At 39.0% G+C, this 144,179-nt stretch overlaps 2 protein-coding genes across 2 annotated transcripts; one reads left to right on the forward strand and one right to left on the reverse strand.

Moving 5' to 3' along the window:
- Positions 1-27,880: 27,880 nt before the first annotated feature.
- Positions 27,881-111,645, forward strand: LOC124255759 (the record flags this gene model as incomplete). The annotated part of the gene is made up of 4 exons (XM_046689670.1): positions 27,881-27,930; positions 109,204-109,437; positions 109,746-109,780; positions 111,494-111,645. Coding segments are annotated over 4 exons (471 nt in total), but the record flags the coding sequence as incomplete, so codon positions are not given.
- LOC124255762 (galectin-4-like) lies at positions 78,692-99,472 on the reverse strand. Its single transcript, XM_046689673.1, has 5 exons — positions 99,354-99,472; positions 82,937-83,112; positions 82,005-82,090; positions 81,099-81,294; positions 78,692-78,817 (listed from the first exon to the last, which is right to left on the reverse strand). The coding sequence occupies exons 1-5, from the start codon at positions 99,448-99,450 to the stop codon at positions 78,701-78,703; spliced, it is 672 nt and encodes a 223-aa protein (XP_046545629.1). The 5' UTR covers positions 99,451-99,472; the 3' UTR covers positions 78,692-78,700.
- Positions 111,646-144,179: the final 32,534 nt, after the last annotated feature.

A 144,179-nucleotide genomic window follows, 5' to 3' on the forward strand; every position in this document is an offset into this window, starting at 1 on the left:
ACACTGCCTGTCTCTACACTCACGTCATCCCTGACACTTCCTGTCTCTACACTCACGTCATCCCTGTTACTTCCTGTCTCTACACTCACTTAATCCCTGACACTTCCTGTCTCTACAATCACGTAATCCCTGTTACTTCCCGTCTCTACACTCACTTCATCCCTGACACTGCCTGTCTGTACACTCACTTAATCCCTGACACTTCCTGTCTCTACACTCACGTCATCCCTGTTACTTCCTGTCTCTACACTCACGTCATCCCTGTAACTTCCCGTCTCTACACTCACGTCATCCCTGTTACTTCCTGTCTCTACACTCACGTCATCCCTGTTACTTCGTGTCTCTACACTCACTTCATCCCTGACACTGACTGTCTCTACACTCACGTCATCCCTGTTACGTCCTGTCTCTACACTCACTTCATCCCTGACACTGCCTGTCTCTACACTCACTTCATCCCTGTTACTTCCTGTCTCTACACTCAGTTCATCCCTGACACTGCCTGTCTCTACACTCACGTCATCCCTGACACTTCCTGTCTCTACACTCACGTCATCCCTGTTACTTCCTGTCTCTACACTAACTTTATCCCTGACACATCCTGTCTCTACACTCACGTCATCCCTGACACTTCCTGTCTCTACACTCACTTCATCCCTGTTACTTCCTGTTTCTACACTCACTTCAGACCCTGACACTTCCTGTTCCCTTCACACTCACGTCATCCCTGTTACTTCCTGTCTCTACACTCACTTGATCCCTGTCACTTCCTGTCTCTACACTCACGTCATCCCTGTTACTTCCTGTCTCTACACTCACTTCATCCCTGACACTGCCTGTCTCAACACTCACGTCATCCCTGTTACTTCCTGTCTCTACACTCACTTCATCCCTGACACTTCCTGTCTCTACACTCGCGTCATCCCTGTTACTTCCTGTCCCTACACTCACTTCATCCCTGCCACTGCCTGTCTCTACACTCACGTCATCCCTGTTACTTCCTGTCTCTACACTCAGTTCATCCCTGACACTGCCTGTCTCTACACTCTCGTCATCCCTGACACTTCCTGTCTCTACACTCACGTCATCCCTGTTACTTCCTGTCTCTACACTAACTTTATCCCTGACACATCCTGTCTCTACACTCACGTCATCCCTGACACTTCCTGTCTCTACACTCACTTCATCCCTGTTACTTCCTGTTTCTACACTCACTTAAACCCTGACACTTCCTGTCTCTACACTCACGTCATCCCTGTTACTTCCTGTCTCTACACTCACTTGATCCCTGTCACTTCCTGTCTCTACACTCACGTCATCCCTGTTACTTCCTGTCTCTACACTCACTTCATCCCTGACACTGCCTGTCTCAACACTCACGTCATCCCTGTTACTTCCTGTCTCTACACTCACTTCATCCCTGACACGTCCTGTCTCTACACTCGCGTCATCCCTGTTACTTCCTGTCCCTACACTCACTTCATCCCTGGCACTGCCTGTCTCTACACTCACGTCATCCCTGTTACTTCCTGTCCCTACACTCACGTCATCCCTGGCACTGCCTGTCTCTACACTCACGTCATCCCTGTTACTTCCTGTCTCTACACTCACGTCATCCCTGTTACTTCCTGTCTCTACACTCACTTCATCCCTGACACTTCCTGTCTCTACACTCACTTCATCCCTGACACTTCCTGTCGCTACACTCACTTCATCCCTGACACTGCCTGTCTCTACACTCACGTCATCCCTGTTACTTCCTGTCTCTACACTCACTTCATCCCTGACACTGCCTGTCTATACACTCACGTCATCCCTGTTACTTCCCGTCTCTACACTCACGTCATCCCTGACACTACACTCACGTCATCCCTGTTACTTCCTGTCTCTACACTCACTTCATCCCTGTCACTTCCTGTCTCTACATTCACGTCATCCCTGTTACTTCCTGTCTCTACACTCACGTCATCCCTGGCACTGCCTGTCTCTACACTCACTTAATCCCTGTCACTGCCTGTCTCTACGCTTCATCCCTGACACCACATTCACGTCAAGGTCTGACACTCAAGAGTCCCGCCCCAATCTGTTTTAAACCGACATTCGTCAGTAAGCCGACTGTGGCTGGTATGTCATCTTCAAGAAAAGATAACAAGTATTTTGTATCCCAATATGTGTCAATAATAACCCATTTTACTCACCGAATATCTCACTATCATATGTTTGTTCAAACTGCTCATTAAATTACATGCTAGTTTTCATTCTCTCGTTGTGATGTTCTAGTTACAGTCCTCTGTGAACAGATTTGTTAACAAATTAACAGATGTTAACAGATTTGCTAACAAATTAACAGATGTTAACAGATTTGCTAACAAATTAACAGATTTGCTAACAAATTAACAGATGTTAACAGATTTGCTAACAAATTAACAGATGTTAACAGATTTGCTAACAAATTAACAGATGTTAACAGATTTGCTAACAAATTAACAGATGTTGACAGATTTGCTAACAAATTAACAGATGTTAACAGATTTGTTAAAATCGAACGAAATTTATTATCAATATATGACCCGTTTTAGTCAAGATATGGCTGAAATATTTTCGATGTGGCTATACATCTAACCCCACCCACCCACTCACTCCTCTACGTACCGGGGGCGGTGGGGTAGCCTAGTGGTTAAAGCATTCGCTCGTCACACCGAAGATCCGAGTTCGATTTCCCACATGGGTACAATGTGTGAAGCACATTTCTGGTGTCCCCCGTCCTGATATTGCTTGAATATTGCTAAAAGCGGCGTAAAACTCACTCACTCACTCCTCTACGTACCTGATCACTCCAAAGTGTCTGAGCACACTTTCCCATGTCAAGGACTCCAGTGCCAAGAGGGCAGGGTAAAGGAGGAGACAGCAGGTAGGTGAACCCACTTCGACAAGCAACGTCCACAGTCTGGTTTACAACTGACAGCGACACGGCATTCTCCAAGCGTACATGGCTGCATTCAGCTGAATATAAATGGACAGAATTTGTGAGAAATTAAACGCTAAATACAAAACGTCAACATCGCTCAATACCCAGCCTGTATTGGACCAAACAGATAACAATGAGCGTTTGGGACTGGTAAGAACAGATCTTCAGCAACCCGAGTCGAGGGACGCGATAAGGTCTTACACAGTCAAGACATGACCTCAGACATCCTGGTTCGTTCAGCCTCAGTGATCGTAGCGCTACTACAGTCGTAAGTCTATGCTAAAGTATGAGAGTTACGACTGTCGTAGCGCTACGATCGCTTTGAGGAACGGGGCCCTGAATCGCGGCTCTCGGCTACAGCAACACATGCTTGCCGTAAGAGGCGACAAACATGATCCAGTGATCAGGATCGCTGACTTGGTTGACATATCATCTTTAGGGGGCGCGGTGGACGAACTGGCTAAAGAGCCAGGCTAGTGATCCAGCGAGATTGAGGTGACGGGATCGAGTGACAGACCGTGAGTATGACTTTTCGATACAGATTCTTGTACCGTTGTCATCGGTATCGAAACTTCGCACTCACGAATAAAAAGAAGTTGTCATCCATACAGTTTGTTTTATATTGTACTTCCCAACTTCTAAAATCCACTCAAAGAAGTTTAATGAACAACCAGAATTCTGCTCTCTGCCAGCTTCCCCGCAAGGCTGTCACTGTAATGTCACTGCTGGTTATCTATGTTTGTACACTTCGAAAAATGCTTGGCCACAATCCTGCCCCAAATAATGAAAACAATGTTAGTCGCATGTACACAAAGCATTGCGCTAGGCCAGCACTGTCACTCTTTCGTCGCATGCCAGAGTGAAGGCACCTACGTGAAATCACGATCGAAACTCGCCGGTCAAAAAATCAACCGTCTTTGGTGATTTACAACACTGATTCGCAGGTCGATCAGAAAGGATCTATTCTTCGATTCTGCAGGGTTCAAATATTTTCTCTATGGTCACTTCAATTTTTAAAATATAAACACTGGCTCGTCCGCCATTTCAAAACAATAGTTTGTCTTCTTTGGACAGAATATTATTTTATGTTGCAATGTTAAAGAAAATACGAATGGCACCAACCACTCCCTTTACAGACGAGTTCATTTCGCCTCTCGTTCCATGCCGGTTTATGCAGTGTCTTCCGTGGAACGAAGAATTTAGATTTTAAATCGGTAATGGTAGAATTGAAATAAACATGCTGTGTCTGAAATTTATATGAATGTTAGACCGAATTGATACTCTCTAAATTAAACATTTGAAACCTCACGCGTTTATCTCTTTATTAAAGTTTTAGAAACCTATTGCAATACATGGGCTTTGTAAGAGTGAGTGAGTGAGCGAGTTAAAATTTAAAGTCACTTTGGCAATATTTCAGCCATACCGTGACTAAAACAAGTTATAGATTAACAATTAGTAAAGATATAAAATCCTGTCAACAAAGGACAGTAAAACAACTAGAACATCACAGATATAAATGTAAAAGCAATAGCAATTAAATCTAAAACATTTTTACTATAGAGGACAACACAATATATAAAAATAGGCTATAGATCGCCAACAACTGAGGGTAGATCACCATACCAGGACCATGGGGACTTACACTACCTTTGCTACCTGCATGGACCCTAGTTGGATTTACCACATCCCTTCAGCCGTTGGCGATTATAAGAAATGTTAGCCAAAATAAAAATAACAAGAATACTACGTTTAAAAATCCTGGTAAGTTTAAATTGACTTTCAAAGTTTTGGGACTTACGTACCCTCTCAGGGGGACAATAACTTTACGATACTTTAACCCCTCTTGAGGGTACAGCCACTAACAATCTAAGTTACTAATCAAAACTACCAATCATTAAAACACATCTATCTACAGAATATATTTGTCAAAATTCATTAATTAAATCAATTTCTTTTAAAAAAACAAGAATTAAATGAAGATGAACAGTATTAAAAAGATCATAGCAGTTTTAACATTGAATATTTATCCCTTTATGATTGAGACAACACAGTCAAGCAGGAGATGCTTGACTGTGACTCTCTCATCACAAGGGATACTAAACGGAGGATCTTCACCTTTTAATAAATATTTGTGGGTGTACCTTGTATGGCCAATGCGACATCGTCGCATGATGACCTCTTCAAATCTGGATTGTAGGTGTAACCGATAGTTGGTTGTATTGCATGTAATTTATTGATACCTACTTGAGCGTCCCACTTCTTTTGCATCAGATCACGGATGTAAGTTCTAATGCTAGCTTTGTAATCAGAGTATGGGATAAGAAGTGGTCTCACAGATTTGTTGAGTGCTGCCTTGGCAGCAAAATCGGCCATTGTATTCCGAGAAATGCCAACGTGGCTGGGTAACCAACAGAAGTGAGTGAGTTAATATTTATCGTCAAATCGGCAATATTTCAGCCATGTCGTGACGAGAACAGTTTATAATTATATTATAGATCAATAAAGTAAGACATTAAAAAACCTGTTGACGAAGAACAGTAAAACTACTAGAGTATCACAGATATCCATATAAAACTAGCAACTAAATCTAAAATATTGGAACTACAAATGACAATACAATATAAAAAACTGGCTATAGATTGCCAACGACTGAAGGTAGATCACCATACTAGGGACCATGGGGACTTACAGTACATCTGCTTCCTGCATGGACCCTATAGTCCGTTTGGCTCAAAAGCGGACCGATGAATTGCAATCTAACTCGAAAACTAATAAACATAAAATACTCAATGAAACACTGATCATAATCAAAACGTCAGACCAACTCTGTGAAGCTTTTGCAGAGTTTATTTCCTAAAAATAAAAAAGTTGTTTAACAAACTGTCATTAAAATATTGACACAGTTCACTATTTGTTACGAGGGAGGAGTGCAGAGAAAGGGACAGCCAGGTGTGCGAGAAAGGATGGAGACGTCACATCACAGATTAATGAATCAATAGCTTTGTCGGCACTTGTGCATGTGCTTCTCTAACACCTGGCTGTCTCTTTCTCTGCACTCCTCCCTCGTAACAAATAGTGAACTGTGTCAAAATTTTAATGATAGTTTGTTAAACAACTTTTTTAATTTTAGTACATATATTCTGCAAATAAATCACAGAGTTGGTGTGATGTTTTGATTATGATCAGCGTTTCATTGAGTATTATATGTTTATTAGTTTTCGAGTTAGATTGCAATTCATCGGTCCGCTTTTGAGCCAAACGGACTATAGCTGGATTAACACCATCCCTTCAGCCGTTAGCAGCGTAGACAAATCTAGCCATACATTTAAAAACACACATATTCTACGATTAAAGACAGCGGAGAGTTTTAATTTACTTTTAATGTTTGTGGACTTACGTATCCTCTCAGGAGGACAATAATTTTACAGTACTTTAACCCCCCTTGAGGATACACCCACTAACAATCTGAGTTATTACTTCAAACTTCGAATCATAAAATATTTATCTATTTACAAATCAGCTAACAAATATAATTCTGTTAAAAATGCAATAATTCAATGAGAACTTACACTACTAAAAAGATCCTTCATAGTTCGTGATTTGAAATAGATATCCCTTGTGATGGAATATTCAACACAGTCAAGCAAGACATGCTTGACCGTGATTCTTTCATCACAAAGGATACAAAACGGAGGATCCTCACCTTTTAATAGGTACTCATGAGCATATCTTGTATGGCCAAGTCGACATCGACGCATGATGACCTCTTCAAATTTGGATTGACAACCCAAGTATGTGTAACCAATATGGGGTTGTATTTCAAGTAATTATTAATCCCCACCTGGGTGTCCCACTTCTTCTGCATCAGATCCCGGATGTGAGTTCTAATGCTAGCTTTGTAACCAGAGTATGGAATAAGAAGTGGTGTCACAGATTTGTTAAGTGCTGCCTTAGCAGCAAGATCAGCCAGTGTATTCCCAGAAATGCCAACGTGGCTGGGAAACCAACAAAAGACGATGTCGCATTGGCCAGTAGCAAGCTCCTTATACAATTCAATAATTTTTAATAAAAGTAGATGTTTACAAGAAGATTTGTAATAGCCTGAAGACACGAACGAGAATCGGAAAAGATTATGTGTTGTTTATATTTACGGTGTTTATTAATATATTTATGAGCTGTTAGTATTGCGTTTGCTTCTGCTGTGAAAATTGAACTGTCATTGGGTAATCTGCAAGATATTGTTTTGGACCCAATGACAGTGGCACAAGCTACTGCGCCACCACCCTTGGACCCATCTGTAAATAAGGATTTATATGTATTACATTTACTTTTTAATTTATTATATTCTTGTTTATATTGTAATTCGTTAGTTTCTTATTTTTTAAATGTAGTGAGTGTTAGGTCGACTTGTGGGCTCACCATTTGCCAAGGAGGAGAAGAAAGAAGACGGGAACGAGATATATTTTCCAGCTCAATACCGGCAGCAGTAATGAATGGCTTAATGCTGAGCCCAAGAGGCGGAACAAGGAAAGATTTCTTGTTGTACAAATCCTCATAAAGACTGACTGACTGAGTTAAGTTTTACGCCGCTTTTAGCAATATTCCAGCAATATCACGGCGGGGGACACCAGAAATGGGCTCCTCATAAAGAGGTTTAAAGATACAGTGAAATGCACGATTAGACTCGTTAGAATATAGTTTGGTAATATATTGTAATGATAATTTTATACGGCGTTGTGCAAGAGAAGGCTCATCTGCCTCGACGTAGAGAGTGTCAACAGGAGATGTTCTGAATGATCCAAGACAAAGTCTCAGACCTTGGTGGTGGACAGAATCTAATAGTTTTAAGTTGCTTTTGCAGGCTCCACCATATACGATGGAGCCATAATCAAGCTTCGAGCGGACCAATGATCTATACAGGTGAAGGAGGGTAGTTTGGTCCCCTCCCGACTTTGAATTAGAAACGACTTTCAATAAATCGAGTGCCTTCAGGCATTTAGTTTTTAGGGATTTAATATGCGGAAGAAAGGTTAAATGGGAGTCAAAAATCAGACCCAAGAACTTGGCCTCTTTTACAGCCTTAATGGGAGTGCTATTTAGAGATAGTTCTGGGTCTTTATGTGCTTTATATTTACGGAAGAAATGTATGCAATTTGTTTTTGATTTAGAGAATTTAAAGCCATTTTCAAGACACCATTTATTTATTTTGTTTAAACACAACTGCATTTGCCGTTCAATAGTATGCATATTCTTACCATGACAAGAAATATTAAAATCATCCACAAAAAGTGATCCATCAATTGAATCATTTAAAACCTTGGATAAACTGTTGATCTTAATACTAAACAATGTGACAGACACAATACTGCCTTGTCGGACACCCTGATCCTGATTATAATGGTCAGACAGGGTTGAGCCCATTCGAACTTGAAATTGCCTGTCTGTTAAAAACTGTGATATAAAAAGAGGTAAACGACCCCTCAAACCAAAATCATGTAAATCCTTCAAAACGCCATGCTTCCAGGTCAGAAAATTGATACAGCATGTTGTTTATTTACTAAAGCATTTTTAACAAAGGCTTCTAGTCGTACCAAATGATCAATGGTACTACGATTTTTCCTGAAACCACATTGAATATTTGTTTTAAGGTTATAGGTTTCAAGATACCAAGTTAATCTATTATTCACCATACGTTCCATGGTTTTACAGACACAGCTAGTTAGAGATATCGGTCTGTAATTCGACGGATCTGTATGATCCCTGCCAGGTTTTGGTATTGGGACTACAAGGCCATTAAGGAAATTCTCCAGACGTCCATATTTGGTCAAATATATCTAACAGTGTCATCAGACATGGTTCAGGTAAGTGTTCCAGTAGCTGGTAATGTATATTATCATCACCCGCTGCAGTGTCATGAGCTTGCTCAAGAGCAGTATGTAGCTCATGTAATGAAAACACTTCATTATAATCCTCACCGTTATTTAATCCGAAATTAAGTTTTGTCTTTTCCTGTTGTTTCTGATATCTCTGAAACTCAGGGACATAATTTGCCGATGAAGAATTTTTGGCAAGAGTTTCGCCAATTTTATTTGCAATTTGAGGCTTGTCGGTAATTAAATTATCACCATCTTTAAGATGGTGAACAGCAGACTTTGAACCTTCGCCTTTAATTCTCTGAACCATGTTCCATACTCTGGACATTGGTGTACGTGAATTAATTTTGGAGACATAGTTCCTCCAAGATTGCCGTTTGTTTTGTTTGAAGGTACGACGTGCCTTTGCATTGAGTATTTTAAATGTATTTAAAGGTCACATGCAACGTAAAACCAACTTTGCAGATTCCGATACCTTTCGGTATGGACTTACCGAAACAAATCGTCAAAAATGCAAATTCAACTTATAAAGTTGAAAAAATAACGCGATGAAAAAAAACGCGCGAAATCGGAGTTCAAACGTTTCACTAATTTTCCCCCGACTTTTCTGGGGAAAACGGGTTTCAACAGCTGGGCTGTGCTCATAGCACGTGCGCAAGTAAATAGGTTCGCGCAGCTTGGAAGCGGGTTGTCGGGTGAATACTCGGTGAAGGCTATGGTGTAAGCTATTTTTCTAATGTTTTGTTGATATCTCACAGGCGCGAGCTTTTTATATGTTATGACAGTAAATTAACTGTTTATATAATTTCATTTGTCTATTTCACCACACGTTCTTCTTACCGAGACACTTTCTCAGTTCGATACTTAAAAGCAATGTCATTATTTAGCGTTGACAGAATTTCTAACTGTGATCAGGGAGACTCTATAAGTTGTAGAGTATCCCTGCTGTGATATATATATGTCGTTGTCACAGACAAAACTCAATGTCTTGTTTTATTGACACCTGTGTGTCTGCCTGCCTGTCTGCTAATGACAATATTCAATACACAACTGCGATCACTGACCACATGCAATTTGAACTTAACACCAATCAGGCTATACACCATAAACAAAATGCATTGATTTATGGCCCGAGTTCGGTCTCTGTCACATTATGTAATTACACAGACAGGCAGGTGTGATACTTGAACACATGACATGTTATGATGTCTGTTGATTGCAAAATGTTATACACAAAAAATGAGCATGTATTTACAAAACCCAACGTCTCTATATATACACACACAATCAGCCGTGCATGAGGGCGGCATCTGCAAATGAACCAGCCGTTACACTTGAGTGCACACCCACCCGCTCTGACTGGGTTCGGTATCCCGGCTGCTTCGTTTCGAGGGAGGTAAACCCAAGTACAAAATATTGCACTTTTGATTTGCGATTATACGCTTATAATTTTGTTTATTTGTTTTTTCATAATCAGCAATGCATATTATATGTCATGAAGAAGTGATAATTGTTTTTTAATTATGTTTGATTTTTTGGTTGCATGTGACCTTTAAGTTATGGACAGTTGGGTGATGGCGGAAATAGTTCTCTGCCTTTCTCCTTGCTTTTCTGGCTTGTCTACAATCTGTATTAAACCATGGTTTTCGTATATGTGGAGTCGTAGAGGAGTTAGGTATACACTCATCAGCTATTTCATTTAAAATTTCAGCAAAAGTTTGAATGTGATCAGTTATATCACTGAAACATTCAGGTTTAGATTTACAAATAGTTTGATATAAAGACCAGTTAGCCTTCGAAAAGTACCATCTTGTATACGGTGGGGAATCAGAGGGAGTTTTTTTCTGAAAGGATAGTTGAGAAGTGGTCACTTCCACAAAGGTCATTATGAACAGACCAATCAAATTCTTTCAGGAGGTTAGAATCTGCAAGAGACAAATCAAGAGGAGAATAAGTGCCAGTTGCAGGATGCAGATAGGTGCTTGAATCATCATTAAATTTGCACAGATCATTATTGGAAATGAAATCTTCAAGTATTTTGCCTTTAGTAGTAGTGTTAGTAATGCCCCAGAGTGGGTTGTGACCGTTAAGGTCACCCATAATAACACATGGCTGTGGGAGTTGATCATAGAGTGATTGAAAATCATTCTGCTGAAATTGCCGATGAAGGCGGAATATACAGAGAGCATAACGTAAATGCTACACCCAGAGTAGGTCGCACTGCAACAGCTTGGAGATTAGTGTTAAGAGTAACAGGGCTCTGAATAACATCCTGCCGTATAAGGATAGTAGATCCTCCAGTGGCCCTATCACCTGGAGGGGAAAAATAATGATAGGCTTTAAACTGACGTAGGTTAAAATGAACTGTCTGTTTCAGATACGTCTATTGGAGACAGAATGTTGATGGTGTTAAATCTTGGACAATTAGCTGTATTTCATTAAAATTGGTCCGTAGTCCTCTACAGTTCCACTGGACGATATGTTTTGAAACTATCTTTAGGTGGATTGATAGGGGATCTACCCCGCACCTTTTTGGAGGGCGACAAACTGTGTGCCCTTGATAAGACGTTTTCGGACACATCCATGTCCTCCAGGGACCCATATTTGTTATATAATTTCATTCTATCGTCTGACCCTTTGGGGGTTCTGCCACTTTGTTTCTTCGAAGAATCTGACGTCAGTTTGCCCTTGTTTTTAACGATTTGTTGAACGTTTGTCGTAGATTGAGACCTTTGCGTGGGACTAATAAGATGGTTCTTGAGAAAGAGTGAGTGAGTGAGTTATTATGTAACGTCACATCAGCAAAATTTCAGCCATATCGTGACGAGAACACTTGACATTGAAATAGAATATATAGAGACAGTACAAAAACCTGCCGACAAAGGACAGTAAAGCAACTAGAGTATCACAGATATACATGTAAAACTAGTAATTGAATCTAAAACATTTGAACTATAGGGGACAACACAATATAAAAATAGGCTATGAATCGCCAATAAATGAAGGTAGATCACCATACCAGGACCATGGGGACTTACATTACTTTTGCTACCTGCATGGACCCTAGTTGGATTTACACCATCCCTTCAGCCATTGGCGACAGAAGAGAAATCTAGCCATAAATTAAAAGCACACATATTCTACGATTAAAAACGTGGTAAGCCTAAATTTACTCTAAATGTGTTGGGACTTACGTACCCCTCAGGAGGACAATAATCTTACAATACTTCAACCCCCTTTGAGGGTACAGCCACTAACTATCTAAGTTGATAATCTAAACTACCAATTATCAAACCTTATCTATTTACAAAACATATATCAAAATTCATTCAACAGATCTATTTCCTTTAAAAAAACAATGATTAAATGATAATTAACATTACTAAAAAGGTCCTTTACTGTTTTGACATTAAAATATCTATCCCTTATGATGGAGAATTCAACACAGTCAATCAGGACATGCTTGACCGTGGTTCTCTCATCACAAGGGATGCAAAACGGAGGATCCTCACCTTTTAATAGGTATTCATGAGTTTATCTTGTGTGCCAATGCGACATCTTCGCATGATGACCTCTTCAAATCTGGATTGACAACCCAAGTAGGTGTAACCGATATGGGGTTGTATTTCATGTAATTTATTAATACCCACCTGGGAGTCCCACTTCTTCTGCATCAGATCACGGATGTAAGTTCTAATGCTAGCTTTGTAATCAGTGTATGGAATAAGATGTGGTGTCACAGATTTGTTGAGTGCTGCCTTAGCAGCAAGATCAGCCAGTGTATTCCCAGAAATGCCAACGTGGCTGGGTAACCAACAAAAGACGATGTCGCATTGGCCAGTAGCAAGATCATTACACAATTCAATAATTTCTAATAAAAGTGGATGTTTGCAAGAGAGATTTTTAATAGCCTGAAGGCAAGAAAGAGAGCCAGAAAATATTATATATTGTTTATGTTTGGGATGTCTTTGAATATAGTTAAGAACTATTAAGATGGCGTTTGCTTCTGCTGTAAATATAGAGCTGTTATTAGGTATTCTAGAAGATATTGTTCTGGACCCAATGACAGTGGCACATGCCACTCTGCCACCGTCCTTGGACCCATCTGTAAATAAGGATTGGTATGTATTATATTTGATTTTAATTGATTATATTCTCGTTTATACTGTAATTCATTAGTTTCAGATTTCTTGAACTTTGTCAGAGTTAGGTCAACTTCAGGCCTCACCAGTTGCCAAGGAGGAGAAGAAAGAAGACGGGAAGGAGATATATTTTCCCGCTTAATGCCGGCAGCAGAAAGAAATGGTTTAATTCTGAAACCAAGAGGCGGAACAAGAGAAGGCCTTTTGTTGTACAACTCCTCATAAAGAGGATTGAAAACACAGTTAAATGCAGGATAAGACTCGTTAGAAGAGCGTTTTGTTATATACTGTAAAGATAGTTTGATACGACGTTGGGTAAGGGATGGCTCATAAGCCTCAACATAGAGACTATCAATAGGAGAGGCTCTAAAAGACCCAAAACAAAGTCTTAGGCCTTGGTGGTGGACAGATTCAAGTAGTTTTAGGTTGCTTTTGTAGGCCCCACCATATACGATGGAGCCATAATCAAGTTTCGAGCGGACCGATGATAGATATAGGTGGAGGAGGGTAGTTTGATCCCCTTCCCATTTTGAGTTGGAAACAACTTTCAACAAATCAAGGGCCTTCAGGCATTTAGCTTTAAGTTATTTTATATGCGGAAGAAAAGTTAAATGAGAGTCGAAAATTAGACCCAAGAACTTGGCCTCCTTGACAGCTTTGATTGGAGTGCCATTTAAAGATAGTTCCGGGTCTTTATGCGGCTTATATTTTCTACAAAAATGTATACAATTAGTTTTGGATTTAGAAAATTGAAAACCGTTTTCAAGACACCATTTATCTATTTTATTTAAACACAACTGCAGTTGCCGTTCAATAGTATGCATATTTTTCCCACATCAAGAAATATTAAAATCATCCACAAAAAGAGATCCATCAATTGAATCATTTAAAACCTTTGATAAACTGTTGATCTTAACACTAAACAATGTGACAGACACAATACTGCCCTGAGGGACACCCTGATTAGACGGTAATGATCAGACAGGGTAGTCCCCACTCGGGCTTGAAATTGTCTGTCTTCTAAAAACTGTGATATAAAAAGGGGTAAACGATCCCTCAAACCAAAATCATGGAGATGTTTCAAAATGCAATACTTCCATGTCGTATCATATGCCTTTTCAAGATCGAAAAAAATCGACACAGCATGTTGTTTATTTAGCATGGAATTTTTTTATGAAAGAATCCAATCGTACCAAATGATCGATGGTACCATGTTTTTTCCGGAAACCACATTGAATGTCAGTGATGAGGTTGTTGGTTTCCAGGTACCAAACTAGACGATTATTAACCATACGTTCCATTGTCTTGCAGACACAGCTAGTTAAAGAAATTGGTCTGTAATTAGACGGATCCGTATGATCCCGGCCAGGTTTAGGAATAGGAATGATTATGGCATTGCGCCATGATGGTGGGAAATTACCAGAAGTCCATATACTGTCAAAGATATTTAATAATGTTTCTAAACATGATTCAGGTAGATGTTTAAGAAGCTGATAATGAATATTATCGGGACCTGAAGCAGTGTCATGAGCTTGCCCAAGGGCAGCATGGAGCTCATGAATGGAAAAGATTTCATTATAATCCTCCCCATTATCTGAGTTAAAATCAATTTTCTTTTTTTCTTGCTGGTTTTTAAATTTCTGAAAAGTTGGTGAATAATTGGATGAGGAGGAATGTTTGGCTAAAGTTTCACCTAATTTGTTAGCAATATCAGATTTTTCTGTTAAAAAAGAGTCACCCTCCTTAAGACGGTGCACACTACATTTGGAACCTTTGCCTTTTAACTTCTTCACCATATTCCATACCTTAGAAATAGGTGTTCGTGAGTTAATTTTAGAAACATAATTTTTCGCCATGACTGTCGTTTATTTTGTTTAAATGTACGACGAGCCTTGGCGTTTGAAATTTTAAATTGGTTTAAGTTATGGACTGTTGGGTGCCGACGGAAATATGTTTCTGCCTTTTTCCTAGCCTTTCTAGCTTGTTTGCAGTCAATAGTAAACCATGGCTTGCGGATGTGTGGGACCATAGAGGATTTGGGAATACAATCATCAGCAATCATATTTATTTCATCGGAAAGCATCTGAATAGGATCAGACACAGTTATAAAGAATTTGGGTTTTAATCTGGTATGGCATAAGGTCTCGAACATAGAGCAATCTGCCTTGTTAAAGTTCCACCTAGACGATGGTGCAGCATCACTGGGGTTTATGGCTGAAAGTATAGTGGGAATATGGTCACTTCCACAAGGGTCATCATGGACCGATCATTCAAATTCGTTATATAACGTGGAGTCCACAACGGACAGATCTAGAGAAGAGTACGAACCAGTTGCAGGATGAAGATATGTGTCAGAGCCATCATTGAAAATGCATAAATCATTATTTGAGAAGAAAACCTCGAGTATCTTTCCCTTTGCATTGGTGGTGTTACTACCCTAAAGTGGGTTATGACCATTTAAATCTCCCATTATAATGCAAGGTTTTGGGAGCTGATCATAGAGCATCTGAAGATCACATTGCTGTAGAGAGGATGATGGTGGCATATATAGTGAACATGTAAGTACAACATGTAGTGTCACGCGGACAGCAACGGCTTGAAGAGGGGTATTAAGTGGAATAGCGCTATGAATCGTGTCCCGACTCACCAGAATAGAAGATCCCCCAGTGGCCTTATCACCAGCTGGAGAAAATCATATGGTAGGAATCATAATTCCTTAAATCAAATTTATCTGTAGATTTCAGGTATGTTTCTTGTAAACATAGTGCTGATGGTCTGAAACCCTGGATTAAAAGCTGTAAATCATTATAATTATTCCGGAGACCTCTACAGTTCCACTGTAGAATATGTGAAGACATTACATTTTAGGAGGATTAATTGGCGATCTGCCCCGCCCTTTCCTGGAGGGTGACGGGTTATGTGTTCTCTGACTACTGATGTCAGACACATCCATATCTTCAAGTGAACCGTATTTGTTGAAAAACTGGATCTTGTTTATCAGATCCTTTAGATTTCCTGCCACTTTGGGGCTGTTTGGACGATTCCGGGATTGGTTTGTTTTTGTTTTTATCATTTGGTTTACATTTGTTTCTAACTGCGTGATCCTAGACGACTGAGATGATGGTAGATCGTGGGGAGGTGTTTGTGAACTGGCCGATTCAACAACAGTAACTGTTGCTGCGTTGATAGAGACTGAAATTAACTTAGGAGCTTCGGTTTCAGTCCATGTATAATCGGTCTGACAACCAATTGATGTACATGGAACATGGTGCGGAACAGACTGTGAAATTGGTCGAGTAACGGCTGCAGAATAGGAACTGTGCGTTTCCATATGGGGCAATCTTCGGAAGAGGAAACGTGATTACCGCCACAGTTGACACATGAAGGATCTTTATTACATTCAGTACTGTCGGCACAGTTACCGCCACAACGATTGCAAGCAGCGTCTTTATTGCACGTTCTAGATCCATGTCCATAATGTTGGCATTTGTAGCATCTCAGAGGATTAGGGATGTACAGATCCACTTTGATTTTACAATATCCGGCTTTAATTGAGTCAGGTATTTTGGAAAGACCAAAGGTAAACAGATACGTGTTGGTCTTAATGATCGCACCATGTCGTTTGAAAGAAAAACGTTTTACAGATATAACATGCTGGCTCTTTAGTTCTTCAAAAATGTCATCCTCAGTCATGTCAGCAAGTAAACGACCACTATCTCGCACTATCCTGTTCAAGGACCAGCTGTTCAAGGATCGGTGTGGGGAAACCATAACATGAACATTTGCGAGGGTCTTGGTGGAAAGAAGATTGACAGCCTGCTTCTGTCGTCTACATTTAATAAGTAAACAGCCACTGCGTAATATTTTGGCATCTTCAACATCACCAGCGATGCCCTGAATAGCCTTCTCAATGGCAAAAGGATTCAACTTCAGTGGAGTGCCATCCTGAGTTGAGATAACCAAGAATCTGGGCCAGTTTTCAAAAGTCACAGAAGGCGTTCGCGACCTATCTGCATCACACAAATCATTTGACTAATATGAGCGTTTTTTCATCGGGGGTTCCATGGTTGTAGTGATTTTGTTTCATCCTCCTGGCTCCCAACCCACCATGGAGTGTCAACAAGGACGATGCCTAATGCCTGTGGGTCTCCAACAGGCGACACCAGGGATACCAGGGGGATATACTCAAGTAGAAACATTAAAAGATTTCGTCCTCCACCGACACAGGGGCGCAACCCACGGCAAACGGGTTGGTGGACCTAATATACCCCCGGGTCCACAACGGGGGGTCGAGGAGCGCTTAGCGTTACCCAGCACCCACCACGAGGTGGCTGTTCACGGGTGCCTCTTGAGAAAGAGTTGACGACTGTGATTGAACTTAAGGGTCCTAGGTGTCATTAATAACGTATCAAGTCTCCATACAAGATCCCAGCCTGGTCGAGCAGAGACAATATAAGCGACACAGATAAGTTATTCCCCCCAAAATGGTGAATTATATAACACTAGGCAGGACAATGTTTATTTCCTTTGATGCTCGGTCATAACCTTAGAATGACATCTTGTCCGCCAATAACAATACAGAACAACTTTCTCGTATCGGCAAACACTATAGACAAATAGGGAATCTGATGCCATAGCGCGTAATTCGAAAAAAATGTAAAACAATGAAGTAACAAGTACTTCATCATTTGCCGTTACAGTCGGCAATTATGCGGATAGACAGCAGTATTGGGGTTCTAGACTAGAACGAACGTTATAGAGAAACATATGTGAAATCTCTTACTGATTTTGATAGTATATATATTTCATCACAATCAGACTTTATTTAATCTATGTTAAAAATACCACTAACAGTAAGTTGTAACATGGAGTGATGTGGTATAAATGAATTTCGTGGATACTGCTTCCATCTTCAGCCTAGTATTTGGATTCACATACCCCATGTGTGCATGTCTCTTTTATATGCATCCGACTCGAAATGATCGGAACATTTCTCATGCCTAAATCTGTCTTTTCATTTGAAAAGCGGAAGAATTGGTGGCTGTTTCCATTGTTCGATGATTCCGTGCATCCCCAAACAACACAATACACCATCGTACCAAAAACAACAGAAACAACACGATTTGTATTACCGTAGCGCTCGTATTACACTGGCAATATGTCGGACTCTAGTCACATATGACGTCACGAGCTAAAAGGTCAAGAAAGCTTCAGTATCTATTACTTTAAAGATTTGCCATACGATGTTTACTTTAAACTATTCCACTGCAAGATTTTACCTATATTATTATACGGGACATAATATAGGGCTTTCAGCAAGCAGATATACTTGAAAAGCTCAATCTTGATGCTCTAAGAATCGTGTGTGGTGCTGTTCTGGGTACCAGCCATCATAAAATGTACAAAGAAACTACCGGTAATTGTCACCCGTTGTGTCGTAGACGGTACCTTCATAAAATGACCATGTTTTACAAAATGGCTAATAACACTACGCCAAGTTATCTACGTAACCTTGTTCCGCCTAGAGTAATAGATGTAGTAAGGTATAATCTGCGCGATGATTCAAATCTTTAAACTATAAACTGTAAATCTGTAAATTATGCGAGGTCCTTTCTTCCAGATACTGTTAAATTATGGAATTCATTACCATCCGAACATAGGGAATCACCGTGCCTATCGAGATTCCAAAATGTAAGTTTAAACGATTCTAATATCTACAGTCATTGTCATTGAAATTTCGGTAGCAGATTTTGTCAAGTCATACATTCTCGTCTACGACTTGAATGTAGTGACCTTAATGCACACAAATATGAAAGATATATATCTCCAACATCATCTTGCTCTTGTGGCCATAACTATGAATACTCTGCTCATTTTTTTTCGCATGCACTCTTTAAAACAATATAGGTCAAATTATGTATTTTTATACTAAAGGATTTGACATAAAATCAATTTTGTTTGGAAACCAAAGCTGTTACTCAATAGTAAACAAAGAACTTTTAATTTCAGTACACTCGTTTATAAATTGAACAGGCAGATTTGATCCAAAATAATTTGCTTATATGACATATACTGCTTAACAATGATCGGCGTTATTTCTCGTTTTTGCAATATTTACATATCATTCACATTGTACATTCATCATGACATGTTTACTCTTCCTCCAATTGTATCCTGGACACACACAAAAAATTGGGGATTTCCCAAAAATTCCAATTTGAAAATATCATATTTCCCAAAAAATCCAAAATTGAAAACATGATATTTCCAAGGCTTGGAAATTTTTGGAAATTTAGGAAGGATTTTACCACCACTTCTTTCAGTTTCTCATTGTCCGAAGGATCCCCATGAGTTTATAGACTGTGTATTCGTCCTCCTAGGAGTGTATTCGTCCTCCCATGCGATCAACTAGGAACCAATTCTATATATTAGTATAGCCAGGGAGACTATAAGACGTTGTAGACTATCCCTGGTATAACTTCACTCATCTGCATCCTTGTTGTTCTAAGTGTCAAAAATTGATATAGACTGTTATATTTGCACTTGGTATGGCTAGCATTTTCCAAAGTACCGTTTTAAGTGTATGTTTTACTTATTATCCAAATAGTTTTTGACCTGTCTCGGTTTGCATAAACACAAATTATATAGACCGACGTTACATCATGGATAAAATAAAAGTTTACCGGACCCACCCACTGACTGACTGGACAGGGTTTATTACATGTCATAAAAGTGAACCCTTGTCAGCGAATAATAGGTTTATTGTAGTAGAATACATTCTCTAATTGGTACCCTCTTATTAACACCTGTCACAAGGGATGGACCATTTGGATGGTTTATCATTGCGTAGTCAACAGTCAACAGACCATGAAATGTTGTTTTAAGACTGTAGGCGAATTGGGATGTAGGCGAATAGAGAACAACCCGTTTTGGTTTGTGGTCAGAGACGGTGTTGTGCAGTTGGTGTATCATGAACTTGTTAATAGATAATTGGTTAAATGCTGTCCACACACGGGCGGACTGAGGCAAAAAACAACCCAAATGCATTCCTTCTTAAAAAACTTCATAGTGTAACTAATTAATTTGGTCATTTACAATAAAAGGTGACTAAATGTTTAATGCATTATTCATTTTAGATCACGTTAAATAATTTCTAGAGAAATCACTACACAAGTTCATATCACAGATGATTCCAGAGAGAAATAGTTCGTGAGATTCTAGTTTATGAAAAGCATTAAATTCCAAAACAGGCAAGCCAATCTGTTCTCTAATGCTCAGGAAGTATTACCACTTACATGACAATAGTTTGAGAAGGTGTCGACTCAGGAAGCCGACCATTCGATTTTATAGGGCTCAGGACGTTGACAAGGGGTACGCTTTGAAGTTTGGGTGTTATGGCTGATCTCATATGACGTGTTTTTACAAGCTGGTGGTTGATGGAAGTGAACACATCGCACACGGAAGCCGACCGTGTAAAACATGATTAAAACAAACATATGATGAACACATTTAATAGGGCACTGGGTCCCGTTCCTCAAAGCGATCGTAGCGCTACGACTATCGTAAGTCTATGTTAAAGTATGGGAGTTACGATCACCTTAGCGCTACGATCGCTTTCAGGAACGGGGCCCGGATCCAGAGCAATTTCCGCGCACTGGTTGTTGCTTTTGAGGGCTCCAGATAAGGGCCGTATCGGCATATGTACGGATATAAAATATGCGCGATACGGTAGGAAATAATTTAGGAAACGTAGCAGATACCCACCACAGCAATGGTGCACGGTCTTAGAATCACCGACAGACGTATTGATCTGAAAAAAGTATTGTTTTATTGTGTACTGACCTGTTTACACAAGAGTAGCAATGTTGTGGTGCATATATGAAACGAAACACAAGATTACTGATACTCCATTAAATTCCATTCAGTACTCTTATTGTTTTCCAGTACTCCTATATTGAAAAATGAAGAGTTCGTACTCCTGATCATGAAAAATTATCCGGAGCCCTGCTTTTGTTATTGTTTTTCTCCCTGAGTACCCGAATGATATCCCAGTATTTTCGACTGGTTCACGACCTTTGCTGCACCACCCGCATGCGCAATTTATAGTATAGGTATAGATTGATCAACAAAAATGAAATCTTTTTTTACTCGATAATATTTCCATCTTCATTTTTATTATAACAAATGAACTTTAATCATCTGCCAGTGGTAAAAAACGTCAGGACTGAAAAAATAACGAAGTCAATGTGTATGTCTTTATATTTTGTCGTATATCCTAATTATTTTATTGTCATATTTGTATGCATTTTGAAACTTAATGAAAAGCATACGATCTGCTTATACTTATAGTGTATTTATAACATGACTGTTATATCGAGACATTTTATAGAATGCCAACATGAATCATATTTCACACACGCCCTAGGTATGACCTAGTGTATGTTGTCTGTGCTACCTCCACATAAAGGAACAATATGCCATTCATCTGCAGCTGACAAAGAATCCTGTTCCATGCCAAGTGTCTTTTAACAGTCTAATATGCGAAAAAGGGATACATCGTTTCAGTGTTTTTCACATTGGTGTATAATCTCATTGGTCATCCAAGATCGCACACATGGCAACTAATTGCATGATGTCCGTCATTCTTTAAAAAAGTAATTTAATTAGCCAATAATGAGCAATCAATCCACTTGTGACTTTCTTGGCTTGGTCATTCATCTCCTCCCCCACCCACCCCTACCATTCTCATGCTAATTAACATGGTCTGGTGATCCTCTTACGCCTTAAATAAACAACTTACTCGACTGGCAAAAGAGGAACACCCCCATCAACGTACTGGCGGTTGGTGTCCTCCCAGTTGTGAGACACATTAATTAATGGTTCAGTGCACACAGGTGGTGAAAGCTACGATGAAAGTGGGAACAACCCTGTTGCTGAAGAGTACCCACAGGAGGCATAGTTCATTAGTGAGTTGATTAACACAGAAGACATATTGTTCGTTGAAGAGCATTTATTGTTTTCATTAGATACTGAAATACTGAAATTTTTTTCGTGAACTGGTGATATTCTACTTGTTGAAGGCCTGCCATAATGGTGATCGGAAAGAACAGTCAAAGGTTAATAAATACATTTGGATTAATTATAGTTACAACAGTTATTGCTAGATTTTTCAAACACGTAAATCTGAGTAGGTAAATTAATTTCTCTTTCAAATGATCACGAAGTTACCTACACAAAGTGTTGTTTAATTTTTAAAGCCATTTATCTGAGTAGGTTAATTACTTAATTAATCTTTTAGAGTTTCATTAAGTTACCTCCACACAAGATTCAGTTAAATAGCTAATCCATAATTAGCTGGGGTTAATCCATTCTATCAGATAGGGGAGTAAGGTGTGTTTTCTTTGATAATTACCTACCCCACTGTCTCACAACTGGGAGTCTCACAACTGGGAGTTCTCACAAATGGGAGTAGACCGTGCGGTTAATCCATTGAAGGAAAGATGTTGTTTTCACACAGGTACTTAACGACAGGGTGTAATCAGTATAGATTAGTAAATCTACATACATATACACTACCTTTTGACAAATCCGCTGTGCAAGATAAAAGCAATTAATCAATCAGCGTGTTATCGGTTAATCCTTTGATCCATGTTTGTTTTTGTATCTCAGCTGACAATTCGTCTTGCTGCACTTCCATGCGCATATTACATAACATGTAATACATTTGTCACATCAGACCTTAATTCATAATGCTGAGTATTTACTCCAGACACAAGAAATGCGAAATGGGAACCTTTGTCGGGTATTCTGAGTGGTATTACCATCATGCCTGTTATAAATTCATTAACTGACCATTAAGTGAATGATGACAAATAACATGTGTAGGTTTATACACCAAACACTGGTTACACCAAAGGGAGTAGTAATCGCTGAATTGCATGCAATGTTAATTGCCTGGAAAAACTTATGGGCCGACACTGTTTGGAGTATACGAACGGAACTTCATTGTTGCATAAGAAAAACATGTAAGCATTTGATGTGTACTGAAGTTAAAATTGTTTATACCTAAGTAAAGTTTCATTTGTCATAAATATAACATGTAATAGACATCATATGTTTATATGGCATGATTAAATATCAAGGTAAATAAAACACAGAAATAAGATCAAATTGGATCAGTCACTATGCCATCCATGCATTAGAAAATCCGAAAAGCATACACTGCTGGGATACTTTATTGCAATCAGAATGGAACTACCGGTGGGTATTCTCAAATAACAGCATCTAATGAGCATCCACCCTTACCAATGTCCCAATGTTTGGGTTGAAGAAATTTTGCAAAAGTGGCCAGAAGCCCAGTCCCTGTGACCATCACGGTCGAGGGAGCAGATATCGACCAGCTTGTAGTTTGGTTTGGTAATTAGACTGTTGTCGAGAAACATTAATCACTCTGGATCAGTTCCCCTCTAATTACATGGGGATATATCATGAGAAGAAGCATGAAAGTGTACATTTGATTTCGAAATTGCTAATGGTCAAGTTGAACATAAGTTTATTCCTACACCTCGTTGGTGCAATATGTTTACAGTGCGATGAAGGTTATATTGAGGATGAATACCATCTTCTCCTCGTGTGTTCCAAATTCCAACAGCTCCGCTTGAACCATTTACCTAAAACCTATTGTACCAACCCAAGTAAAGCCAAATTCAAACTCCTCATGTCATCATCAGATTGTAAACTTATAAATAACTTAGCTCGCTTTATCTATCATGCAATGTATCTAAGATGTTAAAAATTATCAATCTATACTGTACACGCAAGTGTTTTGACATGTAAATGAAACCTATGTAGTTATGGGCCGATGGCCTACACTTCTGTAATAAAGAATTGAATTGAATATCCCGAATGCCAAAGACAACCAACGAAGAAGAAATACCGATAACTGGAACGTCGTCTTCAAGAACTGAGACACCAGTTTCAAAATGGAATGTTAACTGTTAGACAGTTTGCTGATTCAGCGTCTCTCCTTTCACATCTTTAATATATTTATAACGTACTTATAAATTTGTATGTATATTTAAAATTTTGAAATATTTCGTAACATTTCGTAATATGATGTAATACAACTATTTATAATTCATGTAAAATGTAGCATGTTGTACCATTATTAAATAAGATCTGTCCATATAGTCTTCCGTTACCACTCGTGGCTTACGCCTTTTATGTATTGTATGTGTTTTATATTTCAATGTATATATGCTAAGTGAACCGAGACTGAAATAAAACACTATCTTTATACATATATTTGGCTCGTTTTCTCATTAGGTGTGCTCTCATTCGCATAATCCGGAATATCCTCTTCTATGAACACGTAGGCCCTTCATTGTCTCTATAATCCAATGTTAATTGCTAACGGACGGGACGTCGACCTTTTTTCTTAACTCATCCGTTTGGACCAAAGGTCGATAGAGAGGAGTTTCCATGTATATTCTCACTGCATTATCAAGATAAAAGTTACTACAACCAGGTGAATAGAAGTATGTATGCATAGTGACAAGCAGCAAATTAACAACAGGTAATTCAGCAAGTAGCACATCGTTGGGGCCAACAGGAGAGTAAGATCAACAGGTCAAAATCCACTCCATTTTCAAGGTGATGGAATCAATCAACATTCAATCAGCTTGTTTATCCTAAACGATGTACATCGAAATGCCGTTCTATGCAATAAACAGACAGACAGACATTTTATTTCAGTAATGTAGGCCCTTGGCCCATAATACAACATAGTGCAATTATAAAGAATACATACATGCTGGATATAGGATGACGATTGGAGTACAGGGTCAATTGATAGTAGTAGTGGATTTATATCTTAGTTTTAAAACGGTGGAGAGGAATGTAGTTAATGATTTTAGTTAATTTATGTCGTTGCGAGTAATTAAAGGCACAAAAGTTTCAATTGTTGGAGGGTGGGTCTGGTGGGTTGTGAAACACTTATTTCTTATTTCAGAATATTTACCACGGATGAGTAGAACATGGAGCTCATCTTCAACATAGTTTTAACCAACAGAGTGGCAGTAAAGGCAGAGACGTTGATCATAGGGTGTATTTGTTTGGCGGCCGGTTTCCACTGCTAATCTAAAGTTGTTACAGCGGAACAAAGCCATAACCTTCCTTTGATATGGGAGGAGATCACATGAAAAGTAGTGTTCGACATTAAGTAAAGATTTAAATTGTGAATAATATTTACATTTAGATGAAGAGTCAAGTGAGGAACGCCAATTTTGAAGGAAGCAGTCATAAAATCGCTGCTTGAAGATGGATATAAATGTTTTAATGCAGCCCATTTCTTGTAAGATCCATACAAACCCAAAACCATACTGGAAAAGGATTTGTCTTATATGTGAAGCCGAAGTAGATTTATTATTTATTTATCATGGTAGGCCTGATAAGGAAGTCTATGGTGTTGTAGCTGCAACAGTCTGCACCAGTACATTATTGATCTAGAGGTATAGTGGTATTGCAGTGAGAGTCTGCCACACTCTCCAAGCACCATGCTATTGTTGGTATACTTGCTGACTTTGAGAAAAGTCTTACAGAACTTAAAATGTACAGTTTCAATATGTCTGCAATAAGTGGTTCCCCAAATCGCTGATCCATAACACAGAATAGGTGTAATCATGGAGTCAAATATCTTAAAAATGTCCTTTTGATTAATACATCGAAAATGTTTTTGGTAATTATAGATGGAGAATATAGCTTTGCTTGCTTGAGCTGCTAAACAGGATTTGGCTTTAGTCCATGACAATTTAGGGGTGAACACAATCCCAAGATATTTGTACATATTCACAACTTCTACTTGTTCACCATTTAAAAAACATTTCTCATAAGAACGAAGAGGACCATCATTTCTAAAAACAATAATTTTTGTTTTGTTCAGATTAACTTTCATTCCTGCATCTGCACAGAATTTTTCAACAATATTAGTTTTCTTTTGGAGCTGTAAAGCAGTGTCGGATACAGTTGATACATCATCGGCAAATAACAGCGAAAATACATCAGGAATATGAGTTGATATGAATACTCCTCTTCCACCATCTTCCTCCAGCATTTGAGCAAGTTTGTTTATGAATATAATAAAAATCTGCGGGCTCAGAATGCATCCTTGGCGGGTACCAATATTACATTTGAAATAGGGTGATAACCCCGAATCAGTTCTTACACAAGCGCACAATGTAGAATACATGTTGATAATAAATTTAAGGAATTTTCCCTTCACACCCGTTTCTATCAAACTCATAACAAGTAATTTGTGGTTAATAGAGTCAAATGCCTTGGAAAAGTCAATAAAAAAGGCAATAGAACCTTCCATTTCGCTTTGACAGATATTTAGTGACCATAGCTTGAAGGGTGAAGATTTGGTCTTTTGTTGAATAATCATGTCTGAATCCAGCTTGTGCCTCTGAAATTGTATCATTATTGTCACACCATTGTTTCAGTCTATTATCAGCAATTGAGGCTAGAACCTTGCACAAGCAGTTGATCAATGAAATGCCTCTATAATTGTTTGGATCTGTTTTATCACCAGATTTATGCAAAGGGCACATGATGCTTTCCCCCCAACATTTTGGAAAAAATGAACTATCATACAGTTTGTTAAAGAGTTTAGTTAATAGAGGTGATATGTAATTCTTAGTAGCTTTAAAGAACTCTGTGACTAATCCATCCGGTCCTGGTGATTTATTATTTTTAATATTTTTCAAGCTTAGAAATACCTCCTCTTCCGAAAAAGGTTCATTTAATACAGCTAAATGTTCATCCTCTATATCAGTGTCGGTATCCACTTTGCTCCACACATCTTCAATATTATCATCAATGGAAACACAGTTTAAAAGTTCATTAAAATACTTAAACCATGTATCTACAGATATGCCCGGAGTAGCTGAAAGATTCATTTTACAAGATTTTAACACTTTCCAAAATTGTTTTGGATCATTCCTTGATTCACTGAGTCTTTTTCTTTGAATTTGAAAATAATTTTCTTTCTTTAAGTGGAATGTGAGTTTAAAATGCCTCTTATAATATATGTAGGTATCAATACTACCTCCAACAGCCCTATGAGACCTTAGGGCTGAGTATTTCTTGTGCTTCAACGCCTCCAACTCATTATCCCACCAAGGTGGTTGATGTATATTCATTGAACCAGTACCTGGGTTTCTATAAGTTTTCTTGAACTGATCTGCTGCTCTTTGATAAAGATATGTTATAGATTCCACACTCTGTTCAACATTTTCCTCTATCTGCTTAAAAATATCATCACAATATTCTAAAAATAACTCCTGGAAATGAAGCATAAATATATTACTAGTATCCTCTGACCAGTAACATTTGGTCCAACTCTCCTGGTCCATTTGCTCTGTGTCATTTGACTGATTATCTGATGGAGCTGGTTGATCTGGCACCAGAGTAAAGACAATAGCACAATGTAAGGGGAAATGATTGGACTCATCCCTCTCAAGCACACCGAAAGAGCTAAAGTGTGGAAATAAGTCAGTGCTTGAAATGAAATAGTCAACCACACTGGCACCGTTATGGGTTATACAAGTGAAGTTACCTAGTTTATCATCAAATAGTCTCCCATTTAGTGCATGGAGACCATGGGTACAACATAAATCTGCAAGTGAAACACCATATTTGTTGTATCTTGTGTTATCCTTTGTATTTCTTGGAATGTTAAAAGTATCAGACGGGTAATCCTCACTGTTATCGTGAATATATTGCAACTTGTCACTGGAAATAAAATCTAAAAAGTTACCCATTCTAGCATTAAAATCCCCTCCCACTAATATATGGTGTTGGTTATATGTTTTGCTAATTGTCACAATATACTCTTCCAGACGTTGGATTCCTTCCATGTCCTTATCAGCATATATGGGGGAAGTTTCAGGTGAGATATAAACAAACATCATCCCAGTGTCTTTATCAAGTCCAAGCTTAGATGTTTCAAACAGTATGACCACACAATCCTCAAAATGAGCAAACGTTCTTCTAATATAGTCTACAAGTTCTTGTTTAATGAACACAGAGACACCACCACTGTATCGACCCATCAACTTTTGCTTTGGTCTACTATAATGGTATGAACGAAAACCGGACAGTAATGTCTCAAAATCCTTCGGATCTCTAGCAAAGGTCTCACAAAGTCCAATTATGTCATATCTAGAGCAGAATTGTTTAAAGTCACTAAGCGTAGAACTCACGTGTTTGTATAATCCTTCGATATTCCAACTAAGGATACTACACGAGCCATGGCCTAATCCTCATTTGTCTCGGTAAGTTGTTGATCGCGTGATTCTACTTGGAGTGCTCTCCCCTTCACTTCCGTTGTCAGATGTAAACAAAGAGGCGTGGCTTTCTGTTTTAGTGTGTGCTCCGTTTGAATTATGAGATCGTTGGTTTCCACCCGAGATACACACATTCTTATTATTTTCTCTGTCATGAATGAACACTTTCCCATCGACGAGTAACTTATCATGTCGGATCTTTGGTTTCTATCCCGCTTTGAGAGCATCTGAATACAATGGTGCAAGCGATCGGCGAGCTTCTCGTGCACGCTGTGTGAGATCCTCTGTAACACGTCTCGGGGTTTCCCAGTCTCGTAGTTTCCTTCTGGATGTAGACAGAATATTATTCTTGTCACTTGTGAGGACAAAGTTGACGATGATCGGTTGATATTGTTGTCCATTCCGTAGACGATGGGCTATTGTGATAAGAATATCGTCCGCTTCAGCTATATCCAGATTGTCTCTGATAAAAGCCCTGACTTTATTTTCAGATTTGTCCCAAGTCTTGCCCTTCTCTTCTTCAATAGCAAGTTATTTCTCCTTGAACGGGACTCATAATCATCAAGTCTATCATTTAGCTGCTTTATCTGGTCACACATGAGTTTATTATCAGAACGGAGCTGGGTAATTTCTTCCCTCTGCTCGCTTGCCTGTGCCGCCATTTTGTCAACTTTCGTATCCAATGTTGCTACATGATCATTAATGGTCTTTAGGTCAGATTTCAAGTCCATTATAGCAATCGTTAAATCATCGTTAGTGTATTTGGCCTTACTAATACCTACAGCACCGGTATCTTCTAGCGAGAGCGTCGACTGCCTGTTAGACTTGGGGCCGGGGTTAGTCCCCACGTCACCACACTCGGTAAGCAACAAAGACATGATCAAAACTAGTCTCAAAGTCATCGAAACTTTTTTCCGATTGATATGCCATGCACAGTCGATCTTGACTTGTGGGGGTGACAGAAGGTCCCTATTTTCATTCGGGATTGTTCTAGACTAATACCCATCTCGGGAGCTTCGTCGACATGTGTACACTCTCACAATACCCAGCATGCAATAAACAGGGAGTTGTTATCACATAAGTGGTATGTTTCGTTATGTATCCCCATGCTGTTTACTATGGTGTCCTATAATTGCCATCGCGTGGCGCGTAAAAAAAGAAGTACGTCGTGGGCGACGTCGCCCACGACGTCGCATAAAAAAGACGACGTCGCGCTTTGTAAAATATATTTTGGCTACAAAAATAACGGGCGACGTCGTGGGCGACGTCGTGAGCGACGTCGTGGTCGACGTCGCAGGCGACGTCGGACTATATCGAGTGGTTATCGGCCTCTGAACGTGGCTGACCAAGGTTACGTCTAAAAGAAGAATCGTTAAACGAAACAGGATTTAAAACGCAAAAATGCTTCAGTCACTCCCGATAAACATTTCTGTCGACCCGAAAATGTTTTTACACCTATATCCAATCAAATACCACCCTAGAAGGCCACTGTTCATTGTATGTAAGGCATACCCATCTGCAAATGAAACGATCTCTTCCCCACACTCTAAACATAATCACCGCCACTATTGTTCGGTCCGGCATACCTCGGGCCGTCAAAAGCAGCTTAAACCTCACACATGTATCTTGAATTGCGTTTTAATTCACAGATTAGTATTACATCTACCTATATATCACTTTTCCAGCCCCTTTCTCTCCATTTTCACCCGTAAAGGTCCGGATTAGAAAGTGCCTTCAGTAACCCATGCTTGTCGTAACGGGAGCGGGTGGTCAGACTCGCTGACTTGGTTGACATATGTCATCGGTTCCGAAATGCGCAGATCGATGTTCATGCTGTTGATCACTGGATTGTCTGGTTCATACTCGATTATTTACAGACCGCCGCCATATAGCTGGAATATTGCTGAGTGCGGCGTAAAACTAAACTCACTCACTCACTCACTCTCTATTTTCAACATAGCCTCAATCAAAAGTGTTAAGTTTGGTTATTTACTTGGCCGGAGCTGTCAAAAGCAACTTAAACCTCGCACATGTATCTTGAAGTCTCACAGATGAATCCTAGATTCTGTTTACATCCAATGAATATAGTTATATCTATCTAAATACCACTTTATAGACCCAGTTTTCTTTGTAACATCACAATGTGGCATTTAGGTAGATATAATACTGATCTATGGATTTAAACACATTTCAAGATACATGTGTGAGGTTTGTTGTTGCTTTGACAGCCCGGGCCAAGTCGGGCCGAACAGACTGAACACTTTTGATTGAGGCTATTTTGAGGGTTGGCAGACAAGGGCTTCAATTTTAACGGAGCAGTTACCTTTACATGTGGCATTTTGTAACATTTCAATGTGATATGTAGGTAGGTATAATACTAATCTATGGATTTAAGCACAATTAAAGATACACCTTTGAGGTGTTAGGTGCTTTAGACGACTCGAGCCAAGCCGGACCGAACGCTTGTGACACAGTGTGTTTGTTCAGAATATATAGAAATGAAGGCTGCACTTCGAGCAACGTGTTTGCTTAAAATACTACGCTTTGAGACTCTATAAAGAAGTATTTAGGTACTAGTAGATATAATACCATTTTGCCTTTCATGTGTACTAGCAAATTTAAGCATATGCATACGCTGGCTATCGGATTTGGGCTGGTGTTGTTTACGGTTTAGAATACAATGAAAACACATAAGAATGTGTGTTTGTGTAAATGTATACTTTCTTTGATCCTTTATAACATATTACAAAAGGTTGTGATTTAGTATATTTCTTTTAACATATATAATCATGTCATAATTTCCCATATAACATGGGGAGCAAATTATTTCGAAGCCATTGAAAATGTCCATGCATCTTATTTTAAAGATTTCTTACAGAAGGTATATTTGCTTCCAATAAAGCCATACTTGGCGAAACAGGATGCTATAACATGCATATTGAGAGTCAAATGAGAGTTATTAGATACTGGATTAAACTTATAAGAATGCCTGATTATCGCTACCCCTATCAAAGCTGTCAAATATTGTTATCACTGGATAAATGTGGAAAGTATTCATGGGATTCAGATGTGAGAAATATGTTATTTTCAAGCGAGTTTTCTCATGTTTGATTTAAGCAAAATGTTGGTGATATAAAAATGTTTTGTCAACATTTAAACAACGAATAAAAGATATATATTCAGAGTTGGTACGCATCAGTCAATTCATCGAGTTTTCTTAGTCATTATTCACAATGTAAATCGATGTTCGGACCTGCAAAATATGTCAGTGTTCTTAATGATAAGTCCCTTTTAAGAATTTTTTTGTAAATTTAAAATCTCTCTTCATGCCTTAAAAATACAACGTTTTAGAAAAGATAATAATACAGTATATTGGAAGATTTATCATGTTCTTATTGTTCTTCTGGTAAAACTGGAGACGAACGACACTTATTATTAGTCTGTAAGACTTTCTCTGCCTGCCGAAAGAAGTATTTAAAATGCACTAATGATGCACCACAAACGATATTCAATGTACTTAATTCTAATAATGCTGATATTATTAAATCTGTTGCCATTTTCATGAAACATTTGATGTCCATCCGTAAATCACATGTAAAATCAAAATTTAATGTCACGTGACCAATAGTTGTAATTGAGTAACTTCAATTGTACACTGGGCCACTGGGCCTTAACTACTGAATAAAGCCTGTGTGACTGTCTGTCTGTCTATCTGTCATTGTCCAGGTACTCCATCAATGTCGGGTGGTTATTTGCAAGCCTGAACTTCAAGGTATCTAGTCGTTCCTCCAAATCTCTGTACTTCTATTTGGGGACAGTCTTTGGCCGGCATTGTACTGAAGCATCTTTGCCTCGTTCAGTCCTTGTTCATCTTCCAGGAACTTGGCCATCTCGAATAGGGGTGGGATGTTGTTTTACCACAACCTTCATGAGACGGCCATGCCAATTGCAACCCCGGAGGTTGTTGTTTGTGCGGGGGGCCGTCAGTATTTTTGGTACAATCGAAAGATTCACTTTGACTTCGCTGTGTACAGGTCCGTGGTTGTGGTCTCCAGGTACTTGGGAAATTATGTCGTTCACTGTTAAGACTGATATGCAGTCGTTCTGAATGCATCTCCACGAGATCCATTTTCCCCTTTTCTTCTTGTTCACAATAAACATATAACCATTTACATATATGTATGTTCCACCACGAGAAGTATAAAGAAACCTATTGTGCATTTTCCATAACTGAATTTGTGGAAATGATGATGAAAACTGTCAATTCCAACATTCTTATAGCTTGCACGTTTATGTAAGAAATTGAATAACTCATTACTAATGAACTGAGTGAACTAAACTCACTCACTAAACCCGCTGGTTCACATGTCAACCCTCTGGTACAAAAGTCATATTTCGTGTCCTGAGTGGAGACATTTTACATTTTGTAGAAAACCAGTGTTTTGATCCTTTAAAACAACACCGTTTTCACAACATCAAGCATCAACTAAATTTGACAGAATTTTTTACTTAAGGTGTTCTGGCGCTTACCTATGGTGTCCTATAATTGCCATCGCGTGGCGCGTAAAAAAAGAACTACGTCGTGGGCGACGTCGCCCACGACGTCGCATAAAAAAGACGACGTCGACCACGACGTCGTGCAGAAATACACAAGAATGATCTACGACAAAAATACAAAATCGACGTCGTCCACGACGTCGAGGCCGACGTCGCGGGCGACGTCGTGTTTAGAAATTGTTTTATTGGAAAATCGGGGAATAACCTTTTGTGGTGCAGTTGTACTTCTATTGATCTCTAATCACTGATTTCATGTTCAACATTACTACTTATTTAAGTAAACCAATCGAGGGGTAAGCGCCAGAATACCTTAAGTAAAACATTCTGTCAAATTTAGTTGATGCTTGATGTTGTGAAAACGGTGTTGTTTTAAAGGATCAAAACACTGGTTTTCTACAAAATGTAAAATGTCTCCACTCAGGAAACGAAATATGACTTTTGTACCAGAGGGTTGACATGTGAACCAGCGGGTTTAGTGAGTGAGTTTAGTTCACTCAGTTCATTAGTAATGAGTTATTCAATTTCTTACATAAACGTGCAAGCTATAAGAATGTTGGAATTGATAGTTTTCATCATCATTTCCACAAATTCAGTTATGGAAAATGCACAATAGGTTTCTTTATACTTCTCGTGGTGGAACATACATATATGTAAATGGTTATATGTTTATTGTGAACAAGAAGAAAAGGGGAAAATGGATCTCGTGGAGATGCATTCAGAACGACTGCATATCAGTCTTAACAGTGAACGACATAATTTCCCAAGTACCTGGAGACCACAACCACGGACCTGTACACAGCGAAGTCAAAGTGAATCTTTCGATTGTACCAAAATACTGACGGCCCCTGCACAAACAACAACCTCCGGGTTGCAATTGGCATGGCTGTCTCATGAAGGTTGTGGTAAAACAACATCCCACCCTATTCGAGATGGCCAAGTTCCTGGAAGATGAACAAGGACTGAACGAGGCAAAGATGCTTCAGTACAATGCCGGCCAAAGACTGTCCCCAAATAGAAGTACAGAGATTTGGAGGAACGACTAGATACCTTGAAGTTCAGGCTTGCAAATAACCACCCGACATTGATGGAGTACCTGGACAATGACAGATAGACAGACAGACAGTCACACAGGCTTTATTCAGTAGTTAAGGCCCAGTGGCCCAGTGTACAATTGAAGTTACTCAATTACAACTATTGGTCACGTGACATTAAATTTTGATTTTACATGTGATTTACGGATGGACATCAAATGTTTCATGAAAATGGCAACAGATTTAATAATATCAGCATTATTAGAATTAAGTACATTGAATATCGTTTGTGGTGCATCATTAGTGCATTTTAAATACTTCTTTCGGCAGGCAGAGAAAGTCTTACAGACTAATAATAAGTGTCGTTCGTCTCCAGTTTTACCAGAAGAACAATAAGAACATGATAAATCTTCCAATATACTGTATTATTATCTTTTCTAAAACGTTGTATTTTTAAGGCATGAAGAGAGATTTTAAATTTGCAAATTTGCAAAATTCTTAAAAGGGACTTATCATTAAGAACACTGACATATTTTGCAGGTCCGAACATCGATTTACATTGTGAATAATGACTAAGAAAACTCGATGAATTGACTGATGCGTACCAACTCTGAATATATATCTTTTATTCGTTGTTTAAATGTTGACAAAACATTTTTATATCACCAACATTTTGCTTAAATCAAACATGAGAAAACTCGCTTGAAAATAACATATTTCTCACATCTGAAGCCCATGAATACTTTCCACATTTATCCAGTGATAACAATATTTGACAGCTTTGATAGGGGTAGCGATAATCAGGCATTCTTATAAGTTTAATCCAGTATCTAATAACTCTCATTTGACTCTCAATATGCATGTTATAGCATCCTGTTTCGCCAAGTATGGCTTTATTGGAAGCAAATATACCTTCTGTAAGAAATCTTTTTAAAATAAGATGCATGGACATTTTCAATGGCTTCGAAATAATTTGCTCCCCATGTTATATGGGAAATTATGACATGATTATATATGTTAAAAAGAAATATACTAAATCACAACCTTTTGTAATATGTTATAAAGGATCAAAGAAAGTATACATTTACACAAACACGCATTCTTATGTGTTTTCATTGTATTCTAAACCGTAAACAACACCAGCCCAAATCCGATAGCCAGCGCGTATGCATATGCTTAAATTTGCTAGTACACATGAAAGGCAAAATGGTATTATATCTACTAGTACCTAAATACTTCTTTATAGAGTCTCAAAGCGTAGTATTTTAAGCAAACACGTTGCTCGAAGTGCAGCCTTCATTTCTATATATTCTGAACAAACACACTGTGTCACAAGCGTTCGGTCCGGCTTGGCTCGAGTCGTCTAAAGCACCTAACACCTCAAAGGTGTATCTTTAATTGTGCTTAAATCCATAGATTAGTATTATACCTACCTACATATCACATTGAAATGTTACAAAATGCCACATGTAAAGGTAACTGCTCCGTTAAAGTGAAGCCCTTGTTCTGCCAACCCTCAAAATAGCCTCAATCAAAGTGTTCAGTCTGTTCGGCTCGACTTTGTTTGGTTAAAAGCAACTAAACCTCACATGTATCTTGAAATGTGTTTAAATCCATAGATCAGAATTATATCTACCTAAATGCCACATTGTGATGTTACAAAGAAAACTGGGTCTATAAAGTGGTATTTAGATAGATATAACTATATTCATTGGATGTAAACAGAATCTAGGATTCATCTGTGAGACTTCAAGATACATGTGCGAGGTTTAAGTTGCTTTTGACAGCTCCGGCCAAGTGGGGCCAACAGAAACTTAACACTTTTGATTGAGGCTATGTTGAAAATAGAGAGTGAGTGAGTGAGTGAGTTTAGTTTTACGCCGCACTCAGCAATATTCCAGCTATATGGCGGCGGTCTGTAAATAATCGAGTATGAACCAGACAATCCAGTGATCAACAGCATGAACATCGATCTGCGCATTTCGGAACCGATGACATATGTCAACCAAGTCAGCGAGTCTGACCACCCGCCCCGTTACGACAAGCATGGGTTACTGAAGGCACTTTCTAATCCGGACCTTTACGGGTGAAAATGGAGAGAGAAAGGGGCTGGAAAAGTGATATATAGGTAGATGTAATACTAATCTGTGAATTAAAACGCAATTCAAGATACATGTGTGAGGTTTAAGCTGCTTTTGACGGCCCGAGGTATGCCGGACCGAACAATAGTGGCGGTGATTATGTTTAGAGTGTGGGGAAGAGATCGTTTCATTTGCAGATGGGTATGCCTTACATACAATGAACAGTGGCCTTCTAGGGTGGTATTTGATTGGATATAGGTGTAAAAACATTTTCGGGTCGACAGAAATGTTTATCGGGAGTGACTGAAGCATTTTTGCGTTTTAAATCCTGTTTCGTTTAACGATTCTTCTTTTAGACGTAACCTTGGTCAGCCACGTTCAGAGGCCGATAACCACTCGATATAGTCCGACGTCGCCTGCGACGTCGACCACGACGTCGCCCACGACGTCGCCCGTTATTTTTGTAGCCAAAATATATTTTACAAAGCGCGACGTCGTCTTTTTTATGCGACGTCGTGGGCGACGTCGCCCACGACGTACTTCTTTTTTTACGCGCCACGCGATGGCAATTATAGGACACCATACTTACCCCTTGATTGGTTTACTTAAATAAGTAGTAATGTTGAACATGAAATCAGTGATTAGTATGGTGTCCTATAATTGCCATCGCGTGGCGCGTAAAAAAAGAACTACGTCGTGGGCGACGTCGACCACGACGTCGCATAAAAAAGACGACGTCGACCACGACGTCGTGCAGAAATACATGAATGATCTACGACAAAAATACAAAATCGACGTCGTCCACGAAATGGTTATATTGGAAAATCGGGGAATAACCTTTTGTGATGCAGTTGTACTGCTATTGATCTCTAATCACTGATTTCATGTTCAACATTACTACTTATTTAAGTAAACTAATCGAGGGGTTAGTGCCAGAACACCTTAAGTAAACAATTCTGTCAAATTTAGTTGATGTTTGATGTTGGTAAAACGGTGTTGTTTTAAGGTATCAATACACTGGTTTTCTACAAAATGTAAAATGTCTCCACTCAGGAAACGAAATATGACTTTTGTACCAGAGGGTTGACATGTGAACCAGCAGGTTTAGTGAGTGAGTTTAGTTCACTCAGTTCATTAGTAGTGAGCTATTAAATTTCTTACATAAACGTGCAAGCTATAAGAATGTTGGAATTGACAGTTTTCATCATCATTTCCACAAATTCAGTTATGGAAAATGCACAATTGGTTTCTTCATACTTCTCGTGTGTAGCGACCAGAACTGGGATACGACCAGAACTGGGATAAACAGTCCACAATTTCGTAAAACCCTATTTACTGCAGTACTGCTCCCGGTTAACTCTAAAACTTAAGGCGATCTATGCGCGGAATATGATTTAGTTAATGTTTTTGTGAGGAGACACTGAAAATTATCAGTTACATATTTCCATATTCCTCTGCAAATATGTAGCTAACATTTAATTTTCCAATATAGGTTGGAAGCACCTTAAGAGTTTCTAATTATTTTTGTACTCGTCAGTTATTCAATCGTTTATATCGTGTGGCAATTCCCACTCAAGCAAACCTCTCATGGTGTACGACGTTTCATTTTCATTAACTGTGTTGTTTTGTAATGCAAGCATCAATTTACATCACGTAATAAATATCATATAATCGGCCACGTCAATGGAAATAGTTCAAACACCCCATTGTGTTCTGAAATAATTCTGATTTTTGTCGTAATTTGCTATGTAACTGTGAAAAAATGTCCGTATTCAGGTGTTTGTGACCGAATTTGCTGCATTTATACATAATCCTTTACTTTAAATTGGTTCAGCTGTATTGGGTACGGCTCAAAGCTGAAGCCAAACAAATCACATTTGGGACCGTTCATAATTTATGGCTGGGGGTGATGATGATTTTAGGGGGGTCACCCACTTTGTTCTGGGGAGGTAGAAGGGACATCAATTTTGTACACAAATACTGGGAGTGGTGTGTGTGTGTGTGTGTGTGTGTGTGAGTGAGAGAGAGAGAGAGAGACAGAGAGACAGAGAGAGAGAGAGAGAGACAGAGAGAGAGAGACAGAGACACAGAGACACAGAGACAGAGAGAGAGACAGAAAGAAAGAGAAATTCTGTACGTGTCAAATTTTAAATACGATGCTCAAAACATTATGGGAATAGTGGGGGCCGGGGTTAGCGGTCATTGATTTTGTACTTTACATGCTGCATGGGGGATGTCACTTACTTTGTAATTAAATTGTAAGGGGAGTGGGTCATTCACGTTGCACATGCTTCTCCATAAAGATCAGCTTCACAACCCATCAAGTATGAACTATCCCTTAGATAAAAGTGTTGAAAACAAAATATTGTAATTATCATTCAACCTGAAAGGCAAGGGGGCTTATGTGTCGGATATATAACTTCCATCACAGAGAATGAAAGGAGGGAAGGGCGTATATCGGATATATTAATAGAAGAGGCCAAACTTTTTCCACGTCGATAAGTAATTTCTACTAAAAGCAGAGTCGAATGTACAATTCTGACTATATCATGAGCATGTATTTGTTTAAGCAGTATTACAGGTGTGCGATGTTGTTGGTAAACAGTCATTGATTGTCATCATACGACATCTCAAAGAATGAAAGTCGGGAAGGGTATATATCGGATATATAACTTACACCACACAGAATGAAAGTCGGGAAGGGTATATCGGATATATAACTTACACCTCACAGAATAAAAGGCGGGAAGGTTATATCGGATATATAACATACACCTCACAGAATGAAAGTCGGGAAGGGTATATATCGGATATATAACTTACACCTCACAGAATAAAAGGCGGAAGGGTATATCGGATATATAACTTACACCTCACAGAATAAAGGCGGGAAGGGTATATATCGGATATATAATTTACACAACATGGAATGAAAGGCGGGAAGGGTAAATCGGATATAAAACTAGCCCACACAGAATGAGAGACGGGAAGGGTATATCGGATATATAACTTACACCTCACAGAATAAAAGGTGGGAAGGGTATATCGGATATATAACTAACACCTCACAGAATAAAAGGCGGGAAGGGTATATCGGATATATAACTTACACCTCACAGGATGAAACGCGGGAAGGGTCAGTCGGATATATACCTTACACCACTAAGAATGAAAAGCGGGAAGGGTCAGTCGGATATATAACTTACACCTCACAGAATGAAAGACGGGAAGGGTATATCGGATATATAACTTACACCTCACAGAATGAAAGACGGGAAGGGTCTATCGGATATATAACTTACACCATACAGAATTGAAGGCGGGAAGGGTATATCGGATATATAACTTACACCATACAGAATTGAAGGCGGGAAGGGTATATCGGATATATAACTTACACCACACAGAATGAAAGACGGGAAGGGTCTATCGGATATAAAACTAACCCCCACAGAATGAAAGACGGGAACGGTATATCGGATAAAAAAACTAAGCCACACAGAATGAAAGACGGGAAGGGTATATCGGATATATAACTTACACCACACAGAATGAAAGACGGGAAGGGTATATCGGAGATAAACTAACCCCCACAGAATGAAAGACGGGAGAGGTTGTACACCGGCTATGTTCTATTCATTCAGACTGAAGGTGAGGGAGGGTGTGCATAGCATGTTTAATATATACTCATGCCAATAATGGTTGTCAGCATGGCATGGGTTTATTATAACTTAACAAGTCAGAGAGAGTGAAATATTTACAAAATGACCCCGTGAATTGGGTGTGGGATGGGTGGGGGCGGGGACGAGAATGGTTTCTTTGTTGTATTGGATATGCTGCATTATGTATGCAGATGCAGGTCACATATATCTTCATAGCTGCTTAAAACATTTATCGGTGTTTGACACAACCTACCTACTGTGTGTGTGTGCGTGCGTGCGTGCGTGCGTGTGTGGTTTTAACTATCTTATTCACTTTTATATTTTATTTGTACCATCAAGTAATTAGTGTCTCGTAGGCCAACTGGCTGGGTGCTCTTTTTAATGTATCATACTATGTCTATACAATTTGTACCACAGCATGTGACACTTTGAGAAAATAATTTCTTCTTCTTCTGGCGAGGTGGGGTATCCTAGTGGTTAAGGCTCCGAAGACCCAAGACCCTGGTTCGCTGTGATATTGCTGGAATATTGCTAAAAGTAACATAAAACCATACTCACTCACTCACTCGCTCTTCTTCTTAAGTGCCTTAATCATAAGGGCATGCTCACACACCATTTCACTTTAGACATATATACGTGCTGGTATTTCTATGACCGAACCCATTTATAGGCGTTTTTCTACCATCTATTACTGACCATTCCTATGGTTGATGATTTGCACTGGATATAAGTTGGATATCTCATATATTTCCACATACCTGCTCCTGATCTGCATAACAAATATTTTATTGAAGAATACCAAGCAGTCCAAACTACTCATTATCACTATTCTTTCACAATTTATAGATTTCTATGTTGCAAGAGAAACAATTAAAATCACATCCAGGACCTACACTTTTACCGAATATCTTAAGATATTCAATATCAGTAACATATGTGCCACTATGCTGCTTCATGTCATACCCAAATATATTTAGCCTTGTAGGGTATCTGACAAAAAAGAATCTTAAATATAGTAAGCAATAAATACACAAATGCTGGTCTGCTAATGTTTCATTAATTATTATGTGCATTATATACCAAAACATGCCATATCTTAAAAGCTATACATTTTCACTGCATTAAGATGGAATAACATTTGTCCCACCTGTCCTTGTGCACATGGGTGATCCAATGCTTTGTACTCTTGGCCATGTGACCTCTGATACTGAATAAATGTCTTGTTCTTGTTCTATTTTTATTGTTCTTTAATACGTAAGTTTTGAAGAAATCAGCTTTAGAATGGTATGCATTTAAAATATTGTATTGTATAGAATGAAATGAATGTTATTTCCACAGAAAACATCCAGAATTTTGCTTAATTGTTGTGATTGAGTACACAGTACATGACATTGTTGTTCATTTTATCAATGAAATACTACTCAAAAGTGTTTTTGTTTTGGAAGCTGCATCATAGGTATGTCATACCATTAGCCATGAGGAAGTTAATGGTCATGATAGTCATGGAATATAAGAAACTTCGGACCTGTGCTGCAATCTAAGAGCTCAATACTTCAAGCATATTCCTATAACCTATTAAGATTGTTAGATAGGTTAGGAAATGGCAAGCATTACTTTTCATAATTACCTTTCCCATCTTCAGTTATAACTGCACACTTATAACTACATGTATATTATTCATGTTTTTTCTTCAATGCTTTGTTCTTGACAAACAAGTGATAAAACCCACATATATAATATATTTTAATTCATTTTATCAAATTTAACAACCAAAATCACTAGATTGCTTAACATGTCAGTCTATCAAACAAAACTTTTCAAGGTAAGAGCTTACTCCACAGTCCTTCTTAAATTTACTTGTCCAATAGTATACATATTAATCCAAATTCATATTTAATACCTTAATGGGTCACACTTTAACTTTTCAACATATTGTATACATGGGTTAAAATCAAGACAACATTATCTGTTTACATGCATTGCAAAAATTAAGAAATTACCTAACCATATACATTCCCATCCAAATTCATTCACAGATTTACAAATTATTTCACAAATATTATTATTTCTCCCACAAAATGTCCTATATGAGATAACCACCTTGCTCAAATAAACAGTAGGTTCTCACACCTTTCATAGAGTCAGTTCCTCCTTGGAATTCTTGTTTCAACAATCTGGTGAGCAGCAGCAGATCTGAACAGACAGCTACTCAGTAGCAATTAGGGAAGCATCTGGTGACATGTTTATGGCAAGTCTGCACAGTCAGTGCTAACTCAAGCTGGTCTCTATTCAGTTGATTCAGCCATTAACAGACAGTTTTAACCAATTCCACTTTCACCAATTCAGTTCAAGCAAGTCTAGAAACAGACAAACACTCATATCCAAAGATGATGGCAATTCATTGATTATAATCAACCTTTGATATACTAGTATAGTACATAATATCATCTGTCAAATACTGGAGTTTGTTTTCTGCAATACATATTACAATGTTTGCAGCAAAAGAGAAATACAACCCAGATATGACACTGTATAATTGTATACCTGGACTCATTTGAAAACAATGAAATGTGACTGTTTTTTATAGTACATCTACATAACATAGCATTCAAGTGTAAGGAAAGCATCTTCTTTATTGGGGGAGGTAACATGTAAAAGGTGTGCATGTGTTTGGTGTAACAGATATGCTTTGTTATACACCAAAAATGTACTGTGCATGGTTGGCGGTATTAACATACTAGTAGGTAACATGTAATATATTCATCTCACCTTGATGTTATCAGAGACCATATAATATATTATATGGTCTCTGATGTTATGTAGCAAAACACTCTTAAATATTTCTATTTCAAGATTATATTAACAAAGTATTAAAGTGATGTAAAAGAATTCCACACACACACACGACTTTAGTAGCTAATTAAACTCCTATATATACATGAGACACCTAAACCAAACTGATCACCCAATGGGAACAACATTTGTGTTTGCTCTTAATTCTTGCAGTTACTGTCATGTCAAAATGAATGTGTATTCCCAATTACCCAATCACAGCTGCTGTAAAATGCCACCAAATTAGGCTGTGAACTGTTTTTGCACCACTTCCTCCCTCAGATGCCAAGACCCCCCTCCCTCCTCTACCCATCCCCAGTGTCAGTGTCTAACTGGTAACTAGTTGAGGGTTGATGGAATTAATTAAGAGTGTAAGAACATTTGACCTCTGGGTTTATAACCAAAGGTTTCAGAATACCTTTATCAGATAGTACAATGTTTCCTTCATGAACAGTTGTCAGAGTACAGGCACTGATATAGAAATAACTTCAAAGAAGAAGAAAAAGAAGAATGGCCATCTTCACCTGAATGCTAACACAAATAGGTAAGTTAATATTTCATTTAAATTCTACCAGATTTATGACCACTGACTGAACTGTTCTGTAATATCAGCCTGCAATGATAAAAATACTGTAATTTACCATTTCTTGCAATTTTTCCAATTAATTTTTGTGTTGGATTGTTCCCCACTGTTATACATTCCTTGTGAAGGAAGTATTATTGGTATACTTATTATTTTAATTCTATGTATCATTGTTGTTATTTGTAATTATATATATGGATGGAATTTCAATGATATTTGTATGAGAAATTCTGTCAAGTCTATTTATCCTTGGCATTATCCAGTTAAAAAGGACAAAGGTGGGAAATGAAGATCTATTGAAGGTTTGAGATTATCTCTTACAAATGTATACATATTTTCAAAAGGATGACCCCATGTGTTTTCAAGAATTTGATAATAGTAGTAACATGGGGCTTGAAATTTAGTTTTTGACCCCTCAACTGATTTAGGAAATTACCACACTGTATAAATATTCCAGAAGCTAAATGAATTGGAATCTTATGACCTAAACTATGCTTGAAGTGAATTGAAACATGAAATGTTACACTTGAAATATAAAGAAAAACACATATAAATTTATCAAGGAATTATGTGTTCCCAAACCTGATATGAGTGATATGGAAAATGACCTTTCAGATACATTGATGATTTATTGAGCGATTTAAAGAAAACTCTCATTGAGCAAGAAATAATCATTACAGAATTTCAAAACAGTATTAGAGAGAAAACTTTAGAAGTGTCAATGAAGGCATGTTATCAAGTCTTTAAAAATATATACTATATCTTGGAGAAACAACACAGAAGATGAGATACACAGAAAACTGATATGACATAGAATGCAATAGTAGAATGAGAAAAAATATCCAAGAACATCTCACATCAAAAGAAACTCAATTAGGAATGATACACTACACAATATTTAGAAGCAATCCTAATGAAAACTAATAAGGTTCCTGGGGTGAGAACAATATCCAACGATTCATAAATTCTATGAACATATCCTAAGAAACTGAAGTACAGTCCTCGACTTTACCCACCAGTCTAATAGCCAAGTCTGGTAAAATTTGTTCTTGTCAAGTAAGAGCACACACACTTCCAGTCCATAAAGTGAGACAAAAAATGCTGAAAATAATGCCAATTTACATTTTCAGTCCAGCAAACTTGAGAGATTTTAGCACAGACTGCAAGTACAGTAACCAAAGTTAAAGGGTGCCAGAAACAGATATATCACTCATCTAGCATAACATTTAAGGAGCTATTTTCTGTGTACTGTAGACTGAATAATGTTATCCTCCTTGACATGAAAAATATTCTATGTATATGGTGAAATTGAATCTACTAAAAAGAAAATTTTGATTCAAGTACAGAAAATAGCAGCGTTCAACTTCAGAAACTATGCAAGTTCCAAGAGCATTCTTTGAGAACAAGGTAAGTATGCATAAGATGAATAACAATATAGATATTGTTTACTGTTTTAGCATTATAAAGTGTCATAATGTCACAAGTTTATAGGAGTTGTTTCTACACAGTGTTCACTGTTCTTTCTCTATGAGGTGAATCTTGTCATGTATCGACAGAACCTAATACAGGGAAACTTCTGGTAAGAAAATGTAACATGTCTAGCCTGTTCCCATATCCTTGTTCCATGTGATTTCTGCATTGATGTGTAGTTATGTAACAGACTAAACCCAAGAAGTTCTCAACAGCCTAAAAGTTAAATGCACATTCATATAATCGACCTTTGGTATAGCTTACGTTAACATAACTAAATGAAACTGCCATTCCTATTTATTCTTAAAAATTTTCATGGTTTATAAGAAATGAGGTAATTAGTAAGTCAATGTTTCTTCAACCTCGCCTATGTATGTCTAGCAAAAAGTGTTCTCTCCTTACAGTGGCGACGGAATGGGTGCGGAGAGAGTCACACAATGTTTCTCCAGAGATATCTGTATCAGGAAGTAAAGGCAGGATTTGCATCCTGTTACATACCTGTAAAGGTAACTGAATAGTTAATGATAAGATACAGTGCATGAGTGAAGATGTTAAGTTTAATGTTACACTTTTAAGTGTCCCAAATACCAGTTTGGTAAAATAAATGTTTCATATAACTAAAATTCTCACTCCTCTCCAATCACTCTGCTCCGCTCCCATCAACTCACCTGCTCCACTCCACTCTCCCTCCTCCCCCCCACATGGGCACAATGTGAAGCCCATTTCTGATGTCCCCGCCGTGATGTTGCTGGAATATTGCTAAAAGCGGCGTCAAACCAAACTCAGTCAGTAAGTCAGTCCACTTAAATCCAGTCATTCCCCTCCACCTATTACACTACTCACTACACCCCTTCTGTCGCCGACTCACTCCGGGCCCACCCACTCCACCTACTACACTACTCTCACTACACCTTCTTCTCTCGCTCGACTCACTCCGCTCAACCAACTCCACTACTCTCACTACACCCTCTTCCGTCGCTCGACTCACTCCGCTCCACCCACTCCACCCACTACACTACTCTCACTACACCCTCTTCCCTCGCTCGACTCACTCCGCTCCACCCACTCCACCCACTACACTACTCTCACTACACCCTCTTCCCTCGCTCGACTCACTCCACTCCACCAACTCCACTACTCTCACTACACCCTCTTCCATCGCTCGACTCACTCTGCTCCACCCACTCCACCCACTACACTACTCTCACTACACCCTCTTCCGTCCCTCGACTCACTCCGCTCCAGTAACTCCACCCACTACACTACTCTCACTACACCCTCTTCCGTCGCTCGACTCACTCCTCACCGGATACACCCACTACACTACTCTCACTACACCCTCTTCCCTCGCTCGACTCACTCTGCTCCAGTCACTCCACCCACTACGCTACTCTCAGTACACGCTCTTCCCTCACTCGACTCACTCCGCTCCAGTCACTCCACTCACTACGCTACTCTCAGTACACGCTCTTCCCTCGCTCGACTCACTCCGCACCAGTCACTCCACTACTTCCCTCGCCCCACTCACTCCGCACCAGTCACTCCGCTACTTCCCTCGCTAGACACACTCCGCTCCAGTCACTCCACCCACTACGCTACTCTCAGTACACGCTCTTCCCTCACTCGACTCACTCCACCCACTACGCTACTCTCACTACACCCTCTTCCCTCACTCGACTCACTCCGCTCCAGTCACTCCCCAACTATGCTACTCTCACTAGACCCTCTTCCCTCACACCACCCACTCCTCTCAAGTCAACTCCAACCTTCAAAATATTTCTGCCATCTAGAAAATAGGAATTTCTCAAAACAAACAATTAATAAGATAATAACTAATGATAAGAACGAAATCACTGACAGCAAATCAATACTGAATGAAGTAAAACTATTTTATGAAATTCTCTATGCCTCTCAGGAACAATATAAGGAAGAAGACTGCTTAAAGGATATTAAAACTCCAACTTTAAACAAAACACTAAGAGATTATCTTGAAAGAGAAATCAGTTTGGATGAAATTAGCAATGCTGTTTGCAGGATGAAGAATAATAAAAGCCCAGGGATTGATGGATTTCCTATTGATTTCTTTAAATTTTTTGGGAAAGAATTAAAAAGTTGGATCTATAGATTTATTAAAGAAGTATCAACAAAAAAGGAAATGTCTTTGAATATGAAAAGGGGTGTTATCACCTGTATTCCAAAACCCCAAAAAGATAGAACATTACTTAAAAATTGGAGGCCAATCACTTTACTTAATGCTATTTATAAAATTATCAGCTCCTGCATTGCACATAGATTAAAAACTACTTTAGATGAACTTATTCACTCTAACCAAACTGGTTTTATACCGGGTAGGACTATTAGTGAAAACACAAGATTGTTATATGACATAATGTTTGAAACAAAGAAACAAAACATTCCTGGTTTGCTGATTCTGATTGATTTTGAAAAAGCGTTTGACACTGTTTCAAAAGATTTTATCAACCTGGTTTTACATAAACTTGAATTTGGCCCTGAAATGATAAGATGGATAAATATATTAACCTATGAGACCACATCTTGTGTTATCCAACATGGTAATCTATCCGATTTCTTTGCAAATGAAAGGATGTAGACAGGGAGACCCTCTATCCCCCATATCTTTTCCTTTTTGTGGCTGAGATTCTCGGGTTGCATGATAAGAAATAATGAAAACATCAAAGGTATTGTCATCAATGATAATGAATATAAACTGGACTAATATGCCGATGATACTGAACTATTTCTTGATGGAACTGAAGAGAGTTTTTACTCTGCTATTGACACAATTAATAAGTTTTACAAAATGTCAGGCTTGAAAATTAATTTAGACAAATCGAAAGCAATCTGGATTGGATCCAAAGCTAAATCTATGAATAAAATATGTAATGATCTGAAAATTGAATGGGTAACTGGTGAATTTGATGTGCTAGGTATTAAATTTACACCAGATCTTAAAGACTTATGGGTAATCAACACAAAAAAGAGACTGGAGGGAATTAATAGACTCTTAGCATCTTGGAGAAAAAGAAATTTAACACTTATCGGTAAAATAACAGTAATAAAAACTCTAGCAATATCAACATTGGTCCATATTTTCAATTCCTTGCCAAACCCACCAGCAGAATTTATTATGTCCCTTGGCAAAATGTTTTTTAAATTTATTTGGAATGACAAGAATGATAAAATAAAAAGGAATGTAATTAAAAACAACTATGAAGAAGGAGGTTTGAGAATGATTGATGCAAAAACATTTATAGACGCTTTGAAATTATCTTCTTTAAGACAGTATTTCAAAAGAGGTGATAAGAATAATCCATGCAATATACCTTTTAAAGACATATTTAATTTTGGAGCAAATTCTGAAACTTACTTTAAGATTGAAAATCCTTTTTGGCGTGATGTGCTAAAAGCATTGCAACTATTCCACAAAAAACATTATATTGACCCTAATAACATTAATGAAATTCTATCCCAACCATTATGGTTTAATCATAATTTTAAAAATTCATTAAACTTCATAAAGAACTGGGCAGATAAAGGGATTATAAATATTAGGATATCTGTGATGAAACTGATTACTGTCAATGGAATCTTTAAAAGAATTATATGGTATCAAAGGCACTTTTTTAGATTATGAATATTTACTACATGTATTACCTGACTCTTGGAAAAATACTCTTAACCACTGTCATTTAATACCAGTCAGGAATTTAAATATTAACCAATGTCAGATATATCTAGTAAAACATCTAAAGGCTGCAGGACTTTTTATGATAAACTTATTTCCAATGATATACACCCAAATATGTGTAATAAATGGCAACTGCTATTTCCTTCAATAGACTTTGACTGGAAAAATATATTTACAACATACAGAAAAGGATTTGCAAGACACAAAACTTTTAGATTTTCAATATAGATTTCTACAAGGAGTTATTTATACAAAAAGAGAATTGCTTAAGATGAAAAAAGGCTGATAGCAGTCTATGTTGTTTCTGCAATGATTTAAATGAGAGTGTTTGTCATGTGTACTGGGAATGTCAGGAGACACAAACTTTTTGAAAACCTACTAATTTGGCTTAACAATTTATACCCTCATCCACTGCTATTATCAAAACATATGGTTTGGTTCGGTACTCTACATCATAATATATTACTAAATCACATCATCATTCCAGCAAAAGACACAGTTACGTATGCAGTATTAAAAAATACGCTTCCAAACATAGCTCTATTTATAAAAACTTTGAAAGAAATATTCTTTGTGGAAACCATATTTGCAAAAGAAATAATAAAATAGAAGATTTCAATCACAAATGGGGTCATCTCTTCCCAGTACTTTGATGAATTTAAAATGTACCCAATTTACCTGAGGTCATATTTCTCTTTTATTGACTTAGATATGTGTATAAACATGATATTGACATAGTACCTGTACATCATCCATCTGTCTGTACATCACTGTTCTACATATGACATTGTAATCCTGGGAACCAATAAAAAAAAAAATTAAAAAAAAAAAAAAAAAAAGTCAACTCCACTCAACTTCTCTCACTCACTCATTCCCCAACCCATCCACGCACTCTCTCATTTCACTTGCACCACCTACTCCTCTCCACTCCACTCTTGTTCAATCCACTCACTTGGCAACTGCCATTCCAAGTTATTCAAAGTACTTTCCATGGTTTTTAAGTATGTTGGTGGCCATTTTCTTGAATGTTTTTGATGTAGTTAGTTAATGCAAACATGGTACATTGATTATGTCTTTCTGTTTTCTTCACAGTACAACACCACACCACACTTTGTACGAAGCAGTGAAAGAAGCATGTCATTTTCTGATTGAGAAATTCAAGAACTTGAATTACAAGCATCTCAACAATGAAAGTTCAGAAAAGGAGTCCACCCCAAGTGTTTGTGACTCTATTGAGTTTTGATACAGAGGGGCAGAAGGGCAAGAAGGCTTATGTTAATATCTAACTCTGTAACTGGAAACTGTAAATGGAGGAATGACTGAAATATGACTTTTAAAGCTTTGCAGATGCCATATCTTCATTATATTTCAAAGTTACCATGTGCAGATTTACATGAAAGAAATGGAAATACACTAAGCTGAAATTCTAAATTTTTAACTGTTATTATTAATCACGTGCCTTTGACCAGAAGTGGGATAATGCCTTTAAAACCTACAGTTTATGGCATTTCAAGAAGTTTTCTTGGCTGATGACAGGAAATAGCATTTCAAACTTACAAGTAAATTATTAATGTACTGGGTCAATAATTCAAATTTTCAGAGATTTTTAACTATTATTATTAATCACATGCATTTGACCAGAAATGGGATAATGCCTTTAAAACCTACAGTTTATGGAATTTCAAGAAGGTGTCTGGGCTGATGATATAGATTAGCATTTCAAACCTCTGAGAAAATTATTAATGTACTGGGTCAATAATTCTATTTTACAGAGATTTTTAACTATTATTATTAATCACGTGCATTTGACCAGAAGTGGGATAATGCCTTTAAAACCTACAGTTTATGGAATTTCAAGAAGCTGTCTGGGCTGATGATATAGATTAGCATTTCAAACCTACAAGTAAATTATGAATGTACTGGGTTTATCATTCTATTTTACAGAGATTTTTAACTATTATTATTAATTACATACATTTGACCAGAAGTGGGATAATGCCTTTAAAACCTACAGTTTATGGCATTTCAAGAAGGTCTCTGGGCTGATGATAGTAAATAGCATTTCAAACCTACAAGTAAGTTATCAATGAACTGGGTCAATAATTCAAATTTTCAGAGATATTTAACTATTATTATTAATCACATGCATTTGACCAGAAGTGGGATAATGCCTTTAAAACCTACAATTTATGGATTTTCAAGAAGTTTTCTTGGCTGATGATAGGAAATAGCATTTCAAACCTACAAGTAAATTATAAATGTACTGGGTCAATAATTCAAATTTTCAGAGATTTTTAACTATTATTATTAATTACATACATTTGACCAGAAGTGGGATAATGCCTTTAAAACCTACAGTTTATGGCATTTCAAGAAGTTTTCTTGGCTGATGATAGGAAATAGCATTTCAAACCTACAAGTAAATTATTAATGTACTGGGTCAATAATTCAAATTTTCAGAGATTTTTAACTATTATTATGAATCACGTGCATTTGACCAGAAGAGGGATAATGCTTTTAAAACCTACAGTTTATGGAATTTCAAGAAGGTGTCTGGGCTGATGATATAGATTAGCATTTCAAACCTCTGAGCAAATTACGAATGTACTGGGTCTATCATTCTATTTTACAGAGATTTTCAACTATTATTATTAATTACATACATTTGACCAGAAGTGGATAATGCCTTTAAAACCTACAGTTTATAGAATTTCAAGAAGGGCTGATGATGATGCATTACAAACACTATAGAATTATGAATGTACTAGGCAGAGATTTTTCTATTATTATTAATCACATGCCTTTGACCTGGATAATGCTCTTTAAAACCTACAAATTTCAAAAGAAGCTGTCTGGGCGAATGTATTTCAAACCCTGAGCAAATTATGAATGTACTTGAATCTATCATTCTATTTTACAGAGATTTTTAACTATTATTATTAATTACATACATTTGACCAGAAGTGGGATAATGCCTCTAAAACCTACAGTTTATAGAATTTCAAGAAGTTTTCTTGGCTGATGATAGGAAATAGCATTCCAAACGTACAAGTAAATTATTAATGTACTGGGTCTATAATTCAAATTTTCAGAGATTTTTAACTATTATTAGTTATCATATGCATTTGACCAGAAGTGGGATAATGCCTTTAAAACCTACAGTTTATGGAATTTCAAGAAGGTGTCTGGGCTGATGATATTGAATGGTATTTCAAACCCTGGAGCAAATTATGAATGTACTGGGTCTATCATTCTATTTTACAGAGATTTTTAACTATTATTATTAATTACATACATTTGACCAGAAGTGGGATAATGCCTTTAAAACCTACAGTTTATGGCATTTCAAGAAGTTTTCTTGACTGATGATAGGAAATAGCATTTCAAACCTACAAGTAAATTATTAATGTACTGGGTCAATAATTCAAATTTTCAGAGATTTTTAACTATTATTATGAATCACGTGCATTTGCCTAGAAGAGGGATAATGCTTTTAAAACCTACAGTTTATGGAATTTCCAAAAGTTGTCTGGGCTGATGATATAGATTAGCATTTCAAACCTCTGAGCAAATCATGAATGTACTGGGTCTATAATTCTATTTTACAGAGATTTTTAACTATTATTATTAATCACGTGCCTTTGACCAGAAGTGGGATAATGCCTTTAAAACCTACAGTTTATGGAATTTCAAGAAGTTTTCTTGGCTGATGATACTGGGTCAATAGTTCAAATTTTCAGAGATTTTTAACTATTATTATGAATCACGTGCATTTGACCAGAAGAGGGATAATGCCTTTAAAACCTACAGTTTATGGAATTTCAAAAAGTTAGCATGGCAGATGATAGAAAATAGCATTCCAAACCTACAAGTAAATTATTAATGTACTGGGTCAATAATTCAAATTTTCAGAGATTTTTAACTATTATTATGAATCACGTGCATTTGCCTAGAAGAGGGATAATGCTTTTAAAACCTACAGTTTATGGAATTTCCAAAAGTTGTCTGGGCTGATGATATAGATTAGCATTTCAAACCTCTGAGCAAATCATGAATGTACTGGGTCTATAATTCTATTTTACAGAGATTTTTAACTATTATTATTAATCACGTGCCTTTGACCAGAAGTGGATAATGCCTTTAAAACCCACAGTTTATAGGTTTCGGATGGAATTTCAAGATAGTAAATTTCATTTCAAACCTGGTAGTATGAATGAACTGGGTCAATAATTCAAATTTTCTCTGAGATATTTAACCATTATTATTAATCAATGTAAGCCTTTGATACAAGTGGGATAATGTCTCTTTAAAACTACAGCTCTATGAAATTTCAAGAAGCTGTCTTCATTGATGATATTGAATAGCATTTCAAACCTGTGAGCAAATTATAAGAGTACTGGGTCAATAATTCTAACTTTCAGAGATTTTTTAACTCAATTATTATGAATGACGTGCATTTGCTCAGAAGTGGGATAATGCCTTTAAAAACCTACAGTTTATGGAATTTCCAAGCTGTCTGGGCTGATGATAGTAAATGAACAGCCTACAGTAAGTTATGAATGAACTGGGTCAATAATTCAAATGTTCAGAATGTTTATGTTATTATTAATCCACATGCATTTGACTGAAGTGGGATAATCACTGAAACCTACAGCAAATGGAATTCACGAATGTATCTAGGCTGTTGATGGTATCATGGCATTTCAAACCTACAAATGGTTATGAATGAACTGGGTCAATGTATTCAAATTTTCAGAATGCTTATTTCTGTTGTCATTGCATTTACTGACCAGAGGGTGGGATAAATGTCTTTCAAACCCTACAGTTTATAGAAATTTCCAGAAGTTTTCTGGGCTGATGATGAATAGGATTTCATAGCATTCCAAACAAGTAATTGTGTGTACTGGGTCTATGGGTCTTCAAATTTTTACAGGAATTTACCCCAACTATTGGTTATCATATGCATTTGACCAGAAGTGGGATAATGCGCTAAAGCTCCCTACAGTTTTATGGAATTTCAAGAAGCTGTCTGAACTGATGATATTGAATGCTATTTCAAACCCACTGAGCAAATTATGAATGTATTGCTGGGTCTGTAATTCTATTTTACAGAGATTTTTAACGCTATTATTATTAATCACATGCATTTGACCAGAAGTGGGATAATGCCTTTAAAACCTACAGTTTATGGAATTTCAAGAAGTTTTCTTTGGCTGATGATAGGAAATAGCATTTCAAACCTACAAGTAAATTATTAATGTATGGGTCAATAATTCAAATTCTTCAGAGATTTTTAACTATTATTATGAATCACGTGCATTTGACCTAGAAGAGGGATAATGCCTTTTAAAACCTACAGTTTATGGAATTTCCAAAAGTTGTCTGGGCTGATGATATAGATTAGCATTTCAAACCTCTGAGCAAATCATGAATGTACTGGGTCTATAATTCTATTTTACAGAGATTTTTAACTATTATTATTAATCACGTGCCTTTGACCAGAAGTGGGATAATGCCTTTAAAACCTACAGTTTATGGAATTTCAAGAAGTTTTCTTGGCTGATGATACTGGGTCAATAGTTCAAATTTTCAGAGATTTTTAACTATTATTATTATGAATCACGTGCATTTGACCAGAAGAGGGATAATGCCTTTAAAACCTACAGTTTATGGAATTTCAAAAAGTTAGCATGGCAGATGATAGAAAATAGCATTCCAAACCTACAAGTAAATTATTAATGTACTGGGTCAATAATTCAAATTTTCAGAGATTTTTAACTATTATTATGAATCACGTGCATTTGCCTAGAAGAGGGATAATGCTTTTAAAACCTACAGTTTATGGAATTTCCAAAAGTTGTCTGGGCTGATGATATAGATTAGCATTTCAAACCTCTGAGCAAATCATGAATGTACTGGGTCTATAATTCTATTTTACAGAGATTTTTAACTATTATTATTAATCACGTGCCTTTGACCAGAAGTGGGATAATGCCTTTAAAACCTACAGTTTATGGAATTTCAAGAAGTTTTCTTGGCTGATGATACTGGGTCAATAGTTCAAATTTTCAGAGATTTTTAACTATTATTATTAATCACGTGCCTTTGAGCATAAGTAGGATAATGTCTTTAAAACTTACAGTTTATACAATTTCAAAATGGTATCTTGGCTGATGATATTGAATAACATTTCAAACCTGTGAGCGTAATAGATACTCACATGTCCTTAACCAAAAGTGGGAATATGCCTTAAAAATCTACAGTTGGATGTATTGTATGAGAAGGGTTGATTGTTAGCACACTAGTAATGTATTAGTGATTTGCATGTAGTAACCTTTAGTATTTTGAGGGAAACAGTGATTGTGCAATGTTTGATTTGTGTCTAAACTGTGTGCCGTGCTTGATGCCCTTGAAGGGTGATAGTTATTTGACTCAAGCTGAATGGGTGTGAGTGTGTAAACTGTTAGGTTCGTGTTATATCTACATGTATCTGGTAAAGTTATTATGGCATTCTTATTCCTTGTTGTGACAATATCTGCTTGAATTACAGTTATCGAATCTAAAGATTCCTCTTGGCTGTTGATAGTATTTAGTCATATGTGAAACTTGTGAAACAGAGTCTACATGCAACAGGTCAATATTGCCAATGTTTAGAGATTTTAAAACTATCTTATACTATTCATATGCCCTTAATTAGATAAAGGAAAACAACTTTAAAATCTGATGATAGTAGATCATATTTCAGACATGTAGAAAGCAGACTATGAAAGCAAATAGGCCATTAATTAGTACAACTTTAAGAGAGTTAACTTGATTTAATCCTGTATGCCTTTGACCAGGAGAGGGATAATGTCTCCTAAGTCTAATACTAACAGAATAATCTTACATTTAAAAATTGTGGGCTGAATCTTGAACAGGACAATATCTCTTATTTTCAGAGAATCTGTACAATATTAGTATAATACATACAGATTCAACCAGATTACAATCAATGGAATCTCCTGATTTCATTTTGGCTGCTCATAGCAAATCACACTTCATATGTAAGAGCACACTGGGCTGATCTACAGTACTAATTTTAAGAGATTTGTTTAATAGTATTACTTATATTCCCTCAACCAAATGTGTTTGAAGTGGAACAAGTTTAAAATCTATATTTTAATGGAATTTATCATTTTCTTTTGGGTTCTTATACTTCATACTTGTGGGCAAAATCTAAAAGCATTGGGGCAATATTGCATGTTTTAATTTCCTTGACTACATTTATCACACAAATTCCCTAATCCAAAGCTGGCATAAATTGTTTTTGCTTGTTTGTTGTTTGTTGCTACACAATATTCTAGCTACATGATATCTGTAAATAACTGAGTTGTACCAGACAATCCAGTTATTGAGATCATAAGCAGCCACACCTGCAATCATTGAGACTTGATTCTAAACAATGACTAAGTCATTGAGCCTGACAACCATATCCACATCAGGTAGCATTGGTTTCTGGGGAAAATTACACCAAAAAAAGTAAATATGAAGGCATCATTTACCTTGACAGTTTCATCTCAGTAACAATATGTCATCAAAGAAGCTTCAGCTGCTTGGCCTTCTAACATAATGAGCAGATGACCCTTTCAAGCAAATTGTGAAGGGGGGACAACTCTAACCGCTAATTAGTTCAGCAAATATAATGTTATTGATGACAATGCATGGAATAACAAGTTCAAGCTGCTATGAAGGGCTCAGTGAATTTCCCATTTATATCAAGCTGACCAGGAAGGGCATTTTCAAAGGAACATTAAAGAAATGTTTTTGGATAATTTCTACACCATCATTTTTCTTCAAAGTTATAACTATAGCCTTCTGAGATGGGGCACCAACTCTCCCACTTTTTTCATTCTGAAGTTATTATGCCTTGTATGTCTGGTGTCTGTTACAAACAGCTTCCATGTACACAATAATGATGAAAGCTATAAATGATCATTACTGGCAAATCGTATATGCTAATAGCAGTAATATTAACACAACATTACTTGGATTTGTTATAAAAATAGGGAGCCACTAACTGCTTAGGGGGCCATGTGAACTTTTGGGGATGAGAACTTTAACTGGACCTTTCACTCAGCATTATCAGCATAGTATTATGTGTGATGGTGTGTTACTGAATACACCCTACCATTATAGATAATAGATCACCACTCTTTTTACAGTGTCATGAATGTGTACATGAACCTGTATGTTTTTCGAGTATTTCATAAGAACTATTCTCTGAAAAGTATGACCAAGCAACATACCAATCTCTTATATACTCTCACAAATGGCATAACACAAATAACTTAGAAGTCTTAAATCCCCAAAACAAACTTGAATTGTTATATATACATACCCATCAAGAATGGATGTAACATCATTAAAAAAATAATTATGACATAATTTAATTTTCTTTTATTCCCCGTTCTTACTTTAAAAGAAACTATTTACTGTATTATTACATAAATCACTGTGCAAAAATGGCCAGGCTTGCCCATATTTAGATACAACTTACTATATTTTTAACACATATTAGCATAATTATTAAACTATAAAATCAAAATCCAATACCATTCACACCATATATTTTCTGGCTCTATTTGTGGGCATACACATATATTGTTAAAAGGAATAATCAGCTATATTTTAAAATATCATTAGATATTGCAAGAAAGTCATATTTCAAGTTGAGCAGTAACCATTTCTGGGAATGAATGAATCATTATGAATAAAAAATGAATGAAAAACACCTGACACCTAAATTCAGCATCCACAACCAGGAATATTAATTGGTCGCTCACTTATTTTAAGCTAGTAGAGTATTTACAGTAAAGCGCATGAAAATGAATTCTATTTCGTTTCAGTTTCACGTTTCTACATTTTTTGCGCTGCTATATTTAGCTATTATGGCGGACATCGTCTATGGAGCGCTGCCATTGGCATTTTTTGCAATCAGTAGTTAAAATAAGGGACACGAGTTGTGCAGCTGATTTTGATCTTAATAATTGTTTGTCGATTAAATACATAGTTGACAGTAAGACGTATAATTCTCCATATTAGTTATCCCAGTTCTGGTCGTATCCCAGTTCTGGTCGCAACACTCGTGGTGGAACATACATATATGTAAATGGTTATATGTTTATTGTGAACAAGAAGAAAAGGGGAAAATGGATCTCGTGGAGATGCATTCAGAACGACTGCATATCAGTCTTAACAGTGAACGACATAACTTCCCAAATACCTGGAGACCACAACCACGGACCTGTACACAGCGAAGTCAAAGTGAATCTTTTCGACTGTACCAAAAATACTGACGGCCCCCGCACAAACAACAACCTCCGGGGTTGCAATTGGCATGGCCGTCTCAAGAAGGTTGTGATAAAACAACATCCCAACCTATTCGAGATGGCCAAGTTCTTGGAAGATGAACAAGGACTGAACGAGGCAAAGATGCTTCAGTACAATGCCGGCTAAAGACTGTCCCCAAAAAGAAGTACAGAGATTTGGAGGAACGACTAGATACCTTGAAGTTCAGACTTGCAAATAACCACCTGACATTGATGGAGTGCCTGGACAATGACAGACAGACACACACACACACACACACACACACACAGACATACAGACACACACACAGACACAGACAGACAGACAGGTTTTATTCAGTAGTTAAGGCCCAGTGGCCCAGAGTACAATTGAAGTTGCTCAATTACAACTATTGGTCACGTGACATGAAATTATGGTTTTACATGTGATTTACGGATGGACATCAAATGTTTTATGAAAATGGCAACAGATTTAATAACATCAGCATTATTAGAATTAAATACATTGAATATCGTTTGTGGGGCATCATTAGTGCATTTTAAATACTTCTTTCGGCAGGCAGAGAAAGTCTTACAGACTAATAATAAGTGTCGTTCGTCTTCAGTTTTACCAGAAGAACAATAAGAACATGATAAATCTTCCAATGTATTATTATCTTTTCTAAAACGTTGTATTTTTAAGGCATGTTGAAAGATTGTAAATTTACAAAGAGATTCTTAAAAGGGACTAAGAACACTGATATATTTTGCAGGTCCGAACATCGATTTACATTGTGAAAACTGGATGAATTGACTGATGTGTACCAATTCTGAATATATATATATATATATATATATATATATATATCTTTTTTTCGTTGTTTAAATGTTGACAAAACATTTTTATATCACCAACATCTTGCTTAAACCAAACATAAGAAAACTCGCTTGAAAATAACATATTTCTCACATCTGAAGCCCATGAATACTTTCCACATTTATCCAGTGATAACAATATTTGATAGCTTTGATGGGGGTAGCGATAATCAGGCATTCTTATAAGTTTAATCCAGTATCTAATAACTCTCATTTGACTCTCAATATACATGTTATAGCGTCCTGTTTCGCCAAGTATGGCTTTATTGGAAGCAAATGTACCTACTGTAAGAAATCTTTTAAAATAGGATGCATGGACATTTTCAATGGCTTCGAAATAATTTGCTCCCCATATTATATGGGAAATTATGACATGATTAGATATGTTAAAAGAAATATATTAAATCACAGCATTTTGAAATATGTTATAAAGGATCAAAGAAAGTATACATTTACACACACTATTTTTTTTATGTGTTTCATTGTATTCTAAACAGTAAACAACACCAGCCCAAATCCGATAGCCAGCGCGTATGCATATGCCTAAATTTGTTAGTACACATGAAAGGCAAAATGGTATTATATCTACCTAAATACTTCTTTATAGAGTCGCAAAGCGTAGAATTTTAAGCAAACACGTTGCTCGAAGTGAAGCCTTCTTTTCTTTTTATTCTCAACAAACACACTGTGTCACAAGCGTTCGGTCCGGCTTGGCTCGTGTCGTGAAAAGCACCTAACCTCAAAGGTGTATCTTTAATTGTGCTTAAATCCATAGATTAGTATTATATCTACCTACATATCACATTGAAATGTTACAAAATGCCATATGTAAAGGTAACTGGTCCGTTAAAGTGAAGCCCTTGTCTGCCCACCCTCAAAATAGCCGCAATCAAAAGTGTTCAGTGTGTTCGGTTTGGCCTGGGCTGTCAAAAGCAACTTAACCTCACACATGCATCTTGAAATGTGTTTAAATCCATAGATCAGTATTATATCTACCTAAATGCCACATTGTGATGTTACAAAGAAAACTGGGTATATAAAGCGGTATTTAGATAGATATAACTACAATTCATTGGATGTAAACAGAATCTAGGATTCATCTGTGAGACTTCAAGATACATGTGTGAGGTTTAAGTTGCTTTTGACAGCCCGGGCCAAATGGGGCCAACAGAGACTTAACACTTTTGACTGAGGCTATGTTGAAAAAGGAGAGTAAGTGAGTTTAGTTTTACGCCGCACTCAGCAATATTCCAGCTATATGGCGGCGGTCTGTAAATAATCGAGTCTGAACCAGATAATCCAGTGATCAACAGCATGAACATCGATCTGCGCATTTCGGAACCGATGACATATGTCAACCAAGTCAGCGAGCCTGACCACCCGCTCCCGTTAGTCGCCTCTTACGACAAGCATGGGTTACTGAAGGCACTTTCTAATCTGGACCTTCACGGGTGAAAATGGAGAGAGAAAAGGACTGGAAAAGTGATATATAGGTAGATATAATACTAATCTGTGAATTAAAACGCAATTCAAGATACATGTGTGAGGTTTAAGCTGCTTTTGACGGCCCGAGGTATGCCGGACCGAACAATAGTGGCGGTGATTATGTTTAGAGTGTGGGGAAGAGATCGTTTCATTTGCAGATGGGCATGCCTTACATACAATGAACAGTGATCTTGTAGGGTAGTATTTAAATTGGATAAAGGTGTAAAAACATTTTCGGGTCGACAGAAATGTTTACTGGGAGTGACTGAAGCATTTTTGCGTTTTAAATCCTGTTTCGTTTAACGATTCTTCTTTTAGACGTAACCTTGGTCAGCCACGTTCAGAGGCCGATAACCACTCGATATAGTCAGACGTCACCCGCGACGTCGCCCACGACGTCGCTTACGACGTCGACCATGACGTCGTTCACGACGTCGCCCACGACGTCGCTCACCACGTCGCCCGATATTTTGTAGCCAAAATATATTTTACAAAGCGACGTCGCGCAAGACGTATTTTTTACGTCAGCGACGTCGCCCACGACGTAGTTCTTTTTACGCGCCACGCGATGGCAATTATGGTCATGAGTTAATCAAAATAATGATGATATATTTATTATCATTACATGTGACGTTAAAGCGTCATCATGCCGGGGCGGTGGGGTAGTCTAGTGGTTAAAGCGTTGGCTCGTCACGCCGAGGATCCGGGTTCGATTCCCCATATGGGCACAATGTGTTAAGCCCATTTCTGGTGTCCCCCGCCGTGATATTGCTGGAATATTGCTAAAAGCGGCGTAAAACTAAACTCAGTCAGTCAGTCAGTCGTCATCATGTCATTATAATGTTCTCTGATCCATTTCATCATACAGCATTTATTTCATTCAATGTTTTGAAGCTCATATGATAACATGAAAAATGTTACTGTTCCAGTTCCTTTTGAAGTGTGAAATTATTTGTGTTCCTCAAGTGTTCCAACCAATATAGTCATTATGGTTACAAACGGCCTGATTTTATTACCTATCAAGTTAGATGTTATACACGAGTGCATGCACACACACACACACACACACACACACACGAATCATCCGTAATTTGTGAATTCTGTTCGGACGATAAAGAAATATCTAATTTGATAAGAACCACTATATAAATTATCTTCCCTTACTCTGAGAGAAGCATGGCATTATTCGTTCATTTCTTAATATTTTTATCTGCATAAAAGAAGGTATTATAAAAAATGTGAAACAAACTTCCGTATACTACCATTTCACTAACATTGCAATATTGACCATGGAATAATGTTAAGTTTATTCTGTTTTCAATGTTATAATATGTGAGGTTCCTCATTCACACATACATACAAACCGACAGCATAACACAAAACAATATGCAACCAACCAAATTCAATACAACTTTCACCGCCTGTGCATACCATACTATTAACGAATCTCTCAGGTGTGTTAGAGCGATAATCACACCATGACATGATTAACAAACCTACAGCTCAGCAGATTTTAATAACTTAACTTCTTAATAAAATGGATGTCAACTTCTTTATTGTGAATAACACGACGTTTCGGAGCATATGCTTGCTCCTTCATCAGGTGAAAATCAGGTCACACTGACATCCATAAAGCTTGCTGTTTGTATGCATTCCACTTCTAAATGCCCATGAAAGATTTATCTTACTTTCAGAGGCTTCTTTAAGAGTCATAAAAACTTTCAACTTGGGTTTCCTTCCAGAGGCTGTCTAAACTGACTTAACTCACTCATTAACTAACAAGGCAGTAGGCCTTGTTAACTGGTGACACTTAACTGCCTTGACTCACTCATCAATTAACAAGCGTGTAAGAACAATCATTTACCATCACCCACCAGTTATCTCCCCTTGTGGACATTTCCAAAATTGTAAATTTTTGGAAATCTCATAATTCCAAAATTAGAAATGTCTTGGAAACATCATCTTTCCAAGCTTGTAAATGTGGACTTGTTTCCAGTGGGAGTGGTATTCATATAAGCTTATGCTTGTTTACCAATCCGGTTCCTTTCATTGGAAATAAATATGTTTAAATCATAGGGCTTTCATAAACACTATTGCTTGGGAAGGGTATTACTTTATGCATGTAAACCATTCTTTGGGTTGTGAATGTCTACACCAAATACAACTGTCCCTGGAGAAACTGGTAGATACTCTTAAACCTGGTATTGCTTTCTGGTTTAAGCTCCTCTCCCTCTTCATGCCACCCATTAAAAGCTTACAAAACGTTACCTAATCTTGAGCGCCGAGCGTGATAAGATAAGATAAACTTTATTGTCCCGCAAGGGAAGTTTGTCTACACAATGTTAAGCTAATCACAACATAATGATGAATCATAATCAAAGTACATAATACAATAATCACTCGTGCCACATCAACCTTTCATAGGTTTGCTTGGTCCTCACAGTTCTATTGAGCTTTGTGCATTGCAAGGAGTTGGAAACAAACTCAATTATTTAATTTACTTGTAAAAAGAAACAAAGATCGTTTGATACAAGATTGGCATGCAAACCCCAACTAGTCCACGCACCTTTACTTATTCCCTGTTTAAAGAAAACATGTCTGAAGAATATATACGCTGTATCAATATGACTAAGAAGCCTTATCACAGTATCGTTCTGCTTACAATGATTTATGTTAAAAGGGATTTTTACAACAAACCTACTGTAACTTAAATATCTTGGCAGACAAATGCCATGTTCTGCTAATTTATGATCATTATAGTGACATTAAAAGCAAATATATACCCAGTTACTTTACATATTTAACCAGCTGTTGTCAATTGCAAACATATTGCTGTGTATATTTTTCAGTATATTTATCATTAAGAGTGAGTGAGTGAGAGAGTTTAGTTTCACGCCGCATCTAGCAATATTCCAGCTATATGGCTGGAGTCTGTAAGTAATCGAGTCTGGACCAGACAATCCAGTCATCAACGGCATGAGCATCAATCTGCGCAATTGAGATCCGATGACATGTGTCAACCAAGTCAGCGAGCCTGACCACCCGATCCCGTTAGTCGCCTCTTACGACAAGCATGGGTTACTGAAGATCAATATTCTAACCCGGATCTTCACGGGTCTTATCATTAAGAAAAGAAATCCACTGTGCTTGTATAAACTTGTGACATGGGCCTGTGGCCTTCACATACACCTAAGCTAGTATGGACGCCGTTTGAATATAATGTATTGTTTCATGAACAATTACGTATTAATATGGTTTCACACTAGTTAGCTTTACATACTTATCAATGATATTCTAGTTGGTGTAATGTCCGTTGCCATCATTTTATGAAGTCAAAATCCAATCAGTCAATCTTTATTCACACAGGAATATAGTACAATATATACTTAGTTCCAAACGAAACGCGACACGTCCATTTGAAATAAGAACTGTTATCTCACATCCATGTTTCCAGACACTATAGGCATTATGCAGAACGCACCAAAGAAAGATAAAAACAACAGCAACGACAGTGGATTTAGGATCTGATGAAATTTATATTGTGTCCAACTTGACGAGTCTGCATTAGACATGTTTACAAGCTTAAGCTGACATTCGATGTTATCAGTACCTGATATGATCACAATTATTGTTTATCACATGAGTACAACCGTCTTCCCATAGACATGAACAAACGTCGAATGAAAGTACGGGGAATGTTATTGTACTCATTCAACACAGCGTTCTCCAACTGCCGCCGATTTTGTGGAGGAACTGGACTTTGATGCTGGCGTCGGTCCAACTCGTCCAAGAGATGTTCCATTGGACTTAAATAAGCACAAAGAGGTAGCCCGACCATTGTCTGGATGTGGTGATATGCCAAGAATTATCCTGTGATGAGCGCGGTGTGGGCGCGGGCAGTATCGTGTTGGATCTGCAACTGTGGTCTTGGTCTAAAGAACGGGACGAGAACAGGCCTTAAGACTTCGTCAATGTAGCGTCGTGCAGTTACACCCTTCCACGACCTTGACCGTTGTTTTGGAAGATTACAGGTGGTACTTGCCTTCCCCAGCTTATTCCACCCCACATCATAAGGGATGGCCCACCCCATCGGTCACCTTCCAGAACACATGGGTCTCTGAATGGTCATTTCGTCGACGCCGTATTTTCACTCTCCCAATCTGCAACGTGGACACAAAACGACTCTCGTCTGAGAAAACAACGTTCTGCCACGGTGCATATCTCCAGTGCAAATGTTGGCGAGACCCTGCTAAGCGTAGACGACGGTGCCGAGGCGTCAAAATCGGTCTAACATAGGGTCTCCTACAGTGTAGCCGGTGTGCTCTCAAACGTCGACACAGTGTTTCCTAAAATTGGTCTGTTATGAATCCCAATTATCTGAAGGGCTGTAACAGTAGCTGGCAGAAAACGGTTACGAAGATCTGACGTTACGATGTAACGGTCTTGACTGCGTGACATCACTTGTGGCCTTCCGTCTCTAGGTCGATCTTTAATCAAATTCCTTTGATTTGTTGCGTTCAATCAGTCGGTATATGTTGTGCGTCGTTGACAACGCTGGAACCAGCATCAATCATCCCAAGAGCACGTAGACGTGCTTCATTGCTCAGACGTGCCATATTGTTGTCTGAACCATTCAGAAAAAGAACACAACAGAAACTGCCGTCGCATCTTTTAAAGCGTTCTTTCTGTTGTTATTCTTGAAGAAAGTGTCACATCATTAACTTCACGTGCACAACGAGTCAGAGCATGCGTTTATGTGATGCATTTCTGATGGTTTTTTCCCCATACAAATGTTCAATAATTAGATTCAGTTGTTACGACTAATTTGACGTTAAAAGTTTTGTTTCAGAAGTTTAATGTCGAACATTGGTTTCAAATAACATTTAACATGCACATTAGTGATGATTATAAAGTAGATAAGACAAAATGGAAATTTCAAAACAAACATGAATGTCTCGTTTCTTTGGAACTAAGTATATATTAGTGCAATATAGAACAGTTTTATATATGATGTGATCATTTGTTTTCATACAATAATGACGTTCAGACGATGCTCGATGGTGATTAATTCTTTCTGAGTTTCATAGTGTGATATATAAACACAGCAACAATCTGAATCATGTCATGGTTGTTGCAGTTTAATAAAGAATATAATTTATCTTTTGTTGGATGACATAATAAAATTCTTTAAGGTACTTTCTACGTCGTTTATCATGTTAAGGACATACAAACAAAAATGGTATTAATTTTCTAAGACATTAATCTTACATGATTTACATAATCTATCTTCGCTTTTATATTTATAAATCTACATTTTTCAGTCTACAAATCAGAGGCCCAATACGCATAGAAAATTTCCAATTACGCATTGAAAAAATAATTGTTGCGTACCAATTACGCACGCATTTAAAATGTTAGATACGGAAAGAGTTTAAAACCTATGCGTACGGAATATATTTATAAAAATCGCTTGAGTAATATAAAAGACATCGATTGCTATCAAGTTGTACTGTTAGTATAGGACAAGTGTTGTACTGTCAGTACAGGATGAGTGATTTTTTATGAAATCATTTCCATTATATTTAATTTGGTTTTGATTAGGTATGACATAAGGCAGAACATACCTGCTTAGTAAACTTTCTCAATGACATAATACTTAAATGAGTAAAATGACTGAAATACGCACATATTTGAAAGCAGTGGGTTACGGAAAATGAAATACCCACTCAACATTCATAATACCTACTCCAAAAAAATACAGTGGGTACAGTACCCACATGAGCTGAATCTTATCTGGAGCTCTGTATTTGATATAAAGTGTATGCAGGGAAGACAAGCTGTGTTGGACTTTTTTTTTTCTTTTCTTTTTTCAAGTCAAAGTCGTTTTATTGTCTATAGGCCACAGGCCGTATACAACATATATACAATTTTCACATACATTTACACATGTATACAATAACAAAGGTTGAGTTTACAACAAATATATATGATGTCATAGTACATGGGGAAATCCTACAAAAATATATCTTACTGAATTGGGAGGTATTTTGATGCATGGTATAAATATGTGCATAATTTTCTAGAAGTGTTTTGTTATTAGGAGTTTTTTGTTTTGGGGTTTTTTGGGGGTTTTTTTTCCATCATAAGTTGTATATAATGTCATATCTGATATATCATAAGTATATAGTATTACATCCCATATGTCAAATTGTAAATAGCATCATATATGAACATATCATATTGTTTATAGCACCACATCTGACATATCAAGCTGTATATTGTGTCACATTCAACATATTTTGTTGTATACGGCGCCATATCTGACATACCACGTTGTATATAGCGCCACATCTGACATATCATACTGTATATAGCGCAACACCCGACATAGCATATTGTAGTGTCACGGCCAATCTATCGTGTTGTACATATATCGTGTTGTACATAATGTATTATCTGATATACATTGTAAATATGTCTTATCTAACATGTGGTGTATATAGTGCCACAATTATTCTGACATGTCATGCTGTGTCTTGTGTCACATCCAATGTGTTGTGTTATATATTGCGCAACATCCGGCTTATTGTGTTGTATATTGTGTCTTATATCCAACCTATAATATGTGTTCCCCAAAGTTACACCAGTGCCATTAACTAACTAGTCAATATATAACTAAAACAATGATAATTTTTCAAAAGGGGAAACAGATCAAGATTTTACAAAAGAAGCGGTTTGAAATACTGGGAATAATGGATGCCATTTATTAGCAAATTTCTTCATTTTATTCTTCCTTTTGGCAATGAAGCTTTCAACAGAAAAAATATCTTTTAAAGTCCTTTTAAAGTTATCGCATTTTGGAATATTGTTTTTCAAAGAAGAGACATAGATCTGTCTTTTTGCTGAAATGATTATATGATTAAGTAATGAGTTTTTACTTAAGGAGCCAAAATACACCAAATATTTTGTCAAATTGACTTTTTGTATCAAATAAGTGTTAATCCAAATTTGAAGATCCTTCCAAAACTTCTTAGTTTCACTACATTCCCAGTAAACATGGCACAAATTTTCATCTTCATCTTTACAAAAGCTGCATGAGGCGCTCTGGATAAGGTTCATTTTTAAAAGTTCCTTTTTGGTATAGATAATACCGTGTAAAAATTTATATTGGAACTCTAAGAGTTTTACATCATTAATGTCTTGTCTGTAAGACTTGAAAAATCATTGGCCAATCAAAGTCAGTATCTTCAAACACATTCTCCCATTTATGACACATATGAGGGTTATTATTGTTAAATAGCAATATATCATAAAATTATCTTGATCCTTGTAATGATTTCATAAAATTCTTTTGATAGGAGTTAAGATTCATGTCATAGTTATTTATACACCTGTGATTTGTTATTGTATTTTTCCATGATTCAGGTATATTATTTAGAACATATCTGTGATCTAATTCTGTCCCTTTTATTGCATATTTACTTTTTAAAGATTCAAAAGACATCAAACCTTCTTCATCACACATGTCTTTGATGGTTAATAGTCCTTTATTTGCCCAATGACTGATATAATGATTTTGGTATTTAAAATTATGATTAAAACATAATGGCTGTGCTAAAATTTCATCAATGTTGTTTTCCTCTATGGTAATGTTATTACAATACATGTTCCATGCTTTTAGAACATCTTTCCAATATGGATTATGAATATCAGCAATATTATAGAAGTTAGCACCAAATTTCATGATATCATGTAATGGAAAATTGCGTGGATTACAGATTGATGATTTTCTTAAATAAAGTCTCAAAGTGGATAGTTTCAAGGCATTGATAAAGGTTTTTATGTCGATCATTCTTAAACCCCCATGTATATAATCTTTTTTCAAGGTACTTCTCTTAATTTTGTCAGTTTTGTCAGTCCAGATGAATTTGAAAAATATTTTATCAAGGGAGGTAACAAAATCTTGGGGTGGGTTTGGTAAAAGTACTGAAAATATGAACTAATTTTGACATAGCTAGTGTCTTGATAACAGTGATTTTGCCGATTAATGTTAAATGTCTTTTTCTCCACACTGCCAATAATCTGTTAATTTCCTCTAGTTTTTTCTTTGTATTGATGATCCATAGATCCTTCAGTTCAGCATTAAGTATAATTCCCAGAACAACAAATTCATTTTTTCGCCATTCAATATTCAAATCCTGACATAGCTTATCACCACAACCTGCTTTAGATCCAATCCAGATAGCTTTAGTCTTATCAATATTTATTTTTAGTGCTGACATCCTATAGAAAGTATTAATTGCATCAACAGCAGAATATAGACATTTTTCTGTACCATCTAAAAACAACTCAGTATCATCTGCATATTGTCCTAATTTATACTCTGTATCATCAATTACTATACCTTTGATATTTTCATTTTGTCTTATCATGCATCCAAGGATTTCAGCTACAAAAAGGAAAAGATATCGTGATAACGGATCCCTTTGTCTACAACCCGTTCATTTGAAAAGAATTCTGAGAGACGTCCATTTTGAATAACACAAGAAGTTGTATTATAGGTTAGGATATTTATCCACTATCCACCTAATAATTTGGGGACCAAACCCAAACTTTTTTAATACCAAATTTATAAAATCTTTAGAGACAGTATCAAAAGCCTTTCCAAAATCGATCAAAATTAATAAACCTGGGATGTCTCTTCTTTTTGTCTCAAACATAATGTCATAGAGTAATCTTGTGTTTTCGCTTATATTTCTACCAGGTATAAAACCAGTCTGATTTTCATGTATAAGAGAGTACAGGGTTCTTTTTAACCGATTAGAAATACAAGTACTTACTATTTTATACAGTGAATTCAATAAAGTTATTAGTCTCCAGTTTTTAAAAGGGTTCTGTTTTATCTGGCTTGGGTATACATGTAATAACACCTCTTTTCATTGTGAAAGACATTTGATTCTTATTAAAATTTCTTTAATAAATCTATAGATCCAATATTTAAGGTCTTTCCAAAAATATTTAAAGAAATCTATTGGAAACCATCTACACCAGGGCTTTTGTTATTTTTCATATGTTTAACAGCCAATGTTATTTCTTCCATGTCAATATCTTTTCTAATTTGTTTCTAAGATGGCCAGTTAAAGTGGGAGTTACCACATCTTGTTAACAAGTTTCATCCTCATATTTCCTGCCAGAAGAGTAAAGTTGTTTGTAAAATGTTTTTACTTCATTTTAAGATAGAAAAGCTGTCAGTAATTTCGTCATTGTTATCCGTGACAATCTTATTAATTGATTTGCTGACATAATTTCTATTTTCTAGGTTGCAAAAATACTTGGTTGGCTTTTCCCCCTCTTCATACCATAAAATTCTGTTTCTGAGCTGTATACCCCTTATTTCATCTTCTTTAATTTGTTGTAGTTCAAATTTATATTTTGCAAGTTCAGATAATAAATTTTCATCTATAGTTTGAAAGTCCTTTCTTGTTGATTCTTCATAGTCTTTAATTTTAGTTTCTAATTCTGTGGTTTTATCAATGGTTTTCTCTTTTAGAAAGGTTGAAACTGAAATTGATTTTTCCCTAACATTCATAAGGGAAGGTTTCTAAAAATATACTATCATCAATCTTAAGTTTTATATTAAGGTCATTAGCATTTTCTGTCATATACATCAATATCTGAATATTCTTCAACTGTGTCCTTTAATATGGATCTAAAAAAGTTCACTATACTCAGGTTGTAAACAATAAAGACGTATTAAATTTCCAATATCCCTGCCCTCTTTCTTGGTTAATAGTATTTGAAAAGAGTAGGTAATAGCTGAGTGGTCCGTTTTATAGCCTGGTAGAATATCGGAATCAAGCGTAAGGTTCAGCAAATCTTGTGAGATTAAAAAAAAGTCCAGTCTGGCTTGTTGTCTTGGATGTTTTTTCCACCATGTAATTTTTTTCAGATAATCATTCGAATCACGCCAAATATCCACAAGATCATAAGCTGCAATTGTGTCTAAAACTACTTTTTTTTGTAATTTTCTAAATCAATGGAAGGATCAAGAACTAGATTCCAATCTCCTACCATAACCAGAGATTCATTCTCAAAATTGGATAAACTTTCGAAAAGCTTTACATAAAATAGTGGGTCATCAATATTTGCTCCATAAAGGTTTGTGAGGGTAAATATTTTATCTTCTACAGTTATGTCTGCAATAATAAAATTTCCACCTTCATCTTCCAGAGTTTTATGTATAGTGAGATCAATATTATTATTGAAAAGTATTGCAACACCTCTTGTGTTGGACTTTGATGGATCAAGCTTAGAGTTGTCTACGTATTCTTTCTTTCGTCAACTATCCTGCCTACATTAACATATTCATGCATACTCGTGCATACATTATCTCGGGTCTAAAATCCCTTGTAACCATACCCCCTAGCCCGTATGAATATAACAGCGTTTCATGGACAGTTACTTATTTATATGGTTTCAAGCTATTTAGTTTTAGATACATATAAATGATATATTGGTTGGCTTAACGTCCGTTGTCAAAAGTGTTATGAAGTCAAAATGGCTTACTTATTAATGTTTGAATTGTTCCATACATTACATATATACATTATACATATTTTCAAATGAATTTACTTTCAAACAGATGCACTTCTGAAAGTTTAAGTTTACCTGCATAGTACTGCCAGCCCGTGTCCTCTGTTCCTCCTGTGTTGACGAACGACTTGCGTGTACGGCATCGTTTGGACGTTGGGGTTGTATATGCAGCATGTTACAAAGGAGTGACGGTAGCAACGTTCTCCGCACAACATCCGTTCTTCTACGACGCTCTCAGAGTCAAAGGCCTCATTAAATAACAGACTGTCCAAACTGCCATGGCGTTGAAAATAAAATCTGTCACATGATGGAAAGACAGATATCGGTTGACACAACACAAGAGTCAGCACATAGAACGTCTCTTTGTACATAGTCATCCTCATGTGATACAAGACCGGAGAAATCCACAGCAAAGACTGACATCAGAGTCAAATCTGCCTCAGAATATACGCGTAGACAATGCACCTATCGTCCAGATTCAATCACACGTACAAGACACGGCTTTTGAGCATCAACAAAGGTGGTGTGTTACTTCCACTGAGATTCCACTGGAGTACAAAGTACATGAAATTATATCATTTGAATTCATCGATTCTTCATCACATCAATACCAATACGTTCCTACCGATGTCATGACGCGTCCGTTCTCGCGTCGTCTGTCTTTGTTTCCGAATCAATAAGTACATTTGCGCATAACAATGCCCCTATCCGAAGGTACCAGGTTATAGTCAACATTCTCCTCTAACGAGTCCATGAATGAAACATGCGCCCTGGTGGGAGGTATAGAGGCATACATTTAAGCACAAGAGTCAGCACATAGAACTTCTCTTTGACCATATTGATCATCATGTGACTAAAGACAGGAGAAAAGCCACAGCAACGACTGACAGTGTCAACTCTGCCTCAGAATGTACATAGCCACTGTACTTATCGCCAAGAGGACTAAGTGATTACATCATGCTTACAATTTACAGTTGTTTAGCAACAGTGAAATATGTAGTGTTATTTCCAGAAGGAACCCATTGACTGCAAACAATCCACCGATTTTAACAGAATTATTCATCACGACCATTATGTAACCTATTGATGTAATGGCGCTTCCGTTCTCGCGTCGTAGGTTTTGTTTCCGAATCAGTAAACATCTTTGCACATAACAACTCCGGTCTGAAGGTACCAGGTACACCCAACATTTTCCTCTATATAAGTATAGAGGGCATACATTTAAATGTTTGTTTCAAACTTCTTCTTCAACTCCACAATAATACACTACTTAACATCACATCGTTTCAGTAAAAGTAGTGATAGGGCCCAATTCCCAAGCGAATTACAGATACAACAGAATATCCAACAGCACATCTGTCATTTCTCATTCAAGTGTATCATTCTTACTAACAACTATTTAACAAACAGGCTTTAAGCCATTAGTCAGGCCAGAATGTATTAATATCCACAAAATTAGTGACAAATGTACATGTGATCTAGACAGACTGTATATCGCTATTACTGAAACAAATTACGAGTACGTTGAAATTTGTTTCCAATATGAATATAATGCTATTTTGGTTCAAGAAGTCCTGGTATTGTCGTGGAATGGCGTTTCTGTTCAGATACAATGGTAGAATCAATGAAATCGACGAAATCATTTCATATCTCCATTGTATGATTCTGATATGTAATCACAAGGTACGGGACATCTAACATTGAGAAAGAAGGCAGCATTTTGTTGTAGAGTCTCGATAAAACAATAGAACAAGCGTCAAGAAATGGCAACGCACGCCCACTAACTGATTCAGTAACAGACCACTTCAGGCAAGTGGATTTGTTCTACAATTGCCTCTGTTCAGCCATCAGAAAATGACTACACGGAGGGACAAGTCGGCTATGGCTACTAACGTTCTAGCGCTTTGACGTTCAGCTTGGGTTATCAGGGGTAATAATGTCCATCATGTTGTAGGTGCTTAGAGCATGTCAATCGAATTTTGTGTAAAGAAGTCACATAAAGCCTTACGAAGAGAGACAGTAAACACAACGTGGCTTTATGGCATCAGGAAAAACGTAACAAACATTAGATATGTACATGTACACACCAAAAATGCCCCCGTTTTCTGGGAATTGATTATGACACGGATTTCCAAATTCATTAGTGAGTAAGTGTAAGATTTCAGTTCTCAAACAACACTTCCACAAGGCGGGAGGAAAGATTGTATCTGACGTTGACATAATAATCTTTTCCTAGGTGATGTGATTTAAAAGATTGTGAAGGTTGGTGAAGACTTATCTTGGAAATGAAACACAGAACGTAACAGAATCATAATAAACATATACTTACTTGAGCCTAGGAACTGAAGGGCCATGACTTGCAATCAAAGGGATTGATTTTTCCAGTGTTCTGAATATATACTCGACGTCAAAATGAAGGGTCAAGCTGTTGGTAACACTATTTCTTAAAAGTTGTAAAATCTTCGTTGTTGTTTGAATTTATATACGACTGAATGTTTTACAAACTTTCTTAACAGTATGGAAAAACACATCAGGCCGTTGAAATGTCATTATTGCATTCTTTAACGTCCGATACATTATGTTACAAAAGGCACATTTTTATTTAAATTGTCAATATGGAAATCCACCTACCACTTAATGTCAATGATTTGCATGTGCAAGTCGCTTTATCCATGGAAAGTGGAGGACAATACACATGTATTGATGCTTTTTCAACAAGTCCATTTTTAGTATAAAGTTCAATGAGAATATGCTTAATGGTGAACACTTCATCGCAAGTTCATCTCCATCTACTTTAAGCAGATAAACCGACTGTGGCTAATGCGACATCATCGTAAAGTATCTCATCACGTCTTGACTTACAACCCAGGTTGGTATAACCGATTGTTGGTTTCAATTCGTGAAGTTATTTCTTCCTACCTGGACACAAAACTTTTGAAAGCGGATTTTGAAATTACAATATGATATAAGCAGTAATGGTGGTCCGATTAATTGAAATAATCGAAGATTGGTCGTAGTGACTAAACGACCAAGCAATCGATCACAATTTCTCATAATCGAACACAAACAATTCTGGAACACTTGTTTTCATTAACAATATTTTTCACAAGGTTGGTTTTGTCTGTTACATTTCGGAAGCACTACAAGCTCGTTTCAAGTCACGATTGAATTTATCTTAAAGATTCCAAGAAATTTATGTTCCTAATGTGATGGCTCGTTGTGATTTCGGATATGATTTGTTATTGGAATAATAATAGCATTGCACAACAAAGCTGGAACAGTCAGTGAATGAGTGAGTGTAGCACGCAGCATCAGCACGTTTGCAGCTATACGCGGTAAGAAATGTCGTTTGTTTTACTCCATATGAAGCAGAATACACCTGATGTTGAAAATCACTAAAATCTGAGTCAAATATCAATTCAAAGGTTTAAAACTTTGTCTAACAGTTTGATTTCACTTAAGCATGCAACAATCAAGTGGTCATGAATTGTTTTAAAAATTTCATATAAGATTTCTTAAACCTTGTTAGATAAGCGCACAATCAAAACATTCATGCAACATGTAGCAGCAGTTAGCAGTTGCAAAGGATGGAAACAGAAGCATTTTCCCCTTACACTGAAATGAATGAGTAGAATGGCATATTTGATGATTGCAAGGGATGGAACTAGATGCATCTTCCCCTTTCACTAAAATGATTGTGTATAATAATAATAATGGATAGCATTTATATAGCGCAAATCTCCGCAAAGGACTCTTTGCGCTTAAATGTCATGTTTGATGATTGTAAGGGATGGAAATATATGCTTCTTCCCCTTTCACTAAATGAATGTGTATAATGTCATATTTGACGATTGCAAAGATGGACACATATGCATCTTCCCCTTTCACTAAACGAATGAGTATAAAGTCACATTTGACAATTGCCAAGGATGGAAATAGATGCATCTTCCCTTCACGAAACTGAATGTGCATAATATCATATTTGACCATTTCAAGAGGATGGGAATACATGCATCTTACCTTTTCACTAAATAAATGTGTATAATGTCATGTTTGACGATTGCGAGGGATGGAAATAGATGCATCTTCCCCTTTGACTAAAATGAATGTGCATAATGTTATATTTGACAATTGCAAAGGATGGAAACAGATACATCTTCCTTTTGACTAAATGAATTTGTATAATGTCATATTTGACGATTGCGAGGGATGGAAATAGATGCATCTTCCCCTTTCACTAAAATGAATGTGCATAATGTCATAGTTGACAATTGCAAAGGATGGAACTAGATACATCTTCCCTTTTGACTAAATGAATTTGTATAATGTCATATTTGACGATTGCAAAGGATGGAAACATATGCATCTTTTCACTAAATGAATGACTGTATAATGCCATATTTGACGATTGCAAAGGATGGAAATAGATGCATCTTCCCTTTTCAATAAATGAATGTGTATAATGTCATATTTGACGGTTGCAAAGGATGAATGTGTATAATGTCAATGGCCAAAGTGGCACCGTTGTAACACGAGTTTATCGTGGCGAGAAATGGATATAACCTCCAATCAATGTAGAATATAGAACAAACTTTATGGATAACAGCTTATTTATTATGTGAACTCGTGCGACATTTCGATACAGATTCTGGTTCCGTTGTCAAGCAGGAATGATACATGAAGAGGGGGAGATGTATATATACTAAATGTAACAATGACAACAATATAACTGACATAATTGACTAAGCAGTAAGTTAGGGAAGGATAACCATATATGGATGAACAACTGTTTGTTTACCGTTATCAATCAAGTGATGAACAGCATGAAAGAAACGCATATATACAAGTTAGAGATGTTTGTACAATACAATATGTGATTAGGAAGCCAATACACAATAACAACACATGGTCTTTCATAAAAGCGTTAACAAGTGAAGCCGTAGTATACATAAATGAGGCATCATTGATGATGAGGCTCTTTGATGAGTTAATAGTATGCAAGATGTATGTAATGACCTTGGCCACGATTGATTTTGGTATGGTTTTGCGCCGCTTTTAGCAGTATTCCAGCAATATCACGACGTGGACACCAGCAATTGTTGTGTCACTCTATTTTGAACCATCAACTACAAGTATTAATGGTTATCATTAGAATACATTTGTTAATCATACCACCAACCTTTATGTTTGTCGGTTTACGTACGGATGTTGGATTAACCTTTTGTTTCCACACGTTACATTTAACTGTAAAATATCAAATCATTATAAATATATCTTCAACATCTGTGGGAGTGAGTGAGCTAACAACTATAGTCGTCACAGCGGTAGTATTTCAGCCATATAGTCACACAACTATATCACACAACTTAGATGATAAGAAACCTTTTAGTGAGTGAGTGAGTTATTATCTAACGTCACATCGGCAATATCGCAGCCATATCGTGACAGAAACCTTTTAACTAAAGACAGTTAAAACAACAAGAATATCACAAGTATAGATGTAAAACTAAACATCTAAAATTAGTTTGAGTGAGTGAGTATGGTTTTAAGCAGCTTTTAGCAATATTCTAGCAATATCGAGGCGGGGGACACCAGAAATGTGCTTCACACATTGTGCCCATGTGGGGATTCGAACCCTGGTCTTCGGCGTGACGAGCGGACGCTTTAACCACCAGGCTACCCCACCGCCTAAAATTAATTTGAAGCCAATACAATATATAAACAGACTAAAGATAACCACCCTCTTCTTTATATTCGATCTCTAGTGTAACATCTCATGACTGGTTTACAGCCTGTGTAACTGATGAGAAGTGACAGATTTGTTGAGTCCTGCTTTTGCAGCAGCATCAACCACCGTGTTACCAGAAATTCCAAAATGGAAGTAAAGATCATCTCAATGTCATCTCAAGAAGTAGTAACAGTATGGTGGGTTCTTGCATGAACAGAACTGATTGTTTGTTGTTTATCACACTCAGACATTCGTGATTTTACCGGGGTCTTGTAATATACGAATTTACACCACAGAATTCAGTGGTTGACATCAAGAGCTTTGATCTACGAAACTGAGACACAACGACATAAAACCAAATCAACCGGCCTTACCACGTGTTAGTCGCATCTTACGACAAGCATCGGTTAACAAAGGCTTCCTTTAACAGGCATGGGTTAACAAAGGCTTCCTATAACAAGCATGGGTTAACAAAGGCTTCCTATAACAAGTATGGGTTAACAAAGGCTTCCTATAACAAGCAAAGGTTAACAAAGGCTTCCTATAACAGGCATAGGTTAACAAAGGCTTTCTATAACAAGCATGGGTTAACAAAGGCTTCCTATAACAAGTATAGGTTAACAAAGGCTTCCTATAACAAGCATGGGTTAACAAAGGCTTCCTATAACAAGCATGGGTTAACAAAGGCTTCCTATAACAAGTATGGGTTAACAAAGGCTTCCTATAACAAGCATCGGTTAACAAAGGCTTCTTATAACAGGCATTGGTTAACAAAGGCTTTCTATAACAAGCATGGGTTAACAAAGGCTTCCTATAACAGGCATGGGTTAACAAAGGTTTCCTGTAACAAGCATGGATTGCATAACAGCAACTCGGATCTTCACAGATGAAAAATTTTGTGAGTGGTGTCAATGTGAAATCAGTCAGTAATGATCTTTCGTGTTATATTTTCCATTTTCACTGAAATGCTTTTCATCTGCGTAAATTCATCTACTATTTGCACTGTTCGCGTAGCCGTGTTTGACAAATGTTGGCGTTATGGTAGCAGGAAAATGCCTTGTCACGGTGATAAGGAGAATTAAATTAAATGCGCATATACATTTTGTCTCGTTCAACTCCATCTCTATACAAGCTAGGGGTTTATTTCTTTGACAGACCATTGCAAACTTCAGAAATACTTCATTGAATGTTAAAGTCAGATGAATACTGAGTTATTGAGACCCGTGAAGATCCAGGGTAACATAGGTCTTCAGCAATCCATGCTTGCCACAAAAGGCGACTATGATTGTCGTAAGAGGCTACTAACGGGATCGAGTGGTCAGGCTCGCTGACTTGGTTGACACATGTCATTAGTTCCCAATTGCGCAGATCGATGCTCATGCTGTTGATCACTGGATTGTTTGGACCAGACCGCCACCATATAGCTGGAATATTGCTGATTGCGGCGTAAAACTCACTCACTCACTCACTAAGTTATTGAGGTGAGATTTACAGTCATATAAGTATGCAGCTATATCGTGACTTGAATTCATGATACATACAGTTAAACTATAAAAACTTGTCGAAAAAGGACATTAAAAACAATAAGAATATCACAGAAAAGAATTTGAAACTCTAAAATTTGATTTTTATTTTAATCACTACAGTATGAAAAAATGGCTACATATTGCCAGCAACTCAAGGTAGGTCACCATACTAGGGACCATGGGGACCCACAGTACTTTTGCTACCTGTATGGACCCTACCTGTATTTACACCATCCCTTCAGCCGGTGGCGATTGTACACCAAATACGGCAAACAGTAAAAGAACAATATAATCTACGATTAAAACACGCGAATAAGAAAGTAGCTCTGCTTTTCTGAAACCAAGAAACTAAATTAATCCAGCTGTTCATTTGTATACCATGTCTTTCTTGTTTGTTGGTTTCGCCATGAATTCTTTTCAACATAACTTTCTGGTCAAACTTTTCAATGGGGAAATCGAGAAATAACAGTCATCATACCGTGATAACATAGGTTAATGCGCATAGCATTATTCATTAGTTCGAGATACCAGGAAAGATCTGGGTTAGAATTGAACTTCAGTAACCCAAGTTTGTCGTAAGAGGCGACTAACGGGATCGGACGAATAGGCTCGCTGACTTGCTTGACACATGTCATCGTATCCAAGTTGCGTACATCGATGCTCATGCTGCTGATCACTGAATTGTCTGATCTAGTCTCGTTTATTTACAGACCGTCCCATAAAGCTGGAATATTTCTGAATGTGGCGTTAAACAACAAACCAAGCAACACAAGGGGCCACATATTAACTTTTGAGACACGGCAGCTGGACACATGTGGTTCGAATGTATCAAGTTCAGATCTTTCTTATTTGAAGGACAGATTGACCAGTCGGGTTACTGCACTGGTAAAAAATATACAAGAAAAGAAAGTATTTCATGGGTACATCACTCCAACTGAGTCAAGGCGACTGCATCTGACCTGAAGCTTGGTGGCCGTCTGTACAGGAATCCGTATTGGGGCTTCATAGAAGTCGCTGCCATTGATGAAAATCTGAAATTGATAATAATAATGATAATAATATTAAAACTTCGGGCCTTACCAGCCTGACTGTGCCAGGATCACCCGAACCCTCTCTGCTGCATTTTCAACTTAATCAGTAAAACTTCGGGCCGAGTACCATATACAGCCGAAGACAAATTCCAGCGAACAAACCTGATTTGTCCTTTTTGATAAAGCCAATGAGTTTATTGATATCATTGAAATTTCTGTCCCTTTGGACAGCAACGTGATTGGCAAGATTCAGGAATAGCATGTTAAATATGCGGACCTCGCCTTTGAAATGTCTCGCTTGCATCCCAAGCACACTGTTATCAGGCTCACCATTGTTCTCGGTGCCCTTGGTTTGGTACCTCCAGATCAGGAGTGTGCCCGGGTTCTCCACCGTGGGCACAGCCCTTCTGACACTCTGGGTAATGTAGAAGACTGCATTGTTTTGGAGTCTACATATGTCATGGGAGAAGTCCCATTCGCTGTTTGGGCTGCGTGGAGAGGAGGCAAGGGCCCTGAACGGATGATGCGCCTTAAAAGCCTGACTGTGCCAGGATTCCCCGAACCCTCTCTGCTGCTTACTACTTTTAATATGTAAAACATAGTTGATGAATGAATATCTAAAATACCAACTTATTTGGGGTTTATCGTCTGGATATTTATTTATTTACACTTACTTTCGAAGGTTTACACACAAAAGTGTAAAGACAGCCACTTACAGTTCAACCAGAAATTATTGAGAATTTAAAGATTGTATTATGTTTTTTACTTTTTTCACTCATTACTCACGTATCAAATGTGAATATTAGCAGAACATAACTCCAGATTCAAAGACAGGTGAACAGTTAGTATCTTGTCAAGTCACCATGTGCAACAATGCAGGCTTCAATGCGGCGGGGCATACTACTGATCAATGAAGTTAGAAAGTCGTGGTCCATGCTGTCCCAATATCGGACCACCTCTTCTTTCATTTCAGCAAAATTTGTCAGATTTTTCTTATTGACACTTTCCTTCATAAGTCCCCAAACATTTTCTATTGGATTAAGGTCTGGGCTATAGCTTGGCCAATCTACTAATGTCATATTTTGGGTCCGAAACCAGGCCTGTGAATGCTTTGAACGATGTTTTGGGTCGTTGTCCTGAATGGAAAATCAAAACATTTCCAAAGAACACATGAGCAGATTGAAGTAAATGTCCCTCGAGAATATCTGTGTACCGCTCACTGTTCACATTCCCTTCAAATACACAGAGGGGCGTTGCCCCTAACACAGATATGCCACCCCACACGTTAAATTTCGGACTGTTCTTAGGGCGCTGATACAAAGGTTTTTCAGTTTGTTTGGTCCAGAATTTCAGTGTATTAGGAAACAGCCACACAGAACTTGCATCTGAGAAAATCACATTGTCCCAGTTAAAATTTCTATGCTGTAAGCACCAGTTCAACCTTCGTTCCTTTTGTTCAGGTTTCATGATCGGTGATAGAATTCCTCGACTTTTCTGCCAACCCATTGCATGTAGCTCAGTTCTAATTGTCTCCTTACAGACAGCCACAGTTCCTCTATCAAGCATATCCAGCCTTCTGGTCATACTGTTCTGTACTAAATTTTGCAAACTATTCCATACTATTTAAAGGCACTGTTTGCAGATGAACTGATGTATTGTAAAACGTTGAAAAGAGTATTGTCATGAGTTCAATAAATGATCAAAATCAGTGAAAATTTGCGAATTCTTTACAAACTTTACACCAATACGCAGCTGTTCACATGCACGATATTTGCACATATTTGTCAGCAATTTGATTCATGATCTTCGATGTAACATTTGGAATCCATACAAGCAGTCATACAGATCAAATGTGGAATTCATTTAGTAATTCAATTTACCAAGATGATACCAGTTAACCTAGGTACATGTGAGTGAGTGAGTTGGGTTATACGCCGCTTTTACTTTTACCCCCAGCAGTAGCACGGCTGGGACACCAGAAATGGGCTTCACACATTGTACCAAAGTGGGGAATCGAACTCTGGCCTTCGGCATGAAGAGCAAACGCTTTAACCTCTCTGCCACTGCACTTTTAGTTTTGTCAGTTTGTACTTGCTAACTTACTTCAGCTTCATGGTAATCAGACGAAGATACCGTTATATGACGAGAAACCGTTCTAATTTGTATAGTAACTTGTTTTAGAGCCTGTTTACTTGTAGTCATGAAGAGAAACCGTTCTAATTTGTTTGGTAACTTGTTTTATAGCCTGTTTACTTGTAGTCATAAAGAACAGTTCACCTACCAGGAATTTGGTCGTTGTTATTCGCACGAGGGCATCGAACACCACGTTTGGAGAAAAGATGAAGCCGGATGGCCCAAGTTCAGACCCCCAGGAGCCAGACGATTGCGTGTTGAAGATTGCGTCAAGTCTTGACCAGCGGATGGACAGAAGGAACACAGTGTTTCCAGTTCCAGTCCCTGGTAAGCGAATGTCTGTACTGTAAAAGTAAAGATCCGTGGAATTCCGGTTTAGAATTGGACATCAGCCACCATGCTTGTAATAGGGATCGGGTGGTCAGACTCGTTGACGTGGTTGTTTCATGTCACTATGTGGATTTTGTCGCCAAGAGAGAATGCTTTAACCTCAGGGATAACCCGCCGTCCCTACTACACATACTAGATTTGATGTCATGTTCGTAATATTAGGCCAGGTCCACTAGTTCATACCTTTTGTGCGTAGAAAATTGTTTCTTAGAGGGTTGGTTCACAAGCTTCGCTTCACTAAACCCCATAACGATACTTGGTTTCACAAAGGAGAAACAATAAAAAACATGAATAATTTTTTTTACAAATAATTTCCTGTAAATTTTGTGAATTAATCTGAGGCCTCATGAACAATACCATGTGTAGGATGTACAGGTTGTGTAAAAGATCTGCAGTTATCATCTGTGAATGGTTCAATATCTTTTCACTGTACCATTCTCTATTGTAACTTATCATTTGATGACTGAAACCGTTGTTCATGAATATAGCTTGTAATATATTGATACTTCGTTTCGCTATTAGTCCTAAATATGTAATGTAACAATGTCCGTCTCGCTTTTGTATCTATTGAAAAATGAAACCTCATGACTCGCTATGATCCAGAATGAAAGTCCACAGCATCGATACAGATCTGACAATATGCAGTTAACTTTCGCGAACTTACTTGCCCATTCCATCGCCAGAACCTCTCACTCTTATCTCCGCCCCAGTGGATAACGGTGCAGGAAGATCAGTAACAAATGGAAACACCTGTCATCAAGAAAAACATACCGTTGTAAGATATTATGTCTCATCAGTATTTTTCGTTTGTTTGTTTGTTTGTTTGTTTGTTTGTTTGTTTGTTTGTTTGTTTGTTTACCGTCACGCCAATATGCTGACCCGTGAACATCCGTGTTAGAATTGTTCTTCAGCAACCTACACTTTGGAGTCCACCCCACTCTGCCCACTTCAAAGTCCAACACGATGAGAAACAGCATCTCCATACTCTATCATGGTCTTCCTTCCTGCTTGACGGTGGTCTTTTTCTCTCTGTAGTCTATCGTTAAGTTCTCTGTATTTTCATTTTCTGGTTTGACATGGCACCTAATATATTATTGCTGTTATCCATACATGGAGATGTATGGAGAACATGGAGTTGCATAAGATTCAATCAGTTAAACTCAGGCGTAAACTATCCCGTATGGACTCCGACAGAATCGCATGTAAAATCTACCAGTGGTCGAGCAAATTTCGTAAATCATGGTATAACAGAATTCAAAACTTTACTGACATCTAAGATGCTACAGATTCTGAATATTTATGAGTTAAAGACTGGCTTAAACCAGTCTGTGTCAATAATAACCTATTTTACTCACCGAATATCTCACTATCATGTGTTTGTTCAAACTGCTCATTAAGTTACATACTAGTAACATCCTCTCGTTGTGATATTCTAGTCACTGTTCTTTGCTAAAAGATTTTAAAATAGAACCAAATTTATTATCAATATATGACTCGTATTAGTCACGATATGGCTGAAATATTGGCGATGTGACTATACATCTTCACTCACTCACTCACTCACTCACTCGATCGATCACTCACTCCTCTATGTACCTGATCAGTCCAAAGTGTCTGAGCACACTTTCCTATGTCAAGGACTCCAGTGCCAAGAGGACAGGGTAATGGAGGAGACAGCAGGTAGGTGAACCCACTCCGACAGGCAACGTCCACCGTCTGGTTTACGACTGACAGCGACACGGCATTCTCCAAGCGTACCTGGCTGCATTCAGCTGAATATAAATGGACAATATTTGTGAGAGAAATCAAATGATAAATACAAAACGTCAACATCACTGAATAACGAGTCTATTGGACGAAACAGGTAACACTGGGCTTCCAGGTCCGGGTAAGAACAGATCTTAAGCAACCCTAGCCGAGAGCCGCCATGCAGTCAAGACATGACCCTGCATAGGCCTGCATCGCGGCTCTCGGCTACAGTGAGTGAGTGAGTGAGTTCATATTTAACGTCACATCGGCAATATTGCAGCCATATCGTGACGAAAACAATTTACGCCTCGGCTACAGCAACCCAAGAGGCGACAAACATGATCAGGTGATTAGGATCCCTGACTTGGTTGACACATATCATCTTATCTAATTCAAACTGCATAGATCAATGTTCATGGTGTTAATCACTGGATTGTCTGGTCCAGATGCGATTATTTACACACCACCGTCATGTAGCTGGAATAGCCAACAAAAGGGAATAGAGGTCAATGGGTCAACGTAACATGGATGTCGCTTCTTTTCCCCATCGGAGTGAGTGAGTATGGTTTTACGCCGCTTTTTAACAATATTCTAAAAAAAATTACGGCGGAGGACACCGGACATGCGCTTCACACATTGTAACCATGTTGGGACTCGAACTCGGGTCAGTTAGTGACGAGCAAACTCCTTAAACACCGGGCTCCCCCATCAGCCCTTCCACATGGACTCAACAAGAGTCACACATCTGCAAAAAAATGCGGGAAATACATCTCCTATACAACAACCTGTAAAAGAATGTTAAAAGTGGTTTGCACTTATTATTACGAGATAATTAGCTGTCAACAATATTTTTTATCAACGAACTAGTGTCTGCGATTAAGCGTTCATGTATCACTGGTGTCCAGTTATAATATCCAGATCTGATTAAAATATGTATTTTGATGATGATGTGGTGTTTTTTAGATTGGTCCACAAATTCAAGGTAATGCTTTAAAAACCTACTGCAATACATGGTCTTTAAATGAGAATACTAACGAACTACAGAACTTTTTATAGAGGAAAAGGCATTCTTAAAGTCACCTTCCGTGATTATAATTGGACAAAAAGTTTGTTAAATCGCAATAAACACACAAAAAACGTACTCGTAGTTTCGCCTATTACGAAAACACCCGATAATCAATGAGCAGAGGGGGTTTCATGCTGGCAGTATATAGGTACAAGTGTAAAATGTGACATTATAGATTTCAAGATGGAATTCATTAAGAACAACCGTGGCGGGTTGAAACTTTGTTATGAAGGTTAGATGTACACTAAACGCTACACTAGAAGAAACACAGTAAGGTGGGAGTGTTCAAACAGATTGTCTTTATCTTGCAAAGGTGCCCTGACTACTGATGTAGAACATACAGTAGTTAGCTGATCAGTAGCTCACAGCCATGACACAGATGCCCATAAAGTACAAGTTACTAGGGCTTGGTATTGCAGAGAATTTTCATATTGCAATATATTGCGATGCGAAAGCATATATTGCGATATGTATTGCCATATATTGCAAGAAGTTCTTTTTTTAACAAAAAACTACTTATAATCGAGTTAATGCTTGATTTATAAAGCAAAAACACAACACAATCACCATGCTTGATTAAGCTTTAATAAAAACATTTAATCATGACAAAATAAAAATGTAAATAATATTTGGCACAAATAAAAAAAGGAAAGGAACAATTTATAAAACGGAAATATCCGAAGATTTCCGAGTGTTACAAAGTCTTTTCGAATGCATGTCAAAATACCGGTTTTCAGTCAGCGTATCGCAATACGTATCGTTTTCATCTCTGAACCGGTATATACCGATAAACCGGTTATATTGCGCAGCCCTACAAGCTACTAAGACCATCTCAGCCCTGAGGTTGCATCTATCCGCAGCAAGCCAGGCCAGGTCCTAGCACATGCCCTCCAGCCACTTCCAGTTCCCGTTCGTGCAACTCTCTGTAAGGATGACAGTCTGAAACGAACCATTAGGCGCCGCCAACAGGGGTCTCTCCCAAAGACTCCAGCAAGTCTGTAAGAATTCAAGCCTGAAGGACACTGGACTACAACAGGGGGGATCAGAGCCAGAGCCTTTCCTCATCCACGACAGTGGTTCCGAATCAAGGAATCGAGTTGCTGCCTATGCCACTTCAAGAGCCTTGCTGCACCTCGCTGGTTCATGGATGGAACTTTCGATTCTGCCCCATCTCCGTTTCAGCAGCTGTTCATTATTCGAGCTCCCTTGGGCAACACTGCTATCACCTGTGCATATGGATTTCTTACTGGCAAGTCCCAAGCCTTGTATGAAGAACTTTTCAAAGCTATCACCAACAAGTGCCAAGAATTTGGACTTGACGTTGACACATCAGTGATAATTTCTGACTTTGATCAAGTATCCTAAGCGCTTTAACTTCTGTTTTTTTGGTGATCACGTAAGGCTGGGATGCTACTACCACCTGACACAAGGCACATGGCGCAAAATCCAGAATTTGGGACTATCGTCACTGTACAAAGAAAACGATGACAATGGTCAACCTCCCTCCAAGCCTGTCAAGAAAGCAACCAACGATCACCAACAACGCTTCACGAACATTTCTGTTGCATATAGTGCTGGACAGAAATCCCTGGATCAGTTCCTGATATCAATTTCAAAGAACATTCGTCTTGGCTGAATGAAAGAATGACTTTGTGCAAATGTAATCATTGTTATAACCTGTGTGTCGGATACTGTACCTCTGTGTATTTATTAAAGAATGTGAAATATATAATAAAAGTGTCTCATATTAAACTGGACATACTGATACTGATTATTGTTGAGGAATGTCAAAGAATGAATAAATATATTATAAAAAAGTCAATATCATTTTTGTTGTTAATTATACTTTTTATTGTGTAGGAATTGTCCTGTGGGGAAATGCCTGAGTGGGGAATTGTCTGGACCCCTCACGTGTCATGGTGTCATATGTGCCAATTGCCATTTTACATCATAACGTAACAGTGTCCATGGATTCTGAAGCAATAAAATATGTTCCTGGTGTCATTCCTCAAATGGATGTTTGACCGTATCAATACGATCCGGTGTTACATCTTGCAAGACAAACTTCCAGTGAAGATGAAGAAGAAGCATCAAGTGAAACCGAGGATTATTTTTTATCAGCAAACTGTTATACAGTCCAAACCAGCACACCCACCCCTATAAATAAATGAGCAGTTCCTGATAAAATATTCTCTTTGAAATGTGCAGTTCCTTTTGTGTCAAATGGGTGACTGCAAGGAGTCTGGGATTTTTCAAAAATGCTTATGCGTCAGACGGGGGAAAATAGAAATCACACTGTTGCAAGGAATTATTTTGTTGCAAAACATTACGATCCTATTTCTTATTAATAACATATCAAGTCTCCATACAAGACACAGATAAGTTATTCCCCGAAAACTGGTGAATTATAAAATACTAGGCAGGACAATGTATATTTCCTATGGTGCTCGGTCATAACCTTAGAATGACATCTTGTCATCCAATGTGAATACGGAACAACTTTCACGGCAAACACTATTTAGACGCTCGTAATTCGACAAAATGGAAACAATGAATGTAACAAGTTGTAGTCGGCAATTTTTCGGATAGACAGTAGTATTCAGGGCTCTAAACCGGAACAAACGTCATGGAGAAACATTTTCAAGCTCACGTGAAATCTCTTACTGATTTTGATTATATATATTTCATCACAATCGGACTTGATTTAATCTATGTAAAAAAAAATACCAGTGCCGTACTAATAGTCTATAACAGTAAGTTGTAACATGGAATGATGTAGTATAAGAGAAGTTCATGGGTCCTGCTTATTTCTTCAGCCCAGCTTTTGGATTTTGATACCCCATGTGTACATGTCTCTATTATATACAACCGCCTCGATTGATTGAGTTATTATTTAACGTCACATCGGCAATATTTCAGCCATATCGTGACGAGAACATATGTCACATTGAAATGGAATAGATGTATATTATAAAAAGCTGTCGACGAAGGACAGTAAAACAACTAGAATATCACACTTACAACTAAAACTAGTGTGGAAAATTAAAACTAATAGGACTATTTGGACAATACAATATAAAAACTGGCTATAGATCGCCATCAACTGAAGGTAGATCACCACACTAGGGACCTGGGACTTACAGTACTGTTGCTACCTGCATGGACCCTAGATGGATTTATATCACCCCTTCAGCCGCTGGCGATTGAAATCAAATTTAGCCAAAATTAAAATGACAAGAATACTACATTTAAAACAGCTGGTAATATTTAAATTCCCCTTTGAATGTTTCGGGACTTACGTACCCCAACCGCCTCGAAATGATCGGAACATTTCTGCTGCCTAAATCTGTCTTTCACTTGGAAAACGGAAAGAAATTGTGTCTCTTTCCATTGTTCGATGATGTCGTGCATCCGCAGACAACGCAATACACCATCGTAGCAAAAAACGACAGAAAAAACACTATTTCTTTTACCGCAGCGCTCGTATTACTGTGGCAATATGGCGGCCTCTAGTCACATATGAAGTCACGAGAGGAAAGGTCATTAGAGTTCCAGGCATAATGGCCGAAGCTCAGATAACAGAAACTGTTTTCGCAATTAAAACATAAATAACCATATTTTTTAATTAAAAATGGGGGTACATATTTCTGATAACTTGAACTTTCACCCAGGAAATTATTGCAATTGTCTAGTATTCTATGTTAACCTTGTTAAACTAAAATTATGATTTACAAAAAAAAAGCATCAAAACTGTCTGAAATCAGAAAAAGTGGACATACATATCAAGCACGCTTGAAGGTGTTGCTTCCTATGTCGCCAGTATCTTGGTGTATTGTGTAGTAGAACTCTGAATTGGTCCCTCTCTCCCGAGATCATTTCAACTAAGACCAAGAAAGCTTCCGTATCTATTACTTTCAAGATTTGCCATACGATGTTTACTTTTAAATATTCGACAGCAAGGTTTTACCTATATTATTATACGGGTCAGAATATAGGGATTTCATAAACACTATTGCTTGGGAAGGGTATTACTTCATGCATGTAAATGGTTCCTTGGTTTGTGAATGTCTACACCAAATAAAATTGTCCTTGGAGAAACTGGTAGATATTCTATTCACGTGTACACTCTTAAGCTCTGTACTGCTTACTTGTTAAAGCTCCTCTGCATGCCCTCTTCATGCTACCCATCAAAAGCCTACACAATTTACGTAATCTAGATTTCAAGGCGAGCGCCGAGCGTAATAGGCTTACTTGGTCCTCACATGTGAAAACATTTCTATTTAGATTTGGGCTTGGCAATAAGTGGATATTGCAGGAGTTGGAAACAAACACCATTTTTTAAAATTTACTTGTTAAACAAGGCACAGATTGTTTGATACAAGATTGGCATGCAAAACTCCAAAATAGTCCATATACTTTTACTTATTCCCAATTTTAAAGAAACTTCATGTGTAAACCATATATATGCTATATCAATATGAAGAAAGTAAGACGTCAGTTTTTCAACAAACGTTTTACGAATATGAGGCAAGATCAATATATGTGTTGGTAAGTAAACAACACCCGAACCCTGTGAATTTTATATATAAACACAAAGTTTCAGTTACCTCTGATCTAAGAACACCGAGTAAACTGCGTTCGAACTTCACAACTGTAAAGCGGCCGTTTCACTTTTTACGGGCGTCAGTGAACGCAGTTCAGCAAATGCACGTTTTCTATGCTTGATCATCTCTATCTTCCGATAACAAACCTACGAAAAACATTGTTGCCAAAATCACCTGTTTGTGCAATATATTCCTTCATACTAACAAAATAATGAAATATGGTGTTGCTTAACTTTAGTCCAGGTGTATATAATTACATAAAGAGTGGTGAATTGAATTTATTATAGCTGCAGATGACTGATCATGGATGTTTGCGTTATTTGCAAGGAGCAACTTGACAATGGACAGCCAACTGTTGTGCTGAGAGAGAAGGGCAGCAATGGGATCATTAACGCTAGCATCTTGCAGCTGATTATTGATCTACTACGAACTTTCATCAAGGCAGAAAGGACAGGAAACTGATTTCTCCACCTCAGGACATGTTGCCTTATTTTGCTGCTTCTTGACACAACCTGTATACTAAATCCATGTACATCTACTGACAAAAAATACTTGATCGTGTAGAAACAAATCCAGACGTGTGTCATCCAGATTCTGGGCTGGGCTGTCGTATGATTTGGTCAGTGAACAAGTATTGATCAGAAACATGAAAACAACTGGTGGGTCAACAAGAGACAGGGGTTTGACAGAATCACAACGTGCACCGTGGTTGTTATCCATGCCAGCGTGTATTGACATCAACAACGCCATGCAGGAAGTGACAGGGACAGATTATGTCACAAGTGAACAGCACAAAGATATGACTGATGCAAGACAAATACGGGATGACAAGGACACACTGAAACTACTTGGCTTTCGTCAAGAAATAGATCCATTTAATTCTGATCCTACTCTTCGCAGCATTGTCACTGGTGTTACAGCTTATGGTGTTGTTAAAGCTGGCAGAGCAAAAGAAGTTGGCAACAATACCAGAAAGTCCTTGTTTGGATGCAACGTTCATGAACATGCGTTCAAGAAGAAAGACCAAGTAGTAACAGCTGGCCACAAATCTGCTACTCGAGTTGGTGGTGACACAAGCAACGTAGACTCCCAGCTGCTATTTCAACGTTTGGTTACAGCTGGAAGAGAATCTGCAGAGAGAGTCCTATCGTTGTCTTTGATGGGTATGATACAGGTCCATCAACAAAAACACTGTCCACAAGTGAACTTCCTTGAAGACATGCCCATCGTGTCACGAAAAGATCACTTCCTGTCTAACTCATCAAACAAGCAGAAGTTCATCAACTTGCTGAGCAAGATACTTCAGGAAAACAATGTCGAGACCGTACATGCAAGTGGCGATGCTGATCTTCTCATAGTACAAACCGTTGTAACGAGTGCAGCTACATCTCCAAATACAGTCATCAGCGATGATACATACCTGCTTGTACTTCTATGTTATCATGCCAAACTAACAACATGTCATCTCTTCACGCAATCGGAAGGCAGGAAAACAACAAAGAAACAAAGTGTTTGGAACATACAACAACTTCAGGAGGCTCTTGGACACGGTGCGTGTATATATTTGCCGTTTATTCATGCCGTTGTAGGCTGTGATGCCACAGACATTTTAGAATAGGAAAAGGACAAGTCCTGAAGTCACGGTCAGTTTAGAAAGCATGCTCACGTGTTTTCTGCAGAATCAGAGATCGTGGCAGCAGGCGAGGGAGCCTTGGTCTGTTTGTACAACGGTCAACCAGGAGAAAGCTTAGATAACCTTCGTCATCGCAGGTTCTCGGAAAAAGTGGCAACTAGCTCGGCATACACTTCCTCCTACTTCAGCTGTGGCCAGTTATCACAGTTCTCGGGTCTACTACCAAGTTCAGGAATGGATGGACAAATCTGGCAACCTTGATCCTGAAGACTGGGGATGGGTACAAGTCGATGGGAAACTTCACCCGAGAACAACAGACAAACCGCCTGCTCCTGACAATGTGCTGAGAGTCATACATTGCAAATGTAAAACAGACTGTGGCAGGAGAAGGTGCACATGTATAAAACATGGACTGGAGTGCTCTATGTGTGCTGAATGCATGGGATTCAGATGTACCAATTCCTTGATCTCAGATATTGTCACTGATGAATCTGATTAAACAGTCTCAGCAATGCCATCTATTTTAAGCATAATTAGTGAAAAAACAAACAGTGACTCATATTAGTCTCCTTGTGACGTAGATATATTAACTGATTCATTGTTGATATGTTAAACGTTAATTTCAAGAACTTATTGACCATTGCATAGCCTCACGGTGTGTGTTATCCATACAGAGTATCTGGATAAAAGAGTGCTCATTTGATTAATTGACTTAAACATCTATATTATCAATGTTGTAACAACATCAATAATTATATTACTAATTATCAATTAACATTTACTAGAAATTAACACATCCGATGCTGAATGATGTTCAAATATGTTTTTTCACGGCAAAAGCCCTATACTACCCAATTTCAAGGCAAAATTTCAAAATGTTTCCCACATACAATTTTTCTACAATTTTCTGTTACATATTGCTGTACATAGTTTATTTAACTTGAATCAATTCAAATAAATTCTTTTGCAATTTGTTCTAGGTTTAGTGGTTTTCATCATAAATTGACTGGACTACCTTGTAATACAAACCAATAATAACGACTTGAAACTATGATCGTTTGTTAAACAACTTTTATCCTAAGTTATATATACTTCTGAGATTTAAATGTTCAGTTGGCAAGGTCAAATTATGAGGATTCGCAATCTTAATTTCACTTTATTTGATTTACGTTTTTGTTTAAAGTGAAATTCATCGGTACGTTTTCACTGCAAACAGACTATAAGGTGTTATAAGGGATATTTTTTTATAACAAACCTACTGTGTGCAAATATCGTAATTCCTGACAGACGAATACCATGTTCTGCTAATCTGTGAACAAGTAAACATGTGACCTTAAAAGCAAATATATACACAGGTACTTGACATATTTAACCAGCTATTGTCAACTGCTAACAGTGTATCAATTGAATATATTGCTCTGTTTATTTATCATGCCTTTAAGAACAGAAATCAACTGTACTTTTGAACATTGTATATACTTGGGCCTGTGGCCTTCGGTTCTGAATAAAACTATTTAAAATGTAGGCTTCAAGTCACCACCGACAATAGCCAGGCCAGAATATATTGATCTCCACAAGTGACAATGTGTTTTCCATAGATCGCATAAGTGACAAGTTTATTCTGTGTAGAGGCCTCAATGCCAAGAACACATACATATACAAAATAAAAATATAATATATCGCATACTGTCATTACAGAAACAAATGTGTTCCCGATACCAATATCCTCTTATTTGTGTTCAAGGAGCCCTGGCATTGTCGTTGAATTGCGTTTCCTTTCAGATACAATTATAAAATCAATAAAATCAACACCCTTTTGGAGATCTCCAGTGTTAGATTCAGACTTATCAAACATTGAAAACGGTCCTGGCACCAGAAAACAATCTGAAAGGGGAACACACGCACACAAACGGATTCAGTAACTGGTCATAGCATGAATGACAAGAAAACGGCGTTAATAGTATCCCCTGCCATTGGGCACAAAAACATTATGTTTGTTTATACAGTAGTGTTTAACTGAAGTAAATGTTTACTTTGAAGAAGTCACAACCTTAAGAAGAGACAAGGTTCAAAAACAAAGACAGAAGAAGGTCACATATCTACACACAAAAGGCCCCTGTTTTCTTAGAAAACGATTATGGCACCGACCGTCGACCTCATTCTTGAGTTGCTTCATGTAAGTTCAACAATTTCTGAAAATAGGTGTCCCCATTGAGACACTATGTCCAGCACTATATTTGCTCAAGATAAACAATTAATGACCCACCTTTTGAACTCAGGCTTGATAATTGTCTCTTAAATAAGCCTTCATTCATATAAGTTCAGTAGTTTCTGAGAAAGCTTGACCTCATTTCAGACAGTGTGTACTGAGATGAACAGCATGGTGCATGGGTCATGACTCCTGCAAAATTATTTTACATCATGACCGGTGCAATCAACGTGTGAAATCAGAGTACTTTACCTTAGGAGTTTCTGAGAAGTTGAATGGCACTGATCAAGATCCACATATATGCATAATATTAACCTGAGACACGTGAACTTAAACAAACAATTCGTCACACCCACTTTTGTTGTCATGCTGTGGTTACCTGGAACGTTGTCGTATTGGCCACATTCAGTTTCTGTAAGTTCAGCTAAAACAGACGAGTGGTCTAACCATTGTGATGAAAGGCACGCCATCAAGCATGTTTTGCTTCACTTTATCAAGCAGTAGACCTGTGATCTGTATACCCATGTGAGCTGCCATCCCATAATAGATTACTTGACAGAAACGTGTGAGTGAGAGAGAGTTTAGTTTTACTCCGCACTCAGCAATATTACAGCTATATGACGGCGGTCTGTAAATAATCGAATCTGGACCAGACAACCTAGTGATCAACAGCACGAGCATTGGGATACGATGACGTGTGTCAACTAAGTCAGCGAGTCTGACCACCCAATCCCGTTAGTCGCCTCTTACGACAAGCATGAGTTACTGAAAAACAATCCTAACCCGGACCTTCACGGGTTTGATAGAAACGGGACTGTGTCATAAAATGTAACCATGTATGTGTATGACGATATAATTGTGTGTCTTTAAATTTGGGCTCATAGCATACAAGGGAACAATTGGGAAGATTTCCTTTCATATAATGATTTATTCACAAATAACAATGGTTCATACACATACTTACATCCTGGCACAGGAACATATTCAGCTGTTCTTTTGTCAGTTACAGGCACAAACCTCCTGAATGAATTTGAATAGTCAATCCAAGACGACCTCTGTGGGAGTGACAATTTACCAACAATACTAAAACCTGTGACCCTGTTTTTTTATGTTCCTCCATCTTCAAGATGGAATTTTGAAGGGCTAATTGGCCTCTGTATAAGATGCTATGTAGTCACAAATATACACCCGAAGTTTTTATAAATGTTCCTGATGCTATGTTTAACATAGCTGACGATTGTGTACCTACATGTATGTCCTCTGCAATTTCGCACATAAGATAACCATGGCTCAACGACAAACAAGCTGGGAAGACAAGCAAAGCGACTGCGCATTATTTACATCACCATGGTTTGGTCCACAATTTGTAAAACATTTAGATGTTACATGCTAAAGCACGGCACACCTTTACACACTAAATGTCAGTCTTGGCAAAAGTATGCATCCCAAATCAATTCGCGAACACCAGTGTAACGTATGGAGTTAAGAAATACAGTTAGCTCTACCACCATGTATAGTGTAATAAAGCAAACTTTCGCCCTGAACTATTATAGTTAAAGCACACTTTCGCCCTGACGCTTGCGTCCGAGTCCTTTAATGTTATAATAGTTCAGGGCGAAACTGTCCTTTATTACACTATACATGGTAGTAGAGCAAACTGTACTTCTTTTTTAAGATGCCAAATTTACTTTCTAAGGATAATTACGATTAATCTAAGGCAGAAAACAATCGACGGTGTCGGTGACCTAAATTAAAAATCCTCGCACAGGGCTAACTGGCGCGCTGTTCTTTTGATGTGTCTGACCCCTACGTTAAGACGAACGTTACCAGAAAAAAAACAAATGATAAACAGTTTGATGGCGGTTTACGTTCGGATAAAATATCTTCTCTAAATTATTTTAATTACATCTGTGATTAACGTAAACCATATGGGGCAATATGAACGTCGCATTTCTACTACCAACGTAAGTTTAGATCAGTACATCCAGATAATGCCGAGTAGTCAAGCGACATTCCACGATTGCATTGTGGGAATGTAAACATTGCGATCTTTACCGTCTCGCTGTAAAATTGGTGGTCGAACTGAGACATTTTATGCGCCGGAAAACATACACGTAATGTTTCCACCAGTGATGTTAGCTGAGTGAAGCTGCAAACCAAGAAACGGGATGCAACGGAGTAGTTTACTGCTAGGAGGCTGTACGAGGCGATGACATCTGACATGCGTCGTGACGTCGCTTACATTGTGACGTAAGGCATGTAACAAAGTAAGAGACAACACCAGAAGTACAAGGAGATGGATGTTTTATTCCAAGTAGGACGTCTGTCGCATCATAAGCCCAGAGTGGCTATCAGGACCAGGTCTGCGCCACTGGGGAAGAATGTCCCTGCGTCCAAGCTGGCGGAGGTGTGCACCCGACTGCTGCTGAGACTGTGTCTGCTTAAAGCTCGGAGTCCTGGGTTTATATATGCTTCATGTGCCCTTGACTTGTCAACAAGGGTCAGGCATAAGTCATCGTTTCTCCCCAGTTATCTTGTGGTCACTCGGTGGGTAAACAACGTGTTTGTCGTCATATCTCTGGCCGCTGTCATCGCTGCATTTAAGAAGGTCTTCTGCTTGTTCTGCGTTTTAAGAGGATACTCAAGAACCCTTTCAAGAGCCCTTCCCCACTCATGCTGTGGTCACTCGGTGGTAAATCACTCGGAGGTAAATCACTCGGTGGGTAAACAACTTGTTCGCTTTCCTGTCCCTGACCGCTGCTATCACTGACCACATGGTCCGCTGGGCTGACTTTGTTGCATGCAAAAGTGTTCGATTACGAGAGGACAGACTAGAATGGCGCAGTGACGCCAATACATTGTGACGCAATGCAAAAAGTGCACATTATCGTCTGATAAAGTACTGTCGGCACCTTTGATCTTTCACCGAAGCATATTAGAATATGATTTAGATCATGTTCTAAAGCATTCACTATCTATAGATAATGACCAGTTATTCACTAAGAAAATGATATACTTATAATTACACTTTGTGAAACTTTTGCAACTATTAATTCCAATTCAGACAATGGGGCACATGACAATAATTCTTAATTCTAATTTCTATTCAGGAGCTCAGTACTGCTCTTGGAAAAGCTGACAATTTTAGACAGTTATTGGAACTGATAACATGCAAGATCAACTGCTGAAACACTTACCAGAATCGACCAGAGACCCGATAAAATATCTTTGATTATATCTTTATCATGGCATAATGCTATAATTCACCAAATACCTAAACGTGGGTGTGATCAGACGGATTTTTCAATTATGGACAGTTTCAATAACACGCTGCGTTTGCAAATCCAAGGCATGCAGGACAAATAATCGATAAATTGGTACTAATAATTGGTGTGATCAGACGGATTTTTCAATATGGACAGTTTCAATAACACGCTGCGTTTGCAAATCCACGGCATGCAGGACAAATACTAGTAATCGATAATTTGGAACTAATAATTGATGTTAACTGGCATACAGTGGACCATCAGGAAATAACTGGAACACCTAGACTTCGCAGACGACATCAGCCTTCTCTCCCACAGGCAGCAAGACGCACAAGAGAAGCTATGCTGAGTTGCAGAAGAAGCGGAGAAGACTGGCCTCCATATCAACATCGGGAAGACGGAGGTCATGAGGGTGAACAACAAAAAACAAGACCCAGTGCAACTACATCAAGAAAACATCAAGGAAATCCACAGGTTTGTTTACCTGGGCAGTGTCGTCAGTAAAGATTGGGGGACAGACGAAGACATCAAGTGCTGAATCAACAAAGCCCGTCACGCCTTCAACACTCTCCGGCCAATCTGGAGATCAACAGTCCTCTCACTCCACAACAAGATCCGGATCTTCAACACCAACGTCAAGTCGGTCCTACTTTACGGCTCAGAGACCTGGCGGGTAACCAACAGATGCCTCAGGAATATCCTCAACATCAGGTGGCCAGAAGTTGTCTCCAACGTCCAACTGTGGGACAGGACCAGACACGCCCCAATCGTGTCCGAGATCAAGATAAGGAAATGGGGATGGATTGGCCATACCCTCCGCAAGCCTGCCTCTAATGTCACCCGTCAGGCCCTAGACTTGAATCCACAAGGGAAGCGGAAAGTAGGTCTACCAAATCAGACTTGGCACAGAAGCATCGACAGCCGGAACGACGTGGGCCGAACTGAAGAAGATCTCCCAGAACCGCGTCCTTTGGAAGGGTGTTGTTGCGGCCCTTTGTTCCCCGAGGAATCAAGAGGCGTAAGTCAAGTAAGTCAATTGGTGTTAAGAAACCAAAATCTAACAACAAATACACAATGTGGTTTCCATAAAAGCAGAAGTAGGGTTGATTAAGTATTGCGTTTGGAATCATTTGTCCGAAAATGCCACTGTTCACAAACAACATGCACCAATCTAGAAAAGGCACTTCATGGAAATACTCTATTCTAAAGACCTACAGCCAACGATTGAGATTTTAATTCTCTCTCCGATGAATACAATGAAGCGCATGCTACAATAAAGCATGCCCTTAGTAATATCCTTGGAATAGATAGTACTTAATAATATAGCCCCCACCAATTGTTTTCCTAACCACCAATTAGTAAAGGTAGAGGGGCATTTAATATCAACAAAGTATAGGGGAATCTGAAACAAATTTACATACTCATCAACAAGAATATATAGAGGATATTATATGAGTGCCCATGTCATACTATTTTTACGACACGAGTGCCTAAATGTTGGTATACCGATATTTAGGCACGAGTATGACATTGTATGATATGGGCACGAATATAATATTCTGTTTATTACCGAAGTCGTCAAATTGAGGAAAATAACCCAAATCTACTTTCAAACAGGCTGGCTACCCGCCGTCGCCGCATGTAGAACGCAACGTCACAGAAGAAACGTAACGTCATAGCATTGTTCATGACGTCACGTCACCATGACAAAGTGATATTTTGCCCTAGGGCATCGTATGAAAAGTATGAACCCCGATTTGTTCGCCCTCGTAGGTAATAAATTCAAATAAGAAATACATATCGTACTTACAAATTTATGTTTACAAATACATCCAAGGATGAGGGCGCTGCAGCCAGAGCCACCATCATTGGATCCAGAACTATATCATCAAGATTACCAGCACTCTTTTCACGACCGAAAAAAAGTTTAAAAAACAGCACCAATATAGATTAATAATTAATTAGAACATAAAAAATACTTTCATATTTTTTCAGACTCTTTGTTTCTTCAAAAGCAGAACTGGACCGCCTCCGTGGTGTAGTGGTTAGAGCGTCCGCCCGGAGAGCGGAAGGTCGCGGGTTCGATCCCCGACTGCGTCATACCAAAAGACGTTAAAATATGGTACTTGTTGGTCCCTGCCTGGCGCTCGGCATTAATGGGTACAACAAGGACTGGTCGCCTCGGAGTCAATATAATGTGTCTGAGTGGGGTATCTCAGTGGGCTAGCACTATAAAACCAGCTTCAGTCTGGGCTAGTACAAGCAGCCGCATATACACATACACACGCATGCACGTCGTCATATGAACGAAATATTCTCAAGGACGACGTAAAACCCAATTTCACCTCACCTCACCTGAAAAGCAGAACTCACCGAATCTGGGACACAGATTCTGATGCCTTATAGCAGTTACAAGCCTGTGATCAGATAGTTGGGGAAGGGGAAACCCAAGCTGGTATCAATAAGTTACCTGAGATTCAACTATCGATTACATCTACTTGGGTTTCTCTATTTTCTCATATTCGACTTTCAAGATTTTCTGATGAATCTGATGAAAGGTGAGGGGCCAACATTTAGAATCCCTTGTCTCCATACCCTCTAGCTAGTAAAGACGCCGTTTGAATATAATATATAGTTTCAGGAACAGTTACGTATGAATATGGTTTCACACTAGTTAGTTTTACATACTTATCAATGATATTCTAGGTGGTGTAATGTCCGTTGTCATCATTTTATGAAGCCAAAATCCAATCAATCAATCTTTATTCGATACTCAAAGTGAGTGAGTGAGTTTAGTTTTACGCCGCACTCAGCAATATTCCAGCTATATGGCGGCGGTCTGTAAATAATCGAGCCTGGCCAAGACAATCCAGGGATCAACAGCATGAGCATTGATCTACGCAAGTGGGACCCGATTACATGTGTCAACCGAGTCAGCGAGCCTGACCACACGATTCCGTTAGTCACCTCTTACGACAAACATGGGTTACTGAAGATCAATATTCTAACCCTGACCTTCACGGGTCCAATACTCAGCGGCCAAAGGCGTATAGTACAATATATATTAGTACAATTTAGAGCAGTTTTATATATGATATTGATAATATGCTTTCATACAATTATGACGTTCAGGCGATGCTCGTTGGTAATTATTCTTTTCTGAGTTTCATAGCGTGATATATGTAAATAGCATAAACATTCTGAATCATATCATGGCTGTTGCAGTGAATCAAGAATCAAATTTATCTATAGATGGATGACCATAATAAAAGGCTTTAATGTACATTCTACGTAGCTTATCATATAATGGACATACGTGCAAAAATAGTATTCATTTTCTAAGTATTTTTTTTCCAAGTATTTTAAGTCAAAATGCCTTATTAATAAAATGCTTAAATTGTTCTAAACATTATTTGGATGATTTATTTTCAAATACCAGTGTGAATTTACTTTTCAACTCATTCAGTTCTGACAGTTTAAGATCACCTGCATAGTACTGCCAGCCCGAGTCTTCAGTTCCTCCTGTGTTGACGAACGACTTGTACAGGCGGCATCGTTTGGACGTTGGGTTGTACAACAGCATGTTACAAAGGGAGTGAAGGTGGCAACGTCCCGCGCACAATAACAGTCTACCTTCGACATGCTCAGAGACAAAAGCTTCGGTAAACAACAGACCGTCCAAACTTACATGACGCCGAAGATGAAGTCCGTAAAATGATGAAAAGACAGATATTGGTTGACACAACACAAGAGTCAACACATAGAACTGCTCTTTGTACATCGTGATCCTCATCTGATACATGACCGGGGGAAGCCACAGCAAAGACTGACATCAGTGTCAAAGAATTTACATAGCCACTGCACTTATCGTCCAGAGGACTAAGTGAATAAAACAAGCGTACAATATACGGCATCAACGACCCATGCACAAATGTGTAGTGTTTTTTCCAGAAGGATCCCCCTATCGGAGTACAACTGCCTGAACACAAACGTCCGTGCTAAACAGAATTATTCATCACGGCAATTATGTACCCTATTGATGTACTGGCGCGTCCGTTATCGCGTCGTAGGTTTTGTTTCCGAATCAGTAAACACCTTTGCACATAACAACACTCCTGTCTGAAGGTACCAGGTACACCCAACATTCTCCTCTATATAAGTATAGAGGGCATACATTCAAATGTTTTCAAACGTCTTCTTCATCTCCACAGTAATACAACATTTAACATCACATCGTTTCAAGTATAGATAGTGACAGGGCCCAATTCCCAAGCGAATTACAGATACAAAAGAATATCCAACAGCCCATTCGTTGTTCCCTCTCAAGTGTGTTATTCTTATTGACAACTATTTAACAAACAGGCGTCAAGCCATTAGTCAGGCCAAAATGTACTGATCTCCTCAAAATTAGGGACAATGTGTTTTCGACAGATCGTGTAATGGTAATATTAGTGATGGTCCGCTAATATGGCGCTCATATCCAGACACATTGCCTGCTCACGGCGCTACGTACATTACTACCCCCGGACATAGACACTTTCGTACCTTCCGATACTTTTTCAACTCCCTGTGGGTCATACAGCCATGCTGCCTGTTAGGCGCAATGAACTAAACAATCACATTGCCAGCACATACTCACGGGTACCCATTTTACAGCTGGGTGAACTGAGACAATGACAGTACTGAAACAAATGACAAGTACTTTGAAATTTGTTTCCGATGTGAATGTAATGTTATGTTCAGTTCGAGTAGCCTTGGTATTATCATAGAATGGCGTTTCTGTTCAGACACGATTTTAGAATCAAATATAGTTGCAAGCAACGATATGGGCTCCTTGGCTTTAGTTCTATCTATTGTATTTGAGGGCTGGAAATCATCCTCCAGAACGGAGCCAGAACACGTTTTTGACAGGCGAGCGGAACTTCTAAATACAGCCGGGGTCGCGGGGGTCATGTACCTTTTTTGAAGAAGTTCTGGAGAAGAAATAGTTCCCTCTTTAAAAGGCTGTATCTCAGTTGTTCTTGGGTCTACAGTCAAAACAATTAGTGTTCTGGTTTTACCAAGCCTTCATCTACCATACTGGCAGAATGTGCACATTTGGTGAGCAAACTACTCAGAAAACTGATGAAAAACATGGCCAAAAACTGAAAACAAAAATACCTGCCAAACATTGAGAAAGGTGGTAGCATTTCGTTGAATCCCGAGACAGCAATAGAACAAGCGTAATGAAAAGGCAACGCACGCACCCAGCAGAAAATTGGTACACTGAGGGACAAGTCATATGGCAACTAACGTTCTAGCGCCTCACGTTCAGCTTGGGTTATCAGGGGTTATAATGTCCATCATGTTGAATGTGCTTTAGTACGACATAATTATGTTTGTTCATATTGTAAAAAGAAGTCACATAAAGCCTTAAGAAGAGAGAAAGTAGTAAACACAACGTGGGTTTATGGCATCAGGACAAAACGTAACAAACATTAGATATGTACACACAAGGCCGCCCGTTTTCTGGGAACTGATTATGGCACGGATTTCCAAATTCATTCGTGAGTAAGTGTAAGATTTCAGTTCTCAGACAACACTTCCACAAGGCGGGAGGAAAGACTTTATATGACGTTGACATAATAATCTTTTCCTAGCTGATGTGACTGCCAAAGACTGTGAAGGTTGTGAAGATTTATCTTGCAAATGAAATACAGAACGTAACAGATCTTAGTTAACATACTTACTTGAGCCTGGGAACTGAAGAACCATGACTTGCCATCAAAGAGATAGATGTGTTCAGTGTTCTGATATATTCACGGCGTCATTAATGAAGGGTCACTCTACTGGTAACTCTATTTCTTAAATGGCCACTGATCCAGAGCGATTAATGCTTCTCGCCAACAGTCTAATTACGAAACCAAGCTGCAGGCTGGTGGGTACCTGCTCATTCGACCGTGACGGGCGCGGGGACTGGGCTACTGTCCACCATGGCAGAGTTTCTTCTGAGACATTAGGAAGGGTGGATGCACGTTATTTGAAAATATCCCCAGTAGTTATTATCTGGTTGTAATATAAAATACCAGCAGTGTAAACATTTCAGATTTTCTAATGCCTGGATGGTATAATGACTGATCCAACTTGATCCTAATTCCGTGTTTTTTACCTCGATATTCAATCATGTCATTTTATAATATGATGTTTATTACCTAGGCTATGATAATAAAAACACACTTTATATAATTTGATGTATTTGAATCCGTAAACTTAACAACCCCACCTAGCCATTTCTAAAAAAATCTAAAATTTAATTAGGTAAATAGGTATATACAGTAAATGCATATATGTATTTCTTACGCAACAATGCAGTTCCGTTTGTATCCTCAAAACAGTGTCGGCCTATAAGTTTTTGTCAGGCATTCAAAATTGCATGCAATACAGCGATTACTACTCCCTTTCTGTAACTCGTGTTTGGTGGTTAACCTACACGTTATTTGTCATCATTAACTTGATGGTCAGTTAAGGAATTTACAACAGGTATAATTAGTGGTAACACCACTCAGATTACCCGACAAAGGTTCCCATTTGGCATTTCTCGTGTCTGGAGTAAATACTCAACATCATAAATTAAGGTCTGATGTGTCAAATGTATTACATCTTATGTAATATGCGCATGGAAGTGCAGCAAGAGGGATTAACAGCTGAGTTACAAAAACTCAGTGTTCGCGTTAATGCAGAAACCTGTGTTTTTCACGCAAAAAATTCATAAAAACACGCAAAAATATTGAGCGTGCGTGTTTTGCACGCACAGATTCTGATCTACTAAATATTAAAAAGTACCTTAAAACAGCAATTAAAGTGATAGAGTCACATCAGCCATATCGTGACGAGAACAAGTTAATTTATAATATATCAATATTAAAATCAATAAATTTGCACAAATTTGCCCAAATGGTCTAATGAATTTCTGAGGTTTACGACAAACCTCGTCAACCTATGGGAATGTCATGTTTTGCACAGCGTGTGAAAAAGCCAGCATGCCAATACCATTAGAAGAGTGAGTGAGTGAGTTAAGATTTATAGTCACATCGGCAATATTTCAGCCATATCATGACTTTAACAAATTACAAATTCATAATAAATGCAATTAAATCATAGAAACAAACTCTCGACGAAGTGCAATAAAATAACTAGATTATCCCAGATAGAGAATTAAGTGAGTGAGTGAGTGAGTTTAGATTTACGCCGCACTCAGCAATATTCGAGCTATATGGCGGCGGTCTGTAAATGTTCGAGTCTGGACCAGACAATCCAGTGATCAGCAGCACGAGCATTGATCTTCGCAATTGGAAACAAATGACATGTATGCACGGGTATGTCCGTTTGTGCACGCACACGTACAAAACCTACTGCGAACAGTTTAGGCCTTTCCAGTTTATTCTGAACCAGACCATTGTAGAAAGATCTTGAAGCTGTTCTTTAGATATATAAGGGCAATAACGTTTTATTGAGAAAAGGAGGGGTGCACACTTCATTTTGACCCGAGTTTCAATGGCCATTTAATAAACTTTCAGGACAGAAGGGGGGACTGCGTACCCATGCTACTCCCCCCCCCCCTTTTCCGTGCTTGAGAATATTGCGCTCATATGACGACGTGCATGCGTGTGTATGTGTATGTGCGGCTGCTTGTACTAGCCCTGACTGAAGCTGGTTTTATAGTGCTAGCCCACTGAGATACCATGCCGCAGTGAAGCATGAATACCCCACTCAGACACATTATACTGACTCCGAGCCGACCAGTCCTTGTGGTACCCATTAATGCCGAGCGCCAGGCAGGGACCAACAAGTACCATATTTTAACGTCTTTTGGTATGACGCAGTCGGGGTTTGAACCCGCGACCTTCCGCGCTCCGGGCGGACGCTCTAACCACTACCCCACGGAGGCGGTCCCGCGGTAAAGCTGGAGCATGACACATACTGAAGCAGTAGAAGTGTTGCCATTTGTAACCGATGCGGTGGAATCTTTGGCAGATTTACATGTAGACGTCTTGGCAGCAGACATCGATGCGACCGAATCCCTGACAGTTACGTCCTTAAGTGTGTTGTCATTCACATTCATTCGTGGTCTTTCGACTGGTACCTCCTGTTTTACATATACTGTAATTTGCAACAACAAAATAATAATGATGACTGATAAAAATGCCCGAAAATATAAACTTGTGTTTTGAAACACGCACGCACGCACGCACGCACGCACGCGCACACATGCACACGGAAAGACAAATAGCAAATACTAGTACATAAATACATCTGTACATAGTCTAGTCTGGGCCAGATAATCCAATGATTCATATCATGTGCATCGATGCCACGATGTCAACGAAGTCAGCGAGCCTGACATTCCGATCCCATTTGTTCCCTGCGAGTATCTCCGTCAACAGTGGTGGTTCTTGACGAGTCCAAGGCATGTGACATCCAGTTTGTTGGAGATATTTTGACTAACATGCATCGCAAATTGATGCATTTTGGAGATCCGGAGTAGTTATGTATTAAAAAGTGGGGAATCAAACCCTGGGTCTTCACCTTGACCACGGACCACCTCATGCCTTTAGTCGCCACTTAAAACATGTATGGGTAGCTGAAGACCAAATCTAAACAGGCGTTTGCTGAATATCAATAGTGAATATATTAGGGTAACTTCTGTTTTTCTCATTACCCGATTGTCTGACCAAAAAATGAAAAAGGACGAATACCTGGAGGAAATCTCGATTGTAGGCCCGCTGGCTTAATTACAGCGCACCAGTGGAAGTGACAGAGGGGAATAAATTAGGTGTGAGAAGGAACGCTGATCTCGTAAAACCTCTTGCAAATGTAAATGCACTTTTACACGAAAAATTAAGATTTTCCACAGCGTAGCAAAGTCCAACTCACTATTAGGGATCCATTTGTCTACTTAGCTTGCACGTTGGCTGACGTTTTGGAAATGCGAGGAAAGATCAGGGTAGTTTGCGTTCGTGAATTTACATGTGAGTGAGTGAGTTGGGTTTTACGTCGCTTTTAGCAATATTCCACCAATATCACAGCGGGGAACACCAGAAATGGGCTTCACACATTGTACCCTTGTGCGGAATCGAATCCGGGTCTTCGGCGTGTCGAGCGAACGCTTTAACCACCAGGTTACCCCACCGCCCCGAATTTACATATGTAATACTGACAGAAGTATCATTAACAGAAGCCAGTACGTATTTTCCTTTAGTTATAATTATTGTATTGTAATTTCATAAACATATTAATGATTTAATTTTTTGACAAAAAGACTGCAAAATATTGCTTAACGAAAATGGGTTATATCTATATTCAAGGTATGCACACGTCGTTTGAAGGAATTCTCAGTCTTTGAATTGTTTTAGATCGTTTGATTGACAGGACGTTGATGTATAACGACTTCTCCAGGTGCGTGCTACTCTCAAACCTTGTGATCACAAGAATTCTGCTGTGTGCTCTCTTTCATTAGCTATTTTTTTAACATAAACCGTGCCATGTACCCACTGTAGAACCTTCAGATTATCCGGATGATTCCATATGAAAGGAACCTTTTTCGCATCTTTTTGTATGCTTGAGAGTCTGTATTTTCGGGTTGCCCAAAGGATTGTGATGAGTGATTCCTGTGCGTTTTGTACCCGGGTTAAATAATCCGTCTCTCTAAATGTGGGACCACTTTGGCCAGTGTTCATACATGTATATATAAGTTACTGGTGTGTTTTTCATATACTTCGGAGGAGAGTGTTATATTTAATTTTAGAATATTAGTTTAGGTGTGAAGATACTGGATGGGCTGCTGTATCGTTTAGCTTATTTAAGAGTTTGTCAGGCGTCACATTCAGAGGAAGTGACGGATCTGTGTGTGAAGTTGACGGATGCTATGAACATATTTGCAGGCTGAATACTGGTAAAGAGCATGTTTTGGGGAACAGGCAAGACTTCTTCGGAGTACGAAAACAAGGGAATCGGAGAACCAAGCCGGACCTACATGGCATTTAGTGGCACAATACTTGGGGAGGACTGTGGCACTGACGGGGAATGCGTTTCTCGTAATGCGTTTCTCGTAATGCGTTTCTCGTAACTTACTGGAACGGCCGCCCTGCAAGAAGCGGCTTCATTTGTGAAGTCATTGACTGATACTGTGTACCATTCAGAGCTTGGAGGATTCTGGATTTCTTCTGAGATGTGAATGTTTTCATTTATCGTTTATTTTTTAATGTTTATTATTTTCACACATTTGGTGTGTGTGTTCTCAGCAAATAGATCATTTACTGCTTTAATGTCATTGAAAATATTTAAATTTCCTTTACCCATGCTTATCTGCTGTAACGAGATTAAAGGATTACTGTCAAGCATATTTTGACGAAGTGCGTGATGTTTGAGATCACTAGGGATTTGGTCAAGTGGGGAAACCTGTATTTCTTTGCGTGCATGGTTCGTGTGCAGCTGACGATATACACTCGTCCTTACAAACAACAGTTAGTTAAGCACAAGGACCCGTCAAGATCCGGGTAAGAATTGATCTTCAGTAACCTATGCTTATCGTAATAGGCGACTTACGGGATCGGGTAGTCAGGCTCGCTGACTTGGTTGACACATGTCATCGTATCCCAATTGCGTAGATCGATGCTCATGCTGTTGATCACTGAATTGTCTGGTCCAAACGCGATTAATACAGACCGCCATCATATAGCTGGAATATTGCTAAAAGCGACGAAACTCACTCACTCAGTTAAGCACAAGAAGGTGAAACGAAGATGGAAGAATCAGTGTCATGCATATATTGCTGCAAGGCACATACAAAGGATTCGCGTCGAAAATACGCCGAAAACAATGTGTGATGTCCATTTCTGGTCTCCCCCGCCGTAAAACTAAACTCACTCACACAATCACTCACTGAAGGGACGAGAGCTTTCAACTTTAGACACAGAATTATGGCCCCTCAGATGATTACAGCGCGCGCTCGTCACGCCAAATGCCCAGGTTCAGTTCTCCACTGATTTGGGGGGCGGTGGGGTAGTCTAGTAGTTAAAGTGTTGGCTCGTCACGCCGAAGACCCGGGTTCGAATCCCCACATGGGTACAATGAGTGAAGCCCATTTCTAGTGTCCCCCGCCGCGATATTGCTGGAATATTGCTAAAAGCGGCGTAAAACCAAACTCAGTCAGTCAGTCCACAAGTTGATCAGTATCAACAAATGGAATCCATGTTTCTAAACAAGAGACACAATAAAAAAATAGTTTTGTACATTTTAAATTCATCTAGATTTAATTTCGACAAAAGTCGAACCTCTGGGTTCCGCGAGTAGCTGATTGTCTCCCCTTGTTAGCGTTGCGTCCCAGCGCCCTACTGGCCAGTGTTCGTCGAGTTTCAGTTGGTCAAGACTCACTAGGCGCTAGACCCTGCACATCAGGAACACGATCACAATCACGCTCACAATCACCACTAATTTGCAGTGTGCGAAATAGTCACTGGGATGTATACTCATACTGCCTACAGTTCCAAACTGCCTACAGGTTAAAACAACATGATGAGGTCCAGTGATCTGGAAGTGAAGTTAATGGGAATACACCGATCTGACCTGTTCTACCCCTCCTAAAATGAACTTAACCAGGTAACTTGGTTCTATCCTGTCTTTCCGGTGTCCTCCCATTTGTGAGAACTCCCAGTTGTGAGACACATGAATTAATGGTTGAGTGCACCTGGGCAGTGTTTCCACATCCCTACACTGAAAGTGGGAACAACCCTGTTGTTGAATAGTACCCACAGGAGACATGGTTCATTGATGAGTTAATTAACACAGAAGACATTGTTCGTTAAAGGTTAAAGAGCGTTTATTGTTTTCAATAAAAAACATCGATAGATACAGAAATAATGAAATAGATTATAAAAGATATGAAGCAGGTAGGTCGACATCGGTACTTGCTGATCGAAAAGAGCAGACAAAGGTTAATAAATACATTATATTTATTATAATTAAGTTATTAAGTTAAAAACAGTTATTGTTATATTATTTAAACACGTAAATCTGAGTAGGTATATATGTTTCTCTTTCAAATGATCACGTTTCCTACACAAAGTGTTTATCTTTTTAGAGACATTTACTTGAGTAGGTTATTAACGTATCTTTAAAGTCTCATTAAGTTACCTCCAGAGGAGCGCATGAATGATCTGTAGCCAGTTTGAAGAATATGAAGCAATCAGATTTTATGACTTACGGTGAATTAGGTAGATACCTAATTCAAACCACAATTTAGAACTTCAAACCACAGTTTACCCATTGAAACATGACGTTGGTACGGGTTTTTTCATCGCGTTATTTTTCAACTTTATAAGTTGAATTTGCATTGTTAATGATTTGTTTCGGTAAATCCATACCGAAAGGTATCATAATCTGCAAAGTTATGTTTTACGTTGCATGTGATCTTTAACTTTTTAAATCAGTTCTCTCTTTTTATCAAGTTCATTTTTTAGCCTTTATATATTTATCATTATTCACTTAATAAATATGTCTTTAAGCATGGTGTGGTTAATTTGTTTTTTGTTCCCTTCATTTCTTAATAAGTGTACTACTACGTCGCCGAAATACCTTAATTAACGGATCGCCAGTGGCGAGTTAACCACGCCCCAAAAAGAAAGGGAGATAACTCTCAAAAGGTCCGACAACATAGCTGTCAAAACCAACTGTCAAAATGGCAGTCGTGATATCGTTTAGAGACATTCCCGATGATATTGGCCCGAAACATTTGCCTTATGAACCTACTTTGCGGCAAAAACGACGTGGAGTGGCTTTTAGTTCTGCCTCATACCTTCATTCCGTTACTTTCCATTCATGTTGTGATAATATCGTGTCGATTTGCGGGAGGATTTATAGAAGTCAACGGAAAACCGAAGCTCCTCATGTCATCAACTTGTCCCTTGACAGAATTCACAACTCGTTCACTGACGCCCATTGCAGCTGCAAATGTGGGTGAGCAGTACACGTAATACTTTCGGGAGCCTTTCCAATTTATCGCATAAATCTGTTGGGGTTTTATAAGCGGCATATACAGATATCAAATCAATTACACGTCTGTGTGCCGGCCATTTCAGTTGTTGACAATGAAACCCATGTTATCCCATATAATTACGTTAAATTTCTATCATCGTGTTAGAAACAGATTCTGTAATAAATGTAAGACGTAAATGTAATATCTGTTATTAGGCATTGCGGGAATAAAACCATGTATTTTCTTCTCAATTATATTATATATTATATATTCCTGCTGTCAATCAAAGTTCTGTAACAAATGTATTCACATTATTCTCTTTAGTGCAAGTGGAAAGTGTTCCCATGTACTGGCACTTGTCCTGATACTGGAAGGCTGGAAGATATCAGGCTATCAAGCCATTCCTTCACAGCCCTCTTCCACTAGCCTGCCTCAGCAGTGGGATAAACCAATGGGACCAGAGATTGAATCTGAAGCAGTGTCACAGATAATTATTGCCAGGCCTGGAAATCTTAATAGGAAAAGGAGACCTGTGATGGCCACATTCGATGACAACAGGTGATGTTATTATATACTTAAAGTTTTATTTCAGATTCTGAACTTGTTTTATGAAAATGATGTATCATAATGCAAGCATTACCTATATGACATGTTTACTCCATGATCATCAGATATTTCCAAGGTAGAAAATACTCATCACAGTTTATAAAGCAATATCAGATGACTATTGAGCAGTTGTTTGCATAAATATTACAGTTCAGTTAAGTGAACAAGGAACAAGAGCACGTACAAAATATTCATTGACATTGCAAGTTTTTAACATACACAAATACAATATTTGTGACTAATACTTTTTGTACTTGCAGGAAAGTTCAAATACAGGAGTCTGACAATTTTGAATGTTTGTACCCTTCCAATGGCATTTTCGACCACCACTCTGTGTGTTGCAATTTTCACTGTTTCTGCCACATCAGACACACACATCTGACCTATACCTGGTGCAAAAGGGGGAATGTTGAGGCGTAATCCAGTAGCCCTTATAGTGGGGCAGTTAAGGCCAGGATTTTGTCCAAATTGTGCACTTTGGGTAAAAAGCACCAAACTTGGCACCCTGATACATTGAACAATTCTAAACATTTCTGGATGTGGATCCACCTCAGTAGTGCCCCCTGGTGGCCGAAAATCCAAGATGGCCGCCAGTTTGACTGAAATCTATAACTATGTCAGCCCATGCTCAACATATCATAATTATCTTGTCATATTCAGTATTTTATTACTGAATTGTCTTCATAGTGCTGTATGCAATTAACATCTAGCATGTAGCGCCCCCTGGTGATGACAAAATTCCAAGATGGCTGCCAATTTAGATTTCTATAGAATGTTTAAAATGTTTGTACACAATGTCAGTATTATTTGTTGAGATCAGTTTAATTTAGGATATAAAAAATTCCTTGTTACTGAATGTTCTAGCTATTAATACCAAAATGATTTTCCTTGTACATTTAAAGTATTACTTTTTGTTATTTATAAAATAATTAACACATGATTAACATGATGAATACAGTATTGATCAAGGATATTATGTTCCACAGTGTTTATTGTTTTATAGCTATGGATTTTAAAATATATTCTGTTAATACACATATGTGTATGGCATTTGTAAATGAGATCAGCACTTTTGCAAGTAGTATCGGAATGTTCTCCTTTGAACAATCTAAGATGGCTGCTTGTAGCAGTCAATGCATTTTGGAGAGCATTCTTGTGATGGATATTTCATTAATGAGGCACCCAAAGGTTGAATGGGAGGGAACATCAAACAAAGTTCAACATGCTGGAAAAAATAGGAAGATCATTGTCAAGCTGCCGTTTGTCTATACCAGTGTACCCCCATTATGTTTTACCAAGACGGATCATTATGTGCTGCCTTTGAAATGACCTTTTACTCAAGATGAACATTGTGTTAACACAATACTTGATCATGAGAACTAGGTAATAATGATGTTTTCCTCTCATGGGCAGCATACAATGCACTAACAGACCCTCCAACAACAATTGCGCTTATGCCACTGTTTTTAGAATGTGCACACTCTGTTGCTACGATACAACATTCAATGAATGTGGCAAAGAAAGCTGTTGAGCAGTTACACCCAAGTCATCTACCTGTATGCAAATGCTAAAACAATCCAGTGGAATTTCCCGGAATCATATGGTGATGCCAGTTTCCTTATATTAGGTTTGGTGGATTGGGTAGTGAAATAGCTGCGTTCAGGATCCTCGGATTTGATGGACAACTGCAATTTGCGTAGCTGGGTTTGCTGATTCCTTCGTCAAGTGTACCCACCTTGCTAGAACAAGAAAGGTCCATCAGATCACATCCGCTACACAGAACCAAACAAAGAAGACGTTTTGACTTTTAGAAGTTGGTGTGATGCAAAGTCAGCTTCTCAATCCTAGTTTCAGTATTGGTCCTTTGTTCCTGAACTTGAACTTTGCATATTGTGCCTGGTGGGTGCAATTCGAAAAGCAGATTCCCCAAAGTATGTAGCATCACTTGTCAGAGTAATACCATGAGTCTTTATGTTAGATAATGTCATCTTTGCACGTTCGTTTTCAGTTCACATCAGAAACATGTCTTCCTTATCAGTGGAACAGTCGGCACTGTACCACACACTTTGTTCTGGTGGATTTGTAGAACATAAAACTAAACGACCATTCCCTGCCATGGTACTAGATCAGGCTCATGAAGAAATCAATGCTCTTGTGTAAGGAGATGGAGGGACAGTTGGACTGACAGAAAACCCATCAGGATGGGTGGTTGCAGGACCAGAAGCAAGAGTTTTGTAAAAGAAAGGTTCATAGACAGATCAAAACCAATAAAGGAACCAATAAGAAAGAGCAAGCTGCCACTGTTTTTAGGACTGGGGCGGTGGGGTAGCCTAGTGGTTAAAGCGTTGGCTTGTCACGCCCAAGACCCGGGTTCGAATCCCCACATGGGAACAATGTGTGAAGCCCATTTCTGGTGCCCCCCGCCGTGATGATGCTGGAATATTGCTAAAAGCAGGGTAAAACCAAACTCAGTCAGTCAGTTTTTAAGACTGAAGACTCTTCGTCTTCCTATCTCATTGTGCATCACTTGAGTGTGACTGTGCATATCATCAGGTTGTACATATCATGTCTACCAAGAGAAGGGGACTTTCTTCGAGCATGAAAATCAACCATGGCCGCCTTTATTGTCCAAGATGGGAGGAATTAGATCTTGTACAGACCTTCTTGAACAACTTGAACATATACAGGCGAAGCCACCAGATGCTACTCCAGAAGTTTCTGCAGTGATACTTGATGGCCCCATGATTGTGCAGATGCTTCATCCCAGAACATCCATAATGTTTCAAGTCGATATCCAGAATGTATTTGTGCCATACATGTTCCAGTATCTTGAACACCAGGACAGACTGGATATTCTTTGGGACACCTAAACGCACAGCCTTAAAGCATTCACCATAGAAAAAGGTGGCAAGGGTCTAAGAAGAATAGTCAAAGCATCATCACTTGTGCGAGGTAACTGAGAAAGCTTCTTCTCATTTAATGAGAACAAAGATGAGCATTTTGCACTGCATGCTGAACAGGTTCTTCAACATAATTTGAAGGAAAACAAATTTACAGCACCCTTGAGACAAAAGTTGTACCCTCTCCTGAAACAGCTGACAGAAGAGTTCATGAAGAAGCCCACACTTGCAATATCTGCTGCTTCACGTGGTGCGCTAAATAGGTGCTGATTAGTACTGCTTACACAGACGTTGTTGTCATGACGATAACAAACATTCAACAGATACCTTCAGAGTATGGATATCATTTGGCCTAGGCAAGCACAAAGGATATATAGCTGCACATTAAATTGGAACTACCCTCTTTCCATCAAAATAAAAGGCATTTTCAGTATTGCATGCCTTCACCAATTGCGCTGTAACTTCATGTTTTGGGGCCGGGATCGTGAAGAAAACTGCTTTGGATACTTGGAATGTATATCCTGAAGTCACCAAGCATTCCTGTCACTGGCAGATGCCCCAGCAGATACCTGTATTGTATTTTATCGGACAACGCAATGCAATTCCTTGAGCTGTTTGTCATTCTTTTATATGACAGAACTAGTGTGACTTGGAACGTCAGTCAGACAAAAGCCAGACAGACACAGGCAACCCTAAAACAACACACATTACAGGAAGGTCAGGTGCATCTCTGCCACGTCCTGCAGACTGGGGTTGGAAGTTGGCATGTGATACAACATGGATACCATAGTGGACAACGCTAGGTCAGGCACAAGAACAGTGTTATGAACTGACATACTGCACCTGTACGAAGTCTTGCACAGGCCTTTGTAAATGTTACAAAGCTGGTCCAAAGTGCACTGCTTTATGCAGTTGTGAACGAAAGTGTTTCCAGTGAGTGAGTTTAGTTTTACGCCGCACTCAGCAATATTCAAGCTTTATGGTGGCGGTTTGTAAATAATCAAGTCTGGACCAGACAATCCAGTGATCAACAACGTGAGCATCGGTCATGTATTATATTCTTCTGATGAAATTTACGCAATCACAGAGAAATAGTTTCTTTTCTTACAATCTGGAAAGTACGTTTTAAATAACCACCTTACTTTGTTTAAGATATGGCCAGGAATATCAGTACAATACATCTTTCTACAGTTTCAATATTCATGATCAGTCACTGGAAACAGACCCATGAAGGTCCGAGTTAGAATATTGATCTTCAGTAACCATGCTTGCCGTAAGAGGCGACTAACGGGATCGGGTGGTCAGGCTCGCTGACATGGTTGACATATGTCATCGGTTCCCAATTGCGCAGATCGATGCTCATGCTGTTGATGACTGGATTGTTAGGTCCAGACTCGATTATTTACAGACCGCCGCCATATAGCTGGAATATTGCGTGTGGCGTAGAACTAAACTCTCTTACTCACTAATAATACAACAGAATCGTTTACTTGCAAATAAGTACTGAAAGGTGTCTGCATTAAATTGTTCTAAACTTTGCATTTGTAAAATACTAACCGGAATACTTCTTACATTATAAAGCATAATACCAACTGATCATACACAAGAGTGCACAAATAAATACATTCATTTGTTGCTATTTAAAATGTCTTTTTCACAATATTAAATGTATCTAAATATCATCAACTTATCCAAAACTAAAAGGTAATAACTTACAAATAACAGCAGTATAACAAGGCAATTTCTGAATATTTTAGCGCCCATCTTGGATTTTCATCACCACCAGGTGGCGCTGTGTAATAAATTGGGAATATGTACATCACTGTTGCAATTAATCCTCTATGAAATACGAAATTTGAGAAGATAATTATGATATATTGAACATCGATTGCATTTTAGTCGAAATGGTGGCCATCTTGGATTTCCTGCCACCAGGGGCCACTGCTGAGGTGGATCCATATCCAGAAATGTTCGGAATAGTTCAATATATATGTGTGCCAAGTTTGATGCTTTTAACCCAAAGTGCACAAATTTTGCCTTAACCGCCCCACTATTATTTCCTTTTCAATATTAAAGCCCTAGTCTACCAACAGACCATCTCCCCCTTTATGTTTCCCACACTTAACCATTTCTCTGAGGAGGGACAGATAACCACTTTTTTCAGTAAATTCTTTGTCTGATATCGCCCCAGAAAACAGCATTGATATGAATGTAATTGAACCTCTTGGGTCCACACCAATGAGACCTTTCAGGGTAGTACTTGATTTGTAATCTGAATATGCTTGACTTTGCCTTGTCAGTGAAGAGGGTCGCTGAATTTTTATTTCTGTTCCATCAATGATATTAAAGTGTGTGGAAATTCCTGGCGAAATTTTGGAGGCATATATTGCTGCAAAACATCACGGTGAGGCCAAATTGACACAGATCCAAACCTGTAATATAAGTAATTTATCCAATTTGAAAACGCAATACTGCAATCTTGGGGTGATATCAGAAACAGTTGCAGAGGACCTGTAAAAGCAATTACAACTGTTTCAAGCAATAATACATTCTACAGAGAAGAAATGATCTGGCTAGTTTAGGGCACCAAACTCATTATTAGGCCTGAAACAGACTAACCTATTATCAATCTGACTTGTTGTAATGTTTAAAAAATGCTTTGCACACAAAAGAATAAGGTAAGAATGAACACATAACACCCACAACATACTTGTTTCAATTTGAGATTTAAGAAATACAACAGCCTTAATATCTCCCTTGTATACAACTAAGTGTGAATAAACAGGCTTCTTCTCTTTACAGGCACCCCTAATTAGACCAATAGTGGTTCCAAAGATGGAGGACAGGTGCGGAGATGTCACATTTCGAAAAGATGACAACTTACCCGAACTGGATTCAACTGCAACTTTAAAACATCAATGGAAAGATTTAGAACTTTCAGTTGACGAGTCCCATAATTTAGAAAAAAATACAAGATCTCAAACCAAGTCTGATTTGTGGTACAACGCGAGGAAAGGGCGAATTACTGCTTCAAACTTTGGTCTGATTTTGACTCGCGAAAAACAAATCAATGACACATTAATCAGTTATCAGAAACACCTTTGACAAAAAGAAATTTCCAACAACTTATGGGACTTCTAATGAGAAAATAGCTAAACAAATGTACATGAAAAAATCAAAATCATCTTCATGACATTGGCTTTGTTGTAAACCCATCTATTCCATTTATAGGAGCCACCCTGATGCTATAGTGTGTGACACTTCTGTTTCTGGTATTGTGGAAATTAAGTGTCCTTATGCTGTAAGGGACGTGGCCATTAATGAAGCCGCCTGTATGACTGGTTTCCTTTTTAAAAAAGAAGGAAAATATTACAACTTGAAGAGAGGTGATAGGCATTGGTATCAGGTACAGGGCCAGCTACTTGTAACTAGGGCACATTTTGTGACTTTGTAACCTACACCAGACAAGACTTTAACATTGACCGGATATATCCAGATAGGAATACCTTCAGGACTCTGCTTGAAACTCTGTCGCAAACATATGTCAATCACTTCAAACCATACTTTGCAAGGAAACAATCTACGTAGATTATACATGGTCACATCTACGTAGATCATACTATCTCACATCTGCGTAGATCATAGGCTCACATCTACGTAGATCATACTGGTCACATCTAAAGATCATACTGTAACATCTACGTAGATCATATTATCTCACATCTACGTAGATCATTACTGCTCACATCTACGTAGATCATACCATCTACGTAGATCATACTGCTCACATCTACGTAGATCATACTGACTCACATCTACGTAGATTATACTTTTCACATATATCATGTGATTTATTGCTGCTACACATCTACGTAGATCATACTGCTCACATCTACGTAGATCATGCTGCTCACATCTACGTAGATCATACTGCTCACATCTACGTAGATCATACTGGTCACATCTACGTAGATCATGCTGAAAACACTCACATCTACGTAGATCATACTGCTCACATCTACGTAGATCATACTGCTCACATCTACGTAGATCATACTGCTCACATCTACGTAGATCATACTGCTCACATCTACGTAGATCATACTGCTCACATCTACGTAGATCATACTGCTCACATCTACGTAGATCATACTGCTCACATCTACGTAGATCATACTGCTCACATCTACGTAGATCATACTGCTCACATCTACGTAGATCATACTGCTCACATCTACGTAGATCATACTGCTCACATCTACGTAGATCATACTGCTCACATCTACGTAGATCATACTGCTCACATCTACGTAGATCATACTGCTCACATCTACGTAGATCATACTGCTCACATCTACGTAGATCATACTGCTCACATCTACGTAGATCATACTGCTCACATCTACGTAGATCATACTGCTCACATCTACGTAGATCATACTGCTCACATCTACGTAGATCATACTGCTCACATCTACGTAGATCATACTGCTCACATCTACGTAGATCATACTGCTCACATCTACGTAGATCATACTGCTCACATCTACGTAGATCATACTGGTCACATCTACGTAGATCATACTGGTCACATCTACGTAGATCATACTGCTCACATCTACGTAGATCATACTGCTCACATCTACGTAGATCATACTGCTCACATCTACGTAGATCATACTGTAGATCATACTGCTCACATCTACGTAGATCATACTGCTCACATCTACGTAGATCATACTGCTCACATCTACGTAGATCATACTGCTCACATCTACGTAGATCATACTGCTCACATCTACGTAGATCATACTCACATCTACGTAGATCATACTGCTCACATCTACGTAGATCATACTGCTCACATCTACGTAGATCATACTGCTCACATCTACGTAGATCATACTGCTCACATCTACGTAGATCATACTAGATCATACTCTCACATCTACGTAGATCATACTGCTCACATCTACGTAGATCATACTGCTCACATCTACGTAGATCATACTGCTCACATCTACGTAGATCATACTGCTCACATCTACGTAGATCATACTGCTCACATCTACGTAGATCTCACATCTACGTAGATCATACTGCTCACATCTACGTAGATCATACTGCTCACATCTACGTAGATCATACTGCTCACATCTACGTAGATCATACTGCTCACATCTACGTAGATCATACTGTCACATCTACGTAGATCATACTGCTCACATCTACGTAGATCATACTGCTCACATCTACGTAGATCATACTGCTCACATCTACGTAGATCATACTGCTCACATCTACGTAGATCATACTGCTCACATCTACGTAGATCATACTGCTCACATCTACGTAGATCATACTGCTCACATCGTAGATCACATCTACGTAGATCATACTCACATCTCACATCTACGTAGATCATACTGCTCACATCTACGTAGATCATACTGCTCACATCTACGTAGATCATACTGCTCACATCTACGTAGATCATACTGCTCACATCTACGTAGATCATACTGCTCACATCTACGTAGATCATACTGCTCACATCTACGTAGATCATACTGCTCACATCTACGTAGATCATACTGCTCACATCTACGTAGATCATGCTGCTCACATCTACGTAGATCATACTGCTCACATCTACTATACATCTCACATCTACGTAGATCATACTGCTCATCATCTACGTAGATCATACTGCTCACATCTACGTAGATCATACTGCTCACATCTACGTAGATCATACTGATCACATCTACGTAGATCATACTGCTCACATCTACGTAGATCATACTGCTCACATCTACGTAGATCATACTGCTCACATCTACGTAGATCATACTGCTCACATCTACGTAGATCATACTGCTCACATCTACGTAGATCATACTGCTCACATCTACGTAGATCATACTGCTCACATCTACGTAGATCATACTGCTCACATCTACGTAGATCATACTGCTCACATCTACGTAGATCATACTGCTCACATCTACGTAGATCATACTGCTCACATCTACGTAGATCATACTGCTCACATCTACGTAGATCATGCTGCTCACATCTACGTAGATCATACTGCTCACATCTACGTAGATCATACATCACATCTTCGTAGATCATACGTCACATCACGTAGATCATACTGCTCACATCTACGTAGATCATACTGCTCACATCTACGTAGATCATACTGCTCACATCTACGTAGATCATACTGCTCACATCTACGTAGATCATGCTCACATCTACGTAGATCACATCTACGTAGATCATACTGCTCACATCTACGTAGATCATACTGCTCACATCTACGTAGATCATACTGCTCACATCTACGTAGATCATACTGCTCACATCTACGTAGATCATACTGCTCACATCTACGTAGATCATACTGCTCACATCTACGTAGATCATACTGCTCACATCTACGTAGATCACGTCACAGAGATCATACTGCTCACATCTACGTAGATCATACTGCTCACATCTACGTAGATCATACTGCTCACATCTACGTAGATCATACTGCTCACATCTACGTAGATCATACTGCTCACATCTACGTAGATCATACTAGTCACATCTACGTAGATCATACTGCTCACATCTACGTAGATCATACTGCTCACATCTACGTAGATCATACTAGTCACATCTACGTAGATCATACTGCTCACATCTACGTAGATCATACTGCTCACATCTACGTAGATCATACTGCTCACATCTACGTAGATCATACTGCTCACATCTACGTAGATCATACTGCTCACATCTACGTAGATCATACTCACATCTACGTAGATCATACTGCTCACATCTACGTAGATCATACTGCTCACATCATCTAGATCATACTGCTCACATCTACGTAGCTCACATCTACGTAGATCATACTGCTCACATCTACGTAGATCATACTGCTCACATCTACGTAGATCATACTGCTCACATCTACGTAGATCATACTGCTCACATCTACGTAGATCATACTGCTCACATCTACGTAGATCATACTGCTCACATCTACGTAGATCATACTGCTCACATCTACGTAGATCATACTGCTCACATCTACGTAGATCATACTGCTCACATCTACGTAGATCATGCTGGTCACATCTACGTAGATCACATCTACGTAGATGCTCACATCTACGTAGATCATACTAGTCACATCTACGTAGATCATACTGCTCACATCTACGTAGATCATGCTGCTCACATCTACGTAGATCATACTGCTCACATCTACGTAGATCATACTGCTCACATCTACGTAGATCATACTGCTCACATCTACGTAGATCATACTGCTCACATCTACGTAGATCATACTGCTCACATCTACGTAGATCATACTAGTCACATCTACGTAGATCATACTGCTCACATCTACGTAGATCATACTGCTCACATCTACGTAGATCATACTGCTCACATCTACGTAGATCATACTAGATCATACTCTCACATCTACGTAGATCATACTGCTCACTCACATCTACGTAGATCATACTGCTCACATCTACGTAGATCATACTGCTCACATCTACGTAGATCATACTGCTCACATCTACGTAGATCATACTGCTCACATCTACGTAGATCATACTGCTCACATCTACGTAGATCATACTGCTCACATCTACGTAGATCATACTGCTCACATCTACGTAGATCATACTGCTCACATCTACGTAGATCATACTGCTCACATCTACGTAGATCATACTGCTCACATCTACGTAGATCATCTGCTCACATCTACGTAGATCATACTGCTCACATCTACGTAGATCATACTGCTCACATCTACGTAGATCATACTGCTCACATCTACGTAGATCATACTGCTCTCACATCTACGTAGATCATACTGCTCACATCTACGTAGATCATACTGCTCACATCTACGTAGATCATACTAGTCACATCTACGTAGATCATACTGCTCACATCTACGTAGATCATACTGCATCTACATCATCTACGTAGATCACGTAGATCATCTGCGTCACATCTACGTAGATCATACTGCTCACATCTACGTAGATCATACTGCTCACATCTACGTAGATCATACTGCTCACATCTACGTAGATCATACTGCTCACATCTACGTAGATCATACTGCTCACATCTACGTAGATCATACTGCTCACATCTACGTAGATCATACTGCTCACATCTACGTAGATCATACTGCTCACATCTACGTAGATCATACTGCTCACATCTACGTAGATCATACTAGTCACATCTACGTAGATCATACTAGTCACATCTACGTAGATCATGCTGCTCACATCTACGTAGATCATACTGCTCACATCTACGTAGATCATACTAGTCACATCTACGTAGATCATACTGCTCACATCTACGTAGATCATACTGCTCACATCTACGTAGATCATACTGCTCACATCTACGTAGATCATACTGCTCACATCTACGTAGATCATACTGCTCACATCTACGTAGATCATACTGCTCACATCTACGTAGATCATACTGCTCACATCTACGTAGATCATACTGCTCACATCTACGTAGATCATACTGCTCACATCTACGTAGATCATACTGCTCACATCTACGTAGATCTCACATCTACGTAGATCATACTGCTCACATCTACGTAGATCATACTGCTCACATCTACGTAGATCATACTGCTCACATCTACGTAGATCATACTGGTCACATCTACGTAGATCATACTGGTCACATCTACGTAGATCATACTCTCATCATCTAGATCGTAGATCTATACTCATAGCTCACATCTACGTAGATCATACTAGTCACATCACGTAGATCATACTGCTCACATCACGTACGTACTGCTCACATCTACGTCTACGTACATCTATGTAGGTCACATTGTTCACACGTAGATCATACTAGTCACATCTACGTAGATCATACTGCTCACATCTACGTAGATCATACTGCTCACATCTACGTAGATCATTGACTGTAGTCGTTCCCCCACGCCCCAATTTTTCAGACCACCCCAACAAACAAAACCCTATTTTAGACACTTTATGATGTGTGTGGAAGTTCCTCTTTACCCGGAATAAATTATGTGTGTCCGGAACGAAGTAATTGTTCCGCATGCACTATTACAGGAACAAATGTTGGAATGAAAAGTTCCGCCGGAACTTTTACTATGGGGGAACCAAATCTTTTTTACATTCATATCTACGTAGATCATACTGCTCACATCTACGTAGATTATACTGTTCACATCTACGTAGATCATACTACTCACATCTACGTAGATCATACTGCTCACATCTACGTAGGTTATACTGCTCACATCTACGTAGATCGGGCGGTTGGGTAGCCTAGTGGTTAAAGCGTTGGCTCGTCACGCCGAAGACCCGGGTTCGATTCCCCACATGGGCACAATGTGTTAAGCCCATTTCTGGTGTCCCCCGCCATGATATTGCTGGAATATTGCTAAAAGCGGCGTAAAACTAAACTCAGTCAGTCAGTCTACGTAGATCATACTGCTCACATCTACGTAGATCATACTTCTCACATCTACGTAGATGATACTGCTCACATCTGCGTATATTATTACGTGGATTATATTATTCACGCCTACGCACATTATTACGTAAATCATACTGCTCACATCTACGTAGATCATACTGCTCACATCTACGTAGATCATACTGCTCACATCTACGTAGATCATACTACTCACATCTACGTAGGTTATACTGTTCACATCTACGTAGATCATACTTCTCACATCTACGAAGGTTATACTGCTCACATCTACGTAGATCATACCTCTCACATCTTCGTAGATCATACTTCTCACATCTACGTAGGTCATACTTCTCACATCTACATAGATCATACTGCTCACATCTACGTAGGTTATACTGCCCACATCTACGTAGATCATACTGTTCACATCTACGTACAGCATACTGGTCACATCTACGTACAGCATACTGCTCACATCTACGTAGATCATACTTCTCACATCTACGTAGATCAGGCTAGTCACATCAACGTAGATCTTACTGCTCACATCTACGTACATAAAACTTCACACATCTATGTAGACCATATTGTTCACATCTATGTACATCATACTGCTCACATCTACGTAGATCCTTCTGCTCACATCTACGTAGATCATGCTGTTCATATCTACGTAGATCATACTGCTCACATCTACGTAGATTATACTGTTCACATCTACGTAGATCATACTACTCACATCTACGTAGATCATACTGCTCACATCTACGTAGGTTATACTGCTCACATCTACGTAGATCGGGCGGTTGGGTAGCCTAGTGGTTAAAGCGTTGGCTCGTCACGCCGAAGACCCGGGTTCGATTCCCCACATGGGCACAATGTGTTAAGCCCATTTCTGGTGTCCCCCGCCATGATATTGCTGGAATATTGCTAAAAGCGGCGTAAAACTAAACTCAGTCAGTCAGTCTACGTAGATCATACTGCTCACATCTACGTAGATCATACTTCTCACATCTACGTAGATGATACTGCTCACATCTGCGTATATTATTACGTGGATTATATTATTCACGCCTACGTATATTATTACGTAAATCATACTGCTCACATCTACGTAGATCATACTGCTCACATCTACGTAGATCATACTGCTCACATCTGTGTAGATTATACTGTTCACATCTACGTATATTATTGCGTAGAATATACTGTTCACGCCTACGTATATTATTACATAGATTATACTGTTCACACCTACGTATATTATTACTTACATTATGCTGTTCACGCCTACGTATATTATTACGTAGATTATACTTTTCACGTCTACGTATATTATTACGTAGATTACACTGTTCACGCCTACGGATATCATTACGTAGATTATACTGATACTGTCCATACATAGGTACCCACCTAGATCATCATGACCATGAGGATACTCTGTCCTGTCTGTCTCTAGTCCCAGCAATGTCATGGCTTGCATCTCTCCGCATTCCTCCAAGCTTTACAGAAGAGGGTGTAAGCTTGGGGTCCTCGCCGGGGAAGGGTATCTTATCTGTGTTTACCCCTTTGTGGAATTTCATCAAGGCATTCCTTCTGATCTCGAAAAGGGTGCGTTTCTGGACCCCCATGTAGTGAATGTGGTTATCCTCGACGACATAATGTCGACATCGAGCAAAGATCCACGCATTACAGATCTGTTTACGGAAGGAAGTCATCATGTTAATCTCTCAGTGATAGCCTTGAACCAGAATTTGTATTTCAGTAAGAATCCCAAACTGCCTTTATCTGCTTCTGTTCAACAACCCTATCGATCAACAACCCATCATGACTTTGGTGAGGCAAATGTATCCAGGTAACACAGACCATTTCATGGAGCCGTTTCAAAGGGCTATCCAGAAACCTTATGGCTACTTGTTGGTTGATCTAAAACCCCAAACACCTCCCCATTTGCGACTTTGTCCCAAAGCATACAGTTTAAAAGGAGACCTCCACGCTAGGACCATTCAGTCCGAGTTAGACTTTCGGCGTGAGCAGACGTGTGAAGAAAACCTCCCAACAATGTCATCTTGTGATGACTGTGGACTCATGTTTCAAGACGTGCATGATTTGCAAAAACACAGAAGAAACTGGTGTCCTGTAAAGTCTTCAGTGGGTCCACCGGGAATACCCCAAGTGAAAAGGAAGTGGGAGGAAGACGACAACTTCTCTCCTGTGAAGGCACCACGTACACTGTCAGATTGTGACTATTGTGGTCAAGTGTTTAGCAATAACCACATCTTACAAAGACATTTACACGATAAACAATGTCTTGAAATGGAAAATGATGATGATGATGAATCATTAAACGATGTCACACAAAATACATCAAGTATTGTCTGATCATGATGCATTCATTCAATACAAAATCATACTATTTAGTTTGAGAGTAGGGAGGAATTCATGGGATGATCATCATATTAACATAGGTTGTTTACACTCGCGAGAAATATCCAGGCTAACTGGCGACAGAATCTTCCCTCCCCATGCCACAGCAATCCTCAGCAGCATTCCTTTAGCTCTCTGACATTCTGAGGGCAGATCGTATCAATGATGTGTTTCCTCTAATCTGTCACATTCCAGTGGACTGCCCATACATAACCTGACAGAAAGTCAAGATTTTCGAAGCTATAAAGAGCTGATGAAACTCACTAACAATCAGCTTGCAAAATATTCTGCTGCATTTATTTTTGCTTTTTGTTTGTAAGTTCAAGGATGTAGAGAGATGGCTATTTCTGAACAAAAAGCAAAACAATTATGACTTAGGAACAGTAATTATTAATATTTGGTTTACAGGTTGTAAATAATTTACATGCTTCTCCGTCCATCCATTCATCCATCCTTCCATCTATTCATATACATTTTTCTTCTTGATGGCAGCGTGGTACTGTCACAGAATGACATTTCTGGAGTTGGCAGGGCTATTTGCATTCTCTTCCCACAGAGGTTACTTGTCATATCTTCCTACGAACTTTGTTCTAATACGGCCATATTTCCCGGTTCTCGTAAAATCCCCTAGCAGCAAAAGATCGCAACATGAATTATCTCCCTTCTTTCTATCCAATCAGAACACGTGTTACATCGACTTAGATTCAACTTGACTAACACAAGCAAATGTGGGGCCACAAATATCCCCCATCTGGGACTTGTGTTGATGTTACACACAAGACGTTTAATGGTTAGCTTGTCCGTTGAGACGCCACTGATCCGCCATAACATGACTGAGTTCTGTCTAGAAGAAACGTTTGCGCATCGCGCAGGGGAAAACGTTTAGTTTTCTCGAAGCATACGGAAATTACCGAGGCCTTGCGAATGATCACTTTTGAAACAACGTCGCTGATTGCCTCCAATCACAAGTCTTGAACGCTCACACCATGAAAGGGCCATATTAGAACAGAGGTTACGTAGGAAGATATGACAGGAGTAACCTCTGTGGGAAGAGAATGGGCTAATTGATACATGTATACAAAATGCCTCCTGTCTTCTGATAAAACTGATAACACCAACCAGCTACAGATGTGAAATGAATGTGCTTGTATAGCTACCCTTATGATGATCAAAACAAAACAAACTCGGTCACCTAAATATTTACATTAAGACTCCATTCCGAGACTCCACTCCAAGACCCCACTCCAAGACCCCACTCCATGTTTTACAGTATGCCATTGGATACACTGGGATAGTATGGAATTTGAAACAATCACAAACATATGTTGGCATTACAAGGCAGGATTCAATGACAATATGGATTGGATATTCAAATATGGATTGTGAATACCGGAAAGTTTGAAATACATTTGAAATTATATTTAGTTGGGTTGTTTTGGAGATGGTCAAGACAAACTCAAACCATTTTCATGTGGCAATGAATGCTGATTGCATTTAACAAATGTGTTATAAAACCCTAGTCCAGCATATAATTAGACGAGTTTGCACTATACCAGGTGAGGTGAGGTGAGGTGAAATTGGGTTTAACGTCGTGCTTGAGAATATTTCGCTCATATGACGACGTGCATGCGTGTGTATGTGTATGTGCGGCTGCTTGTACTAGTCCAGACTGAAGCTGGTTTTATAGTGCTAGCCCACTGAGATACCGTGCCGCAGTGAAGCATGAATACCCAACTCAGACACACTATACTGACTCCGAGCCGACCAGTCCTTGTTGTACCCATTAATGCCGAGCGCCAGGCAGAGACCAACAAGTACCATATTTTAACGTCTTTTGGTATGACGCGGTCGGGGATCGAACCCGTGACCTTCCGCTCTCTGGGCGGACGCTCTAACCACTACACCACGGAGGCGGTCTTGCACTATACCAAGGTGTGCTTGACGTCTCGATGTAGGCCTTGGCTGGAATACGAGTTTATTCATATGAACTAGGGGAAAATCTAGACACTTTATTTAGAGCCTTAGCACTGCAAGGAGGGCTAGGCTGTAGGGAAAACAATATGGTTCAGGGACCGTGAGACAGGCTACTATGTTAGACCAACGATTTTTGAGTACAACTTAAGGAGGTATCATATTGCACCTTGGCTGAGTGAGACGAGGGAAGTGAGGAGGCTGCCAGTGTAATTCACCATGCCTCAACGGAGCACGCTTTGAAATTTGAGATAACAGATTTTCTCCACAGGCGACAGAAATGAGGTAAGCTAGGTGTTCGATGACGACGTCATTTGGGACTATTTCAACCTGTTTACAACGCACGTTCCCAGCGAGTGGAAATGTCAGCGGTAATTGTCAATGAATGTTTAATGATTTCTGATCTCGTTTCATCTCAAATGTGTAAATGATACCACGTTTACTTATAAGTGTTAAATGAGTATCAGATATGTGTCTGTTAACTTTGAGCTGATGTTTCAAATCATACACACACATTCATGCAAAATGAAAGATCGTCACATTAAGTACGAACGTTGTAGAATGACAGTCCTTGCTTTGGTGATACTGGCGTTAGTGTTTCGCTGCAGTGATTGTAACAAGAACCAGGGCCTAGGGATATCTGCCTCCAACAAGACACAGATTGCATGTGCTCAGCTGAGGACATCCAACTGTTCTCATTCCATCGGGTGGGATCTCCGCTGTGCCCAAGTAGGACTCACGGTGACTGCGAAGCCAAAAGGTAGGCCTCCAGGTTTGTGCCTGAATTGTGTCTTCACGCAGCTCCAGTGCCTGCTTCTGTGCTCATATTCTGTAGATTTCGTGTCTGGCCAGTAGTTTCAAAGTTGAATGGGTGCTTATTGCCTGCAGCAAATGTATGTGACAATTTATGTCACGATCTTAAATGAGGGCTTGAAGAGTTTAGTCAGGGCCTTCAGCTTCCAACGTACGTCCCGTTGGTGACCCTTTTTTACCCCAAACGCTGTTAGTGTTAGTGCGTTTAAATTTGTTTTTCTCCATCGCTTCATTACATGTGGTGACTAAATGAATCAGGCAGTCAGACTCCATAATATGGTTGATAGCCTGAACTCGTTGCTGATTCACAGGTACAGATACACAGTTTGTTACCATGGAGTTCTTCCGTGTATCATGGAGAACGTTTCATTGTAATGGTTGACAGCTATAGATTACGGTTCAAAACAATATTGTTTAGGGAGTATTTTGAAAGTCATGTATAAAATATTGAATTTGTCATTGTTGTCCAATTATCCTTCCCAACAAATATACTCTATATTACATGTTAATTCTTAAGTTTCTAAAGATTCTAAACTAATGTAGTAATTTACCGGGAGTCAGACCGTAAACGAATTCTTTGAGAGGCATTTGGAAGTTGTTGACGGGTGGATTTCTCTGTTTTGTGGTTGAAGTTGCTAACGCTTTTATCAAAGCCCATGTGTTGTTATTGTGTCTGGCCTCCTAATCCCCTATTGTACTTTACAAACATCTCCTCTAACTTGTATATATGTTCCTCTATCCTCATGCTGTTCATCATTTGCTTGATAACGGTGTTAGAACCTACACCGAAACGTCGCTATCAACAGCAATACAGAGGTTGTTAATCCATATATTGTTATCCTTCCGTAAACGAACTCGGTGTAATCAACAATGGCTTTCTAAAATTAACCATGTTTACAAAGTACAAAGGTATTACCGTGGCAGTGAGTGAGTGAGTGAGTGAGTGAGTTTAGTTTTACGCCGCACTCAGAAATATTCCAGCTGTCTGGCGGCAATCTGTATATTATCGAGTCTGAACCAGACGCGCAATTGGGAACCGATGACATGTGTCAACCAAGCCAGCGTGCCTGACGACCCAATACCGTTAGTCGCCTCTTACAAGCATGGGTTACAGAAGGTTCATTCTAACCTGGACCTTCACGGGTATACTTTGGCAGAACAAAATAGAGCAGAAGTACACATTCAACGTCAGGATAATACAAAAGCAGTGGTTATATAAAAAGACAATGATGGTAATATTCGCTTCATGGCACCAATGGTCAAGACTGATAATAGGCTGAGTATCTGAGGTGAGAATGATCTCCACACAATTATAGATCTTTTAGTCACTTGAGATGTAAGATTAGATGAGAGGCAAGAGTTAGCTCCCGTTGAACACCCAGGAAAAGGACCCCAGAACATTCTCCAACTCCATGGCCCAGTATATAGAGGAGTGAGTGAATGAGTTTAGTTTTACGCTGCACTCAGCAATATTCCAGCTATATCAAGTGATCAACAGCATGAGCATGGATCTGCACAATTGGGAACCGATGACATGGGTCAACCCAGCCTCACGGGTCTTATATAGAGGAAATACCCACAGGGTTGCAGTACCAAAGATGACCTTCCAGAACTGAATATAGCACACCACTACAGTATATAGATTCGCAAGGAGGGGAGCAAAATTGGTTCCGTTGACACTCCTATTTCTTGTCTAAATGTTTTACACCCAGAAATCCCTTCAGAAGGGGGCGCAGAACAGCAGGTTTCTTTGTTGATTTTCAGTGATGTCTTCATGTCGGTTTCAACACTATTCTGTGTTTTGAGTAAGAGCGTATCACCATCAGTAATAATTTTTCAAAATGTATTCCTCTAAGTACTGACCCCAAAGTCGTAGTCAATTTATTTCGGTAAAAATATTTGTTGGCTCAAATGTCATGTAATACTGACATTATTCTTTACAGCCATGAGACCAGGCTATCAGTCGTTCAAGGCTGGGAAGGTGAAGATCAACGTCAAGAAACACGTGACCCCACTGTCTTGGGATGCAGCTTTGGGTGTTTGTCAGTCTGAAGGGGGGTCGCTGGTCAAGATTGACACTGAAGAAAAGGGGACTGCAATCAAGGAGAAAATGAAGATTAAAGGAAGTTTTACCAGGCCAGGTATGTCCTTCAAAGAATGTTGGTGGCTGTAGGCATGACTGGAGTGTAAAAGGCGGACCCTTTAACCCTCATCCCACTAACTGGGGTCTCACAGGCTTTCAAAACATCCAGCTCTTTCCCACTTACACATTTTTGTGTGAAATTCTAGGTATTCCTCGAACAACATCACAGCTACCTGTACACTTTTTATTTTCATTTCAACAGCTGTACAAAACAAGTTACTGAACACTGTTGGAGATGTCACCGTTATTACTGAACATGGGCCGCAGAGGCCCAGTCACCCCTCATTTTTCTAGGTTTTGCCATACATATGATTGAACTGGCCACTGAGTGGTAAGCAATCAGATATTAGCCATGAGTCGTCCGGGTATAAAGGACGTTGTATTTAGCCAGTTTTTGAAAAACTTAAAAGAAGCTGATGATGGTGGATTTATGTCAGAGTGTTCTGACAGCGGTTCGGACAGTGACTATGTTGCGGGCTCCAGATCTGAAACCAGTTCCTCAGATGAAATGGATGATGTTAGTGAGGAGAACAATGAAGTACTAGTACCTGTGCAGCTGGAATAAAGGGCGTACTTCACTGGAAAAGATGGAAGCAAGTGGTTCAAGGAACCACCTCCCACTGGTCGCACAAGGAGGCGGAACATCCTCCGTGGTCGACTTCACAAGGTTGTTAATGCCAGTCATGTGACCACTGAAGTTGAAGCTTTTAGCCTTTACATTCCAGATGTTATCGTACAACAAATTGTACATTTCACCAACATGGAAGGAAGACGGATGGCACTCTGGAGAGAGACTGACGGCATTGAAATACGCGCAATCATTGGCATTCTTTATAAGTAGTTGTGTATATGTCACTATCCTACAAGTTTTGAATGGGGAATCTTATGTTAAAATTTTCGCAAAAAAGAGGTCCCCCAATTAGCGAGCTCTGTCACGGCGAGCGACGGTCGCCCACTAATTAAACACCTCGCTGCGTAGGGTAAACACCTGTCCCGGGAAGCTATCGAGAAAAGTACACAGACGTCGACTCGTAAGTAAACAATATACGTACTCGCGAGAACCATAAAACATACAGACATACAAACACCGAACTCATTGTATATTTCGTGATGGATACGAAACAATATCAGTGGGTTATTGTTGCCATGCCACCACAACGGTATAGAGCGCATTTCGACGACGAAGTCGTTTTGGGATGTAGTCAACGTTGGTATTATTCAAAAGGAGAGTGTGTGCGACATCTGGAAGAGAAGCTGCGATATCGACCCGTGGACGTACCGGACTCATGGGGAAGCCCGTGCACATTTATATATTCTCGGACAGCGTACAATCACTGTAGTCCTTACATCATAGCGGACAGGAAATGAACTCACCAATAGAAGTGGACGAAATAGAATCTGTGAGAGTAACGGCATATTTGGAATACTATCTATCGTGCGCCTATGCCTTGGTGGTATGGAAATTCATAAAAAAAAGTATGAGAGGGAGACAGAGCACGATTTCGATACATTTTTTCATACGTCTGTGAAAGCGATTGACGAAGACGCGGTTATTCTGAAGTGGCGGTAGTATGTGGATGGTGATCCGTATCTACGCGTCATCTCTCCATTATATTTTCTGAAATATCAATGTAGAGACTACCGAGACACCAGTGTCAAAACCGACCAGTGGATGAACCATATCAAACGGACGGTTAAACGTTGGTGTGGGAAAGTATAGTCATGCAGGTTGATTATCATCAGGAATACTACGATCCAAGGAAACCAGCCGCTTTCGCTGGTGAACAAAAATTTTATGCCGCCTCTGAAGCATCAGAATCCCTAATGTCTCTTCTCATGGTGTACTTAAGATGGATGAGAACGCAAGACGCCTACAACCTACATCGTTTACCAAAGAAACGATTTTCAAGAAATAAAGTCATCGTGGGAGGAATGTACGTACAAGCAGACAGAGACTTATGCAACGTTTCTAGGTTAGCGCAAGACAACGAGGGAATTAAGTATATTCTCATCGTAATCGACTGCTTTTCGAGGTATGTCTGGGTCCGACCTATGGAAAATAAAGAATCAAACACGACTGCCAAAGCGATGAGGGAACTATTGTCATCTATGGAGAAACCGCCATACAGTCTAAGAACAGACAAAGGAAAGGAATTTTATAATCAAACAGTGCGACGGATTTACACTCTATTTAACGTCAAACATTAAAGCGAACTACGCCGAACGTTTCATTCGTACTTTGAGATCTATGATGTATAGATTCCTCACGTACAGGCATACCCATAGGTACATCGACGTATTACAAGACCTTGTTTATAATTACAACCATCGCCCGCACAGGAGCCTGAGAGGAAGAGCACCCGTGGAAGTGAAACCATCAAACGAAGCTAGCATATGGTTGGATATATACGCGGACAAAGCAAATATCAAACCTCTACGAAACATTTAAAGTAGGAGACCACGTCAGAGCATCATTGGTCAAGAGAACGTTCGAGAAGGAATACGAACAGATGTGGTCGGAAGAAGTATTTAGGATACGTCAGCGACAACTCAGAGACAATATACACGTATATTGGATAGAAGACCTTCAATCCGATCCCATTAAAGGATCCTTTTATCAAAACGAGTTGAAGAAATATCCTCACGATCCCAACAAAGTGAATTGGCGAGTTGAACAAATACTCAAAACGAAATACGTCGGTAAGAAAGGAAGTAAGAAAAGTGCCAAACGTGTTTTAGTGAAGTGGTTTGGATATCCAAAGAAATTCAATTCATGGATCGAAGCTGACCAAATCAAGAACGTACACGTAGTGAGAGAATGATGTCAACGGAATGGATTGTGACTAAGAGCGACGATAGCGTCGAGTATTTTCCTGAAAATAAACCTTATAAATTTTCCGTGTACCTGAAACAACCACTCAGACTGAACGGACATTGGACCATATCACTACGAGAAGTATACGCCAGAAGGAAGAACGCCAATAAGAAAAGAGATGTTTTGAATGGAATGTTGTATATATTCTGTTCCATTTGCGAACCGATCATAGTACACGGCCAACTTCAACCTTTGTTGAGACGAGTGCAACAGTCAACAGCATCAACGTGGAAGGCTACGTTCTCCGAACGCTACGACATCGGCCTGAGAGTGATTAACGATACCGTGGAGCGGTTGGATGTTTATATAACGGACGCCTGGGGCAATCCAGCCACTTTTCTGACGGATATTTCGTCTATCACTCTGCAGTTGTATGACCAGAGACCATATCTTTTAATTACATAACATTCGAGCGTTATGGACGTCGACGACGCACTACCAAACGCAGCAGACAGGATCTATGATCCGAATCCAAACATGTGGAAGAAATATTACGGCGATGTAGCGCACCGGAAAATATACCCCTATTTTCACCAAAACAATAACTCCAGAAACAATGTAACGACTATGTCACCAGTATCCACATCAAAACCGAAGATTATCAACTCACCACGTGACATGCCATCTCTCCCGAAGGCGCGCGTCGAACGAGTGGCAGACGTCGCAAGGGATATAAATCTCGTGAGTCCGGTAGAACAGGCAGTAGAACAGGCCAAGTCGGAGATCGAACACAACCCAGACATCGTCTCCAAGGTAGCCATAAACGAAGGTATGATGATTAAAAAAAGAGGTCGCAAGCACGGAGGAGGCAGTTGGAAGAAGACCCTTACGAAAGGCAGACGTATGAACAAAAATCCGCGCAAGAAGAAAACGAAGAAAGCTCCGAGCAGAAAAACGGGAAGACGAGGAAAATATCCACATACGGGAAAAAAGCGAAAACAGGGAAATCACTCTCATACAGAGATATATTTAGCTAATTATGTCTACCATATTCTCTTCAGAGTCCGGGTTTTTCAGCGAAACCCAACCACCAGAACTGGATCTATTTAGTCTACTCCCGACGCAAACGGCAGTAGAAAGAACGTATCTACAAGACTGTCGCCCTATTTCTCCCCTGTCCAGATCAGCTCCTATCGAATTTCACATTAGCGGACAAAACAGTCTAGATTACATAGATCTCAGGCGCTCGTCCTTGTATGTCAAATGTCACGTGACCAAAGCAGACGGGACCAACCTGACCCTCGGGAATGCTCTCCGGTCAATCTTTTTCTGCACTCACTATTCTCTCAAGTGGACGTCTGGTTACAGGGACGCCTCATCAATTCCACAAACAATCATTATCCGTACAAAGCCATCATTAAAACGTTGTTAAATACAAACGAAGTCGACGCCAATTCCAAGCTGACATCGCAACTATTCGTCAAGGACACGGCAGAAAACATGGACGTTACAAAGCCAAACTCGACTAACAGAGGAATGTTCGAAAGACACAAGCTTATGTCGGAGAGTAAGAGTTTCGACATGGAAGGTCCTATTATGCACGATCTCTTTCAGCTGAGACGCTACATCATGAACCAGATCGACGTGCAAGTGAAACTATACAGATCTCCTCCGAGCTTTCTCTTGATGGCCACCAAACCGGATGAAAATTACACAGTACACATAGATGACATCGTCCTTCCCATCAGGAGAGTCGAGGTGAACCCCCGGTATCATATACGGACACAACACCGCTCTTTCTACGACAACGGCTATGTATTTTTACCCTCGCACGGAAGTGAAAATGATGTCCATACCCAGAGGTCAAGTGGCGTTCATGTACGATAATATCTTTCAAGGCGTGCGACCCAATAAAGTGGTCGTAGGCTTCGTACCTTCCAACGCAGTAGCTGGAGATTATAGTCGAAATCCCTTCAACTTCGCCAACTACGATCTATCTCAGATAGCGCTCTACTGCGACGGTCGTAACGTCGGAGAATCGGGACCTATGAAACTTCAATTCGACAAAACGCAAGGTCAAAACATGATGATGGCATTCGCTAATCTCTTCCGGTTCAACGGGTGTTGGACGGCTGACGGAGGAGGTATCGATTCACAAAGCAGCGTCTATCTTGATAGGATGGATTTCGTTGGGGGATACGCCCTATACGTCTTCCCATTGGAACCAATCTTCGGGCGAAGCAACGAACAATCCTATTTAAATCTACAAAAACAAGGCAACATCCGCCTAGAAGCTCAATTCGCCACTGCTCTTCTGGAAACTGTCACGTGTATCGTGTACGCGGAATTCGGGGATGGATTTCAGGTCGATAAAACCAGGAATGTCACAGTGCGATAGAGAGAATGAACAGACAGAAGGAATGTTATGTATACCGATATATACTGAGACATTAGCTGTATTATCTCATTACTGTGTCTACCATTAAACCGCGTGCAACACAACGACGATATGACGAGTACCGCGCGAGACAGAGGCGTACGCGATACTAAAGATGATGACGTTGAAGCGACGTCGATGCCCTTACCTCTACTTGCCCCGACCACTATTTTCATTAGCGGTGTTAGGCAAGCGGGGAAGTCGACCTTCACCAAGAGACTGATAGAAAATGTTGACGCCATGTTCGAAAGAAAAGTAACGAAAATACTGTATTGTTATTCCGTGTGGCAAGATATCTACGACTCATTGGAAAGAAATGCCCGAGAAAATGCACATCATCCGCTCTTAGAATTCCACAAAGGATTACCATGCGAAGAGAGTCTAAACGAATGGGCGAATTCTACTGAACATAAGCTAATGATAGCCAGCGATCTGATCGACCAAGCATCACGTGACCCAACAATGTGTAAAGTCTATACGACTCTCGGCCATCATAAAGACATAACGGTGTGTCTTCTCAGCCAAACACTCTTTCCCTCCGTCGCGTATGGAAAGTACGTCAGGACCATATCTTTAAATTCACATTACATCGCACTATTCAAAAATAGACGCGATACCTCTCAAATATCAACGATTGGACGACAGATCCTACCCGGGAAGGTGAAGTTTTTTTCTGGATGCCTATGAAAAGGCAACGAGTAAACTGTTTGGGTATTTGATCATAGATCTGTCACCGAGAGGCGACCAAAGCTACCAGCTCAGAACCAACATATTCCCGGGTGAGGTGTTGACGGTATACAAAACGTCCTGATAATCACCATGAACCATCCGATATCATCGGCGAGCGCATTTCTGCATTTTATCAAAGATGCGCCGACGGACAGACAGCGGAAGTCGATACTGAACCTGATGACCAATGAGCAAATGGACGTACTGAGCGAAGTGTGTGTAAACATCTTATGCGGAAACATTCCGCCCTATCTTAAGGAGAAGCTCAGACGCAAGAAAAGTCAGTTGAGGAAAATCGCCGACAGGAGAATAGGCCGCTCTATCACCAAACGCCTCTTGTTACAACTCAGACATTTGTTGCCATTAATAATTAGTCTATTGAAGCTTAGATCCGAATCTACACTCGAAGACGACGCATCAGAGCACGACAGGCACTATGGCACAGGAGATGGTTCTGATTCCGAAGGAGAAATATGAACGAGCGCTCAATGAGCGATGCGTTCATCAGCACGAGGAAAGAGAGAAGGATAACAACGTTCGAGTCCACGACAATGACAACTCAACGCCATCAAGTCAATACGACGAGACTACAACGGAACAACAGTGTACTGGGAAAAAACGTAAACTCCCCGCATGTTAATCGACTATGTATTACAACCCAAAAGCGAAAAAATGAAGACTCATAGCACCATCTACCCCGATAGCGTTGGTCATCAACAGTGGATACGGTATTGAAGGAATACTACACCACGAGCCGAACGGAGACATTTTATCAGTGACTATCCTCGCACGTATCACGAATCGAATCTGAGAACACAGTATGTTGTAAATAGTTCCGTATACAATCGTAGCGCTACTTCACTATATGTGTATATGTATATGTATGTATTCTGTTTGCGCTATCTATGTATCCATCGTATATAGTTCTCTTGATTATATATTTTATCCATAACCGACCTCTCAATGATAGTGAATCGAGGTTATGAGAATACAATTTGTAATTAGCTTCACGTAAAATCGTAGCATTACTTCTCTGTTTGCGTATATGGGTGGTGTACAAGTATCACGAATCCGCTGTGTGAATAGTGTTTGTAAATAGGACGATGTGAAATCGTAGCACTACTTCTCTGTTTGTGTATATGCGTCGTATATGTGTGTATTCTTTTTCGCGCTATCTATTTATCCGATATATGTATATATATATTTCTCTTGAATATACATAATTACTGATTAACTGGTGTTTTGGGACTATGTTATAATGTATAGACCACATCGGGTCCGTGTAGTTGTATGTAACGACGAATAAAAAACTCATGAACACAGAAGTACATAATAGTTGTATTTTATTTATATAGATATATGGATATACACCAATACCAAGGATATATATATATATGAATCCACATTTCTGCCCAGACCAACACGTGAGATTACAGATCAACATTATCTGGACACGGGTTTCAAAGTCAAACGTAACGGTCGAGTCGTCACTCCGTCAGACATCACTGCTCGTTTCGCGTAGAAATAAGACAGTCCCGAGCGCCTTTGCTGATACGTATACATGGTATTATTTCTATTTCTGAAACCGGTATTGACAATCGATCTCTACATTCCATCGTGCAAGACAGACTGATAGAGATTCATTGGGTCGTGAACCTTTCTCTTGTTCAACCCCTTGCAGCTCAATTTCACACTATTATCGCTCTGACGAAGGGCATACGTTTTGGAATTCAGCGATACCATCTCATCACCCTCGCTCTCAACTTTGAAAAGCCCTGGCGTGCGCTTGTCTCGCATGGCGTGTTTGGCGCAACATTCACGAGGTAGAAAATGCATTTTATCGTCCGCCTCGATGTCATCTTTGTTGCAAAACCCATATAGCATCCTGTCATACTCGGTTAGTTTTTCGGGGTGTGATCGCCAGCCAAAGGGTCTTTTCCGATAATGCGAAGTAACAGCTATCAGTATCGCATTGCAACAACTCGAACGCGCTCTTGTCTAGGAATTTCAGTCGGAATTCATAATGGAACTGTAACATGCGTAGCTTGGCATACTGTAACACGAAGTAGCCGAGGACAGACGGCATATCGACCGAGATAGACCTTTTAAGCGATATGACCTCGAAGTCATCGTCGTCTAAAGCGCACAAAGACAAGAAATGTCTTTTATTGACCTGAGCCAAGGCCGAGTTCTCTCCGTGAACGTACTTACAATTGGTATGACGCGTTTTGTCCATCAAAAGACTACTGTACGCGCTGTTGCCTATCAGTTTCCACACCTCGCCCATGATAGCGAAATCTTTGTCAGAGTCACCTAGACGGCGACTCGCGGTCACCTTTTCCACGAAGGGATTGAAGCATTTCATTCCCTTGTATTCGACCACCTGGTTAATTTTGGTTACCACGAAACCCTGCTGTAAATACCATCTAAGTAACGGCGTGGCTAGTAGTATTCTGCTCGCTTTCATTCCTCCCACCAACAAAGTGCGATCGCGTTGACTAAGTTTCTTTTCTCTGACAAAGTCGCGCATATGATTTCCCATTTCAGCGAAGGGAACTTTACACGTAGCAAATATTGGTGCCATTTCAGAAAAGTGTTCGTACAGTTCGTCCGGAACGTGAATATCGACCTCTAACAATCCGAACAAGGATCCGGTGATCACGGCATCGAGTAGGGTCTCCTGGCTAACGGCGGTATTCGCGTGAGCACTCGTTAAAGGATACTGTCTCGTCTTAAGAAAATCTTGCAGTTCAACATCCGTTTCGCACATCTTACGGAAATCGCATTCCCACATGCAAATGATCTTGTATTCCAAACCCCTGAGGTAGCGTGTTGTCTCTATGGTTCTGTTAAATCGGAGTTTTGCTTTCTCGTTCTGCTCGACGCACGAATGACCGTAAAAATAACACCCCATAAATTCGTAACAGGTTCGAGATACGGGATCGTACCCATCAATCAGAAAAGGTCCTATTCTTTTTTTGCGCCCCGAATTCAATCGATGCATCAACGATATTCCTTTCCGGTGACTTTCCCAATCTAACCAATCATGGTATACTTTTCAGATTTCTTGCGATTAAACCTGTTTTTACACCGCGTGTCCGGCAACCAGCGCACGAAAAAACCAGTAGGCATCTCGAGTCCCAAACAGTAGAGATACAAGGCGTTGCAATCTAGACCGATGCACTTTTGACAGACTCTATCCTTATCCCCGCGCAAAAATGTCTCACCAGCGCTGTGATAACGACAAAAGATAATAGAAGGCCCTCCCACTATACCGCGTCTCACCGTCTCCCAAAGATCACTATCCCCCGGTCCGAATAGGGCAAAGTGAGCGCATTCTTTAAGCGCTGTCCGGAACAGTAATCGTCTCGCGATACCCGTTTTGACACGGCATCTTTGAAAATGTCTATGCGTGTCTCACGCCAATAGAAGTGTTTTAGTCTGTCAACAGCCTCCACGCCGGGTGACACGTCTAGATTATTATACCAAATCAAAAAGTCCCTCAGCGTTTGCATGTTATTCTCGTTCCATATTTTTTGTATGTAAGCATAGTTCTCCTCCGCGCTTCTGGGGACAGTTTTTCATTTCAAATGTGATAGTATCTCTTGGGTTGACTTATTCTTCGTGGTCTCGGTGCGCAGGAAGTCGACATATTTTTGCCAATTCACATCCTCCAGGGTATTAATACCCTTTAGGTTAGACCAAAACGCCTCTATCGAAGGGAGCTTCGTTTCCTCTAGCTTCTTGAAACTTTTGAGGTACTCGTAACAAAAGAAACCCTTAGACTGAGAAACGTTGAAAGTAGATAGAAACTGGTCATAGCTTACTCCGGGAGGCATAAAATTCGAGATATCTAAAATGTTCAGTCTTAAGGAAACGATGCTAATGTACTGATTGTTTCTCTTGATGATGAAGTTATTATCGTCATCGATGATGTTCAATGCCCTGGCTAATTTGCTCTTCCATAAATTCAAATCGTATTTGGAACTATTGAATCCCAAAAGAGGGAGTTGATTACAATAGTCGGTCACTTTTCGTAACAAAGAAACCAGTCCCTCGAGCGTCCATTCATCACCCGGTGTCCACACCACACGGGGCGAGGTGGCGTGTGCTTGAACATCAGCTTCGTTGATATCTTCCCATTCATTGTAGTTGATTTTTACTGCCGATGAGTCATCGCGCAGACCCTGCAACATGTCTCTGTACACGTTCGGTTTTGATAGTCTATTGACCATGCTCGGAGATGGTTCCTCGCCATCATCATCATCATGTCGTTGTTTTGGTGCAACGCTGTTGTTTTTCCTACCCCGTAAATGATCAATTTGCTTCCGCAATTCGACCTCCGTGGCTATCTCCGTGACATAGTCCACGACCTGAGCGAGTAAACTCTCTGTTTCTTCCGTGACAAAACACTTGGGTTCTTTGTAACCGGGAACGTTGGAGCACACGGAAATGGAAACGGGATGGTGACGTGTCGTCCACGACGTAGACGAAGTTTTTTTGCTCTCATCAGCGCTCTCACGTATCAGGAGAAATTCACCGTCAAACATAGCGTGATATTCATTAAGTCTGTCATCAAGCGTAACGTAAATACCGCATCTTTTCTCGAGTTGATCAAATATTGTCTGCGGCAGTGAAAAGTAACCACCGGGAAATCTAAGCACGCTTTTCTGACAACAACCGCTCTTTTCGTGATTCCTCGCGAGAGTCCTCCTGCTGAAGCACATATCGCAATGTCGGCACTTGAATCACTTAGCATAGACCTCGAGATCTATGATGTAGGTCAAGTGGCTTTCGTAACAATCCATTTTCAGAGTGGATTTGTCATTGTCATTGCCTTGTTTATTCGACAGATAGACGGGTACGCAAGAATGACCTTCGTCGTGCATTTTGAATATATTGACACAAACGTTAAAAGTCCTCTCGAACAAAGGAACATCATCCGGGACGTTCAATCCTTTAAACGATAGTGGGCTGATTTCCTTTCTTCCCTTAGCACGCGTAAATGTTCGAAATAGCTTTAAAACCTTACTTTTCTTGGGTGTTTGTTTTAATCTACACCCTCTCGCTTCACGATACAGTTGATGATATGCTAGACATCTGAAAGCGCATAGTGAATCCACTTCACGATCCCTCGCTATCACAACGCACTTCTTGTTCTTTAACCACGTAGGTAGAAAGAGGGTTTTCTTGCCGAGAACGTAATTAGTACGGTACACCCTGTATGCGACATTGGTGATGAAAACAGGCTTTCACTTCGTGTTCGGATGCTGTTGGAAGATGAGCTCGTCTAGGTTTTTCCTGTGAATTCTTTTCACTACGCGGTTCAGTGAATCGCGGTTATGAATTAAACCAGGTCTGTCAAAAACGAAAGTGTTCTCGTAAGGAATAAAGTATCTGTATACACCCGTTTCAATGTGACGTAAAATCATCCCAAATGATAAGTTCACTTTAAACGAATTTGGTTGGTGCTGGAAAATGTAATCCAGCTGATTCCGGAATTCGATTGCGTCCGTGTTGACGAGTTCGGTCAATGGGAAATTGAACGTGTGCACAATATTATCTCCGCCATATTTATGCGGACGCAGTATGATATCTCTGTGAGTGATGTATACGTCTTTAAGTGTTTCGTTCACCACCAAACCTCCGTCGACTTGGTCCATCCACGGTCTTCTCAAATCTCCTTCTGGCCATGGCTCAGATTGTAAGAGTTCGCCATTAGCGCCATAATGGCTTCGACGTTGATGACGCCACAATAATTTACGGCTTTCAAATCGTTGGTGACATTGACGGCACGTTGCCTTCTTAGTCGTTGCTCCGGAAGACGGTCGTTGATAGATCATTGTTGTTGCGACATTGCGACGAGTGGTTGTGAAACAATCGTTGGCTTTGGAATATCTTGCCACAGGATTCGCACAAATACAAACTCCTTCTACAACATTTCTTGATATGTGCGTTGAATTTGGTGCGAGTCCAGAAGAGTTTATCGCACTTGGGACATGTGTACGTAATACCGGATCGTTTCCCTGCCGATAACATTTCACGTGCGTCTGAACAGTCGTGACCGGCGCTATTGTCACAAACGACTCGCACAAATAAACGTTGCTGGGAGTACGTTGATTATTGTCCTCTCTATCATTAGTTTGCAGGTTACTACACGCGTCAATATGACGAATAAGATGATTGGGCGTGTCAAATCGAGTCTGACACAGTCTACACTCGAAACAACGTCTTTGCGTACAGGCACAATCTACGACATGTTGGTTAAATGCTTGTCCCTTCACCCGCTGATTACAAAGTCTACATCGCCGATGTTTATCTTTCTGTTCGTATTGTTGCTAGCGTACATCTACTCTCTGTTTGATGTTTAGTTTCTTTTCAAATATTTGTTCACTTTCAGGAGATCTTCGACGGGGAAGCATATGCCATTATCTTTTTGGTAGAGTGTACCCTCTTGTCCCTTAAAGCGTTGAACATCCCAGTACCAGTAGTTATCTATCTTGGTGAAAGTACAACGATAGAACGGTTTCCTGGACACGAGCAGTTGAGCCACCTCTCTCACGTGTGATCTGATTTGTGTCGCTTCACTACCACGCTGTATGTGTGTTTGATGTCCCCGATCTTCTCAAACACCTGTAAATAAATAAACATAATAATTTTAAAAAATAAATAAATAATAATATTTTGCAATCACCCAATGTTCCTTTAACACGTGCCGTATCAAACATAGCGTGATATTCATAAAGTCTGTCATCAAGCGTAACGTAAATACCGCATCTTTTCTCGAGTTGATCAAATATTGTCTGCGGCAGCGAAAAGTAACCACCGGGGAATCTAAGCACGCTTTTCTGACAACAACCGCTCTTTTCGTGATTCCTCGCGAGAGTCCTCCTGCTGAAGCACATATCGCAATGTCGGCACTTGAATCACTTAGCATAGACCTCGAGATCTATGATGTAGGTCAAGTGGCTTTCGTAACAATCCATTTTCAGAGTGGATTTGTCATTGTCATTGCCTTGTTTATTCGACAGATAGACGGTATAAGAATGACCTTCGTCGTGCATTTTGAATATATTGACACAAACGTTAAAAGTCCTCTCGAACAAAGGAACATCATCCGGGACGTTCAATCCTTTAAACGATAGTGGGCTGATTTCCTTTCTTCCCTTAGCACGCGTAAATGTTCGAAATAGCTTTAAAACCTTACTTTTCTTGGGTGTTTGTTTTAATCTACACCCTCTCGCTTCACGATACAGTTGATGATATGCTAGACATCTGAAAGCGCATAGTGAATCCACTTCACGATCCCTCGCTATCACAACGCACTTCTTGTTCTTTAACCACGTAGGTAGAAAGAGGGTTTTCTTGCCGAGAACGTAATTAGTACGGTACACCCTGTATGCGACATTGGTGATGAAAACAGGCTTTCACTTCCGTGTTCGGACGCTGTTGGAAGATGAGCTCGTCTAGGTTTTTCCTGTGAATTCTTTTCACTACGCGGTTCAGCGAATCGCGGTTATGAATTAAACCAGGTCTGTCAAAAACGAAAGTGTTCTCGTAAGGAATAAAGTATCTGTATACACCCGTTTCAATGTGACGTAAAATCATCCCAAATGATAAGTTCACTTTAAACGAATTTGGTTGGTGCTGGAAAATGTAATCCAGCTGATTCCGGAATTCGATTGCGTCCGTGTTGACGAGTTCGGTCAATGGGAAATTGAACGTGTGCACAATATTATCTCCGCCATATTTATGCGGACGCAGTATGATATCTCTGTGAGTGATGTATACGTCTTTAAGTGTTTCGTTCACCACCAAACCTCCGTCGACTTGGTCCATCCACGGTCTTCTCAAATCTCCTTCTGGCCATGGCTCAGATTGTAAGAGTTCGCCATTAGCGCCGTAATGGCTTCGACGTTGATGACGCCACAATAATTTACGGCTTTCAAATCGTTGGTGACATTGACGGCACGTTGCCTTCTTAGTCGTTGCTCCGGAAGACGACGTCGTTGATAGATCATTGTTGTTGCGACATTGCGACGAGTGGTTGTGAAACAATCGTTGGCTTTGGAATATCTTGCCACAGGATTCGCACAAATACAAACTCCTTCTACAACATTTCTTGATATGTGCGTTGAATTTGGTGCGAGTCCGGAAGAGTTTATCGCACTTGGGACACGTGTACGTAATACCGGATCGTTTCCCTGCCGATAACATTTCACGTGCGTCTGAACAGTCGTGACCGGCGCTATTGTCACAAACGACTCGCACAAATAAACGTTGCTGGGAGTATGTTGATTATTGTCCTCTCTATCATTAGTTTGCAGGTTACTACACGCGTCAATATGACGAATAAGATGATTGGGCGTGTCAAATCGAGTCTGACACAGTCTACACTCGAAACAACGTCTTTGCGTACAGGCACAATCTACGACATGTTGGTTAAATGCTTGTCCCTTCACCCGCTGATTACAAAGTCTACATCGCCGATGTTTATCTTTTCTGTTCGTATTGTTGCTAGCGTACATCTACTCTCTCTGTTTGATGTTTAGTTTTCTTTTCAAATATTTGTTCACTTTCAGGAGATCCTCGACGGGGAAGCATATGCCATTATCTTTTTGGTAGAGTGTACCCTCTTGTCCCTTAAAGCGTCGAACATCCCAGTACCAGTAGTTATCTATCTTGGTGAAAGTACAACGGTAGAACGGTTTCCTGGACACGAGCAGTTGAGCCACCTCTCTCACGTGTGATCTGATTTGTGTCGCTTCACTACCACGCTGTATGTGTGTTTGATGTCCCCGATCTTCTCAAACACCTGTAAATAAATAAACATAATAATTTTAAAAAATAAATAAATAATAATATTTTGCAATCACCCAATGTTCCTTTAACACGTGCCTAAGAGATAATTGCTCTGATAAAAAT

Source organism: Haliotis rubra, unplaced genomic scaffold, assembly GCF_003918875.1.
Source record: "Haliotis rubra isolate DU_JTF1 unplaced genomic scaffold, ASM391887v1 Scf609, whole genome shotgun sequence".
Taxonomy (NCBI): domain Eukaryota; kingdom Metazoa; phylum Mollusca; class Gastropoda; order Lepetellida; family Haliotidae; genus Haliotis; species Haliotis rubra.

Excerpts from the sequence above, each read along its gene's own strand:
- LOC124255762 (XM_046689673.1), bottom strand. The coding sequence starts at position 99,450 with ATGCTGTTGTACAACCCAACGTCCAAACGATGCCGCCTGTACAAGTCG. Across the intron at positions 82,091-82,936 it reads AGACACTTTGGACTGATCAG|GTGTTTCCATTTGTTACTGA; the intron begins GTACATAGAGGA and ends TCTTGATGACAG. Across the intron at positions 81,295-82,004 it reads TCTGGCGATGGAATGGGCAA|TACAGACATTCGCTTACCAG; the intron begins GTAAGTTCGCGA and ends TTACTTTTACAG.